Raw genomic sequence first — 121,896 nt, 5'->3', positions numbered from 1 at the left:
GATAGAGGAATGGCAATCTTCGGGTTTGTGCATCACAATGGGGCTTAGACATCTGGATGCCTAGATGGGAGCAGCAGTGCACATGCACAGAAGCAAAAACTTAGGCCTCAAGGGAGGTTAAGTAGCTAGAGCTTTTGGAGGCAGCTTAGTGGGGTTTTTGTGAATCCCAGTGGGACCTGCTTCTGGGATTTAGGCACCTGAAGTGGCAGGTAGGCATAAGTTATTTTGTGAATCATGCCCACTATGCCTGTGATATTGAGTGAAAGGCATAACAGCATCAATGTGCACTTCCTGATCTCCATGTGGAAAAAGCTTGATAGCACCTGCTCAAAACAAAACAAAAAAATTCCTGGACACTTTATTTCACAATCTCACTCTACACCCATAATCGACATGTTATTACCCATTTGACCCAGCAGGTGGTGCTTAAGTCATAATTTGTTTCAGTGTCCCAGGACTCTTGCATTTGTAGTTTGCATTTCCTTTTCAAGACTGAAGTTAATGTAAACGATGCAGTTTTTTCCCTCTCCCTTTAGAATGTGCTGGAGTAACAAAGAGTAATTGTTATGCAGTGTGAGGGACTTGATTTCCAACAGGGAGTGGTCTGAAGAGGAGCAGACTGACCAGAATAAACTATAAAAGCATTGATTGCTGGAATTCTGAAGGCTGGAGACGGAGCAGAGAACACGCAGCTCTCATCATGAACTTCCAGGGCATATTTTGTCATCTCTGTTTCTTTCACACTGGTAAGTGCCTGGTAATCTCGAGGGAAGAGTTCACTGGGCCACTTGGTACGTCTGGGGTTGACTAGTCTGTGAGATGATACAGCACAAAGAGAATTAAAATAATTTCAGAATCACTTTATTTCTGAAGGAAGGAGGGATATGGTGGGAAAACAGGCAGCTGAGTTATGTGCCTTGGATTCCCTCTGTACTTCTCATTGCTACTCAGTGAGTTCAGAAGCGTTAAAAAGCTGCTCGTGAGGAAGAGCAGGAAACATGAGGTGTTGTGTTATGTAAGTGTGTAGAGTGGAATGAATGGATTGTTAAAAAACTGGCTAAAATAGACCCATATTGGTGGAGGGACCGCAAAGACAATGGGAAACCCAACGAGTGAACAACTGATACGTACCCACGGAAATCTCTGCCAGGTGGAATATGTGAATTCAGCATGGTTCTGCAGGTGTTGGACAATGGACTGAAATGTGTCAGGTGGCTGGGATTAGAGTTGGCTTTTGGAAAGAGACAGCAGTTCTCAGGTGGGACTGACAAAGATGGAAAGGGCCAAAAATGGATTCCATGGTAGCTTGGCCAGGTGGAATACTGGCTTGGTCAGAATGGACTATGTCTTAACCTTTATTGCGCTATGCTAATAAATGCCAGTTGACTAATAAATTCTACTCTGTTTTAAAAAGGCTACCTGGTGTCTGCCAATACTTGCTGAGATGTATTGTTCCCTGAAGAGTGAAAAGAGTCTTGGTCAGAGACTATCTCAGTTGGACTTGCTGGGCAGAGCTCATGGGTGTGAAACAGGAGTGCTAGCACCAAGAGGCTCAGTTGCAGAAGTGTTGCAAACCCCTTGACCTACACTTAAGAACAAGTGGGACCCCCTTGGGGATCTGGCACACTTTTCCTCCAAAGGTCTGTTTAAAAGCTGGGGCATAGCATAGATTCTGTGGATCCATGATACCCTAATATCCCCAACCTTTTCTGTTATGTACCATGCTTTGTGTTGCCTTTCCTTCACCCCTGAGGTGATTGCATTTTTTATTATTATTTTTGTCATTGTAGTACCTAGGAGCCCCAGTTGTGGACCAGGGCCACGTTGTGCTAGGTGCTGTACAAACACAGGAAAAAAAATACAGTCCCTGCTCCAGAGAGCTTACAATCTAAGTATAAAACAAGAAACAGCAACAGATGGCTACAAACAGGAGGTAGAGTACAAAGAGACAATATTGTCTAAATAGACAGGACAGATACAGGGTGCAGGAAGGGGTAGAACACACAAACAGAGTGAACATGAGGTAGTGGCAAATGCCATGTTACATCCACAAATTTGTTTTCTTTTTTGAAGGAGTGTGTGGGTTTACTTAGGAGGGAATCAGCTGAAGGGGAGGGTGATGGGAGGGGGAAAATGTGGAGTGAATTTGTGGTAAAGAGATTGGAGGGGAGGGGAGGGGAGAGGGAGAGGTAGGGTTGGAGCAAACAGCCAATGAGCACAGGGCAGAAAAACAGTTTTGCTTGGAATGTTCAGGGGCTCAAAGGTGCATTGACTGTTCTTATGCCTACTGGATGGCTATTTCTCAAGCACTTTGAAATCTTTCAGAAAGAAAGATGCTCCGTTTATGTGTAAAATAATCTTGTTTTAGTCCTCTTTGAGATGGCTCTTGTTGAAAGTCCCACAGAATATCAATGGCCCCAGACATTCCCCTGACACGTGTAAGTTGCAGTATCTTACACCACTACTGCACAAACCTAGTATTGTTTTGTTGCTAAAGGAGTTAATCGGCTGTTTACCTGTCTGTCTAACATAGGGCCCAGGAATGTATTTCAAATAGAAGTTACTAGCCCCCACCACCTCATAGTTAGTGTACTTCTGTGGAAGACCAGAAAACTGAGTAAACTTGGGTTCAGAGACTAGCTTGCTGTTTTAATGCATGCTTGGCCAGCTGTAGCAGAGGACTCAAACCACAAGTCATCTCTATGTTTCTAGCCCCACCTCAAATAGGTTAACTCCCACTGGCAGACTAAAAGGCATCCTCTGTTACAAGTAGGCACCTGGCCAGATGCTGGGAGAAAAGCTGCAGTTTGGCAAGAGAGAAACTTCAGTTAAGCCCCTGTAAACAGAGTGAGGAAGAAAGAGGTGGATTCATGCTATTTCATTATTTCACTAGGAGCGTGGTGAAGCACTGGAATGCGTTACCTAGGGAGGTGGTGGAATCTCCTTCCTTAGAGGTTTTTAAGGCCTGGCTTGACAAAGCCCTGGCTGGCATGATTTAGTGGGTGCTGGTCCTCCTTTGAGCAGGGGGTTGGACTAGATGACCTCCTGAGGTCTCTTCCAACCCTGATATTTGATGATTCTATGATTACACATGCTAGAAGAATGTGGAGCTAGGCAGGAGCCTTTTATCTTTCATAGAATCATAGAATCATAGAATATCAGGGTTGGAAGGGACCCCAGAAGGTCATCTAGTCCAACCCCCTGCTCAAAGCAGGACCAATTCCCAGTTAAATAATCCCAGCCAGGGCTTTGTCAAGCCTGACCTTAAAAACCTCTAAGGAAGGAGATTCTACCACCTCCCTAGGTAACGCATTCCAGTGTTTCACCACCCTCTTAGTGAAAAAGTTTTTCCTAATATCCAATCTAAACCTCCCCCACTGCAACTTGAGACCATTACTCCTCGTTCTGTCATCTGCTACCATTGAGAACAGTCTAGAGCCATCCTCTTTGGAACCCCCTTTCAGGTAGTTGAAAGCAGCTATCAAATCCCCCCTCATTCTTCTCTTCTGCAGGCTAAACAATCCCAGCTCCCTCAGCCTCTCCTCATAACTCATGTGTTCCAGTCCCCTAATCATTTTTGTTGCCCTTCGCTGGACTCTCTCCAATTTATCCACATCCTTCTTGAAGTGTGGGGCCCAAAACTGGACACAGTACTCCAGATGAGGCCTCACCAATGTCGAATAGAGGGGAACGATCACGTCCCTCGATCTGCTCGCTATGCCCCTACTTATACATCCCAAAATGCCATTGGCCTTCTTGGCAACAAGGGCACACTGCTGACAGTGGACGAGAAGCTGGATATGAGTCAGCAGTGTGCCCTTGTTGCCAAGAAGGCCAATGGCATTTTGGGATGTATAAGTAGGGGCACTGCCAGCAGATTGAGGGACGTGATCGTTCCCCTCTATTCGACATTGGTGAGGCCTCATCTGGAGTACTGTGTCCAGTTTTGAGCCCCACACTACAAGAAGGAAAATTATTATTGTGAACTTGTAAATGGAATAATAAAGAAGACAATATGTATCCCTGAGCATCCATGAACTGCCTGATCACCTAACACAAACCAAACTGTCCCACTACAGGACGCCTTATCTTTTCTACTAAGTCTTCTGTTCATTTCCTCTGAAGCACCTGGCATTGGCCACGGTCAGAAAACAGGCTACTGGTCTAGATGGACCGTTGGTCTGACCCAGTATGGCCATTCTTATGTTCTTAGGGTCTCAGACCTCCTATAGCTTAGTGGCCTAGTGAGAAGCTTGCTTCTCTCTTCAGTAATGCATGTTGGTCTGAAAATTGGTTGAGAAATGTCAAGTTTCTGGGTCTTTTTTTCTAGTGACTTAGAAAAATCACTGGTTTCAGAGTAACAGCCGTTTTAGTCTCTAGTCGCAAAAAGAAAAGGAGTACTTGTGGCACCTTAGAGACTAACCAATTTATTTGAGCATAAGCTTTCGTGAGCTACAGCTCACTTCATCGGATGCATAAACTGGAAAATACAGTGAGGACATTTTTATACACACAGACCATGAGGAAAAAAAAAAGTGAGGATGTTATTATACACACAGACCATGAAAAAATGGGTGTTTATCACTACAAAAGGTTTTCTCTCCCCCCACCCCACTCTCCTGCTGGTACTAGCTTATCTAAAGTGATCACTCTCCTTACCATGTGTATGATAATCAAGGTGGGCCATTTCCAGCACAAATCCAGGGTTTAACAAGAACGTCTGAGGAACGGGGGGGAAGGAATAAAAAAGGGGAAACAGGTTACTTTTTATAATAATTCAACCACTCCCAATCTCTATACAAGCCTAAGTTAATTGTATCCAATTTGCAAATTAATTCCAATTCAGCAGTCTCTCGTTGGAGTCCGTTTCTGAAGTTTTTCTGTTGTAATATCGCAACTTCATGTCTGTAATCGCGTGACCCCCACGAACATGACACAGTTCTGTGGTGACCTAGAATCCTATTTTCGACGTCTCCGACTCAAGGAATATTTCCAACACACCTCTGAACAACATACTAATCCACAGAGACCTCCCTACCAACACTACAAAAAGCAGGATTCTAGGTGGACTCTTCCTGAAGGTCGAGACAGCAGACTGGACTTCTACATAGAGTGCTTCCGCCGACGTGCACGGGCTGAAATTGTGGAAAAGCAGCATCACTTGCCCCACAACCTCAGCCGTGCAGAACACAATGCCATCCACAGCCTCAGAAACAACTCTGACATCATAATCAAAAAGGCTGACAAAGAAGGTGCTGTTGTCATCATGAATAGGTCGGAATATGAACAAGAGGCTGCTCGGCAGCTCTCCAACACCACTTTCTACAAACCATTACCCTCTGATCCCACTGAGGGTTACCAAAAGAAACTACAGCATTTCAAGCTCAAGAAACTCCTAGAAAAATCACAAGATCAAATCCGCACAGACACACCCCTAGAACTCCGACCTGGGATATTCTGTCTACTACCCAAGATCGATAAACCTGGAAATCCTGGGCGCCCCATCATCTCAGGCATTGGCACCCTGACAGCAGGATTGTCTGGCTATGTAGACTCCCTCCTCAGGCCCTACGCTACCAGCACTCCCAGCTACCTTCGAGACATCACTGACTTCCTGAGGAAACTACAATCCATCAGTGATCTTCCTGAAAACACGATCCTGGCCACTATGGATGTAGAAGCCCTCTACAGCAACATTCCACACAAAGATGGACTACAAGCCATCAGGAACACTATCCCCGATAATGTCACGGCAAACCTGGAGGCTGAACTTTATGACTTTGTCCTCACCCATAACTATTTAACATTTGGAGACAATGTATACCTTCAAATCAGCGGCACTGCTATGGGTACCCGCATGGCCCCGCAGTACGCCAACATTTTTATGGCTGACTTAGAACAACGCTTCCTCAGCTCTCGTCCCCTAACGCCCCTACTCTACTTGCGCTATATTGATGACATCGTCATCATCTGGACCCATGGAAAAGAAGCCCTTGAGGAATTCCACCATGATTTCAAAAATTTCCATCCACCATCAACCTCAGCCTGGACTAGTCCACACAAGAGATCCGCTTCCTGGACACTACAGTGCTAATAAGCGATGGTCACATAAACACCACCCTATACCGGAAACCTACTGACTGCTATTCCTACCTACATGCCTCCAGCTTTCACCCTGACCACACCACACGATCCATTATCTACAGTCAAGCTCTACGATACAACCGCATTTGCTCCAACCCCTCAGACAGAGACAAATACCTACAAGAACTCTATCAAGCATTCTTACAACTACAATACTTACCTGTGGAAGTGAAGAAACAGATTGATAGAGCCAGAAGAGTTCCCAGAAATCATCTACTGCAGGACAGGCCTAACAAAGAAAATAACAGAACACCACTAGCCGTCACCTTCAGCCCCCAACTAAAATCCCTCCAACGCATTATCAAGGATCTACAACCTATCCTGAAGGATGACCCATCACTCTCACAAATCTTGGGAGACAGGCCAGTCCTTGCCTACAGAGAGCCCCCCTCAACCTGAAGTGAATACTCACCAGCAACCACATACCACACAACAGAACCACTAACCCAGGAACCTATCCTTGCAACAAAGCCCGTTGCTAACTGTGCCCACATATTTATTCAGGGGACACCATCACAGGGCCTAATAACATCAGTCACACTATCAGAGGCTCGTTCACCTGCACATCTACCAATGTGATATATGCCATCATGTGCCAGCAATGCCCTTTTGCCATGTACATTGGTCGAACTGGACAGTCTGTACGTAAAAGAATAAATGGACACAAATCAGATGTGAAGAATTATAACATTCATAAACCAGTCGGAGAACACTTCAATCTCTCTGGTCACGTGATTACAGACATGAAAGTTGCGATATTACAACAGAAAAACTTCAGAAACAGACTCCAACGAGAGACTGCTGAATTGGAATTAATTTGCAAATTGGATACAATTAACTTAGGCTTGAATAGAGACTGGGACTGGTTGAGTCATAAAAAGTAACCTATTTCCCCTTGTTTATTCCTCCCTCCCCCCGTTCCTCAAATGTTCTTGTTAAACCCTGGATTTGTGCTGGAAATGGCCCACCTTGATTATCATACACATTGTAAGGAGAGTGATCACTTTAGATAAGCTAGTACCAGCAGGAAAGTGGGTTGGGGGGAGAGAAAACCTTTTGTAGTGATAAACACCCATTTTTTCATGGTCTGTGTATATAATAACATCCTCACTTTTTTTTTTCCTCATGGTCTGTGTGTATAAAAACGTCCTCATTGTATTTTCCAGTTTATGCATCCGATGAAGTGAGCTGTAGCTCACGAAAGCTTATGCTCAAATAAATTGGTTAGTCTCTAAGGTGCCACAAGTACTCCTTTTCTTTTTAGTAAAATCACTGTCATCACTGGTTTTAGACTACTGACATCACTAGAGTTATTCCTGAGTTACAGTGATGTAAGTAACATCAGGCTCTCTGTCTTAGTAACTGGTGCAGTGCAAAGCAAAGTTTATAGGATTAGTGAGGTTGTTAGATTTGCAGCACCCAGAGTTTTTCAAACTGGAAAATTTGTCATAGCCCTGGCCTGTTGAGTGCTGGTGGAATAGTCTCAACAAAGGCAGCAAAGTCTGATACAGACTATAAACCGTACAGCCACTGTGGATGAGTACAAGCTATATTAGGTTTGGAGAGAGGCTAAAAGGGAGGAAGCCTCAAGTAGCAAGCGAATAAGAGCAAATCCTGACCCGGGTCCATAAAAAGTCAAAATTGTAAAAGTGTGTATTGAATTTTCATTTGTGAATAAGGCACATAGGCCAGCTACATGTACAAAACCTGGTTGTAGCTACTGATTAGTTGATATGCTCGTTTGTATGTACAGTTACCCAAGTTACATATGCAAATATCTGTTTACCCAAACAAGTGTTACAGTTTAGCTAGCAGGTACAGTTTAGATAGCCAGATCAGTTTCCTTCGTTGGTAACTGAAATCTACCATGTCTGACCTGTTCCCATGTATTTATTTGTATATCTCATTGAGTGACTGGGGAGAGGACCTCTTTCGGTCCAGTATCATGTCGGCAACTTTTCTCTTCTACTCTCTTCCAATTCTTATGCCATGGTCTCTGAGCATCAGGGATTGTTTGTTTGTTTGTTTGCTTGTTTAAGCTGCTAAAGGAACTGGGCTTGACCCAAGCCAGTACATAGTGCTATGCTAGATTGGGACTTCTCTATAGGAGCCATTTGCTGCACAGTGTAATTTTAAACAATTATTCCAGCTCTTAAGGTTGCGGATAAAACCTTCTGAGTGTGCCCCAGATTCATAGTGATTCTACAGACAGATGAATTCAACAGCTCTCAGGTCAAATGCTTCACTCTAAATATTACTACTCTTGCTATGTATGTAGTTTAAATAGATATTTCTTTTCTTCATGATAATAAAAAGTTAGATAAACCCAAGACACCATGTCTTAAGTGACTGGATTTTACTGCTGATAATTTACAATATCTCTAGCAATTTCAGGTTAACAAATCCTAGAAGGTACTCAGAGTAGGACAGTGCTAGCTACATCAAAGCTCAACTTTTTGCCACACAACTAAGGGAACTGTGGAGATTGAATAAATAAAATACAGAGGAATCAAGGTTGTATCATTTTCATAGGTGGTGTGGGTTCTTTGTATGCACTTATTTGCTTTGTCGTGCATGCAGCGCCTATATCAGCATGTGACAATATGAGAGATGGACCCAATCCTGCTCCCATTTACGTCAATGGCAAAACTCTCATTGATTTGAATGAAAACAGGAGTGGGCCCTAAGGCCATAGCTTTGAACAGGCCATGAATTTCTGTGGTCTGGCTCTTCTGTAATCAGTATGCAGGGAGCGCAGTTATAAAGGCATTGTTTGTTAACAGAGTTTTCCCTTGGTGCTTTGTTTCAGCTCTGAGCCTGCAGCATATGAGGTGGTGCACTGTCTCTGAACAAGAACAGGCCAAGTGTAATGACATGAGTGCAGCCTTCACTGATGCCAACATCTTTCCCAACGTATTGTGTGTTAATGGCGGCTCAGCCATTAACTGCATCCATATGATCAAGGTGAGTTTGAAGTCATTACATTAGTGTCGATATAGCTTCTTGCTATGCCTTATAAGGCCACTTCACCTTGCGTGGTCACTTAGAATATGTACTAAGTACTTATGCTACATGATCTGTTCGACCTTGTGTCACGGAGTCTCTGGGCGATGCTCTGGAACTACTCCATACAAAGCCAGTCAGGACTCTGGGGGAGCCTCCTCTCTGTCTCCAGGGCAAGAAGCTTACACAGCTTTGAACTTCCTGGGTTTGACCTTGGAGTATTCAGCATCCCCTTTTCACACTGTGTGCTTCCCACAGTGAGTCCGCACAGGCGGGGTTCCTGGGGAAGCCAGAGGGCCCTGCGCCCCAATTCCGCAGTCAGACGTGACTCTCAGCCAGCCAGTAAAACAGAAGGTTTATTAGATGACAGGAACACGGTCTAAAACAGAGCTTGTAGGTACAGAGAACAGGACCACTCAGTCAGGTCGGTCTTGTGGGGGCAGGGAGGCCAGAGCCCCATCTGGGCCTCCCTCCATTTCCCCAGCCAGCTCCAAACTGAAACTCCCCCACCCCTCCTCTGGCCTTTGTCTCTTTCCCAGGCCAGGAGGTCACCTGATCTCTTTGTTCTCTAACACCTTCAGTTGGCACCTTTGCAGAGGAGGGGCCCAGGCCACCAGTTGCCAGGAGACCAGGTGTCGACCATTCTCTGTGCGGACAGCATCACACTGGCCCTCTAGGGCTCTACAACAATCACACAGCTTATCCCACCACCTGAGGCACCCACACAGTATTCAGAGAAAACATTAAGAACATTCCTACTTTGTCACATCTTGCATTTAGCTGTGACACTTAGGGTACCTTTCCCAGACCTAAAGAAGAGCTCTGTGTAGCTTGAAAGCTTGTCTCTTTCATCAACAGAAGTTGGTCCACTAAAAGCTATTACCTCACCCACCTGGTCTTTCTTTACTGGAAGATAAGCAACAGAGCGAAAACAGTTGTTCCAGTCACTTAAGTTGACTGTTCTACATCGAGTTTCTGATAAAATCAGGCAGAAGAGTATTCTTGTACAGGTGTTTATACTTTTAAAGATCCCCTGCCTTGGGAGTTTGTTTGTTTGTTTGTTTGTTTGTTTGTTTATTTTTGCATTCAGTAGATAAGACTGAGGTTTAAAACAAAAGATGGTCCTGTCTTTTCTGTTCAGACAGAAATTTTGTAACCCAGTCACTGGGGATATGAACAAGAACCTTAAATCTTCCCTTTAAAAGAAAGATCCTCTAATTCAGGCAATTGTATAACACCCTCCTTGGAAGGTAGTTGTGGAGGGGTAGTGAAGGGGCAAGAGCTTAGAACCACAGTATTGGAAATTAGGAAATCTTTAATTCTGGCATAGACTGCCTCTGTGGCTACAGACATGTCACTTAACCTCTCTGCCTCAGCATCCTTATCTGTAAAACAGGGATAATTCTAACTACTTACCACATAAGCTTGCTGTGAAATTTAACTAGAGGGTTGTAATCTTTGTTGCTTCTGTCAGCAGAGCTCATTGTGCACAACATGAGCTTCTTGCATCCCTCCATTCTCCCCCCAAAGCTCTGTGTGTGCCACCTTCCCACCCCGCTCCATTTCAGGGACTTCCTGCAACCTCTCCCGTCTCATTCAGGTCCCTGCTTCCCTTTCCTTTTGGGCCCTTGCTTTCCTCTCCATACTGTACGCCCACCCCTGTTTGGGTCCCTGGTTCCACCCATCCCCAACTGAAAGCATTAGAGGGAGGATTTGGGGAGGAAAGTGGGGGTAGGGACAGCAGAGTAGGGAAGAGAAATCAGAGACCCGGAAAGTGAGGCGGGGAAGGGTTGGGGTGGGGTGACTGATTTGGGAAGCAGGGATCTGGAAAGTGGGGGAATGGAAGTGGAGAAGAAGAAGGGACCCAGAGGGAAGGGAAGTTGTGTGGAGTGGGGAAGCAGGGACCTGGAATGGAATGGGGGTCAGGGAGGGAGAAGCAGAAACCGGGAGCCATGGGTGTGTGTAAAGATGAAGCAGAGATCTACAGCTCAGCTTACATAAGCAATGAAAAGGAGTACTTGTGGCACCTTAGAGACTAACCAATTTATTTGAGCATAAGCTTTCATGAGCTACAGCTCACTTCATCAGATGCATACTACATGCCTCCAGCTTTCACCCCGACCACACAACACAATCCTGTGGTATGAAAGCTGGAGGCATGTAGTATGCATCTGATGAAGTGAGCTGTAGCTCATGAAAGCTTATGCTCAAATAAATTGGTTAGTCTCTAAGGTGCCACAAGTACTCCTTTTCTTTTTGCGAATACAGACTAACACGGCTGTTACTCTGAAACCTGTCATAAGCAATGAAGTATATTTCTCCACAGGGTTGGCCTGATTCCTTCCTGCGCAGAGGTGGAAGTGTCCAGGGTGCCATGTAGTACCCTGAGTGAGGAGCTGCTGTTGCTGTGTGGGGAGCTGAGCTTGTCTCTGTCTATCTTTGAGTTTTCAGATTTTCAACAAAAATCAATAGATGTCTGCCTTTTGATGCCTAGAACATTCCATGAAATTTTGGCATTGATTAGCTTTGGTGTTCAGAAGTTATCAGACAGAGAAATGCCATCAAGTTGAGTGTCGTGTCTTGCTTCTCTCGGTCAATTAATAAATATGCGTAAAGCACTAGGAACAGAGAAAGTGCCAGAGTAGAGCTAAGTGTTATTAATACCCTACAGTACATGTATATGCACAAACAGCAAAAAGGCTTGGTAGGCAGCACTAATGGGGGTTAGTCCAGAGGGCTTGGTCATATTGCTCAGCCTCAGTGGAACAGATAATACTTCATTCACATACATTATTTGTGACCTTGGGAGGGAGCAGGTCATTTCTGTGCCCCATCTGCAGAAGAGGGATAATTATACTTCCTTACCACATAGTGAGGCTTAATTAATACATGCTTATAATTTTTTTTGATATCCTGATATGCAAGCTGCTAAATAAATGCAAAATATTAATCCTGAGCTAAATCTTGAAGCCTACTCAAATTTTACTAAAGCCATACTCAAATTCCTGGGGCTGACTAAAATTGAAAGAAGAACCTTGGGATTTGATCTTATAAAAATAGAAGACACTTTACCCAGCAATAAAATGCAGCTGCTTCTGTGATGCAAGGGGAAAAGAATGCAAGATCTAACTCATGTGCTGAATGTAATAACCCAAGTGGATCCCGATCAGCACATGCCCAGGGAAAAATTCTGTCATGCAATTTCTAAGAGATTTTGTTGCAGACGGATAAACACAAACTGCAGTGGTCTAGCAATTCCTTTGCACTTCCAACACAAAGGCTACAACAACCGAGCTGAGAAGGATCATGATATGAGATTGAGAGTATCAGGTTCTGGGTTGGTATGTAGATACCCTCTTCATGACATTCGTTATTTCCACTTATCTGGAGCAACAATAAACCAGAGTAATCGCAGAGCTGTGACATTGTGGTATCTGATAGAGAAAAGATTTAGGAAGCAGACTACCCCAGGTTCATACACTGAGATGTGAAGTTTCCACAAATTAAGCTCAGCAGATCTAATTCTCTTGGGGTGGTATTCACAAGGGAGATTTAGGCATCTAACTGCCATGTGACAGGGTCAGCCATCTCCCAAGCACCCCTTTGGGGCCAGAGATGGCTCTGCAGCACCGTGCCTCAACTTCTCTGGACTCCTTAATAAACTCCACAAGTATGGGCCAGTGCTGGAGATGGGGGTTGGCCCTCCAGCCACGTCACAAACCAACTAAAAAAGTCTCAACAAACAAAAAGATCTTCCACGTTTCATGGGCTTTTCTTCAGTCTGCCTTCTGGGCCCTGTTCTCATCATCTGTCTGGGCTGCCTTTAAGTCTTTCCCCCTCTCCAGTATAGAGCACTCAGCCCCCATGCTGGTTCCCCTCGAGTACCATTCTCCTGCAGACCCTGGAGGTGACTAAATTAGCTAGTTACCTAAAGTTTGGAAGCTGAGCTGCCTAAATCCTGCATTGCCAGGCAGTTTAGCACCTAATCCATGCCTAAACCCTGGCATGATTCACAATCTGGTAAACATGCTCAGAGCACAACTAAACCTCCTGTTTACTGGATCAACTCAGAAGTTTCCCTCCTGCTTACTGGATCAACTCAGAATCCTGCAGAGAGTTGACACAAATAGATAGCTTTTTGATACAAGGAAACTTAGCACAGTTATGCCTCAGGCGCAGCTCTGTCCTTGAGGCTGGTTTTTTTTTTTTCTTTTTTTTCCTTGTGCTAATGATCTACTAAACATTTGCTCATTGCTGTGCTACATATAGGACTGCATGTGATCTCTGAGCCTGCAGATATACTGAACTCTGCTCTCTGAGGAGGGGAGGGAAGGGCTAGTGTTGTAGGTAAGGGTTGTGGATAGAGGTCTGCTGTTTTATAGTGCCACGTTACCTGGACTTAGTTCCACCAACATGCTTCATACTAAGGGTAAAGTACAACATAATTTCCATCAATAGCCTAAGCTATTTCAAAAGCATTTGCTAAATGCTCCATTCTTTTGTTCCTAACTAATATCCAACTAAAATAGAATCAGCATTGAGAGTGGGCAGATAGATACTGTGATGGGAACTTTACAAATACCGTGGGACAGACAGACAGGGTTTCTCTGAAAACAGTAAACATGATAAAGTAGTGCCCTGCTAATATATTTATCAAAACTCCGATGTGAAATACTTCCATGGATGTTTTTCCCTAGATGTCTCCCACAAAAGTATCACTGACATCAACAATACATAAGGCAGTACTGCAACCAGCATTTATTATGTGGATATAATCTGGGTCAGAAAAGAAATTAGGGCTGATAAAAAGTTTCAGAATACAGCAAATAAAAATATCCTTGGATGAGCTTCCTGGGGGTACAGCATATACATAAACATCTCAGCTGATAATGGCCAAACTGTAGAGTGAATAAAAATGTAGCAACAAGTGCAAGTTGTGGGTTGAGCCCCAGAAATCAGGGCTCTTGAAACGACTGCATATAGGGCACTGATAAAATTTAAGGTGTCTCTGCTCCACCATCAGGCCAAACACAATCTGCCATAACAGAACCTCTTGCTCCTCCTACTTCCTCTTTTACTTCATCTTAGGTCACAAGTACTATAGGCATTAACCAAACTTGCTTGAGATATAAAATAGACTAATCACTGAGGACATTGGCCCTATAACTGTTATCAGACAGAGAATGTATATTCTTAGCTGATTGGTAACATAATTTCCTTGACGTACACAGTGATTAGTCTATCCATTGGTGCTTAGCCCCAGACTAGGGTTTCCAGGTGTCCAATTTTCAACCGAACACCCAGTCAAAAAGGGACCCTCTCCAGCCCGGTGAAAATGTGTGAGTGAGTGAGGGTGGGAGACAGCGAGGGAGGGAGCGGGATGGGGCAAGGGTGTTCGGTTTTGTTCGGTCATTAAGTTGGCAACCCTACCCCAAACCCATAGCAGAAAACCTCCCTCTCTAAAGGAAACATATGTCCTGGTATTTTTCTAGGCAGTGCCGGTTTTTCATATGAAGTCCTAATGGTCCAAGATCATCTTTAGGGCAGATACAACGTCTCAGTTTTTTATTTCATTAGTCAAACTCCAAAGTATTTGTTCAAGAGTATTTCTATACTAAGTAAAATTTGTTGTTTATTAGGAACAAACAGTCTAATGGAACGAATGTTCAGTATGATAAACAGTGTTTGGAGTGAAGAGAAAAATTAAATGAGTGCAGACACTCTGAGCTGTTGTTTTCTTTGAAGTGAATATGAATGGCACTTGTTCCAAGTTTCACGATGAACTCATTCAGATACAAAGTTATGAGGGGAAAAACCCTCCTCGCCAAGAACTATACCCAGGTCTCTGCTGACGTTTTTTTTTGTTTTTTTTTTACATTTTATACCAGCATACTTTTTTTTTTTTTTAAATAAAGCACAGTTGTCTTTGGTATCAGTATTTTTGATCCCTACAAAATGTTGCCACAAAAGTGCTCAGCTCGTTAACTTAAAAATATGGTCCCTTATCCTTATCCCTACCTTCCAGTTTGAGAGGATTACCTAGAGGTGAATGGAAAGCTAAAAGTGGGCCCAACTGATCAAAAATGGTGGGGCCACAAACTCACTCACAAATACTTAGGGGTGGGAGGCACACCGGCAAAATGCAGGGACCTTTCTGAAAATGAGGAGTACACAAACCACGGGGGTCACCACAGTCCTGTGCTATTCAGCAGCAGTAGGAACTGCCTCACCACTGTTTTTAAATTAAAGACCCAAATCTGACTATACAAATTTTTGGTGACACATATTCTCTGTCAGTATATTAATAATCTGATTGCCATAGAAGACTATGAGAGAGAACCCTGGCAGCTAGAGATTAATATCTAGTATGTACATAAAGGGTTTATTGAATTTATGAAGGCTCTGCCCTCAGCTGGTGAAGGGATGTTAATAACTGTGATGAAATATAAATTCTGACTTTGTTTTTACACAGAACAATTTGGCAGATGCAGTGACATTGGATGGTGGCACCATTTATCAAGCTGGAAAGGAACATAATCTGAAACCTGTGGTTGGAGAAGTATATGATCAAGGTACATATACACAAAAGAATTAATAAGGTGTACTGTGTAATCTCTGGGGTGAGGACTGTGTCTTCCTACCTGTTTATGCAGTGCCCAGAATATTTTGGGTGCTACAGCAATGTAATTAATGATAATAAATTAAGGAAGATCACAATATGATGATATCTAAGGGAAAGGAAACCTTGTCCTTTCATCAAAGGAGAAACTGTATTTTTTCCTAAAACAACCCATCACCTCATTTCCTCAAGCCAGAGAGGAACGGAAAATGCCCAGATATAGGATCCAGAGATTCCTGAGAATTGGGTGAAATGTGTGGGGAGGGGGGGCTAGGGTTTTTTTAAGTCATTTTACTTAATACGTTCATCTGCTGGGATCACTTGAGTATATCTCACCTAATCAATTTCCTGCCATTGCAGGGGTCTTGTACATTGGTGACACTTTGGTCTGTCCCATTCTATCCATGTGGCACACAGTTTACCTTTCCTGAGGACTGAAATACTTTAGTTTAACTAATGTTTCTGTTCTTAATATAGGGATAGCTGGTTGAAAAATTATGACCTTTGATATACATGAGGTCAGAATAGATTATCTAATTGTCCTTTCTGGACTTAAACACTATGAAATTATAAGAGGCTGAAAAAGAGTCCAACACTTGTTCATTCTGGGAAGCAGTGACTCTGAAAAAGACTTGGGGGTCACACTGAATAATAAGCTGAACCTGAACTCCCAGTGTGATGCTGGGGCCAAAAGGTCTATGTGATGTCTGAACAAGGCAATATAGAGGAGGGGTAGGGAAGTTATATTACTTCTCTATTTGGCACTGATGCCCCCAACTACTAAAAAACTGTGTCCAGGTCTGGTGTAAACTCTTGAAAAAGGATATTGAAAAATTGGAGTGATTCAGAGAAGAGCCATTAGAATGATTATTAGATCGGAACATACCTTGTAATTAGAAACTCCAGGAGCTTAATCTATTTATCTTATCAAAGGGAAAGTTGAGGGGTGATTTGATCACAGTCTACAAGAACCTAAGTGCAAACAGAAATTTATCAATCTAGCGGACAAAGTTATAACAAGTTTCAATGTCTAGAAATTGAAGATAGACAAATTCAGACAAGAAATAAAATGCACATTTTTAACAGGCAGGGCAATTAACCATCTGAACAATACATTAAGGGTTGTACTGGATTGTCCATCACTGGCAATTTTAAAATCAAGATTGGATGCTTTTCTAAAAGACATGCTGTAATTCAACCACAGCTATTGGACATGAAGCAGGAATTAATTCAGGGAAGTCCTATGGCCTACATTATCCAGGCGGTTATAGGAAATGATCACAAGGGACCCTTCTGGTCTTAAAATCTATTAATTTATTTGCCCCCTATTCTCCACACTCCTCCCAGGTACCTGGACGTTGTCAAAGGGCTTTTTACAAATTCCATTAAAAATGTGTCTTTCCTCAAGTCTAGTCTCTCCTATGTCTGGCTCCCCATCCCTACAACATGATTTGTTATATGCGGAGGTGGATTAAGATGTTTTCGGGCCCTGGGCACAAAGAAAATTTGAGCTCCACACAATCAGGGGCACTAGAACTGGAGGGGGAAGAGGGACCATGCCCCCCACTTTTTAACGTGGATGAAGGTGTGGAGTGATGGTAGGAGGGGCTGCACTTTGTGGTGAGGTGATCAGCTCTCCTGCAGTGAAGTGAAGCCCCTGCTAGTGGCGCCAGTCTCTTCCCAGTGGTGGTGAAAGGCTGAGGTGGGTCACAGCCCCGCCCCCTGCCAGGGGTGGCCCTAGACTAGCTGCCAGCAACTGGCGCCCTAGGTGAACCATGCTATCGCACTCCCCCACCTCCAAACTCCAAGGGCAGATCTAGGCTGAGTTTTTCGATAAATTGGGAAACCTTTTTTCCTTTTATTGTTTTTAAGTGTTTTTTGTTTTTTTTTAAACAGAGGCTTAGTTATTTGGTTTGTCCATCCATCCAACCAATGTTTCTGAGATCAGATAAAATAGAGACATGAAATTTTCAAATCAGATTTGTACATAACAGCTAGATGATATTTCAGTCCGATTTCAAATAAAAATGCATTTAAAATGTTAATTATAATTTTTATTATTACAAATCCAAAATCATCCATTACACTATCCTGCTTTAACTGCCATTACCACCACATCCAATACAGAAAGAAATAAGAAAACTCTTCAATGAATTTTAACCTGTATTTACAAAACACTCCAAATAAAAAACACTCTGTGCTCTTAAAACATCACTTTTCTTGCTTTAAGCTTTGAAAATTCATTCACTAGCTGGTTCTTTAAGATCCAGTGTTCCAGCTATTTCATGCTCTATTGACATTTTGGCAAGTCCAACAAGTCTCTCCTGCATTGTTGAACGCAGATATGTTTTTATCAATTTTAACTTTGAGAAGCTACGTTCCCCACTAGGTTTCAGAGTAACAGCCGTGTTAGTCTGTATTCGCAAAAAGCAGTACTTGTGGCTCCTTAGAGACTAACCAATTTATTTGAGCATAAGCTTTCGTGAGCTACAGCTCACTTCATCGGATGCATACTGTGGAAAATACAGAAGATGTTTGTTTTTATACACACAAATCATGAAAAAATGGTGTTTATCACTACAAAAGGTTTTCTCTCCCCCCACCCCACTCTCCTGCTGGTAATAGCTTAAGTAAAGTGATAACTCTCCTTACATTGTGTATGATAATCAAGGTGGGCCATTTCCAGGACAAATCCAGGTTTTCTCCCCCCCGCCATACCCTCCCCAAAAACACCCACTCTCCTGTTGATAATAGCTTATCTAAAGTGATCACTCTCCTTACAATGTGTATGATAATTAAGGTGGGCCATTTCCAGCACAAATCCAGGGTTTAACAAGAACATCTGAGGGGGAGAGGGGATAAGGAAAACAAGGGGAAATAGAAAAGGAGTACTTGTGGCACCTTAGAGACTAACCAATTTATTTGAGCATGAGCTTTCGTGAGCTACAGCTCACTTCATCGGATGCATACCGTGGAAACTGCAGCAGACTTTATATACACACAGAGAATATGAAACAATACCTCCTCCCACCCCACTGTCCTGCTGGTAATAGCTTATCTAAAGTGATCATCAAGTTGGGCCATTTCCTGCACAAATCCAGGTTCTCTCACCCCCCTCCCAAAAACCACACACACAAACTCACTATCCCGCTGGCAATAGCTCATCCAAAGTGACCACTCTCCCCACAATGTGCATGATAATCAAGGTGGGCCACCCCCAGCACAAATCCAGGCCTTCTCACCCCCCCCCCCACCTCCATACACACACAAACTTACTTTCCTGCTGGCAATAGCTCATCCAAACTGACCACTCTCAAAGTTTAAATCCAAGTTAAACCAGAACATCCGGGGGGGGGGGGGGGGGTAGGAAAAAACAAGGGGAAATAGGCTACCTTGCATAATGACTTAGCCACTCCCAGTCTCTATTTAAGCCTAAATTAATAGTATCCAATTTGCAAATGAATTCCAATTCAGCAGTTTCTCGCTGGAGTCTGGATTTGAAGTTTTTTTGTTTTAAGATAGCGACCTTCATGTCTGTGATTGCGTGACCAGAGAGATTGAAGTGTTCTCCGACTGGTTTATGAATGTTATAATTCTTCACATCTGATTTGTGTCCATTTATTCTTTTACGTAAAGACTGTCCAGTTTGACCAATGTACATGGCAGAGGGGCATTGCTGGCACATGATGGCATATATCACATTGGTGGATGTGCAGGTGAACGAGCCTCTGATAGTGTGGCTGATGTTATTAGGTTCTGTGATGGTGTCCCGTGAATAGATATGTGGGCACAGTTGGCAACGGGCTTTGTTGCAAGGATAAGTTCCTGGGTTAGTGGTTCTGTTGTGTGGTATGTGGTTGTTGGTGAGTATTTGCTTCAGGTTGCGGGGCTGTCTGTAGGCAAGGACTGGCCTGTCTCCCAAGATTTGTGAGAGTGTTGGGTCATCCTTCAGGATAGGTTGTAGATCCTTGATAATGCGTTGGAGGGATTTTAGTTGGGGGCTGAAGGTGACGGCTAGTGGCGTTCTGTTATTTTCTTTGTTAGGCCTGTCCTGTAGTAGGTGACTTCTGGGAACTCTTCTGGCTCTATCAATCTGTTTCTTCACTTCCGCAGGTGGGTATTGTAGTTGTAAGAATGCTTGATAGAGATCTTGTAGGTGTTTGTCTCTGTCTGAGGGGTTGGAGCAAATGCGGTTGTATCGTATAGCTTGGCTGTAAACAATGGATCGTGTGGTGTGGTCAGGGTGAAAGCTGGAGGCATGTAGATAGGAATAGCGGTCAGTAGGTTTCCGGTATAGGGTGGTGTTTATGTGACCATCGCTTATTAGCACTGTAGTGTCCAGGAAGCAGATCTCTTGTGTGGACTGGTCCAGGCTGAGGTTGATGGTGGGTTGGAAATTGTTGAAATCATGGTGGAATTCCTCAAGGGCTTCTTTTCCATGGGTCCAGACGATGAAGATGTCATCAATATAGCGCAAGTAGAGTAGGGGCGTTAGGGGACGAGAGCTGAGGAAGCGTTGTTCTAAGTCAGCCATAAAAATGTTGGCATACTGTGGGGCCATGCGGGTACCCATAGCAGTGCCGCTGATTTGAAGGTATACATTGTCCCCAAATGTGAGACAGTTATGGGTGAGGACAAAGTCACAAAGTTCAGCCACCAGGTTTGCCGTGACATTATTGGGGATAGTGTTCTTGACGGCTTGTAGTCCATCTTTGTGTGGAATGTTGCTGTAGAGGGCTTCTACATCCATAGTGGCCAGGATGGTGTTATCAGGAAGATCACCAATGGATTGTAGTTTCCTCAAGAAGTCAGTGGTGTCTCGAAAGTAGCTGGGAATGCTGGTAGTGTAGGGCCTGAGGAGGGAGTCCACATAGCCAGACAATCCTGCTGTCAGGGTGCCAATGCCTGAGATGATGGGGCGCCCAGGATTTCCAGGTTTATGGATCTTGGGTAGTAGATAGCATATACCAGGTTGGGGTTCCAGGGGTGTGTCTGTGCGGATTTGATCTTGTGCTTTTTCAGGGAGTTTCTTGAGCAAATGCTGTAGTTTCTTTTGGTAACTCTCAGTGGGATCAGAGAGTAATGGCTTGTAGAAAGTAGTGTTGGAGAGCTGCCGAGCAGCCTCTTGTTCATATTCCGACCTATTCATGATGACAACAGCACCTCCTTTGTCAGCCTTTTTGATTATGATGTCAGAGTTGTTTCTGAGGCTGTGGATGGCATTGTGTTCTGCATGGCTGAGGTTGTGGGGCAAGTGATGCTGCTTTTCCACAATTTCAGCCCGTGCACGTTGGCGGAAGCACTCTATGTAGAAGTCCAGTCTGCTGTCTCCACCTTCAGGAGGAGTCCACCTAGTTCCCCACTAGCTACGGAAACTGGCAAAGTTAAAGGAATGCGTAGAGCTATAAAAATGTTTGGAAAACTGTGCATTTATTTTCACAAACAAACCTCAGTACTTCTTCAGGAGTGTAATGTTTCTTAAGTCGTCCTGAAAAAGCCTGAAGCTCACTACACAAATCTGTAGCATCAATGTCTTTTGAATTTTCATGAGTCAGTGCTGACTCCAGTTTTATACAAAGTTCTCGTATCTGTTTTGCTGTTTTCTTTTGCAAGCTGTGGATAGAAAAGCCAAATACTGACTCTAGCTGCTGCATCTGTTGAAATATTTCGTTAACCGAGTGAATAGCAGTATCAAGGACTGCAAAGTAGAAATTCACTTTGAACCTGTTTTGGGTTCTGAATGAGTGTGTCTCAGCCTTCATACAAAAACTGCTGTTTCTTTTGCTGCATGCGAACTGGCTCTGGTTCAAATTCTGTCAGAAGGTCTATTTCTTCAGCAAGCTCGAGAGAATCTGCCAGTGTTCTTTCGAACCCTTCATCACTTCTGAATTCCTCCAGAATATTTTTAATTTGTTGCAGTTTTTGAACTGCAGAATGTATGTTCAGGTTCTGGTTCTTTTCCTGAACATACATTTCCTGAACATACATTTCCTAGTGAGGTTAATCACAAAAAGGATATTATACCACAAAATGAGTGAAGTCACAAATTTGAACTTGGAAAGGCCATTTGCAAGAGCTTCTGCATCTGGATGTGCCGTATTGCCAGATCATAGAATCATAGAATCATAGAATATCAGGGTTGGAAGGGACCCCAGAAGGTCATCTAGTCCAACCCCCTGCTCGAAGCAGGACCAATTCCCAGTTAAATCATCCCAGCCAGGGCTTTGTCAAGCCTGACCTTAAAAACCTCTAAGGAAGAAGATTCTACCACCTCCCTAGGTAACGCATTCCAGTGTTTCACCACCCTCTTAGTGAAAAAGTTTTTCCTAATATCCAATCTAAACCTCCCCCACTGCAACTTGAGACCATTACTCCTCGTTCTGTCATCTGCTACCATTGAGAACAGTCTAGATCCATCCTCTTTGGAACCCCCTTTCAGGTAGTTGAAAGCAGCTATCAAATCCCCCCTCATTCTTCTCTTCTGCAACCTAAACAATCCCAGCTCCCTCAGCCTCTCCTCATAACTCATGTGTTCCAGTCCCCTAATCATTTTTGTTGCCCTTCGCTGGACTCTCTCCAATTTATCCACATCCTTCTTGAAGTGTGGGGCTCAAAACTGGACACAGTACTCCAGATGAGGCCTCACCAATGTCAAATAGAGGGGAACGATCACGTCCCTCGATCTGCTCGCTATGCCCCTACTTATACATCCCAAAATGCCATTGGCCTTCTTGGCAACAAGGGCACACTGCTGACTCATATCCAGCTTCTCGTCCACTGTCACCCCTAGGTCCTTTTCCGCAGAACTGCTGCCTAGCCATTCGGTCCCTAGTCTGTAGCTGTGCATTGGGTTCTTCCGTCCTAAGTGCAGGACCCTGCACTTATCCTTGTTGAACCTCAGCAGATTTCTTTTGGCCCAATCCTCCAATTTATCTAGGTCCTTGTCTAGGTCCTATCCCTCCCCTCCAGCGTATCTACCACTCTTCCCAGTTTAGTATCATCCGCAAATTTGCTGAGAGTGCAATCCACACCATCCTCCAGATCATTTATGAAGATATTGAACAAAACCGGCCCCAGGACCAACCCTTGGGGTACTCCACTTGATACCGGCTGCCAACTAGACATGGAGCCATTGATCACTACCCGTTGAGCCCGACAATCTAGCCAGCTTTCTACCCACCTTATAGTGCATTCATCCAGCCCATACTTCCTTAACTTGCTGACAAGAATACTGTGGGAGACTGTGTCAAAAGCTTTGCTAAAGTCAAGAAACAATACATCCACTGCTTTCCCTTCATCCACAGAACCAGTAATCTCATCATAAAAGGCGATTAGATTAGTCAGGCATGACCTTCCCTTGGTGAATCCATGCTGGCTGTTCCTGATCACTTTCCTCTCATGCAAGTGCTTCAGGATTGATTCTTTGAGGACCTGCTCCATGATTTTTTCCAGGGACTGAGGTGAGTAAAGTGGATGATCCAGTAAAGGTAGTATCATCAGAAATTTCAATTAGGGCATCATAAATGTTTCCGAATTCATAGCAAAGAGGCTTCAAAGCATTAATGTGACTCTCCCATCTTGTCTGACTAAGTGGTTTCACAGAGAATTCACATGGTGAGTCAGGTGTCAGAGTAACAGCCGTGTTAGTCTGTATTCGCAAAAAGAAAAGGAGTACTTGTGGCACCTTAGAGACTAACCAATTTATTTGAGCATAAGCTTTTGTGAGCTACAGCTCACTTCATCGGATGCATACTGTGGAAAGTGTAGAAGATCTTTTTATATACACACAAAGCATGAAAAAATACCTCCTCCCACCCCACTCTCCTGCTGGTAATAGCTTATCTAAAGTGATCACTCTCCTTACAATGTGTATGATAATCAAGGTAGGCTATTTCCAGCACAAATCCAGGGTTTAACAAGAACGTCTGAGGAGGGGGAGGGGAGGGAATCTCCCAACGGCATGTTGAGCCTGAGAAAAACACACAAACATGTTTCACCAGGTCAGAGAAACTGCTTGCCTCCAAACAGCATCTAGCAGCATCATTGACAACCAAATTCAGAGAATGTGCACTGCAAGGAACAAAAAAGGCCCTAGGATTGATTTCCATCATTCTCCTTTGCACACCATTGTCTTTACCCTTCATATTACTCCTATTATCATAGCGTTGGCCATGTAAGTTTTCAACAGATAATGACATTGTTTCAAGCGCTTGTAGAATAGTTTCAGTCATAAATGCACCAGTCGTCTCCTTCAGTGGTACGAAACCCCAAAAGTGTTTCTTTATGAGCACTTCAACATTATCTTCAGACTTTTCCATATCCACAAAACGAATGATCATTGTCACTTCTTCAACATGACTCACATCTGGTGTACAGCCCAGTATTATTGAAAAGTATTTTGCAGAATGGGCAGCTTTTACAATTTTCTTTTTAATGGCATTTGCTAGGATTTGAATCAGTTCATTCTGCTTATTTTTTCCTAAGTAATGAACCTGTGTTTCATGATCAGTTATTTTACGTAGCTGCTCCTTCATGACTGGATCAAACAAAGCTAGGTATTCAACAAATTTTAAAAAGTTTCCATTACCTGGAGCATATAATTTTTCATTTCTACCGTGGCTGCGAAATGCTAAATTTTGCCCACCGAGAACTCTCACTAAAGTAATCAGTCGCTCTAATATTTGTTGCCAATATTCTTCTTTTTCCTTGATCACACCTAAATTTTCTTCATCAATAGTTTTTCCTTTTTTCAATCGTAATTCAAGTTCTTTCCAATTTTGAAAACATTCCAAATGTTCTGTACTTCTTTCATGTGAAGAGAGAATTGAAGATATGTTTTCCCAGTCCTTCAAACCATTTTCAGTAAGTGATGTACCAGTTGCTTGATTTCTAAACAACTTGCAGCAAAAGCAAAACACAGAGTCCTTCAGCACTGAATATTGTAACCAGTTTTGATTAATTTCTTTCCCATTAATGAGTTTCGTCTTGTAATACTGAGCAGAGAATTTTCTTTTATTTCCATCCTTAGGAAAGGGAAATTCATGAACTTGTTCAGGTTCATGTTCCATGAGAATTTGCCGCACACTGTCATTACATCTGGGCCATGAACCTGGGTCCCCATACTGTAATTTGTTCGTAACTTCCTCATCCTTTGTTCCTTCTACTTCATTTACTTCAATTTCTGCATGTCTCTCTGAAGGTGAATAAATTTTCTCCACTTCCATATCAGCCTGATGCTGTGAGCTGGCTTCGTCTAGAAGTAAGTTTCCATGATTTTGTTCAATATCTTCATTAATGATCTGCAAAAAGAAAAGGAGTACTTGTGGCACCTTAGAGACTAACCAATTTATTTGAGCATGAGCTTTCGTGAGCTACAGCTCACTTCATCGGATGCATAGCTCACGAAATCTCATGCTCAAATAAATTGGTTAGTCTCTAAGGTGCCACGAGTACTCCTTTTCTTTTTGCGAATACAGACTAACATGGCTGTTACTCTGAAACCTGTCATTAATGATCTGGAGGATGGTGTGGATTGCACCCTCAGCACGTTTGCAGATGACACTAACTGGGAGGAGAGGTAGATACGCTGGATGGTAGGGATAGGATACAGAGGGACCTAAACAAATTAGAGGATAGGGCCAAAAGAAATCTGATGAGGTTCAACAAGGACAAGTGCACAGTCCTGCACTTAGGACAGAAGAATCCCATACACCGCTACAGACTAGGGACCGAATGGCTCGGCAGCAGTTCTGCGGAAAAGGACCTAGGGGTGACAGTGGACGAGAAGCTGGATATGAGTCAGCAGTGTGCCCTTGTTGCCAAGAAGGCCAATGGCATTTTGGGATGTATAAGTAGGGGCATAGCGAGCAGATCGAGGGACGTGATCATTCCCCTCTATTCGACATTGGTGAGGCCTCATCTGGAGTACTGTGTCCAGTTTTGGGCCCCACACTTCAAGAAGGATGTGGATAAATTGGAGAGAGTCCAGCGAAGGGCAACAAAAATGATTAGGGGACTGGAACACATGAGTTATGAGGAGAGGCTGAGGGAACTGGGATTGTTTAGCCTGCAGAAGAGAAGAATGAGGGGGGATTTGATAGCTGCTTTCAACTACCTGAAAGGGGGTTCCAAAGAGGATGGCTCTAGACTGTTCTCAATGGTAGCAGATGACTGAACGAGGAGTAATGGTCTCAAGTTGCAGGGGGGGAGGTTTAGATTGGATATTAGGAAAACCTTTTTCACTAGGAGGGTGGTGAAACACCTCCACACCTCCTGATCAGCTGTTTCATGGCATGCAGGAGACTCTGCGGGGAGGGGGAGGAGTGAGGACATGGGAGGCTCAGGAAGGAGGCGGGAAGGGGTGGAGTGGGGGCAGGGCCTGTGGCAGAGCCAGGGGTTGAACAATGGGCACCGCTCCCCCTCCCCCCCAGCACATTGGAAAGTTGGCACCTGTCGCTCCAGTCCCGGTGTCGGTGCCTAGACCAGGAGCTGCAGATTAACTTCTGAAGAGCCGCACGTGGCTCCGGAGCCGCCGGTTGGCCACCCCTGTTATAACCCAACACCGGTTGTTTGGAAAGTAATCCGCTTCCTCACGGTTACTCGCTTGGAGTGTGACGTCATCACTTTCGTAGTCTGTTAAGCGTTAATGCTGTTACTTTTCTGTTATGGACCTTATTTATTACATGTGAACCAGTTATAACAAAGAAAAGTTCATAATTATAGAGCCCAATAAAAACGCTAAGGTTTAATAATGCTTAAAGATACTCACATTTTGGATTTATAATGCTGAAAGATGTTATTCTTTATTCTTTGGCACCAAGAAACACAATTTTCCACAGTATTTGCTTGATTCTTAACCATCTACCTGCGACGTGTGTTCAAATGACCGTTTGACATGTACCAACTCGCAATATCTCTGCTATACATGAATTTCCGGCTATGCAGCCTTGATGTATATTCGAGTTAGGTGTCACTAGCATTGCAGCTTTTGCCGCTGGCGAATGTGTTTCTTTGTGGCTGAGTTATTGCTTATCAGAATTGTGGAGTGGGTAATCTTGACCCTAAATTAAAAAAAAATTGCTAAAATATTATTTATTTTGCAGTAAATAAAAGATTTGACATATTAAAAAATTCTCAGAATTATAATTCATATTCCCACCATACGCGCACAGGAATTGAAATAATGACATCTTTGTTGTTTTATTTTATTTTCATCTTTTTCTTTTTTTTTAAATTTGATTTTTTTCCTCGAATTTGGTGCCCCATTTAACTTGGCACCCTAGACGACCGCCTAGTTTGCCTATATGGATGGGCTGCCCCTGCCCCCTGCTCTTCCTTTCCCCCCTGAGGCCCTGGCTGGGTCAGAAGCTGGAGCCAGGCCATGGTAAGAGCCACCCAGGGAGCCCGGGCCACTGTGGGGAGCCCCAGACTCTCCACCTGCCCTGGGTGGAATGGCCCGAGGGGCAGAGACATGAGCCAGGGGCTGCTCTTGGGCACTCTTCCCCTGCCCACCCAGGGCAGGTGGAGGGTCTGGAGCTCCCCATACCGGCACAGGCTCCCTGGGTGGCTATTACCATGGCCTGCTTCTGGCCTGGCCAGAGGGTGGGGCCTCAGGGGAAAAAGGAGGAGCAGGGGGCAGAGCCACAGTTCTGGCGCCGGAGAGCCCTCCCCCAACACTTCTACACAGGTTCTGGTGTTCCTATAGGGGCGCCCAAATTGGCCAGAGCCCCTGGGCACGGGTCCAGTATTAATCCAAAGCTGGTTATATTAATTATACTTAGCCATTAGTGCTTTCTATATTCCAAACACTACGCAAAAATGAACAAATAAGTTAATATATGTTAATGAAAGAATGCTTGGGCCCAGTCTTAGATGTGTCATTCACGTGAACAGTCCCACAGGGCCTGATCCTGCTCCCATTAAAGTCAACATGAGGTTTGCCATTTATTTCAATGGAAACAGGATCATTCTCCTGGCATTTAGCGGGACTAACATAAGTACAGCCTGTAAAATCTGACCTTCTGACCCTATTTCACTAAGAGGGAACTCAGACATTAGCATTTTCCTTCAATTTTCCCATCGTCACGGATGCAGCCATCCAAGTGATAACATGATGGAAGTACTAGTGTAGGTAGTCCACCAGCATTTTAACCTCCATTTCCTCTGACCCAGCTAAAAGCAGCTCTTTAATGATGCTGGTTAAACGGTAGCTAGTTGGTCTACACTAGTGCTCCCCGCATTGCCATCAATACCACTGATGGAACTGCTAGTGCAGCTGGGTGTTGGGAGAGAAACGTGAAGAGAACTGTGAGTGTAGACAAGCCATAGGTGACATCCTGAAGTCCTCAGAGAGTAAGTTAATGGGACTTGTGCAGTTAGCATTCAGGAGTTTTCCAGATTAAGATTCACAAAAAGGTACATTTCAGATTAGAAATTAGGCACAAAGTTTTAACAGTGTGCATGATTAACCAAACTACAAAGGGAAGTGGTAGATTCTCCTTGATGTCTTCAGATCAAGACTGGATGCTTTTCTGGAAGGTATGCTTCAGTCAAATGCAAGTTATCTTTAGTCAAACACAAATTATTTGGCTCAATATAAAAGTAACTGGATGAAATGTAATGGCCAGTGATACACAGGAGTCGAATTAGATGATCTTATGGTCCATTGTGGCATTAAGCTTTATGAATTTGTGAATCACATCAGCCATAAACTGGTGAAAATAATGTTTGCCCCTTCATACTCTTGGTGCTAATGGGCTCTGATGCTATAAAATAAAAATTATTAAATTAGAAGGTAATTATGGGGCATTTCTTTTACAAATTAAAGTCTAAATATGGCTTTATTTACAAAAACATTTACACAAGGAAGAAACAACAGGCAGAATTTATTACTGAGGTCAGTGGCGTCATACCAGGGGTGTGAGCTTTGTGCCCTTTGAATATGGATGTGGAAGATTATGAAAAGGTGTCAGGTCAATGTCTCTTATCGTAATACTGCTTCTACATTAGTTTAATTTTGATCCCTTTTTGTTCCTATGCAGAAATTGGCACTTCATACTATGCAGTGGCTGTTGTCAGAAAAAAATCCTTCATTAGCATCAACAGTTTGAAGGGCGTAAGGTCATGCCACACAGGCATCAACAGAACAGTTGGCTGGAATGTTCCTGTTGGCTACCTCATTGATAGTGGTCGCATGTCAGTGATGGGATGCAATGTTCCAAAAGGTAAGGGCTGCTGGGATGTAACCTGCTTTCCAGAGAGTCCCTGTCACTGACCACTGGCATGAATATGGGCTTCCTGGATAGCGGAAGCACTCACAGGGACAAGAACCTTGGCTTCTAGCTGATTTTTTCTCCCTTCTTTTGTTGCTCATTCTAACTGAGAATTGACCTGAAGCAGCTCAGATCAGAATTTAGCCTACTGTATTTGCTGGCTTTTAAAAACAGTTTATACATAGAAGCTATTATCACTTTTTTAATGTATAGAAATGTATAATTAAGGTTTGTTAAAATGTGTTTTTGCCATTTTTGGTTTTGGTTTTAGTTGCTAAAATATTGTTACCTTAATTTTACTTATAGCTGTTAGTGAATATTTCAGTGCAAGCTGTGTTCCTGGAGCCAATAATGTAAATTACCCAAAATCCCTCTGTCAGCTCTGTAAAGGGGATGCATCTGGGCAGAACAAATGTGAAAGAAATTCAAAAGAGCAATATTATGACTACAGCGGGGCTTTCAGGTAAAGTCTTGGTGTTTAATTTTTAACATTTGTCTGTATATGCTGTGCCAATTGGCAAGATATCTGACCCCCAATTGACTTTCAGCAGAATTCCAGAGAGCCAATGAATAATGCTAGTAGAAAATCTGTTAAAACATAAAACTAAGTGAATTTATAATTTGAGGTAATCTTAAAATAATTTCACTAGATACTAAGGCCAAAGGCATATCTGTTCTTCTATACAAACTCTAGCTCACATAACTTGTTTTGTGCATGGAAATCCCATTGATGTTACTTTTGTCTTCATCAATATTCACCTCATGGGAAAATAAATCTTGATATTCACCTGAGCACAGATCCGTAAGTGCTTAACATGCTTGGATTTGATGCCATTTTAGCAAGAACTGATGGACCCTGACAGTTTTCACACCTGAACATTGGGCTTAGCCAGCTATTTGGTAAATCTGAAGCTTCCCATTTCAAGTGCAATTAGTTCTCTTATCTCTTATTGTGCTCCCCTCCTCCTCCACTTTGCCAATGCCAACTTCAATACCTCCTTCCTCAATTTTTCTCACTCCTCTGTGCATGCCTTATTCTCTTCTGTGTGTGCGTGTGTGTGTGGGTGTCCAATCTTCCCAATCCCCGTGGCCTGGACTAGGCCCCCACAGATGTCACAAATTTAAAAATCTGTATAATTTTATTTTAAACAGTGACACCTCATTCCAGATTTTCCAATGCGCCTTGTGTCTGTCCGAGACTGTAGACTTTTCAGGAAATCATTTGATATGTATCTCTTGTATAGCACCAAGCATTGTCATCACCTGCCCTACTAGCCATTAGCCCAGGGTGGGCAAACATTTTGGCCCGAGGGCCACATCTGGGTGGAAAAATTGCACGCAGCGCCATGAATGTAGGGCTGGGGCAGGAGGTTGGGGTGCAGGAGGGGGTGCAGAGTGTGGGAGGGGGCTCAGGGCAGGGGGTTGGGATGCAGGAGGGGGTGCAGAGTGCAGGAGGAGGCTCAGGGTAGGGGGTTGGGGTGCAGGCTCCGGCCTGGCACTGCTTACCTTGAGTGGCTCCAGGATGGCAGTGGTGCGCAGCGGGGCTAAGGCTTCCGGAAGTGGCCGGCACCAAGTCCCTGGGAGAGGTGAGGGGCAGAGGGCTCTGTGCGCTGCCCTCGCCTGTGGGTACCTCCCCCGAAGTTCCCACTGGCCGCGGTTCCCTGTTCCCAGCCAATGGGAGCTGCGGGGGTGGGGGGTGCCTGCAGGCGAGACAGCGCACAGAGCCCTCTGTCCCCGCCCTCCTTCAGGGGCCACAGGGACATGGTGCCAGCCACTTCCGGGAGCAGCATGGAGCTGGCAGTCCCGCAGGCCGGATCCAAAGCCCTGACAGGCCGGATCTGGCCCGTGGGCCCTAGTTTGCCCACCCTTGCATTAGCCTCTGCCTTGATCCTTACACACAGCATAAAAATAGCATAGTTCAGCATCTTCCTACTGGTGGTCTTTGGGTACATTGCACTGCACAGCCCTACTGTTGTCACCAAGCAGTATTCCATACTTACGATTAATAGTGTATAAATATAGTCTGATTTATGGTAGGTGTTTGGCTGAAGGAGCTGGAGATGTCGCCTTTGTGAAGCACAGCACAGTGTCTGAAAACACAGATGGTGAGTAATGTAAGGGTTCATCTCTCAACTGAAAGTCCAGCTGTAGTCTCTAAAGCATTGCAAATCTGGTGACCCCAACAATCAGAGTGATGTCATATGTTCAGAATTTATTCTGATGCAAGGAATAAAGCAATAAAGCCAGAACACTGTGTGAACACAAGGGAAAGAAAAATGCCCCCAAGTCAGACATTTTCAAATCAACTGGCGATTTCAGCAAAAAGTAAAGTGGGATCTTTAATTGCAGTCTAGAAGCAGAGATTGACCTGAACCAAAATCCTGGATCCAAACAGTCTTGGTCTTTGGTATATTTTAAAAGTTGAATACAAATAATTGTGGCTTAGGCTCCTCTCTACGCAGGAATCTCTGCAGAAACAGGCAGAAGGGAACTTAGTTTGTAGTACCACTAATCAATGCAACCTCCCTTATACCCATGGCACTTATTGAGTATACCTGTGAGTATATACCACTTAGATATCAAGGTCCTGATTTTTAAGTCCAGTGGAGCTCCATTTAGTGCAGGACACCAGGGTGGGTGGGTGTAAAAGTTTGTTCTGGGCCACCCTTGTGGCCCCTGGATTTTAGGACCATCTCAGCACTGCTGTGGTCCCCAGCATAATTCAGAGCTGCCTGAACGCTGTTCTAATTTATGTTTAACTGCCTACAGTCTCATAGGGTTATATCTGAAGCCAAAGGAATAGCTTCAACCATAATATATTTCCCCCCAACCATACATTGGGGAATACGAGGTGATAGGGTGGTCTACAGCCACTCTGGTGGTTTTTCACCTCTTAGAGAGCACCCTTAGACAGGGGGAATTCTCAGGTAGCCAGTTAAGCCAGCTTTCCTCCTGCTTTATGCAGCTGTTGGGAAAATCAGGCAGAATGTAGTGGAGAATTGCTGCTCATATGATTAGGTACCTTAGAAATAGTGTGGCTGGATGTGTAGAGCAGGGTCAGAGGGAGACAGATGCATCAGCAGCTCTTTGTCCATCAGTGTGATTCTGAAAGCTGTATCATAACTGTGTTCTATTTGATTTCAGGCCAGACTCCTTCCTCATGGGCCCAAGAGCTTCACTCCAGGGACTTCCAACTTCTCTGCCGCGATGGCAGCACAGCTGAGGTTACAGACTGGAGGAAATGCCACCTGGCCCGAGTCCCAGCTCATGCTGTTGTTGTCAGACCTGACACCGATGGGTCACTCATCTTCCAGATGCTTAAGCAGGGGCAGGTGGATTATGTTTTTTGGTATCTGTTGTACTGTTTTTTTAGTTGCCCTTCCACCCACCGGGCTTGATCCTGTGGGATGCTGACCACCTTCAGCTCAGTGAGAATTAAATGGGAGTGGAGGGCACTCAGCAGCTGGGAAGATCAGGCCTAAAGATGGATTTCAGCCACAAAATGTGGCTGGTGGTCTCACACCACTATCTTTGCCCCCAGATATGAAGAGACTGAAAAAGGCTTGAACTTCTTGAGGGGCAACTGTTTATGGCTTGGGAAGGTACAAGTGAGATAGTGCCCTTAATGCCAAGATTTCCAACTACGTGGATCTTTTCACCCCAGACTTAAACATTACTTAGGCTATGGCCTGGTGTACACCTACAACTTAGTTTGACTTAGCAACTCGTTCAGGGCTGTGAAAAATTTTGCACCCTAAACCCCATAGTTAGTTTGACCTAACCCCTGGTGTAGATGCAGCTAGATTGACGGAAAGATTCTTCCATCAACTGGGCTACTGCTTCTCAGAGAGATGGATTACCTACATCAGTGGAAAAACCTCTTCCATTGATGTAGGAACTATCTACTCTGTGGCACTACAGTAATATAGTAGCAGCCTGGTAGCTGTGCTGCAGTTGTGTAGACAGGACCTATGTCTATAATACAAAGATTATATCAGTATAGCCATGTTGGCGTACCTATGCAGGTATAACCCCATAGTGTAGATGCAGCCTATGCCAACAGAAGAAGTTTTACCATCAGTGTAAAGATGCCACCTCCCCGAACAGCAGTAGCTGTATCAATGGAAGCATTGCCAATCAACATAGCTGCATCTCCACTGGGGTTTCAGTCAGTAGAGCTATGTCAGTCAGAGGTATGTTTTTTTAAACACACCTCACTAAGGGAGCCATGTCAATCTAACTTTTTAAGTATAGACCAAGCATTAGATAAAGGTGTGTTTGCCTTATAGACACTTTCTCTTTCCTTAATGTTACAGCAAAGATTTCAGATGTTTGATTCTGCTGCTTACAATGCAAAGAATCTTCTCTTCAAAGACACCACCACAGAATTGGTTCAAATCACAAATCAGAACTACCAGGCTTGGCTGGGTGACGAATATATGCATGCCATGCAAGGCTTGAGCTGCGATCTCAGCAGTAAGTTGGGCCTTTGGATTTGCCTCTGTAATCACAAGTAGAGGTGCTCTTACAAGAGAGACCACCTTTATTTTGTTTGAATTCATGTTTGCATCCTGACCTTTTGGAGAACCCTTGGAGCATGAAGACCCAAACATCACACTGCAGTGGGAGAGGAGACCACTCTGAATTTGGGACCATGAAACACTGCTTCAAGGATCCACCTACCATGGTATAGGAGCTCGCTGTGCTGAGCGAACTGATCAGGACGTGGCTCCTCTTCCACAGGGTGGGCATAGAAAGCAGAATGCTGATCACTGAGCTCAGTACAAAGACCAGAGGGAGACCAAAGAGACAGGACCCTTGAATATTAGACTGATGCTCCGTTTAATTGTAATCTATCCCTGGCCCTGAGACAGAATGCACAGGGCCGGTGCAACCACTAGGTGAACTAGGCGGTTGCCTGGGGTGCCAAGTGGTTGGGGGCAGAGATGAGCTGGGGCAGGAGGGAGCGGGGAGGGCCTCCTGCAGCAAGTAACGGGGGGGGGGGGGGCACCACTCCGCTCTGCTTCTCTCCCTCCCAGGCTTGCGCGCCAAATAGCTGATTGGTGCTGCAAGCCTGGGAGGAGGGAAAAGTGGCGGCGTGCTCGGGGAGGAGGCAGAGCGGAGGTGAGCTGGGGTGGGGAGCTGCCGCAGGGGGGGCTCCCCAGGCAGAGGGAGGGGGCGGTGGGGAGCTGCCGCAGGAGGGGCTCCCCGGGCCGAGGGAGAGGGCGGCGGGGAGGGCACCTCAGGGTAGGGGTGGGGCAGGGAGCTGCTGCGGGGGGGGGCAGCGCAAGGTAGAAGTTTCGCCTAGGGCATGAAACCTCCTTGCACTGCCCTGAGAATGCACAATACTTGCAAGTGGGACAGCACAAATGTGCCGATTTGTGTTGTGTTAACTACATCAGTAGTTCCCAAGTCCTGAAATGTACACTGACTGGTGATGAGATCTCATGGTTTCTTTCCTATTCTATCTTGATTCTTGCAGCATGCCCCTCTCAGTGGTACCTGAGCACCTGTCACGACAGTCTTCCTTCTCCACATTAATGATTGTAGCCTCTGTGTTGAACCACAAACTCATATTAAAAATCCCCAAACTGCAATTTGGACCAGCAGAGTTTCATTGCAAACTGCATGAAAAGTAGACTCATCTTGCCCATATGAGTGGGAGGGGTTTTAGTCTGGTAAATTGGTATTGTTGCCTGAAAAGACTCCCTCATTTACAGCTTCTCCTCCTTTTCTTTTTCCTGGACCACTTAGGGTTTGTTTTGTATAATTTTGATATGCTGAGTGCCCACATTTCAGTCAGTTAAGTATCATACTGTAGCCAGAAACATGTGAAACATACAGCTCCAAATTCTGCTGTCCTTTAGGCAAACTAATGGGATGGGTTCTCATTGTTTTGGTGGGCCTTTTGCTTGAATAAAGATTAAGTAAGAATGGCAGGATTTGTCCTACTGTTTGGTTCCACTACATTATGTTCTGTTAGCAGGTTTATTCCTTCAGTGCTTGAAAATTTATTCTAGGGCTGTTGATTAATCGCAATTAACTCACGCGATTAACTCAAAAAATTAATCACAATTAAAAGAAATTATCTCAATTAATCGGAGTTTTAATCACACTGTTAAACAATAGAATACCAATTGAGATTTATTAAATATTTTGGATGTTTTTCTACATTTTCATATATATTGTATTCTGTGTTGTAATTGAAATCAAAGTGTATATTATTTTTATTACAAATATTTGCACTGTAAAAAGGATAAACAAAAGAAATAGTATTTTTCAATTCACCTCATTCAAGTACTGTAGTGCAATCTCTTTGTTGTGAAAGTGCAACTTACAAATGTTTGGTTTTTATTGTGTGTTACATAACTGCATTCAAAAATAAAACAATGTAAAATTTTAGAGCCTGCAAGTCCACTCAGTCCTACTTCTTGTTCAGCCAATCGCTAAGACAAACAAGTTTGTTTACATTTACAGGAGATAATGCTCTTCTTAGTCACAGTGTCACCAGAAAGTGAGAACAGGCATTCGCATGGGAATTTTGTAGCCAGCATTGCAAGGTATTTACGTGCAAACATTCGTATGCCCCTTCATGCTTCGGCCACCATTCTAGAGGACATGCTTCCATGCTGATGATGCTCATTAAAAATAATGAGTTAATTAAATTTGTGACTGAACTCCTTGGGGGAGAATTGTATGTCTCCTGGCTCTGTTTTACCCGCATTCTGCCACATATTTCATGTTATAGCAGTCTCAGATGATGACCCAGCACATGTTGTTCTTTTTAAGAACACTTTCACTGCAGATTTGACAAAACACAAAGAAGGTACCAATGTGAAATTTCTAAAAATAGCTACAGCACTCAACCGAAGGTTTAAGAATCTGAAGTACCTTCCAAAATCTGAGAGGGACAAGGTGTGGAGCATGCTTTCCGAAGTCTTAAAAGAACAACCCTCCGATGCAGAAACTACAGAACCCAAACCACCAAAAAAGAAAATCAACCTTCCTCTGGTGGCATCTGACTCAGATAATGAAAATGAACATGTGTCCATACTGCTTTGAATTGTTATTGAGCAGAACCGTCATCAGCATGGATGCATGTCTGCTGGAATGGTGGTTGAAGCATGAAGGGACATATGAATCTTTAGCGCATCTGGCACGAAAATATCCTGTGATGCCGGCTACCACAGTGCCATAAGAACACCTGTTGTCACTTTCAGGTGACATTGTAAACAAGAAGAGGGTAGCATTAGTTCCTGCAAATGTAAACAAACTTGTTTGTCTGAGGGATTGGCTGAACAAGAAGTACGACTGGGTGGACTAGACGGCTCTAAAATTTTACATTGTTTTATTTTTGAATGCAGGTTTTTTGTAGATAATTCTACATTTGTAAGTTGAACTTTCATGATGAAGAGATTGCATTATAGTACTTGTATTAGGTGAACTGAAAAATACTATTTATTTTTGTTTTTTTACAGTGCAAAAACTTGTAATCAAAAATAAAGGGAGCACTGTACACTTTGTATTCTGTGTTGTAATTGAAATCAATATATTTGCAAATGTAGAAAACATCCAAAAATATTTACATAAATAGTATTTTATTATTGTTTAACAGTGTGATTAATCATGATTAATTTTTTAAATTGCACAATTAATCATGGTTCATTTTTTTAATTGGTTGACAGAAACTAATTTCTTTCTTTCTAGAAGACTTCCCCCCAGCTGCAGAAACAAAGAAGCTCCTTTTCCAAATGCATGAGATGTTTTAATGCATTTTCAGGACTCAGGTGTTTTGTAGCAGTGCTCTTTGCCCTTTGTGTGTGTGTCTCACATTTCCATTCTTTCCCTTCTCTTCAGTGGCTGGCCAGGAAAGTGGTTCAGCTCCTAGGCTAATTTGGAACAGCCAGGGCCAAATTAAGGCAATTTGGAGCCCTGGGCACACTTAGCATGGGCTCACTAGGGCCCTGACCCAACACCTTGGCTCAGTCACTCTTGGAGTGGCAGCAGGTTCCAGAGTAAGAGGAATGAGGCAGCTCACACCTGTTGAAGCCATTGTTCTAGCACACTTTGGTAGGCATTAGTTACCTTCAGATTTGTCAAGCTTTTCTTTGCATCCATGCATCCTAAAATTTTTTCTAATGAGAGCTGAGATTCTGATCCCAGAATCTGACTTTATGAACTAGGGCCCTAGGCATAAGCCTAGAATGCTGAAACCTTAATCCAGACTGAATGAGCAGCCTCAGGACTGTTCTAAATTGTGCTGGTTTGTAACAACCACACACAGCCCTTAAATCAACCAGGGATCTCCAGACTGAAGTGTACTTTGACCATGCGCTGTCCCATCCACAGTTTATTGCCTACAACAAAGAAGCAGAGAATGGGTGGTATAGAGCTGGCTTATATATAAAGAGAGGATGGAGGTGGTTACAACACCAGCATAGGGCTTGGCTTCATGTCCTACACTAAGTCCACCATTGAACTCCTGTGCGACCTTGAGCAAGAGACTTAGCCACTCTGTGCTTCTGTTCCCCATCTGTTAAATGGGTATTTCATAGCACTTTCCTACCAGTGTTGTGAGGAAAATACATTAACAATAGTGGGACCAAGGCTCTGGGCCTCAGACCAGGAGCTCTGGAATAGGGGTGGCCAGCGGGCCATGGCCCCATCATTTTTTGTCGGCCATAAGGGTGAGCGAGGAGGGGCAGGAGGGGTGGAAAGGAGTGAGCAGGGGGTGGGGTCTTCGGGGAAGGAGCAAGGTGGGGACGGGGCCTCGGGGAAAGGGACAGCACGAGAGTAGGGCCTCAGGGGAAGGGGTGGGTGTGGGGGCCATGTTTCCGATGCTGGTGGCCCTCTCACTTTTTAGGAGCCTTCTGCCACTCCCGTCTCAGACTATAGATTATAATTAAGGCTACATTTTAGTCACTGGTATTTTTAGTAAAAGTCATAAACAGGTCACGACCAGTAAACAAAAATTCACGGCCTGTTACCTGTCCATGACTTTACTACATACTCCTACCTAAAACTTGGGTGGGAGACCGCAGGTGCTGTAGCGGGAGGGGGAGGGTGGTCTGGGGGCACTGCAGGTGCTGGGGGAGGTGGCCCGGCACCCCCACTGGTGCTGGGGGGGTGGGCATCAGTGTGCGGCCCAGGACCCCTGCTGGTGCTGTGGGGGCCGGTTGGTGGGGCTGGCAGGGGCTGCCTACCAGGCTCCACATGTCCCTGAAGCTCCAAGGTGGCAGAGGAGCCAGGGGGCTACTCCAGCCACAAGCGCTAGCTGCGCAACTCCCATTGGCCGGTTACCGCAGCCAATGGGAGCTGCGTGAGGGCGCATGGAGCCCCCTGGCACCTCCGCCTAGGAGCTGCAGAGCCATGCCAGTGGGAGCTGGAGAGCCCCCCACCCCAAACTCCCTGCACCCCCCTTCCTCTACCCCCTCCCATGCACCCAAACTGCTGCTGCTGGCCCAGAGGCTACCCAGTCCTTGGAAAAATCATGGAGCAGGTCCTCAAGGAATCAATTCTGAAGCACTTAGAGGAAAGGAAAGTGATCAGTAACAGTCAGCATGGATTCACCAAGGGCAAGTCATGCCTGACTAACCTAATTGCCTTCCATGAGGAGATAACTGGCTCTGTGGATGAGGGGAAACCAGTGGATATGTTATTCCTTGACTTTAACAAAGCTTTTGATATGGTCTCCCACTGTATTCCAGCCAGCAAGTTAAAGAAGTATGGGCTGGATGAATGGACTATAAGGTGGATAGAAAGCTAGATTGTCAGGCTCAACGGGTAGTGATCAATGGCTCCATGTCTAGTTGGCAGCCGGTATCAACTGGAGTGCCCAAAGGGTTGGGCCTGTGTCCGGTTTTGTTCAATATCTTCATTAATGATCTGGAGGATGGTGTGGATTACACCCTCAGCACGTTTGCAGATGACACTAAACTGGGAGGAGAGGTGGATACGCTGGGTAGGGATAGGATACAGAGGGTCCTAGACAAATTAGAGGATTGTGCCAAAAGAAATCTGATGAGGTTCAACAAGGACAAGTGCACAGTCCTGCACTTAGGACGGAAGAATCCCATGCACCGCTACAGACTAGGGACCGAATGGCTAGGCAGCAGTTCTGCAGAAAAGGACCTTGGGGTTACAGTGGACGAGAAGCTGGATATGAGTCAACAGTGTGTTGTTGTTGCCAAGAAGGCCAATTGCATTTTGGGCTGTATAAGTAGGGGCATTGCCAGCAGATCGAGGGACGTGATCGTTCCCCTCTATTCAACATTGGTGAGGCCTCTTCTGGAGTACTGTGTCCAGTTTTGAGCCCCACACTGCAAGAAGGATGTGGATAAATTGGAGAGAGTCCAGCAGAGGGCAACAAAAATGATTAGGGGACTGGAACACATGACTTACAAGGAGAGGCTGAGGGAACTGGGATTGTTTAGTCTGTGGAAGAGAAGAATGAGGGGGGATTTGATAGCTGCTTTCAAGTACCTGAAAGGGGGTTCCAAAGAGGATTGATCGAGACTGTTCTCAGTGGTAGCAGATCACAGAACAAGGAGTAATGGTCTCAAGTTGCAGCGCGGGAGGTTTAGTTTGGATGTTAGGAAAAACTTTTTCACTAGGAGGGTGGTGAAACACTGGAATGGGTTACCTAGGGAGGTGGTAGAATCTCCTTCCTTAGATATTTTTAAGGTCAGGCTTGACAAAGCCCTGGCTGGGATGATTTAGTTGGGGACTGGTCCTGCTTTGAGCAGGGGGTTGGACTAGATGACCTCCTGAGGTCCCTTCCAACCCTGATATTCTATGACCTCCATGACAGAGTCGCAGCCTTAATTATAATACAGAACACAGGAACTGACTTTCCAATGTGCTGGTGGCTGCTTGACCCCTAGCTCTGCCCCTGGCTCCGCCGCACCTTCCCCCAAGGGCTTGCCCCCCCGTCCCTGTCCTGTCCCCACTCCACCTCTTCCTGCCCCAGTCCGCCTCCTCCCCAGAGCGCGCCACATCCTCACTCCTCCTTCCTCCCCGCACAGCCTCCTGAACACTGCGAAACAGCTGATTGCAGCGGGCAGGAGGCACTGGGAGGGAGGGGAGGTGCTGATCGGCAGGGCCAGCTGACGGGCTGGAGGCCCTCAGGGGAGGTGGAGGTTCTGATGGGGGGCTGCTGGTGGGTGATCAGCACCCACCATTTTTTCTCTATGGGTGCTCCAGCCAGAGTCAGCGCCTATGATACAGAATATTCTTTAAATCCCTATACTAGAAAATGAACTTTCCTGGCAGCTTGGACCACCTGATACCATGTTTGCTTTCACTTCTCAGAACCCAGAACATCTTCAGTAAGGGAGCCTTTGCCTACAGAACTTGTCTGCTTTGCTGGTTTTCCAGAATTAGTTGGCCTTGAGAACACACCAGATGCATCTGTTCAGGTTGGCCTATGGTTTACCTTTTGAGATAGTGTAATCCATACACCTCCTGGGTGCAGTGTTCTGTCCCGTCTAGTGGTACCAAGACCACTTAGAGAGAGAGATAAAATAAGTCTGCTCTACAGCCTTAGCTACCAGCCAGCTGGCTTTTAGCTCATGCAGTAGAGGCCCATGCACTAAGCTTCAGAGGTCCCAGTTCGATCCCACCCACTGACGACCGGGGTCTGTCGGCATCACAGTAGCACACTGGGTAGGGCGACAGTAGCAGGAGTCATTTATCCACCCTCTGCGAGTGGACTTGTAGTGTAGTCAGCAGTTCCTTCCGTGGCTGCTAAGTCTAGCCCAGTGGTTAGGGAGACCCTGTGTGGAACCATTAAGCAGCACGGGCAGGACTTTCTCAGTGTAGGAGCTAGAGAGAACCATGCGGTCTGTCTGTGCCATAAGTATCAGTAAAGAATCGTCTTCATGTTCATTACACCCCAGCCCTCTTTATTGTGTACTGTGAGGTTTACTACCATTGTGTTCATTTCTAAGTGTGCATTTTTAATAAGGTGAGGGGCCCAGGTGTATGGTAATGAGCAGAATATATACATGTTTACATCTATTACATTTAATCCTTATTATTTTCTTTCAAATTTAATGCAGGGTTACCAGAAAGCCTGCGATGGTGCGTTGTGCTCACTGAGGAGATCTGGAAATGTAGTGAAATGGCTGTTGCCTTTAAAGAAAAGAACTTGAAACCAGAGATCCAGTGTGTTTCAGCCAAGACAACAGAACAGTGTATGGAAATGATCCAGGTGAGTTTATTAGCATGATTTGTATGAACCATACTGATTCTTGACTATGAAATATATTGTAATGCATTAGTTAATGAGTACATTGACAACTGTCCTCTGCTGGATAGAATCAGAACTACTCAATTGTGTGACATTGGTTCTGTATGTAAGCAGCAGGCACTGGCTGGTAAATCCAGGAGATTATACAGGATTCTCTGGAGGTCTTGTGGTAGAGGCCTGAGATTTTGGGTGAGTATCTCATGCTACTGTGTCCAGAGAGATATCTGTTTCCTATTTCTTAACCTCTGATATCTGTTGCACTTCTATTTTCTCAAAGTATTTTAAAGATAAATACACAAACACTGAGGCTGGCAAACAATTGCCTTTCCACCCTCCAACAGGTGGTCTGACACTGACAGAAAGAAAGTCCTTTAACAGTGATTAATAGCTGCCTTTCAAATGCTTACCTGCTGACAACAGGTACAGCAGTTCATGGATAATTTTGTCTGGCTTTATCCAACTCATCCAGACTCCTTTTTTTTTTTTTTTAAATTTGTTCACAATTTTTCTTTGCCATGGGATGTAGATTACTGGCAGACTTCAGACTTTCTGTCACACTACATAGATTAATGTTATCATTTACCAGTCAATACATTTCTTGTTAAAAAATGGCCCAGTAACACATTGTAAAATCCCCAGTCTGTTGTAAGTGGCCCCAATGGCATGATCCCATGTGCTTCAAACCAAGTGGATCTGGGGAGAGTCAAGTAACTATTTCTAGCTCTGGCAGTCTAGCGCATACTCCTGGGCTCAGACCTCTTGTCTGATGCCTTTCTTTTAACATGGGTACTGCTGCCCAGCTGCCCTATAATCCAGAATCAGATTCTGAGACCTCCTGAGCGCACCAGTTGCTTATATGTGCCTCCTCACCCCCCAGTTCTACTTAGGCTATGGGCATACTTGTTTAACCCTTTTGGGATCAACATGGCAGGACAGCAAAGAACAGAGGCTTAGAAAAAGAATTTCCTAACAACTGTGCAGGAGTGCTGGAACAATTTTTGTAGTGCGGGTGTTGAGAGCCATTGAACTAAACTGTAAACCCTGTCTATAATGGAAACCATTTCCAGCCAGGGCGTGGCTGCACCCCTGGTTCCAATACCTATGCCACAGTGACTTTACTCTTAAAGCACTTGAAAGTTACAGGTTTTTTTAAATAACAAAAGTCCCAAGGCACACCCTCTCTAGTCTGGGCTTACCTTGTCTGTACAGTCCATGGTTTGTCAGTATTTCAGGCTGTGCAGAGCCCTCCTGCGCTCCTCTCCTGCAGTCCTGCTTACATGTGGCAATGTTTGGCCCCCCTATACAGAGCAGAACCCTGCTCTTAACTAGATCCTCTGTTTTTGTGCCAGCTGAAGTTCCAAGTACACCAGTGTGCTTGCCTGTCCCGCTTTCACTCTGTAGGCCTCTGTGTAGAAATTCCGTTGCTCCATGCGAGTAGCTGAGAGTCAAAGTCAATAGATTTTTAACCTTGATGGCTCTGTGGTGGTCCTTCAGCAAGGTGTCAAATGCCTTTTGTGGGCAAGGTGGCTGTCTGGAATATTACATAACAGGCTGCTCCATGGTAGATCCAAACTAACATAGCCACAATGCCAGTATTTTAAATACAGGTACAAAATAGTCTTCACAATTTGATAGTCATATCCCAGTCTATCATGCTGGTAAGCATCAAATGCAGTTGTGACTTGTATAATATATGCTATTAGTCTAAGATCATGCAATCTTACATGAGGATTACACAATTTGTTTTACAAGAAAAAATTTAGAAATTTATTTAGCTTAAGAGCTATGGGAAAGACTTGAATATCTGAGTTTTATCCCTATTACCACTGTAAAGTTCTGAATAATTCTGAGGTGCAGAATTGTGATAGCTGTGAAGCCCTAGGTGGCTATAGATTTGTTACAATATTATGTATCCACAGATCCTTTATCAGCTGAAATCCATCGGTGCCACTTACAAACAAGATTAGTTATGTACTCACTTTATTTAAAAAGATGCATCTCCCTCTATCATCCAATATTAAATTGCAGCTACCATGACTATGGCCACTGTGCTGCTTTGAAGGGAGAAGAATGCCACTAGATTACACACAGAAATTCAATGAAACTATCCATGGGGCAGAATTTATTTTACAATTAAATAAGTAATAATGGCCTCTGTATAAATTCTTCAGCAATCTGAAGTTGAATTTGAGTTCAGTCTTATTGTATTTGTCCATTTTAGAGGAAACTTGCTAAAACATCAATAATAAAACTGAGGTCCACCGTGTCCTGTTCCTGTTGAGGCTGAGACATGTCCCATGACCCAATAAGACATCTAAGGATGTATCTTTATAGCACAGTTACCATGAGTTGTAACTCAAGTGTTACCCCTAACTCGACTCCTATCCACATGCAAAAATCCCAAGCTCAAGTTAAATGGTGCTCTAAACGTGAACTAGTTGGCCCATGTGGCAAGGGTGGAGGGGTTGAAGCTCTCAGGCAGTGCTGATGCTGGAGCTAGTAATGCAGAAAGGATGCAACAGCTTGAGTTACAACAACTCAGAAGCAGCTAATCCAATCACTATGTGTAACTCCAGTGCTGTTTTGAAGTGTGGTCATTCTCACTTGAGCGAGGCTAGCTCAAGTACAGTGACTCGAGTGTGCTAACTGAAGCTAACTGTTGCAGTGAAAACAAGCTCTATGTCTTCCCAGTTAATTCTCACCTCCATGTCAGAACACAGGGCTGCTTTGGGCTCCCTGTGATCCACCATCCAAGGGCTGGATCCTAGCATGAGAATGTGGCCAGGACTAGTGGTGGGAAAATGGAAGAGGAATGCCATGGAGGAGAGGAGTTTCTGTCAAAAGGATATGGGACTTGTTGAAACTCACTTTAGCAAAAATCATAATCTGACTGGGCCTTCCAAGGTATGTCTACGTGACCAAAAAACTCTGCGGCAGTGAGTCTCAGAACCCAGGTCTACAGGATAGCACTGCAGTGCTAAAAATCATAGAATGTCAGGGTTGGAAGGGACCTCAGGAGGTCTAGTCCAACCCCCTGCTCAGAGCAGGACCAATCCCCAACTAAATCAACTAAACAGTCTTGTAGATGTTCAAGCTTGAGCACTGAAGTACGGATAGGGGCATGAGATTCAGAACCCAAGCTTCAGGTCCAGCCCAAACATCTACACAGCTATTTTTCGTGCCATGGTGTGAGTCCCACAAGCCTAAATCTATAGACCTGGGCTCTGAGGCCTGACTACCACAGGGGATTTTTGCCGTGTAAACATACCTTCAGTGGCCAAAAGCCTTCCCACCACAGCATCACCAATGACTCTAGTTATCTAACCTTCTTAACTCCTTAACACTGGCCAGTGTGTCCTAAGGGTTAAATCTGTTGCTGCTGAGATTGCATGTCTGCATTTTTGCATCTGTTTGGTTATTATGTTTTATTCTGAAATTTATGGGTATGATTTGACAGAAAAATCACTTCAGCTTATCCACAACCAGCTGAAGAATCTGATTAAAGTTGATTGGACTGTGGAGTAAAACCTGGGAGTATTATTTTTACTGGGCCAGGACTCATTTTTAGGGTGATAGAGGATGAGGCAGCTGATATTGTGCCTCCTGGATCCTTGCTCTGAGAGATGCTTCAACTAGATGTGTGTCATCACTGTGTCTAGGAAAGATTTCTTTTCACACAACTCATTAATTTCATTGCCTTTCAGAAAAAAGAAAGTGATGCTGTAAGTGTGGATGGAGTTGATATTTACATAGCTGGAAAGATGTATGGCCTAGTGCCAGCTGCTGGGGAAAGTTACTCTGGTAAGAAGAGCAGAGAACATAGGGTTTCTATTTCCAGGCTGTTTGAAAACACTCTAGAAACGTAGTTTGAGGTCAGTGGACCTGTCTGGAAAATCATTTTTCAGACAGAAGCTAAACCACACCTTGAACTTACATGACTCTGTGTTGATAGAACTGGGTTGCCCTGGTAGTCTGTTAACTGAGATAATCAGGTGGGAATGAGGTTTACATCATGTACTGAGCATGAACGTCAATAATATCCATCTCCTTTCTGACCAGTTAGGACATCTTACAATATACTGTCAAAGTAAAACATGCAGTCTTGCACAACTAGGTGCATTATAGAAAGTTTATGTCTCTCTCTCTCTCTCTGACCCTCTGGCATTAGTCATTGGTGGAGGAAGGGTACAGGACTGTGTAGAGAACTAATCTGCACTATGTGCACCTTCCCCTATGTAACATGTTTATTTGTTATATTTATTGAAATTATGATAAATTATAATAGAGTTTTAGCATTTTATAATACAATATGAACTCTTTCTTAATTAGGCTATAACTTGGGAGCATGGGTGGCGGGTATCATAGGTTGGGGGAGGCTGTGCCTCCCCAAACAGCTAGGCATGGCCCTGCCAAAGTTCTGACCCCAGGCCTGCCTCTGTGGCTCCCCCAGTGCGGCGGTCCCAGCCAGGTGCTCCAGGGCTGGGGCTGCATGGGCTAACCTGGGGTGGGGGGGATTCTGGAAGGGGTAAGGGGCAAGACCTCAGGTGGAAGGGGCGGGGCTGGAGCTGGCCTCCCCAGCCAGCAGTTCACATGCTGCCCATGCTTGGGAGCCTCACAATTCAGCTGTAACCTTACTTCACCATGAAAGAGCCTGTGCTATTAAAGAGTGATCTTGTTAAAGTCACAGGGTCATAGGCACTGCCATACTGAGTCAGACCAAGTGATCTATCTAGTCCAGTATCATGTCCAGTGTCTAGTCCAGTATCATCTCTCTAGTCCAGTATCATCCCAGCGCTGGTGCACTATCTACACTGGAGCTTTACAGCGCTGAAACTTGCTGCGCTCGGGGGTGTTTTCTCACCCCCCTGAGCAAGCAAGTTGCAGCGCTGTAAATTGCCAGTGTAGACAGGCCCTTAGATGCTTCTCACCACAGGCTGGCTGGTTGCTCTTCAGCCAGGCTCTCCCCTTTGATCAGTGCTTCAGTCGCTTGGTGGTGATGTCTGTAGATGTTAGTGGAAGAGAGAGAGAGACAGAGCATGGCATATTTCTCTCCCTTTTATAGTGTCCTTTCTTCCCTCTTGGCTTTGCCCTCCCCCCTTCAGAGTCAGGTGAGCATTACCTCATCACAATTCCAAACTGACCAAAGGAAGGGGGTGACTCCCTGGAGAGTCTAACAGATTCTTTTGTTGCTGCCTAAGCCAGTGTCTTTTGTTCCTGTGAAGCTGAGCTTGGCTTGTCCCATACCTGCCCTGATGAGGTGTGAACTGCCTCTCTGCTCTTGGAGAGTTTTTGTCTGGGCTTGCTTTAAGCCATGAGGCTACATTTTCAGCCTCATAACTATATACATGAAATTATAACTCATAACATAACTATAACAACAATGCTCAGTGCATCATGAGCCTTCCGAAGACACCCGACATGACAAACTTTGCATTGGATACCACACAATCATTTTACAAGAATGAACATGGGGGTACTGGGTGTTCCCCGGAGGTACAGAGCATCACAGTCGCACAACAATGTATTCTTGGCCCAATGCTATTCAATATCTTATCAATGATCTGGAAAAAATATTAGATCATTGTGAGTAAGATTTGCAGATGACAAAAAAATTTCGTAGAGTGGTAACTAACGGTGGAGGCAGGTCAGTTATACAGAGCAATATGGATTGCTTGATAAGGCAGACTTATTTTAGCCACATTCATTCTAATACTGTCAGATGCAACATTTAGTAACAAAGGGCTAAAAGCACAAAGGTATCAACATTTAGGCACCACTGACCTTCACAAAACCATCACTCAGCTGCCACATCACCCTACAACATGTGCAAAGTTGCCTAAGTCCTGAGGGCACCAAGTTGCTTGGCACCCTAGCTCACACCTAAAACCCAGCAGGATTCTCAAACTAGGCAATCCCCAGCCTATTTCAGCTGCCTGGCTCAATCCAGTATGCATGCTGTCAGGCCTAAACTGCACAGAAGACAACCAGGAGAAGCAGGTCAGGATTTTGGGCTGCTAACTGTACATGTGTGTGTCCCAGTCTACCCAGTGTTAGGGCACTCACCTGGGATGTGGGAGACTCAGGTTTAATCTCTGATTAGGAGCAGGGATTGAACTGAGTGCCCTAACCACTAGGCTATAGAATCAATCATAGAATATCAGGGTTGGAAGGGACCTCAGGAGGTCATCTAGTCCAACCTCTGCTCAGAGCAGGACCAATATCCAACTAAATCATCCCAGCCAGGGCTTTGTCAAGCCTGACCTTAAAAATATCTAAGGAAGGAGATTCCACCACCTCCCTAGGTAACGCATTCCAGTGTTTCACCACCCTCCTAGTGGAAAAGTTTTTCCTAATATCCAACCTAAACCTCCCAGACTACAACTTGAGACCATTACTCCTTGTTCTGTCGTCAGCTACCATTGAGAACAGTCTAGATCCATCCTCTTTGGAACCCCCTTTCAGGTAGTTGAAAGCAGCTATCAAATCCCCCATCATTCTTCTCTTCCGCAGACTAAACAATCCCAGTTCCCTCAGTCTCTCCTCATAAGTCATGTGTTTCAGGCCCCTAATCATTTTTGTTGCCCTCCGCTGGACGTTTTCCAATTTTTCCACATCCTTCTTGTAGTGTGGGGCCCAAAACTAGACGCAGTACTCCAGATGAGGCCTCACCAATGTCGACTAGAGGGGAACGATCACGTCCCTCGATCTGCTGGCAATGCCCCTACTTATACAGCCCAAAATGCAATTGGCCTTCTTGGCAACAACAGCACACTGTTGACTCATATCCAGCTTCTCGTCCACTGTAACCCCTACGTCCTTTTCTGCAGAACTACTGCCGAGCCATTCGGTCCCTAGCCTGTAGCCATTTATGGGATTCTTCCGTCCTAAGTGCAAGACTGTGCACTTGTCCTTGTTGAACCTCATCAGATTTCTTTTGGCCCAATCCTCTAATTTGTCTATGTCCCTCTGTATCCTAGCCCTACCCAGAATATCTACCTCTCCTCCCAGTTTAGTATCATCTGCAAACTTTCTGAGGGTGCAATCCACACCATCCTCCAGATTATTTATGAAGATATTGAACAAAACTGGCCCGAGGACCGACCCTTTGGGCACTCCAGTTGATACCGGCTGCCAACTAGACATGGAGCCACTGATCACTACCTGTTGAGCCCGACAATCTAGCCAGCTTTCTATCCACCTTATAGTCCATTCATCCAGCCCATACTTCTTTAACTTGCTGACAAGAATACTGTGGGAGACCGTATCAAAAGCTTTGCTAAAGTCAAGGAACAACACATCCACCGCTTTCCTCTCATCCATAGAACCTGTTATCTCGTCAAAGAAGGCAATTAGATTAGTCAGGCATGATTTGCCCTTGGTGAATCCATGCTGACTGTTCCTGATCACTTTCCTCTCCTCTAAGTGCTTCAGAATTGATTTCTTGAGGACCTGCTCCATGATTTTTCCAGGGACTGAGGTGAGGCTGACTGGACTGTAGTTCCCAGGATCCTCCTCCTTCCCTTTTTTAAAGATGAGCACTACATTAGCCTTTTTCCAGTCTTCTGGGACTTCCCCAGATCGCCATGAGTTTTCAAAGATAATGGCCAATGGCTCTGCAATCACATCCGCCAACTCCTTTAGCACTCTCGGATGCAACGCATCCGGCCCCATGGACTTGTGCTCGTCCAGCTTTTCTAAATAGTCCTGAACCACTTCTTTCTCCACAGAGCGCTGGTCACCTCCTCCCCATGCTGTGCTGCCCAGTGCAGTAGTCTGGGAGCTGACCTTGTTCATGAAGACAGAGGCAAAAAAAGCATTGAGTACATTAGCTTTTTCCACATCCTCTGTCACTAGGTTGCCTCCCTCATTCATTAAGGGGCCCACACTTTCCTTGGCTTTCTTCTTGTTGCTAACATACCTGAAGAAACCCTTCTTGTTACTCTTAACATCTCTTGCTAGCTGTAACTCCAGGTGTGATTTGGCCATCCTGATTTCACTCCTGCATCCCCGAGCAATATTTTTATACTCTTCCCTGGTCATTTGTCCAATCTTCCACTTCTTGCAAGCTTCTTTTTTGTGTTTAAGATCAGCAAGGATTTCACTGTGAAGCCAAGCTGGTCGCCTGCCATATTTACTGTTCTTTCTACACATCGGGATGGTTTATCCCTGTAACCTCAATAAGGATTCTTTAAAATACAGCCAGCTCTCCTGGACTCCTTTCCCCCTCATGTTATTCTCCTAGGGGGTCTTGCCCATCAGTTCCCTGCGGGAGTGAAAGTCTGCTTTTCTGAAGTCCAGGGTCCGTATTCTGCTGCTCTTCTTTCTTCCCTGTGTCAGGATCCTGAACTCGACCATCTCATGGTCACTGCCTCCCAGGTTCCCATCCACTTTTGCTTCCCCTGCTAATTCTTCCCAGTTTGTGAGCAGCAGGTCAAGAAGAGCTCTGCCCCTAGTTGGTTCCTCCAGCACTTGCACCAGGAAATTGTCCCCTACCCTTTCCAAAAACTTCCTGGATTGTTTGTGCACTGCTGTATTGCTCTCCCAGCAGATATCAGGGTGATTGAAGTCTCCCATGAGAACCAGGGCCTGCGATCTAGTAACTTCCATGAGTTGCCGGAAAAAAGCCTCGTCCACCTCATCCCCCTGGTCCGGTGGTCTATAGCAGACTCCCACCACGACATCACCCTTGTTGCTCACACTTCTAAACTTAATCCAGAGACACTCAGGTTTTTCTGCAGTTTCATACCAGAGCTCTGAGCAGTCATACTGCTCCCTTACATACAATGCAACTTCCCCACCTTTTCTGCCCTGCCTGTCCTTCCTGAACAGCTTATATCCATCCATGACATGTGAGTTATCCCACCAAGTCTATGTCATTCCAATCACATCATAATTCCTTGACTGTGCCAGGACTTCCAGTTCTCCTGCTTGTTTCCCAAGCTTCTTGCATTTGTGTATAGGTACTTGAGAAAACTCGCTGATCGTCCCTCTTTCTCAGTATGAGGCAGGACCCCTGCCCTCTCGCGCGCTCCTGCTCGTGCTTCCTCCCGGTATCCCAATTCCCGACTTACCTCAGGGCTTTGGTCTCCTTCCGCTGGTGAACCTAGTTTAAAGCACTCCTCACTAGGTTAGCCAGCCTGCTTGCGAAGATGCTCTTCCCTCTCTTCGTTAGGTGGAGCCCGTCTCTGCCTAGCACTCCTCCTTCTTGGAACACCATCCCATGGTCAAAGAATCCAAAGCCTTCTCTCCGACACTACCTGCGTAGCCATTCATTGACTTCTACGATTCGACAGTCTCTACCTAGGCCTTTTCCTTCCATGGGGAGGATGGACGAGAAGACCACTTGTGCCTCAAACTCCAATCAATCTCTCATGTCTTCCTCTGTCTCTCTTTCTGGCCCAATGAATACTTAATTATACAAAGTGGTGCATGTCCATTTGCTCCCCCATTAGCCTTCGCATCACCTCTTGCCTCCGCTCTTCGCACTCGTGTCCCTGCTCTTCACACTCAATGCTTTCCTAGCCTCTAACACTGAATGCCTCCATGCATAAAGCTGTGCCCTATCAGTGCAGGAGGACTGCATGAGCTCGGAAAACATGTCATCGCAAGTGCGTTTTTTTTTGCTTTCTAATCTGTGATAACCTCAGGGACGGAGATGATATGGGGGGAGATAAAAAGGGAAAGTAAAATTTAAGATGTTACACTTCTGAGAACAAAAGGGAGACTCTTTCACAGTGAATCAAGCAATTCACAGCAGACAGCACATGTGCTTTAGGTACAAGGTCGCATTTTGCCTTTTATATTGAGCGCCTGCTGGTATGGTGACACATCACACACGTCTGGGCAACAGAATTCAGTTTCCATGCAGCCATGGTAAGGCAAAGGGTATGTGGGGTTGGCTTCTTACGCATAATATGTGGGAATGGTTTCACACTGCAGCACCATCCTTTCCCATAGCAAGCAATGGGTTGGGTTTCACATTTAAAAGGAGGGGCTGCTGTTTTCAGGTGGATGTGCAGCACACACCTCCCCCCACCCTACCGAGTGGCTATTCTCCAGGATCCAGAGTAACAGTCATGTTAGTTTGTATTCGCAAAAAGAAAAGGAGTACTTGTGGCACCTTAGAGACTAACCAATTTATTTGAGCAAAAGCTTTCGTGAGCTACAGTTCACTTCATTGGATGCATTCTCTAGGATGATCCCTTTTAGCCAAGCGCAAACAGCCCAGCATGAACGGGGTCCTTTTACTGTTCCCTTACAAAAATTCCCCTATTTCAACCAGGTGACCATGAATGATATCACTCTTCTGAGGCTAACACAGAAAGATTTAGACCAAATGTTGCTTGAATACGACCAAAACCCAGGACCATTCATTGCCATGCTTTGTGCTGAAATGATTCCGGAATACTTTCAGAGTACCTCCAGGAGAGCTTCATGGAGATGTCCCTGGAGGATTCCCACTCCATCCCCAGACATGGGAACAGACTTTTCCAGTAGCTGTATTGGCCGCAAATGCATCCCAATTCTTCAGGGCAAATCAAACATTAAACACTATTGCTTTTAAACCCTGTACTGTACTTACAGATGTGCACTCATCAGAGGTGCCTTCTCTGCCTTCAGGGTCGGTGATCCTGCCTTCGGAGGGTATTGGCTCTAGGGTGATGAAAAGGTACTGGCTGCCAGGGAGAACAGATTCACCGCTTGCCTGCTGTGTATTCTCCTCCTCCTCTTCCTCATCCACAAAATCCTCCTCCCTGTTGCGTGAGACTCCCCCCTTGCAGGTGTCCACGGACAGTGGTGGAGTAGTGGTAGGGTCCCCTCCTAGCATGGCATGCAGCTGATCATAGAAGCAGCATGTATGGGTCTCTGACCTGGAGTGACTGTTTGCCTCCTTTGTCTTTTGGTAGGCTTGCCTCAGCTCCTTAACTTTCACGCGGCACTGCTGTGTGTCCCTGTTGTAGCCTCTCTCCAACATGCCCTGGGAGATTTTGGCAAATATATTTGCATTTCTTCTTTTTGATCAGAGTTCAGCCTGCACAGATGCTTCTCCCCATACAGCGATCAGATCCAGTGTCTCCCTTTCTGTCCATGCTGGAGTTCGTTTGCGATTCTGCGGAGACTGCATGGTCACCTGTGCTGCTGAGTTCGCCACGCTGACCAAACAGGAAATGAAATTCAAAAGTTCCCTGGGCTTTTCCTGTGTACCTGGCTAGTGCATCGGAGTTCAAAGTGCTGTTCAGAGCGGTCACAATGGAGCACTCTGGGATAGCTCCTGGAGACCAATACCATTGATTTGCATCCACACTACCCCAAATTTGACCCAACAAGGTCGATTTTAGTGCTACTCCCCTTGCCGGGGAAGAGTACAGAAGTTGATTTTAAGAGCCCTTTAGGTCGACAGAGTGGGGTTGGTTGTGTGGACGCATTCATTTTAAAATCGACCTAGTACGGCTAAATTCGACCTAACCCCATAGTGTAGACCAGGCCTAAAATAGGGAAAGAACAAATAAAAAACTACTTAGATGTCTTCAAGTCACCAGGGCCTGATGAAATACATCCTAGAATACTCAAGAGCTGCCTGAGGAGATATCTGAGTCATTAGTGATTATCTTCGAAAAGTCATGGAAGACAGGAGAGATTCCAGAGGACTGGAAAAAAGCAAATATAGTGCCAATATATAAAAAGGGGATAAGGACAGTCTGGCGAATTAGACCGGTCAGCTTAATTTCAATACCTGGAAAGAAAATGGAGCACATTATTAAGCAATCAGTTTGCAAACAGGTAGAAGAAAATAAGGTGATAAGTAACAGTCAGCATGGATCTGTCAAGAACAAATCATGTAAAAGCAACCTGATAACTTTTGTTGACAGGATAACAAGTCTGACAAATAGGGGGAAAGCGATAGGTGGGGTATATCTTGACTTTAGTAAGGCTTTTGATGCTGTCTTGCATGACCTTCTCATAAACAAACTAGGGAAATACAACCTAGATGGAACTACTAGATGATGGGTGCACAACTGGTTGGAAAACCATTCCCAGAGAGTAGTTATGAGCGGTTCACAGTCAATCTGGAAAGGCATAACAAGTGGGGCCTTGCAGGGATCAGTTCTGGCTCCAGTTCTGTTCAATATCTTAATCAATTATTTAGATAATGGCATAGAGAGTACACTTATAAAGTTTGCAGATGATACCAAGTTGGGAGGGATTGCAAGTGCTTTGGGGGATAGGATTAAAATTCAGAATGATCTGGACAAACTGGAGAAATGGTCTGAAGCAAATAGGATGAAATTCAATAAAGAAAAATGCAAAGTATTCCATTTAGGAAGGAACAATCAGTTGCACATGTACAAAATGGAAAATTATTGCCTAGCAAGGATCATAGCGGATCACAAGCTAAATATGAGTCAACAGTGTAACACTTGCACACAAAAAAACCAAACGTAATTCTGGATGTATTAGCAGGAGTAAAAAGAAAAGGAGTACTTGTGGCACCTTAGAGACTAACAAATTTATTAGAGCATAAGCTTTCGTGAGCTACAGCTCACTTTGTCGGATGCAGGAGTGTTATTCTTCTGCTCTACTCCAGAATGATTAGGCCTCAACTGGAGTATTTTGTCCAGTTCTGGGTGCCACATTTCAGGAAAGATGTGGACAAATTGGAGAAAGTCCAGAATAGAGTAATAAAAATTATTGAAAACATGAGCGATGAGGGAAGATTGAAAAAATTGGGTTTGTTTAGTCTGAAGAAGAGAAGATTGAGAGGGGCCATGATAACAATTTTCAAGTACATAAAAGGTTGTTACAAGGAGTAGGGAGAAAAAAATTACTCCTAACTTCTGAGGATAGAACAAGAAGCAATGGTCTTAAATTGCAGCAAGGGTGGTTTATGTTGGACATTAGGAAAAACTTCCTAACTGTCAGCGTAGTTAACCACTGGAATAAATTGCTTAGGCAGGCTGGGGAAACTCCATCACTGGAGCTTTTTAAGAGCAGGTTAGACAAACACCTGTCAGGGATGGGCTAGATAATACTTAATCCTGCCATGACAGGGGACTGAACTAGATGAGCTCTACAGGTCCCTTCTAGACCTATGATTCTGTGACTCTCAGGTAGACGTAAGGAGATTACATAGGCACCAGCTCCATGAAGGCTTTGGGGCTGGAGTACCCACGGGGAAAAAATGGTGGGTGCTCAAACCCCACTAGCAGCCCTGCTATCAAGGCCTCTCCCTCCCTCCAGTGCCTCCTGCCACCGGCAGGCCCTACTGATCAGCGCCTCTCCCTCCCTCCCAGTGCCTACTGCCTGCCATGGATCAGCTGTTTCGCGGTGTCAGGAGGTGTGAGGATGCAGGGGGAGGGACTAAGGTGACTAGATGTCCTGATTTTATAGGGACAGTCCTGATATATTACCCCTCCACCCCCTGTCCTGATTTTTCACACTTGCTATCTGGTCACCCTAGGGAGGGACTGGGCAGGGAAGAGGTGGGGTGGGGGCGGGAAGAGGCAGGGCAGGGGTGGAGTAGGGTGGGAAGATTCAGGGTGGGGGGGACACTGGGGGAAGGGGTGGAGTGGGGAAGGGGCCTGGGTGGAGCTGGTGGGAGCACCCCCCAGCAGATTAGAAATTTGGTGCCTATATGAGGTTATATTACTTCTGCATTTGGCATTCATGTGATTGCTGCTGGTGTGTCCACTTCTGGTGTTCATAATTCAAGAAAAATTTTGATAAATTGGAGGGGGTTCAAAGAAGAGCCACAAGAATGATTAAAGCCTTGGAAAACATGCTTATAGTGAAAGGCTCAAGGAACCCAATCTATTTAGCTTACCAAAATAAAGAAGGTTACGAGGTGACTTGATCACAGTGTACAAGTACCTACATGAGGACCAGAAAGTTAATAATAGAGGGCTTTTCAGTCTAGCAGACAAAGGTATAGCAACATACAATGACTGGAAGATGAAGCTAGACAAATTCAGACTGGAAATAAGTTACAAATTTTTAACAGAAAGGGTAATTAACAATTTGAACAATTTACCAAGGGTCGTTGTGGAGTCTTCATCACTAGCAATTTTTAAATCAAGATTGGATGTTTTTTCTAAGTGATCTGCTCTAGTTCAACCAGGAATTAATTCAGGAAATCTTATTCAGCCTGTGATATACAGGAGGTCAGACTACATGATCACAATGGTCCTTTTCTGGCCTTATAATCTATTAAGCAGTTCCTGCCTTTTCAGTCTCTTTTCATATGAAAGTCTCTCCAGGCCCCAAACATTCTTGTAACCCATTTTTGACACACCCATATATTTCTGCAATAGCCATTTTGAGCTGGGGTGGCCATTACTGCACACAGTATTCTAGTGGAGGCAGTCCATTGATTTATATAATGGCATTATAATATTTTCTGTATTATTCTCTATTCCATTGCTAATTTTTGTTAGTTTTTTAACCGCAGATATATATTGACCAGAGGTCTTCAGTGAGCTGCCTACAATGATTCCCACATTCTTTTCCTTAGCTGACACCCCCAGTATGGTGTATGAATAGTTCCAATTAGTCTCTCCCACATTTAGAACTTCGCATTTGTCAATGGCATATTTTACATAGCCATATTCACCACTGCTTAAGTGTGTGCACATCTCCTTAGAAGTCAATGGACTTTGCCTGCTTACTACTTGGGCTGCACAATAATCATACTTAGTATTTGTCATAAATATAAAGGGAAGGGTAAACACCTTTAAAATCCTTCCTGGCCAGAGGAAAAACCCTTTCATCTATAAAGGGTTAAGAAGCTAGGATAACATCGCTGGCACCTGACCACAATGACCAATGAGAAGACAAGATACTTTCAAAGCTGGAGGGGGGAGAAACAAAGGGTCTGGGTCTGTCTGTGTGATGCTTTTGCCGGGGACAGAACAGGAATGGAGTTTTAGAACTTAGTAAGTAATCTAGCTTGGTATGCGTTAGATTCTGATTTCTTTAAATGGCTGAGAAAATAAGCTGTGCTGAATAGAATGAATATTCCTGTTTTTGTGTCTTTTTGTAACTTAAGGTTTTGCCTAGAGGGATTCTCTACTTTTTGAATCTAATTACCCTGTAAAGTATTTACCATCCTGTTTTTACGGAGGTGATTCTTTTTTATTTTTTCTTCTATTAAAATTCTTCTTTTAAGAAACTGAATGTTTTTTTCATTGTTCTTAAGATCCAAGGGTTTGGGTCTGTGGTCACCTATGCAAATTGGTGAGGATTTTTATCAAACCTTCCCCAGAAAAAAGAGGGTAAGATTTGGGAGGATTTTGGGGGGAAAGACATTTCCAAACGAACTCTTTCCTAATAATAATAATACCGGTGTTAGACATTTGGTGGTGGCAGCGAAAGTCCAAGGGCAAAGGGTAAAATAGTTTGTACCTTGGAGAAGTTTTAACCTAAGCTGGTAAAAGTAAGCTTAGGAGGTTTTCATGCAGGTCCCCACATCTGTACCCTAGCGTTCAGAGTGGGGAAGGAACATTGACAGTATTTATGTAGCATTTTTCATCAATACATGTCAGAGCACTTTAAAAAGGAGGGTAAATATCGTTATCCTCATTTTACAAATAGGGAAAGTGAGGCACAGAGGGGGGAGGCCTCACAACAAGTCAGTGGCAGACCCTGGCTGCTCTATGTGCTTATTCTTTGATGGTCTGACCTCATGCATGTCTTACTGCCCTTTCTGTGCACCCACCCACAACAAATATTTTGTGCTTTAGCAATGAGGTGCAAATAAAGGGCTGAGTAACATTGTTTATCCAAAATGTTACTGGTGACTTTTTGTCTTTTCACCAGTTCTGCAAAGATGTGAAGGTTTCTGGAATTTTGTGGTGTTAGTTCATAGCTTTTGTTGTCTATGTCAAACATCATTTTTCACCCAGGGGATGAATGAAAGAACTTTCACAGAAGAAAATAATACAGTAATTTACATTTTAAGTTCTAGCTGAGATCAAATTCTTCCCCTTACTGATACTTTTCAAAAGTAGAGTGATAAAAGGCTGACTAGTGGTGGTGTTTGTCATCAAGGTGAGCCTATAGAAATCTGCAAAATGTTTAGAGCTTTTCCTCCAAATCTGTAAAAGTTACATATGAGCAATGTGCTTTTTAAAGCAGCTTAGTCATGTAGCTTAGGACCCAAATGGAGGATTTTGCAAAATGAAAAGGGGAAAAAAGATGGGGGGTAATTCCTAAAAACTAAAACTTATAGAAATATTTTCATGGCATTTGAAAAAGCAATTCAGACCCATCTCTATATTAAGACAGCAGTAAAGGCATCTATATAAATGAAAGGCTCCACATGAATGTCAGATTGTTAGTGTAAAACAGCTAATTAAGAATTATGTATTTATAATGAAAGGAGGAAAAATGACGTTCCATAACCTGGAATTGTTGGTGCAATCTCTTTCATGTAGGATGAGTTAGGAATTTAGCAGCAAATGAGATATAATTGATCTGCCATATCAATCAGGTTTTCATGAAACAATAAGGCCACTCAGGAAAAGGCATAATTATTTTTTTTCTTCCCAACAAGCTGATGACAACAGCAACATGTACTATGCTGTGGCATTAGTGAAACGGAAAACCTCCAATGCTTTCACCATCAATGATCTGAAAGGGAAAAAGTCCTGCCACACAGGATATGGGAGAATGGCTGGATGGAACATCCCTATTGGTGTTCTAATTAAAAGGGGCTTTATTAGGCTCACAGACTGCAATATTCCTCAAGGTAAGGGTTCTACACATCAGAAGATGGAATGACAGGTTGGTTGTGCCTTTTTTATTCAGGGAAGAAAAGTCCCAAGAGAAGTTTCCTAGCTCAGTGTGTGTTTCATATTGGTATTAAATGCTTATCTTGATGCCTGAGGATTACGTCTGTTACACCTGGGAAGTCTCCTGGGAGTAATGCATGAGAAATTCCTCTTGTAGAGTAGAAAAACCTTTTTTTCCATTTCATCTTATGGTTAACTCACTGCAAAACAATATGGGCCCAGTCCTTCAGCCCTTCCTCTCCTGCAAGCAGTCCTTACAGAAGCAGTTGTAATGCTGACAGACCTCGGTCATTGGTGGGCGGCATTGAATCTGGGGCCTCTGGAGCTTAGTGCATGAGCCTCTACTGCATGAGACAAAAGCCATATAGCTGTTAGCTAAGGTGCAGAACAGACTCATTAATCTCCCTCTCTACTTGGTACCACTAAATGGGACAGAACACCACACCCAAGAGGTGTGTGGGTTACACAGTGTCATGAACTCGCTATACCTCAGTGTGAATCTCTGGAGATAATTGCTGTCAATGGGGCTGCTTGTGTAAGTAAGGCTTGCAGGATTAGGCTTTTTGTGATACTTTGTATGGAAGTCCCAAATGAAGAAGAAACACAGAGCCAAATTCTGTGTAACCCCAATGAAGACAATATGATCAGACAGGATTTACTAGAAGTCAGTGGAGAATTTGGCCCACAGTTCTGGTGTATTTTCCAACCTATGTTTACTGAGCAAGAACAGACTTCTGGGCTAAATATTTGAAAAGTTGTGGCTTAATTGGGTGTACAGATTGTGCATGGGCCAAATCCTGAAAACTTTCTATTTCATCAAGACCTTATTGGAGTAAAGATTAAACAAGGTCTGCAGGCTTCTGGCCCAGAATGAGTAGTTCTCGAAGTAGAGTTTTACCCCTGCAATTGCATTTTTAATCAATAATGTGTGTGCAAATTAATGAACAAAGAAGTGGGCAGGCCCAGTATTATACGTAGCCTTCTTTAAATGTGCAAGTGTATTTTCTACATAGGGGGCACATTTTTGCACTGAATTAATTGATTTGCTTGTTTTAACAAAATGGACATGCAAAATCTTACACCAACTTTCAGAAATGCAGCTGAAGTGTCTATTGTAATCAAAGCAGTTTGTACCCTCTGTTAACCAACTATAAACTTAGCATGTGCTCTTGGAGAATCTGATCCAATCTATCCTTCAGCCTATCTCACCAGCTAACAATCTAGACTGAATTTTGAAGATGTTTTGAAAGATATAATTAGTCAGTCCCAGTAAGCCTAATATAATATGCATGTTGCTGGCTTTTCAGTGAAACCTGCATTGCCATATAATTAAATGATATTGTAATCTAGGTGTTTTGTGAATGGCTGACACTCACCTATCCATGCTTTTTGTTGGCACATCTTTCTTTTTTCAGCTGTGAGTGACTTTTTCTCCGCTAGCTGTGTGCCTGCAGCCAAGATGGACAATTACCCATCAAAACTCTGTGAGCTTTGCATCGGAGATAACAGTGGAAACAATAAATGTGATGCAAGTACCCAGGAACGTTATTATAGCTACAGTGGAGCCTTCAGGTAATGAACAAACATAATTATTGTGCAATGTGGATGCTTATTTTGCAAAAGATGATGAGGCATTATTGTATTCAATGTAATTGTAGCCATGTTGGTCCCAGGATATTAGAGACAAGGTGGGTGAGGGCCAGTAAAAGATATTACCTCACCCACCTTGTCTAATAAGTTTAAGATGGCACTTGTCCCACAAATCTCTCTCAGAAGTCCAGCAATAAAAATATATCAAAAAGCTGCCACTTTATGTCATCCACATCTCTGTTGACACACCTCCTCTTTGGTACAGTAAGCATCTCTCTTTGTGTGCACCCATCATAACCTTGGGCAGCACATCTTGCTGAAAGAAGTTGCTTCTGTCCATGCCTTTCTGATTGAGATGGTGGGGGTTGGACTCCAGGCTATCTGTTAGATCCTAGACCATGAGTCTGGGAATACTATCTCCCCTTGTTCCTATCCAAACCCCTGCACGCACGCACACACACACACCCTTGGAGAAGCAGGAGTTAATCCCAGGACCAACACTTCTCTCAATAATAAAACAACTCGTATCTAAGCAGGGCAAATCTCACTCAGTATCAAGGCAAATTCCAGGAGTATAGCCCTCTCTACATATACACATTTCCTAGCAATAGTACAGTATGCACAGCCTCCAGTGCTTAATGCTCTCTAACCCAATTAAAAGCCCAAGAAGACTGACCCAGAGTGCTTTGTCCCATCCCGGGTACCAACTGGCGCTTTGCTGAAGTCACAGATGCTGGGCTGCATTGGGAGCTTGGGGTGCTGAATGCTGCTGCCCCTTGCCTGACTCTCCACAGTTGCTCTCAGCTGTCCCCTCCTTTGATGTCTTTCTCCCACCACAAAATGAAACAGCCTGCCACTGCAGCAGCACTTTCCCAGTCCTGTCCCTATGCCAGCTTGATTGACCTAGAGCAACCAGGTGACCTACAGCTAATTCCCTCTCTCTGTTCTGCAGTGACATTCCTCCCCTTCAATGGGGGATCGCTGATCAGGTGGTCAGTAGCCAATCTCCAGCTACTATACCACCCCCACAGTGGGAGGCAGGCCAACGGCAAAAAGCCAGGGTGTGGTATGTGCCCCACCCCTAACCTATCAGGACTTTTTTAGGGCAGGAAGGCTGTACACAGCTTACAATGCCTTTCTTCATGCTGTTCCTCTTCAAAGAGGTTTGACGACTTGGCTCTCATTTAAGGCAGACTATGTGGACAAATGGATGTAAACTGGCTATCAACAAGTCTGATTTGATCTGAGTTACTACAGAGAATTCTTTCCTGGGTATCTGGCTGGTGAATCTTGCCCATATACTCAGGGTTCAGCTGATCGCCATATTTGGGGTTGGGAAGGAATTTTCCTCCAGGGCAGATTGGAAGAGGCCCCAGAGGTTTTTCGCCTTCCTCTGTAGCATGGGGCATGGGTCACTTGCTGGAGGATTCTCTGCTCCCTGAAGTCTTTAAACCACGATTTGAGGACTTCAATAGCTCAGACATAGGTGAGAGGTTTATCGCAGGAGTGGGTGGATGAGATTCTGTGGCCTGCATTGTGCAGGAGGTCAGACTAGATGATCATAATGGTCCCTTCTGACCTTAATATCTATGAATCTAAGTTTGAAATTAGGTTTTTTGCCCCCACTGCTCCCTTTGGAAGGCTGTTCCAGAATTTCACTCCTTGGATGGTTAGAAACCTTCACCTAACTGGCTTCAAGATAGAGCCTGATAAGTGTTTGGAGGGGATAGTATGATGAGACTGGATACAACGGTATATAGCCGATCTGGGACTGCTAGTAGCAAATATCCCCAGTAGCCAGTGATGGGATACTAGATAGAAAGGGCTCTGAGTTACTACAGAGAATTCTTTCCTGGAGTGTGGCTTTTGGGTGTTGCTCAAATGCTCAGGGTCCAGCTGAGCACCATATTTGGGGTTGGGAAGGAATTCTCTCCTGGGTCAGATTGACAGAGACACTGAGGTTTTTCGCCTTACTCTGAAGCATGGAGAGAGGTCACTTGCAGGTTTAAACTAATGTAAATGGTGTATTCTCTGTAACTTGAAGTCTTTAATTCATGATGAGAGCACTTCAGTAACTCAGCCAGATGTTATTGGTCTATTACAGGAGTGGGTGGGTGAGGTTCTGTAGCCTTTGTTGTGCAGGTCAGACTAGATGATCATGATAGTCCCTTCTGGACTTAAAGTCTGAGTCTATGAGTAGCTGCCTTAAAACAGGATTTATTACAAATTAAGAGAATTAAAATAAATGGTTTGCATAACATACCTCATTTGGATACTCAATCTGAGCCCAGAGAGGTTTTTTCCCTTAGCTTAGCTAGAGAAGAAAGAATGCTCTTACATGTCTAAAGGGCAACTCCCTTCTCTGACCTCTGCTGTTCAATGTATCAGTCTCATGCTCCTGTGTCCAAAGAGAGAGCTGTTTCCCATTTCTTCACCCTAGATCCCTTATAAACCTCTCCCATCCCACTCCTGCTCTAGCCCTATTTTCCCAAAACACTTTTCTGAAGATAAATACACATACAGAAGGGTTGGCAAGCACTTGCTTTTCCACCTTCCAGGAGATGATAGCTGTCTTTCCAGTGCCTAACTATTGAACTCAAGCACAGCCTTTTACAAATAATTTTCTCTGGCTGCATCCAGCTCATCCAGACTTCTTGTTTTTTAACCACCTAAGCAATTTTCCCTTGCCATGGAATGTAGATTAGTGGCGGACTCCAGACCTTCTGTCACACTTCATAGCTTCAGATAATAATTTAGCAGTCAACAAACTGATAAGCAACAAATGTCATTGTGGCTGAGTTGTGCCATTTGTTCTAAGATAATGTACCACTGTGAAGGTTTCTCAAGTCTAGAGATGGATTAAGGTCTACTACTGGGACCCTGGGGCAGAGCAAGTGGGGGTGGGGGGTCCTGGCCTTAGAATTGTGGCCCTAGCCCACCCTTTCCACCTATGGCCCTACCCATGGCCTCAGCCTATTCCTCCCCTTCTGCTGTGACCCCGCCCCCATTCCACCCACAGCCCTGCTCTATCTGCTTGTGGCCCCACCCCATTCTGCCCCCTCTGCCTGAGGCGCCCATGACCCCAACCCAATGTGCCCTTGCCCTGCCGCTCTCTCCTTTCCAGTGCACACCACCCCCTGCTGTGGCCCCAAGACCTGGGAAGCTCTGTCCCCCCGAGAGCTCCTCCAGCCCCGGGGCTGAGATGAAGGGAGATTTTTCCGGGGGCCCCAAATTGGCACTGGTACACACACTGCTGTAATGCTATGTCCAGTTGTGGTGTCCACAGTTCAAGAAGGTTGTTGATAAATTGGTTTCACAGTACATGGGTTTACCAAAGATACATCATGCCAGACTAACCTGATTTTCTTTACTGAGAAAATAACTCATGTTCTAGATAAGGGGAATACAGTAGATCTAATATACTTGGACTTCAGTGAAGTATTAGAGACTGTACTGCATGGAAAATTATTAGTTAAATTAAAGAAGCTGGGGATTAGTAGAAGAATTGTAAGGTGGATAAAGAACTGGCTAAAGGGAAGAAGGGGAGACATGGAAAAATTCATATCCCAAGAGATGATGCATATCGAGCTAAAGGCTCCAGGTGTAATAAATTCACAGCATATGGACATTTTGTGGCTCTTTGTCTCACCAAAGCAGTTAGGGAGTTGACTCATATTACAGACAATCAAGAGTCACTGTTTCTGGGATCTATCATGTGTGATGACACGGAACCTGCTTGGAGAGTGAAACTTGCCTATTCATGGAAAGACTATTGACTTTAAAAGTGATTCAGGAGCAGACCTCACAGTCAACTCAGACAGGACTTATAATAACCTTCAGCCCCTTTCAGAGCTGAAGTCACCTGACACAGCTCTGAGTAGCCCTGAAGGTATTCTGAACTGCATGGGCCAGTTCACTATGGAAATAACTTACAAAGACAAAAGCTATGCGTTCACAGCACATATGATCAAAGACCAAAAACTTTCTTAGACGCAGCATGGCAGTCTTGATGGGCCTAGTGAGAAATGTGGAAGAATTCGATGGAGTATTTGAGGATATTGGACTTTGGAAAGGAGATCCAGTACAAATAAACTTGAGAAAATACTGAACGATACAATGTACAAACACCTCTAACAAACAGACCTTGGAAGATAGTAGCTGAAGATTTATGTAAATTCAAAAGATATCATTACCTCATCTTTGTGGACTATTTTTCCAAATATATAGAAATAATGTACTTGAAAGACATAATATGACAGTGTTATAGAGAAACTGAAGTGCATTTTTGTTCACTGAGGTATTCCATAATAACTAGTGACAGACCACAGACCACAATTCACTGCAATGGAATTTAAATCTTTCTGAACCAAATATGATTTTGATCATATTACTAGCAGCCTACATTACCTACAAGTATGTGGAGAGGCTGAGAGAGCTGTACAGACAGCCAAGAAAATCCTACAGCAGGAAGATCCATTCCTTGCTCTTGTGAGTTACAGATCAATACCAATAGCAGCTACTGGATATAGTTATTGATAAAATGTATAGTCAGTTGCTTGACCGCACTTTGTTTCATCATGAAATAGTCTCAGGAGATCAAATGTCAGTCAAATGTATTGGTATGAGCTTATAATAACATAGTACAGGAAAAAGGCTCTATACAATACCAGTCTCCAGGAAACCATCTCATGTAGAGTTGTTACATTCACCTTATGCAAAAGGTGTGTTCCCAAAGTTACATATTTCAGCTGATTGTATTTGTAGGATAATTTTATAAATTATTATTTATTTACATGTCACTAAAATTCAACTAATCAATTTGTTCTAGTTCCTTAACATGTCCTGTTCCATTCCTTATCTTTGTTTTGGCTACTAGCACTCCAGGTACCGGTCCATGAAGGTATCTTCTAGGTTTGTACCAGGGTAGAACAACCATTATGTCTTGTCCTCTTCCTTTGGGATATTCCAGTACTGGCCTGAGAAACTAACTCCCTACCTTTTGCTATAGTAAAATACCTCATATGTCCTGATCCTGACAGCTTTCCTATCTGCTTATGCCAAAGCTTATTTCAGCTAATGCAAGGTGTTATGGGCTATTTAGCATGAGTGAACAGGGTTATAGTAAAGTTATAGGCCAATTTAGGATATAAAACTGCTATAATATTTGTGCTTAAAGCTGTTTGTGCTTAACACATACATGGTCTGGATAATACGTATTAATATGAGATAGATCAGGGGTTGGCAACCTATGGCTGTTATACCAATAAAATAAAAACCAGCAGGATCTTATTAAAGGGGAAAAGGCAAAATACCACATTTATTGTGAATACAGAAAGAATCATAGTAAGCAGTTAGTTATAGCTATAACATTCCATTCAATCTCATATTTATTTACACATTCATTCATACACACACCCATAGGTTCTGCAAGGTTGTTATCATAGTTACCAGCCTTAGAGTTGCTCATGCCAAGCCACTGGCCAGGTGGCCTGGACATGAGGAGGGAGCAGGGCCTTGTCAGATGCTCATCTGATGCTCCTGGAAGTTGCAAAAAGAAAAGGAGTACTTATGGCACCTTAGAGACTAACCAATTTATTTGGTTAGTCTCTAAGGTGCCACAAGTACTCCTTTTCTTTTTGCGAATTCAGACTAACACCGCTGTTACTCTGAATCCTGGAAGTTGGTTTGCAGAATCAGACCCCAAAGTTCTCACTTTCTAGAGTCCATTTTTATAGAAATTTCTTCCTAGGCCAGTCTATGGGAATTGCTTCATCATGCTGTTGCTGAATCAATCAGCAGATGTCACATTCCTGATGGCTCCATGCTGCTAGATGTTATCTTGTTCTTTGGTTCTCCCATTCTTGAGGCTGTTGGGTGGATTCCAGTCTGCCCTCTGGGGGTTGTCTGGTTATTTCCACTTGACGCCTTCTTCAGCCAATGGACACTGGATTCTTAGGCTGGCACCTCCCTGATCATTCAGTTATTATCCACTCCAAGCATCCATCCACATACATCCTCTAGCTCTATTTTAATCACAATTGTTAATACAACAGAAGGGCAGGGAGTCTCTGGGTGCTGTTTCTGTTGTTGCAGAGTATTGCTTTGAGACTCTCTCTGTGTGAATTGTTTTGAGAACAGACTCTGTCTTAGAATGTACTAACGCAATTAGCAGCTTGCAGGTTTCACACATAGAGGGAGAGAAACAGTACTAAAAACCAAGAGACCTGTTAATGAGTAATACTCTGGAATTTAAACTATGGGGAATCAAACTCATCTGTGATTTTAATACAGAACTTCTTTAATATGATCCAACATGGCACGTGTGCCAAACACGGCATGTGAGCCAATTTTTAATGGCATGCTGCTGCCTGCCGAGTCCCAGCCACCGGCCCCACTCAGCCCGCTGCCGAACCCAGGCCGGGACCCCAGCAGGCAGCAGCATGCCATGAAAAATCCTGCCTGCCCCGGCCCACTCTTCTCTACCGCCCCACCCCCCACGGGGGCAGGGTGAAGAAGCTTGGTTCTGCTGGCTACTGCTGCAGGGCAGGCAAGCTCCCCCCTCCCCTGCCTCTTCCCCCAGCATGCTGGGTTCTTGCCCTCCTCCTCTCCCTCCCTGCCGCCCATCAGCTGATGGCCCTTGAGAGGGAGGGGGGGAAGCCGAGCTGCATTGCACTCACTGCTTCGGGGAGGAGGCGGAGAAGAGGTGGGGACAGGGCCTTGCGGAAGGGGGGTGGAATCAGGGCATATCCCCTCCAGCCCCCTGCCATGAGCCACTCTAGGCAGGGGGCTGGGAGCACCCCCATGACCTTAGCCCACACCCACAGCCCTCTGCCCTGACCCCTGCACCCCCCTCACACACTCCCAGCCCTCTGCCCTGACCTCTGCACTCCCCACAACCCCAGCCCTGACTCCAGCCCCCCCCACACATACCCAGCCCCCCCACACCCCATGCCCTGACTCTTGCACCCCACATTCCCACCCCCACCCCTTGCACCAAATGGGAGCTGCCCAGGTAAGCGCTCCACACCCAAACCTGCTGCCCCAACCCTGAGCCCCCTCCCTCACTCTAGCTCTTGGCCAGGCCCTACACCTCAAGCCCCAGCCTCCTCCTTCACCCCCAGCTCTGTTCTCAGTGCACTCCCACCCTCAGCTCAATGGAGAGAGAGAGAGGAAGAGAATGGGCTAGAACCAGAGAGAAGGTAGGTACCCACTGTATGTGGGCAGGGCTAGGATCCCAGACTGGCAGCAGGCCACTCAGCCCACTGCCGGTCTGGGGTCCCGGCCGCTGGCCCCGCTCAGCCCGCTGCTGGTCTGGGATTCTGGCTGCCAGCCCCTTGCCAGCCGGGGTCCCGGCCACAGGCCCCGCTCAGCCTGCTGACAGCCTAGGTGAATGGAACCGCGGGCTGGCGGCCTAAGATCATCATTTTAATTTAATTTTAAATGAAGCTTCTTAAACATTTTGAAAACCTTGTTTACTTTACATATGACAACAGTTTAGTTATATAATATAGAGACTTACAGAGACCTTCTAAAAAATGTCAAAATGTATTACTGGCATGTGAAACCTTAAATTAAAGTGAATAAATGAAGACTTGGCACACCACTTCTGAAAGGTTGCCGACCCCTGAGATAGACAGATATAAATATTGATTGTTTTATATAGATATAGATATGCTAACTAGCATATATTGGTCAATGTAGACCAGCACAGCTCCTGAGGGTAAAACAGCTCAGAAGTACAGTTCCACATTTGCAAAAGAATCTATCTCCAAGTGGACAGATATGAAGAAAGTAGCCATACTGGATGAAAGGCAAAAAGAGCTTACGAATGCTTTTACAAGAGATGACACTCAGTTAGAAAATTGCAGTGTTTAGAACCTGGTGTCTCCATTTGTATCAAATTGGATGAAGAAGAAGTTTGGACAATTCCAGCTGCATGGGCGGCACATATAAGAGGCTGGGAGGTTTAGCCTCCCCCAAAAAAGGCTGGCCGTGCAGGGGGGCAAGAAATGCCAGCTGTAGCACAGGTCACCTCCCTTTGGAGGCGTGCTGGCCCATTGCCTTTGGAGCACTGCCACCAGAAGAGCCGTAGAAGTAGGCGGGGCACCAGTGCCTGGACCGTGTCCCTGCCTGTGCTCCACCCCGGTCCTCCCCGAGACCCTGCTGCTGCTCAGCCTCTTCCCCCCGAAGCCCCACCCCCACCCTGCCTCTTCTCCCTGAAAGCCTCTCTTTTGCTCTGCCTCTTCCTTCCACCACTCTGCCTCTTCCCCCAAGATTCCCCCACCTGCCACTTGCTCCTCTCCACCCCTTCCCCCCATTGCTCATTGTTAAGGCAGGAAAAAGGTGGGAGCGCTTAGTCGTCCCGCGTTTAAAAGTGATGGGCTATGCCCTCCCACTTTTTTCCTGCCTTAAGGGTGAGTGATGGGGGGAGAGGGGATGCAGAGGATCGAGTGGTGGGTGCGGGGGCCTTGGGGGAAGAGGTGGAGTGGGGGGCGGGAAGAGGTGGAGCGAGGACAGGGCCTCGGGGGAAGAGGCAGGTTGGAAAGAGGTGGCTTGGGGGCAGGCCTTGGGGGAACAGGCCACGCAGGGGCAGGGCCTCAGGGCAGAGGGAGCTGCTGTCGCTCACATAAGCCTCCCCAAATGAAAGAGTCACACACCACCTATGTCCAGCTGTCATAAAGGAAAAGAATTCAGCACCTAGGCCATATGTGATCGAGATCAACATGGGAAAATTTAATAGAAACTATCAACATCTACAGTTTGTTCTTCAGAAAATACAGTCAACAGAGCAAACTCTAAAGATGGGGGATGCAGAGTAAGAAGACGATGACTCAAGACTTACAAACCACCGACAACTAGATGACCAAGTTGTTATGTGTTTGAGTTGTGTAGTTAGAAAACCAGTATGATTTACAGACATGTTACAGACTAAACTTCAAAGACAATATGATAGTGTAAATTTTATATATGGTAAGAACATAGAAGTTAAAGGAGATAGAATCATAGAATATCAGGGTTGGAAGGGACCTCAGGGGGTCATCTAGTCCAACCCCCTGCTCAAAGCAGGACCAATCCCCAATTAAATACATAATGACAACTCAATTGAAAACTTTACCCCCAAAGAGCTTCTTAAGTACCCCTGCTAGAATCAGTTGCTCACTGTAATTTATTCTTAACCCTCATAAATTTGTATTTTACATTACTTATATTTCTAAGATATGCAAGGTGCATGTGCACCATCAGTGGGATCCACATGGTCAAAGACTCAAAAAAGAACACACACAGCCCAGAAACCTCAAATGAGCTGCCTACAATTGCTGTATTCGGATAGCTTGCTCATACCTAGAAAAAACCTCCTCTTGTGGCTTCTCCACCTTTGGACAGGGAGGCTCTGGTTCCCCTTGTACCACGTTGATCACCTGTTCTTCTGTATTCAGTTTTTGCTTTTTGGGCTGGTCCATCAGCTGCCTGTTTGTCAGTGAATACCTAGAAACTGCTGAACCTTGCCGTTCAACCAGTAGGTGGTGCTATGTGTAACATTTTATTTAAGTGACTCTCAGTCATACTTGGCAGAACATTAACGGATCTTACAGTGAACACATCTGGTGTGTATCCCTCTGAGGAAGAAGGGCTTGTCTCAGTGCATAACTTATACAGCAGCCTGACCTGCTAATAGCAGCCCTGCAACCTACCATGTACAAGAAGAACATAAGTAGTGAAGTCAGTAAGGTTTCAGATGGGTAGCCGTGTTAATGTGTCTCAGCAAAAACAATGAGGAGTTCTTGTGGCACCTGAGAGACTAACAAATGTATTTGGGCATAAGCTTTCATGGGCTAAAACCCACTTCATCAGGTGCATGGAGTAGAAAATACAGTAGCAGGTATCAGAGTGGCAGCCGTGTTAGTCTGTATTCGCAAAAAGAAAAGGAGTACTTGTGGCACCTTAGAGACTAACAAATTTATTTGAGCATAAGCTTTCGTGAGCTACAGCTCACTTCATTGGATGCATTCAGTGGAAAATACAGTGTGGAGATTTATATACGTAGAGAACATGAAACAATGGGTGTTACCATACACACTGTAAGGAGAGTGATCACTTAAGGTGAGCTATTACCAGCAGGAGAGCGGTGGGGGGAAGAGGGGGGAACCTTTTGTAGTGATAATCAAGGTGGGCCATTTCCAGCAGTTGACAAGAACGTCTGAGGAACAGTGGGGGGTGAAGGGGGAGAATAGACATGGGGAAATAGTTTTACTTTGTGTAATGACCCATCCACTCCCAGTCTCTTTTCAAGCCTAAGTTAATTGTATCCAGTTTGAAAATTAATTCCAATTCAGCAGTCTCTCGCTGAAGTCTGTTTTTGAAGTTTTTTTGTTGAAGAATTGCAACTTTTAGGTCTGTAATCAAGTGAACAGAGAGATTGAAGTGTTCTCCTACTGGTTTCTGAATGTTGTAATTCCTGATGTCAGATTTGTGTCCATTTATTCTTTCGCGTAGAGACTCTCCCATTTGGCCAATGTACATGTCAGAGAGGCATTGCTGGCACATGATGGCATATCAGATCCTAATCTTATGAAGTATTTTGGTAGACAGTTTTTATGAAAGATACTATACAAACTAAAGATGCATTCATGACATTGCACTGTATTGAGTTTGTATGTCATTGCATTGTATTGCATTGAATTTTATCTGTCTTATTTATTTTAAGGTGTCTGGTGGAGGATTCTGGTGATGTGGCCTTTGTCAAGCACTCAACAGTTTTTGAGAACACTGATGGTATTTAGTTTTATATAACTTTTTATTACAACTCATTATTTTTGTTGTCGTCTTTATTCTAAAGCATTCAGTGAGTCATAATGGCAAGTTTCCTTTTTCAGGTAACAATGCTGATTCCTGGGCTCTTCACTTGCAGTCCAGTGATTTCCAGTTACTGTGTCCAAATGGAGCCCGTGCTGAAATCACTCAGTTTGCTCAGTGTCACTTGGCTCAGGTGCCTGCTCAGGTTGTCATGGTCCACCCAGACACCAACATTTTTGCTGTATATGGACTACTGGACAAAGCTCAGGTATAATTTACAATTAGTTCACCTGATGAGGTAGTTAGGCACTATATAAGAAGTCAACGCAGGCCGTTCTCAGATCATCATGAGCAGGGGTATCCAAACTTGGCCCAATCACAGGCTGCAACGGCAAATTTCCAAAAGCCTAAGGAATGCTCCTAATTTCATAATTTAAAAATATAAAAGAAAATGTGCACAACCAGAATACTTGTTTATCCTGAAATCTTCCTAAACTCATGAATAGAAATGCAACAGTTACATGAGAAAAGAGCATGTATGATAAATTATTGTAATTACATAGAAGACTTTTGAAAGCATAATGCCTCCAGGGCTTAGTAGCAGACTTTCCAAAACAACAACCACCCCTCAAACTATTCAGTTTATTATAGGTGGTGCAGGTACTGACACCTAAACTTAAGGCTGCCCAACACTGTCCATTATAAGACTCTATTTTCAGTTGCTTATAACTTTACTAAACTTAAACAAGTGGGACTAAAATTTTCCATGCTGGGTGTCTGCTTCAAGATGAATGTTTTGAGAAAGTTTCAACTAAATGGTTCAACTCTCTCTGAGCACAAGATTAGAGGAAAATACATTGTTTTGCTCATGTTAATAGAACACCATTTTGTTGACCACTAATGACTTCATGCTTTGGAGCAGGGACTTGAAATTTGGAAGGGATGTGTCTATAGTCAGGGATGTGCCTTTTGCCAGCCTCCTGGAAATCTGTCCAACTATGGCTGAGTTACAAGCTTATGAAAATCTGAGTGTGCACGTACTCTGTAGTGGTATGTTAGTTTGGCAGCTAAATTCTCTGACGATTCTGTCTCCACTGAACATGTGCCATAGCAGGGATGCAGTAGCTGAGCAGGGCTTTCCCTGATACCGGCTATCGAGGGCGGCTGAGATGCCCCACGCAGGAACTAAGAATATGGAGACTGTCTCTCCTGGACTCTCCATGCTCCCCCTGTTAGCACCCTGGAAGCACAGAGGAGGAAGAGAAGGAGGAAGCAGTTGATTTGAATTCATCATTTTTAACAATTGTGCCTTATCTAATACTAAGATACTAGTAATGGTCCTATAACATTGTTGGGATTTCTTTTGTTCCTAATATTCTTTAAAAATTCCTTGTTTTTGTTGTCACTGCTGGCCATGGGTTTTTTCTGATGTTTTTAACTTTCTTTAGCAAATTTCTACACTTCATAACTTCCAATTTATAGTGATTGCTATCTATATTCCTTTTTCCCCATTTGTTTTATTTTATTTTATTTTTAACTGCTGCCTTCACTTTGACAAAGAACCAGGGAGCAGAATTTGGCCCTTATGTATTACATTTTAAATAGATGGATGGATGTGAAAGCCAACTATGGTGGGAGTTCCAGATAGAAAAAAGGTTCAAGTTATGCCATAACGATCACAGAAAATACCTTGCTAATTGGCTCCAATACTGGGAGTCTCAGCAGACTGGCCCTGAACTGAATGGGATTGACACTGAAGAAGCTTTTCACCCTTAATTGGAATATTCTATTGCGCTCCTTTAACTAACACAAAATGTTACTCCAAATTGATTTTAAAAACTTATGACAATATAAAGGGCAAATAATTTGAAGTTAGAATTGTTTGTCTGTGAGCTTCTGAGAAATGGAGAGGGTGAGTTTCCACTGTGTTATGTATGTTGCTAAAGGTGAATATAGCACTGGCTATATAATACAAACTCTGGTACTAATGGAAACTGCATTGCTTTCAGGATTTCTTTGGAAATGACAGCAATGGAAATGGATTCAAAATGTTTGATTCCTCAGATTTCCTAGGAACAGATTTGATCTTTAAAGATTCCACCGTTAAGATTGTACCAGTAGGAGAGAAAACAACCTATGCAGAATGGCTGGGGAGTGAATACGTAGATTCTCTTGAAGGGATGCTATCACCCCAGTGCTCTGGGGCAGGTGAGCCAGCATTTTTTGGTGTATGTGAGATTATGATTTTCTCTATCTCTTCCTCTTTCGTATTAATTGTAAGGTGCTGTCTGATCCTTATGGACTGGACAATTCCCAGGTTCCATGACATGGACACTGGGTTTCTGTGCTGTGCAGGAGGGACAGTTTTTGGACCTTGGGAGACAGAGCAGTGTTGGGACTCCTGGCTAGTGAATCCAGTCTGGCCATCTTGATGGGAATGGTCCTACTCTCACTGGCTCTGTTCTGGCTTATCCCCTTCCTCCCCTTGTGTGGTTGCTGACTTCAGGCAGAAGTTGGGAATCAGCAGGGGATGAGTGTATGCTGGGAGGGCAGGCTGTGGACAGAGGATAAAGTGTGGAATCCAGAGTAGCTTCTTGCATCATGCAGATGCTGGTGGCTGGGAAGAGGTATTCAGCGAGGCTCTTCACCCACTGGAAGGAAGCAAGGGATCATAGAATCATAGAATATCAGGGTTGGAAGGGACCTCAGGAGGTCATCTTGTCCAACCCCCTGCTCAAAGCAGGACCAATCCCCAACTAAATCCCAGCATTTACTGGGGGCTGAGGAAAACTAGGGAGATTGCAGGGGTTATGTTTTGCAGCTGGGAAGGAGAGCTCAGGAGCAGATGAGTCAAGTACATGTGTTCACTGAATTTGTTTATATTTGAATAATCAGCATATATTTGCACCTCAGTGTCACTGTTCCCTGCTTAGCGAAAGATGTCATTTTGCTCTGTGATATTTAAATTGGCGCAGCCTTCACCAGGAGTGATTTGGGTGATCATTTGGGTGTGATCTGGCTCTAGAACCTTTCTGCATGGTGTGGTCAATGCCTCTGAGGAGCTAAAAACTGTATTTGGAGCCGATTAAATGGATTAGCCTGCTCCTGTATAACTATTTCACAATCAGCTAGCAGTCAAATCAACTTCTAACTCTCAGTGTTCAATTTGTATTTTTATTCGTAGCTGCAATATCCATGAACATCGTTGTGCTGCCAGCAGCTAGTGTCCTTCTGATTAGATTCTACTCGTGATCATTAGGCCATTCCTTGGATTAACAGATATTCAGCATAATAAACTGAAATACTGGTAAATAATAATATAAATAAGATGAAATAAAACAGGTAAAATGAATGAGATGCGCATGTGAAGAGCAGGAGAATTATCCAGACCATTCCCTGATGCTCTATATATCCATAAAGGTAATGGGAGATCTGGGAGGGTGGGAGAAGGATGCAGTTTGCAGCCTAATCCTGGCTTCCTTCCCTTTGCTTCCCTGCCTCTCTTACCCTTTCCATTTGTTTTACGGATGCTGTTCCCAGCCATGGCACTTTGATACCAAAGGAAATAGGCTCCAAATACAATCCTGCTGTTGCATGTCCTGAAAATAGACTCAGGTTTCTGATACCCACAACTACGGATAATTTTTGGTCATGTTTTTTTTTAAAAGGTGCCCTCAGAATTTAATCCAAACTTTTTCAAGTTGTACATTTAACATTTCCTGATGGAAGAGATTAAAGGCCTCTGGTAGCACTCTCCCATTTGTCATTCTCATTGTCACAGAGGAGTACCTGAAGTGGGCATAATTTCTGTATATGGCCTTGAATCACACACACCATTTTTGTATTGTTCTCTGAAGAACTAAATATCAGTTGAAATACTTACGAATAGGAGCTTCATGGATAAGCATCTTCCTTTGTAAGGTTTCCTCTTCTCTTCTCACCATCCCATTACTTACTCTCTTCTTGTAGTGTAGTTCAGGATAAATTCAGCTTACCCACTTCTCATTTGGGGAATGTGAAGTTTTGATTAGGTTAGTATATCTACTTCTTTTTTTTAAACCATTCTACCACTTGCTTTCCTCCCACTTTCAAATGACCTGAGTTATAATTTCTGTTCCTTAAGCCATGAAGAGTTCCTTGCCACTCTTCCATCGCCAAAGTGTCCCCCCAGGCCACAAAGTGCTGAGTTGCCACCCTTTAGTGCTCCCAAGTCCTGATTGAAGAGATTAGGAGTCAGACTCTGAGTCCCAGCATAGCACTGTCACTCACGCTGGGCTCACTCAAGACTAAAACTTTTGAGTGTTTTTTTTAAACACACTTTTTTCTCAATACAACTTTTTTCACTTTTTTAGTGACACGGAGCTTGACACACAAACAACTATATAAAGTCCCTATAAAAGAGTATATCAGGAACATTAATGGCCTGCTTCAGTGTCAAGCTGAGTCACAATGGGACACATACAGCTGCTAAGATTACAATAAGAATGACCTTACTGGGTCAGACCAATGGTCCATCTAGCCAAGTATCCTGTCCTCTAACAGTGACCAATGCCAGATGCGTCAGAGGGAATGAACAGAACAGGGCAAGTATCAAGTGATCCACCCCCTGTTGTCCACTCCCAGCATCTGTAAGTCAGAGGTGTAGGAACACAAGGTTGCATCCCTGACAATCATGGCATATAGCCATTGATGGACCTATCCTCCATAAACTTATCTAATTCTTTTTTGAAGCCTGTTGTAGTATTGGCCTTCACAACATCCCCGGCAACAAGTTCCACAGATTGACTGTGTGTTGTGTGAAGAAGTGCTTCCTTTTGTTTGTTTTAAACCTGTTGCCTATTAATTTCATTGGGAGATCCCCTGCTTCTTGTGGTCTGCATGTCTTTCTGTACAAGAAATCAGACAACTGCAATATGTATATGCATTTGTGTAACTAATATTTAGTTGCCAGGTCAGTGTGCCTGCTTCTTAAGGGATCCCCTATTTCAGCAATAATAAAGAATAATAATAAAGAATGTTTTTAAACACACATCAGAGAGGAGAATTCTCTATCTATGTCTCCATCATTCCGCATTGACGGTGTTTGTAAGGGACATGAATATTGGCTTTAAATGTTTTGCTGTTTCCCCTTTGCTTGTGGATAATCCTTTTAAGATCTCAGGGTACTTTTGCAGGTTCTCACTCCCTTTTCTAAGGCTGTTCTCTCCCTGGCTTCCCCAAGTCACACCTAATACTATTGGCTTTGCTGCCTATATCCTTCCAGGTGTAAGCCTCATGTCTGAAGCCCTAGAGAGTGGGGACTTTACTACTGACACCAATTGGTGAATAAGGAGAAGAGTGCCCCAGAGATTCTTTAGAACACCAAATGAATAGGCCAGCCTCATTCACATTTTGGTTATGTGACAATTTGGGGCATTTTAGTTAAAATAGAGGTAAGTTTTGCGTTTGGGGAAATAAAATACTATTATTCTTGGTGGAAAATGGAAGAACTGCATGAAATATGCCTGGGGCAAGGGGTCACCCTGACTAGACCATAGTCAGGCACCCGTAGGGAAGGGAGCCTGGACAGACCTGACAGAAAAGATAGATTTCTGTCTTCCATGGGGAGTGTCTCTCTGATGATGAGGACTCTGTTAAGGGTTCTATATACTACTGATCCTTTTCTGAAGGCTCAGCACAGAGTTAGTCTCAAGAGAGCTTCAAGGCAACAACCAGAGCTGAAGCAGATGATGGTGCTGAGGTACCTTGGACTGAAGCTGTAATGAGCAGAGACTCTGGTGCAGGTCTCCATACCCAGCAATCAAAGCTGAAATAACTTCAGCTGGGCTGGGTGGTAGAGACCCCTGAAGAACACTAGCCAGCTCTTCTCTCTGCGTCTAGAGAATGACCTCCCAGAATTCTTGGACTCCACCAATCTTGGCCAACAAACTGTGAGTTGGGAAATTGGGGATGAGGGAAGTGACTAAAATGCATTAGCCACTCACAACTGCAAGAGATGGACTGAGGTTGGGACTATTATTAAAAAACACAAAAGGGAGGGGAATCTTACTTAATAGATATGGTTAATTTATTAATTCCTAGCTTTCCGAAATTCATTCTGTTGTCTCCCCTACCCCTAATAAAGTTCTCATTGTTTTAAATCTTTAGACTCAGTGCTTGTTAGTGGGAAATATTGACCATCAAGGTCATCCAGGGTTAAATATAGTTTACGATGTTTTTTGGGTGGTGGAGGCTTAAGCAGGTGTAAGCATTCAGAAAGAACTCCTAGAAAATTGAACCCGGTCCTTCTTGCTGCAGACAACATGTGGGCAGAAAGGTTACCTTTTTTTACTGTATGAAGGAACAGCACTATTAATAATTTCATGTTAATACTTTCTTTCAAAAGTAAATTGTCTTTGTAAATTTAGTGCTCCAGACACACAGGCCAAGTCAGTGAAGTCATCCTTATACTCACAGACCAGGTACAATACAGGAAGAGGCAATGAAAGCTACCCCACAATATGCCTCGCCCATGTTTTCATGGGATCACCTCTAAGTGTGGGATATTAGTTTGGTATCCACAACCAACTTAATCGTTGGCCTCTCTGTGGTAACTTTATATTATTATTTCTTTTCTTTTCTTTCTTTTCGCTTTGAGAGGCACTCAGATACTATGGGTATGGAGGCCAAATAATCAGGTAGGTGACTAGAACTGCTATATACCAATTCTGTGGGGGTTGGGGGATGAAGACGTTAGGCCACTAAAAACTGGGACTCTTCATATAGGCCACCAAATAGCTATCCACTTGTAACACCCTTTAGTTACCACTGACCCCGGGCTTGATTTGAATTATCTAATGGTGAAATGTCATCACCAATCCCTTGAGCCTCAGTTCATTATATCAGCTTTGCATTGAACACTCAAACAGGTAGGAGTTGAAGATAATGTATGTGTAACTGGAAATGTAACTTCCCCTACACTTTCCATAAAGTCTCTCTTTGATCTATGGCCTTAGAGTTATATAGTATTAATGATCTCCAAATAGGTATTATATAGGCAGATGTTATTTGGTGGTGTTAGACTTGTATTAATTAACTAGAATAAACTCAAATTAATAAAATTAATTCATTTTAAACTGTAACCTACTCACAATTAACACACTACATTCTTGCATGAGTAGCCACTTCAATACAAGGAATGAATGTATTGCATTTGGTTATCAGCATAAATTACAGTCCAGGGGAATTCTCACCCTCAGGAACAAAAAAAGTCAAATTTTTATCAGTTCATGTTCGTTTGCCTTGAATTTTTCATGAAAACAAGATGCAGTTTTTGCAAGCAAGAACCTTACATTTTGCTGAGGAAAACTGAGGACATTTTGGGTTGTTTTTAATTTTGTCAGAATTTTGTGTGATAGTGATAAAATTCTACCAGACACACCGTTGTTATGCCCTTGCCCTTCTATCACACCTACTAACCCAGGATCTCAAAGGATTTATAATCATGGAGCCAGATTCTGGCCTCCACACCTGTCCCCATATGCCAATCTGGCACCTTATAGAGTATGTAAAGGGGTTGCAATGGGTAGGGGGAGAAGTTCCTCAGTGTAGGATCAGCATAGAGTCTATGAGACTGACCTTGTATCTTCCCCTCCCTCCCCCGCTACACCTGAGACCCTAGCATAGGTGCTGTTCTGAGGTGAAGGCAGCAGTTAAAAATAAAATAATATAAAATAAAGTAAAACAAATTGGGTGTGTGATGGCATGCTCTCAGCACTCGGCCTCTATCCTATGCTGGAAGTAATTTCATTCTCCATAGCAGCCCAGGATCTGGATGGCAGAAAGGTGACAAAAAGTCTTAGGAGATGCAGCACAGAATCTGGTCCTGATTTTTACAGGTGCTTAATCTGAAATGCACAAGGGTATTTGACCCATCTCAAGGGCATTCTTTCAGACTCTCTGCAGACTTTAGGCAGCCATCACCACATTGGTTATTGATGTGTATCATATTTTTAAAGTTATCTTCATAACCATAAGGACTAGAAATGTTTGTAAAATGAAAATGTAGATTCTGGAGCACAAAAGGGCAGTTTAGAAGAGTTGTAGTTATACTGAACCCTGCACCAACAATTCAAGCCCTGCTCCCCGTACTTGTGAATTTTATATCATGCTAAATTGCAGATGAAGAGTAATCACTTATCTAAGCAGAGCCTTTATTTCGAAAAGCTAATTGGTTAAACATAAAAGCACATGATTTGGGAGGGACTGGCTAGAACAGTGGTCCTCAACCTGTGGTCCACGGACCCCCATGACTTAGCCTATGTCTAAGGGGTCTGCAAAAGACTTAGACTGAAAACTGACTGAACAGAAGTCTACTATATATACAGACAATAGATTTCCAAAAAGATCAGCACATCCATTCAAAATTTCCAAAGGAGTCCACACCTCCATTTGAGTTTTTGTAGGGGTCCACAAATGAAAGAAGGTTGAGAACCACTGGTCTAGAACAGTGGCTCTCCACCTTTCCAGACTACTGTACCCCCTTTCAGGAGTCTGATTTGTTTTGCGTACCACCAAGTGTCACCTCACTTAAAAACTACTTGCTTACAAATTCAGACATAAAAATACAAAAGTATCACAGCCACTCTATTACTGAAAAAAATGCTTACTTTCCTCATTTTTACCATATAATTATAAAATAAATAAATTTGGAATAGCAGTATAAACAAGTCATTGTCTGTATGAAATTTTAGTTTGTACTGACTTCATTAGTGCTTTTTATGTAGCCCAGAATAAAACTAGGCAACTATCTAGATGCGTCGATGTACCACCGTGTACCTCCAGAGGTATGCGTACCCCTGGTTGAGAACCGCTGGTCTAGAATGTGCATTGCACTCTTGCAGCATGTGTGTGTCCTTGTCAGAAATGATGAACAGTCATTTCAAAGCTTAATTCACAGGATTTTCTTTACCACTAATGTACAAATCCAGAACTGCTTATGTCTCAGGTGCTATAAATAGTAGGACATACATACTCAGTTCTCCAAAGACACAAGGTGACATATGAGATCTCATGAAGGGTCAAGCAGTCTTTTCACAGATCGTCTGTAAATGGATAACATCCTGTATCAAGACTGCATATGAGATAGCTTTGGCTACACCCCCTCCATGGGTGTGAGCTCATTCAACAAGAGCACAAGCAACGTCAATAGCATTCCTCAGTGGCATTTCCATATTGGACATTTGCAGGGCTACTACATGGTCATCCATCTATACATTTATGAAGCATTATGCCATTACTACATTTACTAGAGCAGATGCAAGCCTTGAAAGGGCAGTCCTGCAATCCTTATTTAGGTAGACTCTGAGCCCTGCCTCCTAAGAAAGGTACTGCTTATAAGTCACCTAAGTAGAATACACAAGTATATCTACTTGGGAAAGAAATGGTTATTTACTGGATCGGTGGTTGTTCGAGATGTGATGCAGACATATATTTCATGACCCACCCTCTGCATCAGAGTCTGATCTCAAGGGCATTAGGTGTGCAGGAATTGAGGGGGGGTCAGGGTGATGCCACCTCATGTGGCCAGGGGAGGGGCTATGGCCACGAGGTTCAAGCGCTGCCCCTCTACAGGTACTACTAAATTTGAAATGACCTAAATTTACTTTATTAAAATAATCTCAATTAAATGAAAAAAAAATTAAGCAGTATGTTTTCTGCTGAAGTTTTAAAGAAAGTCAAACCACTGACCTGGTGGAAGTCACTGGTTAAACACCTGGAACCAGAATTTGTTGAAATGCTAGACAAGCTTTTCACAGCAATAGCTTCTTCTGCAGGGGCAGAGAGAATATTTTCTTCATTTCGATTTATTCAACTGGTTCAGTTCAATGACTAGTTAATTTAAAATTAATAAACTGATTGGGAGTTGAAAATGAGAGAGAGCTTGTTTTCCTCTTCCAAACAATGTTCCCTGCATTGAGCTGTTCCAACCTTATTTAAGATTCCTTATGTTCCTTCACCTCATATTAGCACATTAGTTTCAGAATTCTCCTGTCTTGCACTAGAGAGTATAAATGGGGGTCTGATCATAACTGTTGCCAGTGGCTTAGAATCACTAGCATGTCTGCCATTTTAGGTGTACTTTTCTCCACAAGTAGAGCTTATCCCACAAAGATTCTGCCTTCTGTTTGCTTCATTGTGTCAGAGAGATTGAGACACACCTGCTTAAGTTTGTACAGAAAGTCAGCTTTCAGGACAGAAGCTCGGATACATGATTTTGTGATCTATTGCATCACTCTGTGGCCACAATAAGACATGGCAGAGCAGATGATGATAAACCTTAGCAAACTTCCCCACATGTGTGATGAGAAACAGAGAGCGGAATCATTTATTCAACCACAGGTGCTAACTCTTAGTTTTTGTAATGTAAATAAATGTCCACTAGGCACTAGTTTCAGACTAATTTCACATCCATGGACAAGTATCAGATGGTAAAATAGAGAGGCCCTCGCTTTGAGAGGTTGCTGTTGGGAAGATTTAGATGTGACAAAACTCACTAGGAAATGGAAGTAGTAATAATTTAGAGAGGCTTTTGAATTATTTGATTTACTTGTGAGTTATGAGCATTGTAGAAGAAATGAGTCCTTAGGACTGGAATGAGGAAAGGGTTGTAACTAGGAAAAATAGGGATGGGGAGGGCATTCCATGCGTAGAAAAAAAAAAGATGTAAGTGAACAGTAGACTTGTAGGATGTGGAGACTGACATTGTTGGTGCAGTACTGATCTAAGACAGAGGGTTTGAGATGTGAGCCAGGGTTGAGTGTTGCAGGGCCTTGAAGGTGAAAATAATTTTAAACTTGATGCAGTGGGCAAGAGGAAACCAGTAGATAGATGCAAAGAGGTGAGTAACTTGTTAGATTGAAGGACAAGGAATTATCAGGCATATTTTGGATCAATTTGAGAGAGGTGAAGCAGATATTGGTGATGCTGAAGAAGAGAGTGCCGCAGTAATCAGCTCTACACACGTTCAGAAAGATACAGGAACGCATGCTTCGTTTTGGTACCCTCATATGTATATGTAGATATGTAGTGACCTTCTGATCATGGGGCAGGAGTTCAGCACTACTGAATGGAAGCTGCTTCCTTGTACGCCAAAATCTCAGCTACCCCTGTAAAAGAAATGGTCTCCCGCGCTTCAGGTTGCAAGAAACCCACAACCGCCATCAAACGTGAGCTGAGGATACGTGATGCAGCGATTTGCGGTCCCGTTCCTCGCCCTAGGGCTGTTGGCTCTGCAACCGCACAGCAACGTAAACGCCAGCGCTGCTCGCCACCCTCTACGGCTGCAGGCCGGGCGGCGCGGCCAGGTCCGCTTCGCGGCAGCACGTCGCAAGCGCCTGCACAGGACGCAGCCGGGGCGGCGAACGCTCCGCGCGCCCGAGCCGCGGAAAGCCCGGCCCAGCGGGTTGGCGGAGCGCTGGCGGCTGGGCGGAGGCTCCAGCCGAGGCAGCAGAGGGCGCTCAAGGGCAGGGGAGCCGAAGGCGGCGCGGGGTGGAAAGGGGGGGTTCGGGGATGGGGAAAGACCCAACCGCCCGCTCTCGGCTCATCTCCCTGATGGCGGAGGCCCCGCGCTCTATGGCTGCTCCCAATGGCTTGTCTGGCCTGCGGTTCCGGCTGCCTCGCTGGCCTGGGAGGACCAGATACTCGCGCCGGCTCTGTGGCGGGAGGGGGAGCGAGCCTATCTCCTCGGAGTCAAGAGGCGGCGACCGCACACGTGGGCACAGCCCTGCCCGGAGCAGCCTGAGCTCCCATGCCACCGGCGGCGTCCAACCACCCCGCAGCTCATTGACATGGGCACAGGCCGAGTGCCCTCAGCGCCTGACTGGCTCCCAGGTGTGTGGCACGACGCCTCCCTGAGGTAGCCCCGCCCCGTGGACACGCCCCACCGGTGAGCCGCATCTCTCAGAGCCGCAGCCGCGCGCCTGCCTTAGGGCAGCCAGTTGCTGATAGGCACGGGGAGCCGCTGAGCCTCCGGAAGGCACCTGCCCTGGCTGCAGGGGCTGGCATGGCGGGTGCATCGCCCCGTGTGCAGGCTGGGCCCCTGAGCTGGGCGTTTGGGTGCAGTGGCATCATAGATTGCTGTTGCTCAAGTCCGCCTTCCATTAGCAATTGCCTCCTCTCTCCGCCACCTGGTGACTTTGAGCAGTGAAAACCGGTTTGTGTATGGTGCTTCAGATGGGCTAACTGCCCAACGCTGAGGAAAATTATGAGTGAAATTGGTAAAAAAAAATCATATAGCAAATTTGATGAAAATTGGGAGTAGGTTAAGTAGGGGTCCTTGGGGTGCTGGCACAGTTTTTATGGGGGGGGGGATGCTGATGGAAACAATGTATTTGGTGTTTGTTATGACTACTTCAAGCCAGGGGGTGCGGTAGCACCCTTAGTTCCAGCACCACTGAGATGGTCAAAAAGCCACAATTCCAAATCAGGCCAACTTTGGTTAAAAGCCCATAGTGGTTAAAAAGCAATGTGAGGGTGTAATCCCCACACCTCCTGGGTGTGTGTTCTGTCCCATCTAGTGGCACTGAGACCACTTAGAGAGAGAGAGATGCTCCAGAGACCCCGGGTTTGATCCTGCCCGCCCCCAACAACTGGGGTCTGTCAGCGCTACAAGTGGGGGTGTGGTTAGGCGGTGTGGTGCCCCACCACCCTGCAGAGGGAAGAACCTCCCCAGACATCAAAGTGGGCGGAGCCAGTGGATCCTGCGCCCGCCCCCCGGCGGTCAAGGCGCAGGACAGGAAGTAGAAAAGCCCAACCCTGGAGCTCAGTTGGGCGACAGCAGGAGAGGCCAGACGCCTGTGGCCTGGCTCCGGCTTGGGAGACCCCAGCAAGCCGCGGCCAACCCGGACCGGCCAATGCCTGATGCTGACCGACACCCAGAGGAGCTACCGAGCCTACCCCTTGCCAGCTACCCAGAGGAGCCCATGGTGCTGGAACCCTCCGAGGATGCCACCCTGACCCAGGTACCCTACGAGGGGGAGTCTAGAAGCAGCCTGGGGGCAGCCGACCCCAGTCTGGCTGCAGCACTGCCAGAGCCAATGTCAATGTATTGTGGCCAGGATCCCCACTGACACAGCAGCGGGTCTTTGGCCGCTGCTAGGGCCCCGGGCTGGGACGCAGTGGAGTGGGTGGGCCTGCGTCCCCCCTGCCACCCACCTCGCGGGTGGCAGTCTCCCCCCTCCCCCTGGTTGCTAAAGCTAGGAGCCTTGGCTTCTACTGAACTATTTGGCTCAGTCCCTGCCTGAGCCCCTGACTGTTTGTTTGCTGCCCAACCCTGACCCAGAGCCTGGGCTTATATTGAACTGCTTGCGGGACCCAGCCTGAAGGACTGGGCCATGGACTGGGTATTCCCCAACCCAGTAAAGAGTGTAGTGAGGCGGTGTGGTGCCCCACCACGCCGCCAAGGGATGAGCCCTGGCTGAGTTCCCTTACAGAGGGCTTGTCCGGGATTTCAACTGGGAAGGCTCTGAAGTTCGGGGTGGGCTTTCTCAGCTAACGGAAGTATGAAACCCACACACTTCCTGGGTGTGGTGGCGTTCTGTCCCATCTAGTGGCACGAAGGCCACTTAAAGAGAGAGATTAATGAGTCTGCTCTACAACCTTAGCTAACAGCCATATGGCTTTTAGCTAATGCATTTAGTTCCAGAGGTCCCAGGTTTGATCCCGCCCACTGACAACTGGGGTCTGTCAGTGTTACAAAGGCAGCAGTTAGAAAGGAGAAACATTCTATAAAGTATGGAAAAAGGGGAAGTAGCTCGCAATCAGTATAAACTAGAAACTATGGCGGGTAGAATATTGATTATGAAAGCTAAAGGTATCGGAAAAATGCATGGCTGGCAGGGCTAAGGATAATAACTAGATGTTTCTAACCACACCAGGAACAGAAGAAATCCAAATAAGGCAGGGGTTTGTGGCTTGTTCAGGGTAAGCCCCTGGCAGGCCATGAGACGCTTTGTTTACCTGAACGTCCACAGGTACGGCCGCTTGCAGCTCCCAGTGGCCGCGGTTCGCCGTTCCCAGCCAATGGGAGCTGTGGGAAGCAGTGGCCTGGCCCGTGCCACTTCCCACAGCTCCCATTGTCCAGGAATGGCAAACCGCAGACACTGTGAGCGGCTGTACCTGCGGACGCTCAGGTAAACAAAGCGTTTTGTTTGAACAAGCCATGAACCAAGTTTGGGAACCCCTGTAATAAGGTGTAGACCCACTGATAAATTAAGATAGTAAAATTCAATAAATATTTCTCTATATAGAAAGAAGCAGGATATTTTACTCACATCACTTGGGCACGAGGAAGTACTTCTCAGTCCATTAGTAACTATGGAAGATGTTAAACAATATCTTCTAGGGCTTAACATTTTTTTAAATTAGCAGGTTTGAATAACATGCACACATGAGTCCTAAAAGAGCTTTCTGAGGTGATTGTTGCCCTGTTGAAGTTAATTTTTACTCAATCTTGGAATACTGGGGAAATTCTATAAGACTGGAAGAATGCTAATGCTATGTCAATATTCCAAAAAGACAATCAGCATGATCTGGGTAATTTAGTCAACTACTCTGATTAAAATCCCAGCCCAAATAATGGAAAAGATGGTATGGGATTCAATCAATAAAGAATTAAAGGATGAGAATATAATTAGTCCCAGTTAACATGGTAATTGTTAACAATGGCAACAGTGTGAGATAAAGATATAACAGGCACCACAGAAACTTGATGGACTGATGATAATCAATGGGACATGGTAATACCAGAATACAAAATACATAGGAATGACAGAGTAGGTTGCCCTGGTGGGGAAGTTGTGCTATATGTGAAAGAAAGCATGTAGACAAATATAGTAAAAAATCTTAAATGAAGCAAACTTTACCACAGAATCTCTGTGGATAGAAATGGCATGCTTGTAGCAGTAAGAATATGCTACTGATCAGGATAGTGATGATGCTAGTGAAATGCTCAGGAGATTAGAGAGGCTACAAAAACAGAGAACCCAATAATAATGGGGGCTTTAAACTATCCCCATATTGACTGGGTACATGTCATCTCAAGATGGGATGCATGCAGAGATAAAATTTCTGGACACCATTAATTACTTCTTCTTGGATCATGTATTGCTGGAACCCACACTGGGTGAGGCAATTCTGAATTTAGTCCTAAATGGAACACAGGGTCTCGTCCAAGAGGTGGCAATAGCTGCACCACGCGATAATAGTGACCATAGTGTAATTAAATTTACCATCTTTGCAGCGGGGGGAGGGAAATATCAAAGAAACCCCACCAAAGAAGAGTTAAACTCAAAAAGGGGAATAGCACAAAAACAAGAGAGCTAGTTAAATGAAAATTAAAAGGAACAGTCACAGGAGTGAAATGCCTGCAAGCTGCATGAAAACTCGTTAAAAATCATAACAGAGGCTCAAAATAAATATAATACCCCAAATAATAATGATAATACTATTAATAATAATAAAAAAATAGTTAAAGGACAAAAAACTCAGAGTGAACAGCAGAGTGAAAGAGGTGATTGGAGACAAAAAGGCATCCTTTAAAAAATGGAAGTCAAATAGTACTGAAGAAAATAGAAATGACCATAAACTCTGGCAAGTCAAACGTAAAAATATGATTAGGTAGCCCAATATAAAATTTGAAGAGCAACTAGCAAAAAACACAAACAATTTTTTAAGTACATCAGAAAGGAGGAAACCTGCTATTCAGTCAGTCGGTCCACTGGACAATGAAAGTGCTAACGGAGCACTCAGAGAAGACTAGACCGTTGCAGAGAAGCTAAATTAATTCTTTGCATCAGTCTCTCCACTTCAGAACTCTTGGGTGAATACCATCTGGTCCTGGTGGCTTATTACTGTTTAGTTTATCAATTTGTTCCAAAACCTCCTCTAATGACACCTCAATCTGGGACAGTTCCTCAGATTTGTCACCTAAAAAGAATGGCTCAGGTTTGGGAATCTCCCTCACATCCTCAACTGTGAAGACCATTACAAAGAATTCATTTAGTTTCTCCACAATGGCCTTATCGTCCGTGAATGCTCCTTTAGCATCTCGATCATCCAGTGGCCCCACTGATTCTTTAGCAGGCTTCCTGCTTCTGATGTATTTTAAAAAAATTTTGCTATTACTTTTTGAGTCTTTGGCTAGCTGTTCAAATTCTTTTTTGGCCTTCCTAATTATATTTTTACTCTTCATTTGCCAGCATTTATGCTCCTTTCTATTTTCCTCACAAGGATTTAACTTCCATTTTTAAAGGATGCCTTTTTGCCTCTCACTGCTCTTTTTACTTTGTTTAGCCACTGTCATAAATATAAAGGGAAGGGTAACCACCTTTCTGTATACAGTGCTATAAAATCCCTCCTGGCCAGAGGCAACATCCTGTTACCTGTAAAGGGTTAAGAAGCTCAGCTAACCTGGCTGGCACCTGACCCAAAGGACCAATAAGGGGACAAGATACTTTCAAATCTTGGGGGAAGGAAGGCTTTTGTTTTGTGTTCTTTGTTTACGTGGTTGTTCTCTCTTGGGAGTGAGAGAGGCCAGACAGAAATCCATCTTCTTCAACCCATCCTAATCCAAGTCTCCAATATTGCAACCAGTATAGGTAAGCCAGGCAAGGCGGATAAGTTTATCTTTTGTTTTATGTGAATTTTCCCTGTGTTAAGAGAGAGGTTTATTCCTGTTTTTTGTAACTTTAAGGTTTTGCCCAGAGGGGGATCCTCTGTGTTTTGAATCTGAATACCCTGTAAAGTATTTTCCATCCTGATTTTACAGGGATGATTTTTACCTTTCTTTTTTTAATAAAATCCGTCCTCCTTTTAAGAACTAGACTGGTTTTTCCATTGTTCCAAGATCCAGGGGTTTGGGTCTTTGATGATTTTGTAACCAATTGGTTAGGATATTATTCTCAAGCCTCCCTAGGAAAGGGGGTATGTAGGGCTTGGGGGGGATATTTTGGGGGAAGATGTCTCCAAGTGGTCTCTTTCCCTATTCTTTGTTTAAAACGCTTGGTGGTGGCAGCATACTGTTCAAGGACAAGGCAAAGTTTGTACTGTTAGGGGGCTTATTCCTTCACTCTCCCACTTCCCTGGTCCTTCTCGCATGAACAGAGAGCAACAATACCCGAAGTCCAAAGGTGCAAACAATTCGATGTTTATTGGGGTGAACTTCCAGCAAGCATGGTTCCAGTTTCCTTCCTTAGTATCCCCCTTCCCAGCTCTGACACCACAGAGCCTTACACCTGTGTCCCTGTTCCCATTCCTGCCCTTAGGCAAACATGATTCCAATTTCCCTACCCCCATTCCCTGTTTCCATCCCCCACCCACTCCCTGATTGACTGCAGATTATATAGTAAAACTTGAGTTCTGCTTAGCTATACCTTAACCAATCATTTTCCTGAAATTTAGCAAACCAATCCTAACATATTGTAACATGATTATGTAACCAATTCTAGCCCACCACCTTAATTAGTTTACACCCAGCAAAATTAATTATGCAGCAGACAGGAACAATCACAGAACCAGACAGAGATTATACAGACAATAGCAAAGTGGGAACTATAATGACAAAACAATACAGAAGTGAGGATTTCACATCCCAGCTATTGATAAGTGAGTTCTTGCCAGACAGGATGCTATCAAACTAATTAGTTTCCTTTTACATCTTCTAGGCACTTCCCTTTCTCTGGAGGTGACAGGCATTATCAGGACAGGATTGTATTCCTAACAGCCCAATAGCACCTTATTTCAATGTGACTAGTTTGGAATGTGAGGAGGTGACTGGTCACTTCCCAGCTTATGGCTGCCTCTGTTGCTTAGCCAAAGGCCTTAGCCTAAGAACAGGGCCTCAGACTGTCACAGTAAGAGAAGGACCTTACATTGGCAGACAGTGATTTTTATTCTTTCTTTTATACCTCTAACTAGCCAAGTGATAAAGAATACAGCTAAAAATATAGGCCTTTACAGACAGGCCTGAATATCTATATCCTAACATGTACCTTGGAAGTTTTTAACCTAAGCTGGTAAGAATAAGCTTAGGGGGTCTTTCATGTGGGTCCCCACATCTGTACCCTAGAGTTCAGAGTGGGGAAGGAACCCTGGCAGCCACTGTGGCTCTTTTTTGGTTTTCTTACTATGCTTTTTAATTTGGGGTATACATTTAAGTTGAGCCTCTATTATAGTGTCTTTAAAAAGTTTTTATGCAGCTTGCAGGGATTTAACTTTTGGTGCTGTACCTTTTAATTTCTGTTTAACTAACCTCCTCATTCTTGTGTAGTTCCCCTTTTTGAAATTAAATGCTACAGTGTTGGGCCATTGTGATTTTTTTTCCCCGCCACAGGGGTGTTAACTTTAATTATATTATGGTCACTATTACCAAGCAGTCCAGCTATATTCACCTCTTTGACCTGATCCTCTGCTCCACTCAGGACTAAATCAAGAATTGCCTTTCCTCTTGTGGGTTCCAGGACTAGCTACTCCAAGAAGCAGTAACTTAAGGTATCAAGAAACTTTATCTCTGCATCCAGGGCTGGCCTTACCATGAGGTAAACTGAAGCGGTTGCCTCAGGTGCCAGACTGTGGAGGGGCATCACTAGGACCCAGAGTTTAGAAAATTGTGTCTGCTGCTGGTGCATATGTATTCTCTCTGCTCTAGATGCACAGAGAGGGTGGAGTGCTGTGCTGGAGGAAGGAGGGCACAAGAGACATAGGCAGGCAGGAGAAAAGGTGAGAGGGAATAACAGAAAGCAACAGGAGCTGCCGGGGGAGAGTGGAGGAGGAGCCTATTATGTAACTTTCTAGCACCCACAGGAGCCTGGACTGATTAACACCAGCTTCTCAGGGAGCTTCCTGTTTCCTGCTGCTTCCCTGAACCCACTTGAGGAGAACAGGCAGTCAACTGAAGTAGTAGGAACGAGTTAGGCCCTTAAGACGCTGATATCTTCCCTCACTCAGGCCCTGCTACCAGCCTGCTTATTTGTCTCCTTCAATTGAATGTTGAGAGCCACTATAGCTGGCACAGAACAGCAGTCATGAATGAAAGAAGAAAACGTCCCTCTGGGGCAGCATTTAGAAAAAGAAAGAAAGCAAAGGAAGCTTTTCTATCTAAGCGGGAAGGAGCTCTTCTGAGATACATAGACACAAATGTTCACAGTGAGGCTTCTGGCCCCAGTTAAGATGTGAGTAGAGAGGAGATGCCTGATCTTCCAGGTAGTCAGAGTGCAGGTGACCTGGCAGCCACTGCAGCATCCATATCTCCATCTCAAATGGATGTAACCATGCACATTCCTGAAGAAAAGTGTAGATCAGAGAAGAGTGTGGTGAAGAAACTGCTGCTGTTGAGTTTAGTTCCTTAAGTCTAGATGATCCAGGATGGTGGACGCACTTGAGCAGTAGCCTGACGGGCTTCCTTGTACTGCATGGGCCACAGCAAGTGAAAAACTTCATGTTCCCCAAAGACAATGAAAATAGAAGTTTCCATCCAACACATTACTGGCATGAAATCCCCAGTGGTGACAAAGTGGAGAGGCCATGGCTTATGTACTCAATCAAAAACCCAGAATGCTGCATACTGTTTTTGTTGCAAACTCTGCCAGTCTAATGTTGCAGCCACATTGGGTTCTACAGGAACAAAGGACTGGAAAAATCTGGCTAGAAATTTGGCATGCCATGAGAAGGCAGCAAATCACCGGAGAGCATTCCATAGAAAGAGCTTGAGATGGGACTAAGATTAAAGGCCACCATGAATGATCAGCATCAAGAGAAGATTGCATCAGAGTCCCTTTACTGGCAAAATTTTCTGAAAAGGCTCATTGCCATTGTGAGAATGCTTGCTATCCAAAACCTAGCACTGCGTGGCACTTAAGATCAGCTGTATGTGCCAAACAATGGAAACTTCCTTAAAATTGTGGAGTTGATGGCTGTTTGCTGCTGTACTCCAGGAGCATCTAAGAAGAGTCGCCACCCAAGAAATGTACACACACCACTACCTTGGGAAAACAATTCAAAATGAAATCATACAGGTACGGGCAACAAAAGTCAAACAGAGGATTGTGACAGATCTGAAGTCAGCAAGATATTACTCTGTTGTTCTGGACTGCACACCGGACATCAGCCATACGGAACAAATGGCTTTAATGGTGCATTTTGTAATAACAGCAGAACCTAGTGAAAATGTCCCAGCAATGGTGACTGTCAGAGCATTTTCTAGAATTTATTGACATTGACAGGAGCTGGTATGACAAATGTGCTGCTTAAAAAGCTGAAAGATACGGGAATTGCTATAGCTGACATGAGACGTCAGGGCTATGATGATGATGCCAACATGAGAGGAAAGAACAGAGGTGTGCAGACACGGATCAGAGAGTTAAACCCTCAAGCTTTTTTTTTGTCCCATGTAGTTCTCATTCATTGAACTTGGTGGTCAGTGATGCAGCATCAGCTTCTAGTGAGACTGCTGAATCTTTTTAATAAAAAGAAAAGGAGTACTTGTGGCACCTTAGAGACTAACCAATTTATTTGAGCATGAGCTTTCGTGAGCTACAGCTCACTTCATCGGATGCATACCGTGGAAACTGCAGCAGACTTTATATACACACAGAGAATATGAAACAATACCTCCTCCCACCCCACTGTCCTGCTGGTAATAGCTTATCTAAAGTGATCATCAGGTTGGGCCATTTCCAGCACAAATCCAGGTTTTCTCACCCTCCACCTCCCCCACACAAATTCACTCTCCTGCTGGTGATAGCCCATCCAAAGTGACAACTCTGGGTTGGACGGTGAGAAAACCTGGATTTGTGCTGGAAATGGCCCAACCTGATGATCACTTTAGATAAGTTATTACCAGCAGGACAGTGGGGTGGGAGGAGGTATTGTTTCATATTCTCTGTGTGTATATAAAGTCTGCTGCAGTTTCCACGGTATGCATCCGATGAAGTGAGCTGTAGCTCACGAAAGCTCATGCTCAAATAAATTGGTTAGTCTCTAAGGTGCCACAAGTACTCCTTTTCTTTTTGCGAATACAGACTAACACGGCTGTTACTCTGAAACCAATCTTTTTAATGTAATTCAAAGCATCTATGTATTTTTCTCTGCATCAACTCATCGATGGCAAATTTTAAAGCAACATCTGGGAACATCCTCTCTGACACTGAAACCCCTGAGTGCCACACAATGGAAAAGTCAAGTGGAGGCGATAAAGCCTATCAAACACCAAATTGGGAAGATAGATGATGCCATAGTTGCCATTATGGAGGATAATGCTATGACAGGAACTGTTCTTAGGAGAACAGTAGCAGAGGGAAATGAAATCACCAGAAACATACATAACTTCAAATTTCTGTGTGGCTTAGTGTTGTGGCATGACATGCTGTTTGAAATAAATGTTGTAAGCAAGAGATTCCAAGGTGTTCGATCTTGATATATCTGGAGCAGTGGAACAATTGGACAAAGCAAAGTCATACCTACAGTCTTACCGGTCAGATGAGGGATTTCAAAACATTCTGAAGCATGCACAGAAGTTGGCAGAGGAACTTCTGTGCATGCTATTTTGTGCAAGCTATTTTGCCACCCATTCAAGAATACAAGAGTGACCGAAGAAGATGACATTTTGATTACGAGGCACGGGATAATCCCATAAGAGACCCCAAACAACAATTCAAAGTTGAATTCTTTACCCAGGTGCTAGATTGTGCAATACAGTCAGTTGAAGAATGTTTCATGCAGCCCAAGGAACACAGCAGTATATTTGGGATGTTATATGATATTCCAAAACTCCTCACTATACCTGAAAAAGACCTACACCAGCAATGCAGGGCACTAGAGACAGTGTTGACACATGGTGACATGCGAGTGATTTAGGTGATGAACTGAAAGCCCTTTCAAGGTACAGTTCAGCAGGATCAACTCCAGAGGCTGTTCTGGAATATATGTGCACAGATAAGATGACCACCCTGTTTCCAAATGCTTTTGTTGCTCTGCGCATACTTCTAACACTTCCTGTAACAGTTGCCAGTGGAGAATGCAGCTTCTCCAAGCTGAAGTTAATAAAACACATCTACGCTCCACAATGCCACAGGAGAGGCTGGTCGGCCTTGCAGCCATCTCAATAGAGCATGAGCTGGCCCAGACTTCGGACCTTCAGGAAGCAGTTCAAATCTTTGCAACCAAGAAGGCACGGGAAGTACCACTTTGATTAATTCAAACAGATAAAAATGCCAGAGTTTACTATGCAGACAAGAAAAGTTACATTTGCTGTTCAGGCATTTGAAAGTTAAGTGTTTTAAAATTTTTGAACAAGGCATTTTAAGTTGTTAGTTCCCCTTTATTGGGGTAGGTAGCAGAGCAATACCATGAGAGGAGTAGAACAGGAAGAAGGCAGAATTGAGACCTTTCAAAGTTTTTTGTCCCAAGCGAGGGGACATGGGCTGTCATTTGAGCTTCCCGTCTCAGGTGCCAAAAATGTTGTGGGCCGTCCCTGTCTGCATCCTGTCCTGAGGTGATATGTACCCAGTCAATATGGGGATAGTTGAAATCCCCCATTATTATTTTTTATTTTTATTGTAAGAGCCTCTCTAATCTCCCTGAGCATTTCACAGTCACTATCACCATTCCGGTCAGGTGGTCAGTAATATATCCCTACTGCTATATTCTTATTATTAGAGCATGGAATTAGTATCCATAGAGATGCTATGGTACAGTTTTTGGTTCATGTAAGATTTTTACTTCATTTGAGTCTACACTTTCTTTCACACATAGTGCCACTCCCCCACCAGCACGACGTGTTCTGACCTTCCAGCATATTTTGTACCCTAGTGTGACGTTTCCCTCTGGTGTTATCTGGACCAGTGATCTGCTAGGTCACTCCAATGCTTGACTCTGGGACCCAGCCTTACCATGCACTGCTGTGAGAACCCCCTACTGCTGGGCTGCTCACGCACAGCTTCTGGCATGTAAGCTGCTCCTAGCTATTTGCAACCGAATCTCCGGTCCCAGACATGGCCCTAAGAACCTCCATCTTGTCGTGTCCAATTATACCTGCTGGACGCTGCAAGCTTATATAAGTTCATCAATTTAACAAAGAAATTGATATGTACCTGGCTTGTTATCTCAAGGGGAGTCTCTGACACACTTCAAACCAAACGCACTGCTTCAGGTAGAATAAACAAACAGATTTATTAACTATAAAGATAGATTTTAGTGATTATAAGTCAAAACAGAACAAGTCAGATTTGGTCAAATGAAAATAAAAGCAAAACGCATTCTAAACTGATCTTAACACTTTCAATGTCCTTAGAAACTTAGATGCTTCTCACCACAGGTTGGCTGCTCTTCAGCCAGGCTCTCCCCTTTGAACAGTGCTTTAGTCACTTGGTGGTGGTGGTGAAAACAAAGAGGAGTACTTGTGGCACCTTAGAGACTAACAAATTTATTTGGGCATAAGCTTTCGTGGGCTAAAACGCACTTCATCAGATGCATGGAGTGGAAAATACAGTAGGAAGATATATATACACAGAGTACATGAAAAGATTCATAGATATCAAGGTCAGAAGGGACCATTATGATCATCTAGTCTGACCTGCACAGCGCAGGCCACAGAATCTCACCCACCTACTCCTGCAAAAAACCTCTCACCTATGTCTGAGCTATTGAAGTCCTCAAATCATGATTTAAAGACTTCAAGGAGCAGGGAATCCTGCAGCAAGTGACCCATGCCCCATGCTACAGAGGAAGGTGAAAAACCTCCAGGGCCTCTTCCAATATGCCCTGGAGGAAAATTCCTTCCTAATCCCAAATATGGCGATCAGCTAAACCCTGAGCATATGGACAAGATTCACCAGCCAGATACCCAGGAAAGAATTCTCTGTAGTAACTCAGATCCCACCCCATCTAACATCCCATCACAGGCCATTGGGCCTATTTACCATGAATATTTAAAGATCAATTAATTGCCAAAATCATGTTATCCCATCATACCATCTCCTCCATAAACTTATCGAGTTTAATCTTAAAGCCAGATAGGTCTTTTGCCCCCACTGCTTCCCTTGGAAGGCTATTCCAAAACTTCACTCCTTTGATGGTTAGAAATCTTCATCTAATTTCAAGTTTAAACTTCCCAATGACCAGTTTATATCCATTTGTTCTTGTGTCCACATTGGTACTGAACTTAAATAATTCCTATCCCTCTGATATATTTATAGAGAGCAATCCTATCTCCCCTCAACCTTCTTTTAGTTAGGCTAAACAAGGCAAGCTCCTTAAGTCTCCTTTCATAAGACAGGTTTTCCATTCCTCAGATAATCCTAGTAGCCCTTACCAGCCCCCATCTTTTCATGTACTCTGTGTGTGTATATATAATTCTCTTCCTACTGTATTTTCCACTCTATGCATCTGATGAAGTGGGTTTTAGCCCACAAAAGCTTATGCCCTGTCATAAATATAAAGGGAAGGGTAAACCCCTTTAAAATCCCTCCTGGCCAGAGGAAAACTCCTCTCACCTGTAAAGGGTTAAGAAGCTAAAGGTAACCTCGCTGGCACCTGACCAAACTGACCAATGAGGAGACAAGATACTCTCAAAAGCTGGGAGGAGGGAGAGAAACAAAGGGTCTGTGTCTGTCTGTATGCTGGTTTCTGCCAGGGACAGAACAGAAATGGAGTCTTAGAACTTTTAGTAAGTAATCTAGCTAGGTATGTGTTAGATTATGATTTCTTTAAATGGCTGAGAAAAGAACTGTGCTGAATAGAATGACTATCTCTGTCTGTGTGTCTTTGTTGTAACTTAAGGTTTTGCCTAGAGGGATTCTCTATGTTTTTAATCTAATTACCCTGTAAGGTATCTACCATCCTGATCTTACAGAGGTGATTCCTTTACTTCTATTAAAAGTCTTCTTGTAAGAAAACTGAATGCTTTTTCATTGTTCTAAGATCCAAAGACTTGGTCTGTGGTCACATATGCAAATTGGTGAGGATTTTTACCAAACCTTCCCCAGGAAGTGGGGTGCAAGGGTTGGGAGGATTTTGGGGGGAAAGACGTGTCCAAACTACGTTTCCCAGTAAACCCAGTTAAAGTTTGGTGGTGGCAGTGGAAATTCCAAGGGCAAAGGGTAGAATTATCTTTGAAACTATTTGAAATTATCTTTATCTTTGAAAACTCGTGGCGAACCAGGGAAGTCCCGGATGACTGGAAAAAGGCTAATGTAGTGCCAATCTTTAAAAAAGGGAAGAAGGAGGATCCTGGGAACTACAGGCCAGTCAGCCTCACCTCAGTCCCTGGAAAAATCATGGAGCAGGTCCTCAAAGAATCAATCCTGAAGCACTTGCATGAGAGGAAAGTGATCAGGAACAGCCAGCATGGATTCACCAAGGGAAGGTCATGCCTGACTAATCTAATAGCCTTTTATGATGAGATTACTGGTTCTGTGGATGAAGGGAAAGCAGTGGATGTATTGTTTCTTGACTTTAGCAAAGCTTTTGACACGGTCTCCCACAGTATTCTTGTCAGCAAGTTAAGGAAGTATGGGCTGGATGAATGCACTATAAGGTGGGTAGAAAGCTGGCTAGATTGTCGGGCTCAACGGGTAGTGATCAATGGCTCCATGTCTAGTTGGCAGCCGGTATCAAGTGGAGTGCCCCAAGGGTCGGTCCTGGGGCCGGTTTTGTTCAATATCTTCATAAATGATCTGGAGGATGGTGTGGATTGCACTCTCAGCAAATTTGCGGATGATGCTAAACTGGGAGGAGTGGTAGATACGCTGGAGGGGAGGGATGGATACAGAAGGACCTAGACAAATTGGAGGATTGGGCCAAAAGAAATCTGATGAGGTTCAATAAGGATAAGTGCAGGGTCCTGCACTTAGGACGGAAGAACCCAATGCACAGCTACAGACTAGGGACCGAATGGCTAGGCAGCAGTTCTGCGGAAAAGGACCTAGGGGTGACAGTGGACGAGAAGCTGGATATGAGTCAGCAGTGTGCCCTTGTTGCCAAGAAGGCCAATGGCATTTTGGGATGTATAAGTAGGGGCATAGCGAGCAGATCGAGGGACGTGATCGTTCCCCTCTATTCGACATTGGTGAGGCCTCATCTGGAGTACTGTGTCCAGTTTTGGGCCCCACACTTCAAGAAGGATGTGGATAAATTGGAGAGAGTCCAGCGAAGGGCAACAAAAATGATTAGGGGACTGGAACACATGAGTTATGAGGAGAGGCTGAGGGAGCTGGGATTGTTTAGCCTGCAGAAGAGAAGAATGAGGGGGGATTTGATAGATGCTTTCAACTACCTGAAAGGGGGTTCCAAAGAGGATGGCTCTAGACTGTTCTCAATGGTAGCAGATGACAGAACGAGGAGTAATGGTCTCAAGTTGCAGTGGGGGAGGTTTAGATTGGATATTAGGAAAAACTTTTTCACTAAGAGGGTGGTGAAACACTGGAATGCGTTACCTAGGGAGGTGGTAGAATCTCCTTCCTTAGAGGTTTTTAAGGTCAGGCTTGACAAAGCCCTGGCTGGGATGATTTAACTGGGAATTGGTCCTGCTTCGAGCAGGGGGTTGGACTAGATGACCTTCTGGGGTCCCTTCCAACCCTGATATTCTATGATTCTATGAATTAATTTGTACCTTGGGGAAGTTTTAACCTAAGCTGGTAAAAGTAAGCTTAGGAAGTTTTCATGCAGGTCCCCACATCTGTACCCTAGAGTTCAGAGTGGGGGAGGAACCTTGACATGCCCAAATAAATGAGTTAATCTCTAAAGTGCCACAAGTACTCCTTGTTGTTTTTGCTGTTACAGACTAACACAGCTACCACCCTGAAACCTGTCACCGTGCTTGGTGGTGTCTGTAGATGTAGGTGAAGAGAGAGAGCCAGCATGGCAAATGTCTCTCCTGTCCTTTCTTCCATCTTGGCTTTGCTTACCCCCCTTCAGAGTCAGGTGAGCATGACTGAGTCTCTCCAAACAAGGTTGAGCAATTCCCCTGGTGTGGCCACATGCGGGTGAGTCATCGCATTGTAGCTCCCTTGCTGGACAATGGCTGTTGATGGGTTGATTGACACCCTGCCTGGGTGTTGGTTACTTTCCTTGCTGTTGCCTCTGGGGAGCTAATATCTGGCTGATTCCCCAACTTACAGCATGTTTTAGTGACAACCATACTACACAATTCTCATAACTTCATATGCATTAATGATATACATATATGGACAGATAAATTACTTTCAGCAGATCGTAACCTTTCTCCTGATACCTTACAAGACATGCTTTATACGTAAGATCACAATTATATGAAAATGAGGAATACAGGGGTTACAGCATGCTCCCCCAAGGTATAGAATGTTACACCTGGTATTACTGTATCCCATTCATTATCCTCATTCCACCAATGACTATTATATCAATATCCTCATTTAATATGAGGCACTCTAGTTCACCCATCTTATTATTTAGACTTCTAGCATTGGTATATGAGCACTTTAAAAACTTGTCACTTTTTAGCTGTCTCCCATTAGATGATGTAATTGAATGAGACTTTTTTCATTTGACTTTTTCTCATCAGATCCTACCTGTATTTTATTATCTTCCATACTCTCCTTCTTACCAGGACACAGAGAATGTCCATTAGTAGATCCTCCCCAAAGGGATGTCTCTGTCCGACCCATGTGCTCCTCTGCACTGTTGGCTTTCCCCTAGCCCTTAGTTTAAAAAATGCTCTATGACCTTTTTACTTTAAGTGCCAGCAGTCTGGTTCCATTTTGGTTTGGGTGGAGCCCATTCTTCCTGTATAGGCTCCCCCTTTCCCAAAAGCTTCCCCAGTTCCTAATAAATCTAAACCCCTCCTCCCTACACCATCATCTCATCCATGCATTGAGACCCTGCTGTTCTGCCTGTCTAACTGGCCCTGCGCTTGGAACTGGAAGCATTTCAGAGAATGCTACCGTGGAGGTCCTGGACTTCAAGCTCTTACCTAAAAAGAAAAGGAGGACTTGTGGCATCTTAGAGACTAACAGATTTATTTGAGCATAAGCTTTTGTGAGCTACAGCTCACTTCATCGGATGCAAAAGTCCTCCTTTTCTTTTTGAGGATACAAACTAACACGGCTGCTACTCTGAAGCTCTTACCTAGCAGCCTAAATTTGGCCTCTAGGACTTAGAAGAAGCTAGAGCTAAAAGCTACAGAAATACTATAAAAGCTAACATAGAATTTACTTAAAACTAACTGTCAAGGCTGAATCCCCACTCTGTCACTCCGAGTGCAGAAGTGGGGGCCCATAAGGATTTTAAAAATTAATACTTGCCACTCCAGGCTTGTATTACACTCCCAAGGTTACAGCTTTTCTCTGACCTTGGCTTGGTAAACGCTGCCACCACCCAAATGCAAAAAACCCAACCTTTGAACGCAGGAAGGCGCTCTTGGGAATTCTTCCCTGTGGGGTACCCTCAAGCCCTTTCCGGGCGCGCGCGCACCCCCCAGGGAAGAGCTGAGAAAGAAAACAAAGGAAATTAGCTGTAGCTACCAGCTAATCAAACAACATGCACAAACCTCTTAGGACACCAAAAATCCAATCCTGTTCTTAAAGGTAAATTTTATTAAAAACAAAAAGGAAAAAAAATTACATTTGGAACTTAGGCTTTTGCTAGATTTTTAAAAGAGCAATTCCAAAATCAAGCACCCAAAATAGCTTCTTGGGTGCTCAGCTTAAAGGTTACAAGCAAACAAAAGCATCTAGGGTTAGCACAGAGGAGATCCGCAAGCCAAAATAAACCTGATTGTGTCTGTCTAAACATTCCCTATCCAAATAATTTCTTCTAGGTATGGACGATGAATTTTCATACCTGGTTGAAGCCTTACACAGCATCGCTGCTCCATCCTTGCAGCCCAGAGAACAACAACAGACAAAGGAAAAGTTTCTCTCCCCATTTTAAAAAGTTCTACCTTCCCATTGGCTCTTTTGGTCAGGTGCCAACTCCTTTTCTTTTACCTGTGTTCACACTTTACAGGTAAAGCAAGCAGAGAACGGACCAAGAGGGATTTTACAGCTAACTGGCTGGCTGGGTGTCCATCAAAGGGAGCTACTCCCCTGTCCCTTCATGTATCACACTAACAATGATGAACTAACAATGCACAATCATTGTCCCCCCTTAATCTACTCAATTTTCACCAGCATTATTTTCGCATGTAATGTAGATGAAACATTAGACTTTAACTCAGTCAGAGTAAAGTCTTTGCATTCTAAAATCTCAATGTGGGGTGGGGTGTCACTTTTTATATAAGGGCCTTTCTGCTATTAGGGTAATGACTTCTGTCAGGGTTCCCTCCTCACTGTGAACTCTAGGGTACAGACGTGGGGACCCGCATGAAAGACCCCCTACGCTTATTTCTACCAGCTTAGGTTTAAAAACTCCCCAGGCGCACATTCTCCCTTGTACCTTGGGTTTAAGTAACGCTGCCACCACCAAGTGATTTAGCAAAGAACCAGGGAAAAGGACCACTTGGAGTTCCTCTTCCCTCAGCAATCCCCCCAAGCCCTTACACACCTTTTCCTGGGGAGGCTTGAGAATAATATCCTAACCAACTGGTTAAAAAAATCATCAAAGACCCAAACCCCTGGCTCTTGGAACAATGGAAAAACCAGTCAGGTTCTTAAAAGAAAGATTTTATTTAAAAAAGAAAAAGAAAAGTAAAAATCATCCCTGTAAAATCAGGATGGAAAATACTTTACAAGGTATTCAGATTCAAAACACAGAGGATCCCCCTCTGGGCAAAACCTTAAAGTTACAGAAAACAGGAATAAACCTCCTTAACACAGGGAAAATTCACATAAAACAAAAGATAGACTAATCCGCCCTGCCTGGCTTACCTATACTGGTTGCAATATTGGAAACTTGGATTGGGATGGGTTGGAGAAGATGGATTTCAGTCTTGCCCCTCTCAGTCCCAAGAGAGAACCCCCACACGAAACAAAGAGCACAAACAAAACCTTCCCCCCTTGCCCCCAAGATCTGAAAGTATCTTCTTTCCCCATTGGTCCTGTTAGTCTGGTTGGCACCTGGCCATTTGAGTTTCTTAACCCCTTACGGGTAAGGAGGAATTCTAGGCTATCCTTAGCTCTGTGTTTATGACAACTTCCGATCACACCATCACTAAAATGTTGCAGGCTGAGATGTCTTTAATTTGTGGCTTATCCACATGTATGTGTACTGTTCGAGTACTTTTGTCTGTGGACTCAAGGTATTTTACATGTATACTAGGAGGCCCAAATGGGTCTTAGAGCTGTACTTCGCTCTTATATAGGCAAGGTGTAAGAGTATTAAAGTGTCACTGTACCTTAAGAAATATAAACTGTATTTGGAAACATACAAGATGTAAGTCATTTACCTTTTTGTACTTTTCATTGTCTGTTTCTTTATGAGAAAAGAACAGGAGTACTTGTGGCACCTTAGAGACTCAGCCCTGGTCTACACTAGGACTTTAGGTCGAATTTAGCAGCGTTAAATCAATGTAAACCTGCACCCGTCCACACAGTGAAGGCCTTTATTTCGACTTAAAGGGCTCTTAAAATCGATTTCTTTACTCCACCCCTGACAAGTGGATTAGCGCTTAAATCGGCCTTGCCGGGTCGAATTTGGGGTACTGTGGACACAATTTGACGGTATTGGCCTCCGGGAGCTATCCCAGAGTGCTCCAATGTGACCGCTCTGGACAGCACTCTCAACTCAGATGCACTGGCCAGGTAGACAGGAAAAGAACTGTGAACTTTTGAATCTCATTTCCTGTTTGGCAAGCTGCAGGTGACCATGCAGAGCTCATCAGCAGAGGTGACCATGATGGAGTCCCAGAATCACAAAAGAGCTCCAGCATGAACCGAACGGGAGGTACTGGATCTGATCGCTGTAGGGGGAGAGGAATCCGTGCTATCAGAACTCCGTTCCAGTTTTCGAAATGCCAAAACCTTTGTCAAAATCTCCCTGGGCATAAAGGACAGAGGCCATAACAGGGACCCGAAGCAGTGCCGTGTGAAACTTAAGGAGCTGAGGCAAGCCTACCAGAAAACCAGAGAGGCGAACGGCCACTCCGGGTCAGAGCCCCAAACATGCCGCTTCTATGATGAGCTGCATGCCATTTTAGGGGGTTCAGCCACCGCTACCCCAGCCGTGTAGTTTGACTCCTTCAATGGAGATGGAGGCAACACGGAAGCAGGTTTTGGGGACGAAGAAGATAGCTCACAGCAAGCAAGCGGAGAAACCGGTTTTCCCGACAGCCAGGAACTGTTTCTCACCCTGGACCTGGAGCCAGTAACCCCCGAACCCACCCCAGGCTGCCTCCTGGACCCGGCAGGCGGAGAAGGGACCTCCGGTGAGTGTACCTTTTAAAATACTATACATTGTTTAAAAGCAAGCATGTGAAAGGATTAATTTGCTCTGGCATTCGCGGCTCTCCTGGATGTACTCCCAAAGCCTTTGCAAAAGGTTTCTGGGGAGGGCAGCCTTTTTGCGTCCTTCATGGTAGGACACTTTACCACTCCAGGCCAGTAACACGTACTCGGGAATCATTGTACAACAATGCATTGCAGTGTATGTTTGCTGGCTTTCAAACAACATCCGTTCTTTATCTCTCTGTGTTATCCTCAGGAGAGTGAGATATCATTCATGGTCACCTGGTTGAAATAGGGTGCTTTTCTTCAGGGGACACTCAGAGGAGCCCGTTCCTGCTGGGCTGTTTGCCTGTGGCTGAACAGAAATGTTCCGCGCTGTTAGCCACGGGGAGAGGGGATGGTTGAGGGGGTAGCCACACGATGGGGGGGAGGCAAAATGCGACCTTGTAACGAAAGCACATGTGCTATGTATGTAATGTTAACAGCAAGGTTTACCCTGAAAGAGTGTAGCAACTGTTTTATAAAATGTCTTTTTAAATACCGCTGTCCCTTTTTTTTCTCCACCAGCTGCATGTGTTTCAATGATCACAGGATATTCTCCTTCCCAGAGGCTAGTGAAGATTAGAAAGAAAAAAAAAAAACACACTCCTGATGAAATGTTCTCTGAGCTCATGCTGTCCTCTCACACTGACAGAGCACAGACAAATGCATGGAGGCAAATAATGTCAGAGTGCAGGAAAGCACAAAATGACCGGGAGGAGAGGTGACGGGCTGAAGAGAGGGCTGAAGCTCAAATGTGGCGGCAGCATGATGAGAGGAGGCAGGATTCAATGCTGAGGCTGCTGGGGGATCAAACCAGTATGCTCCAGTGTATGGCTGTGCTGCAGCAAAGGCAGCTGGAGCACAGACTGCCACTACAGCCCCTGTGTAACCAACCGCCCTCCTCCCCAAGTTCCATAGCCTCCACACCCAGACGCCCAAGAACGCGGTGGGGGGGCCACTGGCCAACCAGCCACTCCACCACAGAGGATTGCCCCAGAAAAAGAAGGCTGGCATTCAATAAATTTTAAAGTTGTAAACTTTTAAAGTGCTGTGCTTAAAGTGCTGTGTGGCATTTTCCTTCCCTCCTCCTCCACCCCTACTGGGCTACCTTGGTAGTCATCCCCCTATTTATGTGACGAATGAATAAAGAATGCATGAATGTGAAGCAACAATGACTTTATTGCCTCTGCAAGCGGTGATCGAAGGGAGGAGGGGAGGGTGGTTAGGTTACAGGGAAGTAGAGTGAACCAAGGGGCGGGGGGTTTCATCAAGGAGAAACAAAGAGAACTTTCACACCGTAGCCTGGCCAGTCATGAAACTGGTTTTCAAAGCTTTTCTGATGCGTACCATGCCCTCCTGTGCTTTTCTAACCGCCCTGGTGTCTGGCTGCGCGTAACCAGCAGCCAGGCGATTTGCCTCAACCTCCCACTCCGCCATAAACGTCTCCCCCTTACTCTCACAGATATTGTGGAGCACACAGCAAGCAGTAATAACAGTGGGAATATTGGTTTCGCTGAGGTCTAAGCGAGTCAGTAAACTGTGCCAGCGCGCCTTTAAACGTCCAAATCCACATTCTACCACCATTCTGCACTTGCTCAGCCTGTAGTTGAACAGCTCCTGACTACTGTCCAGGCTGCCTGTGTACGGCTTCATGAGCCATGGCATTAAGGGGTAGGCTGGGTCCCCAAGGATAACTATAGGCATTTCAACATCCCCAACAATTATTTTCTGGTCTGGGAATAAAGTCCCTTCCTGCAGCTTTTGAAACAGACCAGAGTTCCTGAAGATGTGAGTGTCCTGTACCTTTCCCGGCCATCCCACGTTGATGTTGGTGAAACATCCCTTGTGATCCACCAGAGCTTGCGGCACTATTGAAAAATACCCCTTGCGGTTTATGTACTCGCAGGCTTGGTGCTCCGGTGCCAAGATAGGGATATGGGTTCCGTCTATGGCCCCACCACAGTTAGGGAATCCCATTGCAGTAAAGCCATCCACTATGACCTGCACATTTCCCAGGGTCACTACCCTTGATATCAGCAGATCTTTGATTGCGTGGGCTACTTGCATCACAGCAGCCCCACAGTAGATTTGCCCACTCCAAATTTCAGGTTTCAGAGTAACAGCCATGTTAGTCTGTATTCGCAAAAAGAAAAGGAGTACTTGTGGCACCTTAGAGACTAACCAATTTATTTGAGCATAAGCTTTCGTGAGCTACAGCTCACTTCATCGGATGCATACTGTGGAAACTCCAAATTGATTCCCAACTGACCGGTAGCTGTCTGGCGTTGCAAGCTTCCACAGGGCTATCGCCACTCACTTCTCAACTGTGAGGGCTGCTCTCATCTTGGTATTCATGCACTTCAGGGCAGGGGAAAGGAAGTCACAAAGTTCCATGAAAGTGCCCTTACGCATGCGAAAGTTTCGCAGCCACTGGGAATCGTCCCAGACGTGCAACACTATGCGGTCCCACCAGTCTGTGCTTGTTTCCCAAGCCCAGAATTGGCATTCCACAGCATGAACCTGCCCCATTAGCACCATGATGCATGCATTGCCAGGGCCCATGCTTTCAGAGAAATCTGTGTCCATGTCCTGATCACTCACGCGACCGCGCTGACGTCACCTACTCGCCCGGTATCACTCTGCCAGGTTCTGGTGCTGCTGGATAATGTGTGTGGTGTTCAATGTGCTCCTAATTGCCAAAGTGAGCTGAGCGTCCTCCATGCTTGCCTTGGTATGGCGTCCGCACAGAAAAAAGGTGCGGAACGATTGTCTGCCATTGCTCTGACGGAGGGAGGGGCGACTGATGACATGGCTCACAGGGTTGGCTTGCAGGGAATTAAAATCAACAAAGGGGGTGGCTTTACATCAATGAGTATTTCAGGCAGGACTTCACGGAGGGTTCCAATAAGAAATGGTGCACCTAAGTAATTGTTCTTATTGGAACAAGCAGGTTGGTCTGGCCTCTGATTGATACATGGCTAGATTTACCTCGCTGCACCTTCTCTGTGAGTGACTGCAGTGTGACCTAGAGGAATGAGTCCCCTAGACGGGGGGAGGGGGGAAGCAAATGAGTACAAAACAAATCTGGTCTATTTCTTGTTTTGACCCACTCCATCTATCTTTTACATCTTTGGCTGGCAGCAGACGGTGCAGAAGGACTGCAAGCCATCCACATCTCATGGCTGCTCGGCAGAGGACGGTGCAGTAGGACTGCTAGCCATCCTCATCTCTTGTCTGCCTGGCAGAAGATGGTACGGTAGGACTGCTAGCAATCCGTATCGCCTGTCTGCTCACCATAAGATGGTTCAATAGGACTGACTTCAGGACTAAAGAGCATGACCTGATCAAGTCTCTCCAACTTTAGTCCCTGCGCCCGTCTGCTCAGGCGCTCCTGGCTCATGTGGCCGGGAGCACCTCGGACATGATGATGACGGCTACCAGTCGTACTGTACTGTCTGCTGCCACAAGGCAATGGGTTGATGCTGCTGTGTAGCAATGCAGTACCACGTCTGCCAGCACCCAGGAGACATACGGTGACAGTGAGCTGAGTGGGCTCCATGCTTGCCGTGGTATGGCGTCTGCACAGGTAACTCAGGAAAAAAGGCGCGAAACGATTGTCTGCCCTTACTTTCACGGAGGGAGGGAGGGAACGGGGGCCTGATGATATGTACCCAGAACCACCCGTGACAATGTTTTAGCCCCATCAGGCATTGGGATCTCAACCCAGAATTCCAGTGGGCAGCAGAGACTGCGGGAACTGTAGGATAGCTACCCACAGTGCAACACTCCGGAAGTCGACTCTAGCCTCGGTACTGTGGAAGCACTCCGCCGAGTTAATGCACTTAATGCACTTAGAGCATTTTCTGTGGGGACACACACACACTCGAATATATAAAACCGATTTCTAAAAAAACCGAATTCTATAAATTCGACCTAATTTCGTAGTGTAGACATACCCTAACAAATTTATTAGAGCATAAGCTTTCGTGGGCTACAGCCCACTTCATCGGCTGTATAGAATGGAACATCTAGTAAGAAGATTTTATATATATATATATATATAAAATGTGACCCATATTGAATTTATTTCCCTAAGTTAAGTATCGTCACACCTTCTTGTCAACTGTCTAAATGGGCCATCTTGATTAGCACTACAGAGTTTTTTGTTTTTGTTTGGTTTTTTTTCTCCTGCTGATAATAGCTCATCTTAACTAATTAGCCTCTTACAGTTGTATGGAAACTTCCAATTTTTCTGTCTGTATCTATAGCTCTTCTTACTATATGTTCCATTCTATGCATCCGATGAAGTGAGCTGTAGCCCACAAAAGCTTATGCTCTAATAAATTTGTTCGTCTCTAAGGTGCCACAAGTACTCCTGTTCTTTTTGCGGATACAGCCTATCACGACTGTTACTCTGAAACCTGTTTCTTAATGAACATCAATAAACATTTAATCTAATCTAGCTATTCTGAAAGAAATAAATGCTGTCCATTCGTTCCTGTTGGGCTGTACTGATACTGTACATGCTATACTCATACTGTACATGCTCTCATAGTTTTAAGTGGGTTGTGTTAATTTTATTAGGAAGTAATCTATTTTCCCAGCTGAGTGTAGTAGGTAAGTCTGTAAAAATGCAGATACATTCTCTGAGCATGAAAATTGAGTAAAATGAGCTTGCAAATGGATACTGGGGCCTACAGTTACTTCATGTTTTTAAGGGAAAAGCTGTGATAGGGTGTATTCATCCTGTGGGCCCAGCTGTGAGAATGTGTCCGTAAAGGCTGTGCAAGGCCTTCACCCATTCAAGGCCAATATTAGCCATAAACCTGTACATCAGAGGGGAGACTTTATCCCTAATTAGTTTTCATTCATACTTCCATGTACCTTTGCTTTATAGTTTTTAGGAATGATTGACAATGTTTTTCTCTCTTCGATGGGCAAGATTTGTTCCTGTAATAAACTTTTTGTCCATTTCAGGGTCAAAGTTAATGATCCCATGGCAACTGATGTTTCTAATAGTCCAAGTCTGTGACTTCGCCCAGACATCATTCAGTTCTGGCAAGCGGAGTGAACTTAGGATGTCAGCCAAGACTTTCTGGGGGATTCTTGCTCTGCTCCGAATTTTCTGGTGCCTTCTTCCTCAGACAGGTTACCTTCATCCTGATGAATTCTTCCAATCACCTGAGGTCATGGCAGGTAAATTTTCCTGCATTTGTGCACGGTTATTTTTAGAAACCCACATTTAGAACTCTGCATTCTAGTGGTTTAAGCAGGAAACATTACATTATTCACATTATCAGACGTAAAAAGGCAGCATTGTTGAGCAGTTGCCTGTCCCTTTGACAGGCAGTGTGACTCTGAGCAGGTAACTGAACCTCTCTGCTTCAGTTTTTCCATCTGTAACATTAGAATAATATAGTACTTGCTACCTCAATAGGTCAATATACTCTGAGGCTAAAATCATCAATGTTTGTAAAGTATGTAATTGTACAGCTGGATTCTGATTGGATTATTGTGCTATTCTGATTATGTGAGAATGGTTACAAACACAACAGTCCACAGATGGCCCCCTGTACTGGTCTTCAATCTATAAACAGCAAATCTGCCTGTTGCTCCTAAAACACAGGATCTGGTCCAAGAGGTAAATACAGCTGAACTGCTTGATAATAGTGACCATAATGTAATTTAATTTAACATCCTTGTGGGGGGCAAAATACTAAAGAAGCCCACCACTGTATCATTTAACTTCAAAAAGGGGAACTGCATAAAAAAGAGGAAGCTAGTTAAACAGAAGTCAAAAGGAATAGTCACAAGAATGAAATTCCAGCAAGCTGCATGGAAACTCTTTAAAAACACCATAAGAGGGGCTCAAATTAAATGTATACTCCAAATTAAAAAAAAAAAGAGGTCCAGAAAAAAATGCTAGCATGGCCAAACAACAGAATAAAAGGGGCAGTTAAAGTCAAAAAGGCATCCCTTAAAAATTGAAAGTAAAATCCTACTGAGGAAAATAGAAAGGAGCACAAACTCTGGCAAGTCAAGTGTAAAAGTGTAATTACACAGGCCAAAAAAGAATTTGAAGGGCAATTAGCAAAAGACATAAACTAACAGCCAAAAAAAAAAAACCTAAATACATCACAAGCAGGAAGCCTGCCAAACAATCAGTGGGGCCACTGGATAATCCAGGTGCTAAAGGAGCACTTAAGGAAGATATGGCCATTGCAAAGATTTGCAAAATTTAGCTTCTCTGCATCAGTCTCTCAACTGCAGAGGGTGTGGGAGAGATTCCCACACCTGAGCCATTCTTTTTAGGTGAAAGATCTGAGGAACTCTCCCAGATTGAGGTGTTGATAGAGGAGGTTTTGGAACAAATGGATAAATTAAACATTAATAAGTAACCAGGACCAGATGGTATTCATTCAAGAGTTCTGAACGATCTCATATATGTAATTGCGGAATTACTAACTGTGGTATGTAAACCAACTGCTTAAATCAGCTTCTGTATCAGGTGACTGGAGGATAGCCAATGTGATGCCAATTTTTAAAAAAGGCCCCAAAGGCGATCCTGACCATTACAGACTGGTTAACCTAACTTCAGTATCAGGCAAATTGGTTGAAACTATAGTGAAGAACAGAATTATCAGATGCATAGAGGAACACAGTTTATTGGGAATGGGTCAATATGGCTTATGTAAGGGAAATCGTGCCTCACCAATCTATTAGAATTCTTTGAGGGGTTCAACAAACATATGGAAAAGGGTGATGCAATAGATATAGTGTATTTGGACGTTCAGAAAGCCTTTGAGAAGATCCTTCACCAAACACTGTTAAGCAAAGTAAGCAGTCATGGGGAAAAGAGGGAAAGTCATCTCATGGATCAGTAACTGATTAAAAGACAGGAAACAAAGCATAGGAATAAATGGTCAGTTTTCAGAATGGAGAGCGGTAAATAGCAGTGTCCTCCAGGGATCTGTACTGGGACTAGTGCTGTTCAACATATTCATAAATTATCTGGAAAAAGGAGTAAACAGTGAGGTGGCAAAGATTGCAGACGATACAGTATAGTTAAGTCTAAAGCAAACTGCAAAGAGTAACAATGGGGATCTCACAAAACTGGGTGTATGGGTAACAAAATGGCAGATGAAATTCAAGTTTGATAAATGCAGAGTAATGCACATTGGAAAGTATAATCCCAACTGTAAATACAAAATGATGTGGTCTAAATTAGCAGTTACCACTCAAGAAAGAGATCTTGGAGTCATTGTGGATAGTTCTCTGAAAACATCCGCTTAATGTGCCATGGAAGTCTAAAAAGCTAACAGAATGTTAGGATCCATTAGGAAAGGGATGGATAATAAGATAGAAAATATCATAATGCCACTATATAAATACATTTATGCCCACACCTTAAATACAGTGTGCTGTTCTGGTTCCTCCCACATCTCAAAAAAGATATCTTAGAAATGGATAAGGGGCAGAGAAGAGCAACAAAAATGATTAGGCGTATGGAAAAGCTTGCCAGAGAGATTAAAAAGATTGCGACTATTCAGCTGGGAAAAGAGAAGATTTGGGGGGGGGGGGGGTTGGTAGAGGTTCACAGAATTGTGAATGGTCTAGAGAAAGTGAATAAGGAAGTGTTATTTACCTCTTCACATAACACAATAACCTAATAAAATTAATAGGCAGGAGGTATAAAACAAACAAAAGGAAGTAATGCTTCACACAATGCACAGCTATTGGGCTTGATGCAGCAAATATTGACTGAAATTCTATATGCTTTGTTAAGCAAGTGGTCAGGTTAGGTGATCACAGTGGACCCTTCTGGCCTTAAAGTCTCTGAATTCTTCAGGCTCTCTGTATGCAAAACACCTATTGAAGATAATGGATATTCTGCATGCTGGGTGGCTGTAGCATTGGACCCTAATTCTATTATCTAGGAATTATAATTGATTAATAACAAACCTATGTCTAGTATATTTATATAAAATGGGCAGGTTGTTTGAAAATATTTTGAGAGCTGAACTTTCCATTTGAACATTTTTAGATTAATAATACTTAGCCTTCATAATATTTTTCATCTACAAAAAGCACTATACAAGTACTAACGAATCCTCACAACCCCCATGTAAGGTGGGTTCTGTATGTATTATAATTAAGGATATGATTTTTTCATGGAGGTCATGGATTCTGTGACTTTAACAGACCCCTGTGAGTTCTTGAGCTTCTTCCCTGGCTGCAGGAACAGCAGCCAGGGCTGGAACAGTGGCAGTCCTTACAGCTGGAGCAGCGGCAGGGGGCTGGAGCACTCTCCAGGGCCAGAGCAGTAGCCAGGATTGGAGCACCCCGGGCGCTCAGGGCTGAGTCAGTCCCCAGGGCTGGAGCAGCAGCTGGGGCTGGAGCATCTCCCATGGCCGGAGCAGGCCCTCGCCTGAAGCAGCCCCCATAACCGGAGCAGCTGCCAGGGCTGGAGCAGCTCAGATGGTAGAAGTTTTTATTTTGGGAACAGGAAGATCTGATTTCTCTTTCTGTTCTCACTGTGAAGTTCTAAATAGCCATGATGGACAACATAATAACTACTCTGAAGTCCTAGATGGTTATAGTTTTGTTACAGTATTATTGTCCGCTAAACCATGCTGCTTCTCACACTAAACTGTATTTTTAATACACATATACTGGTCAATTTACCAAAATGTGTCATCTGCTTTTCTTCTCCCTCCACAGGAGATATTTTAGACCTACAAGTCTATTATCCCTGGGAATTCCTTTCCAGTTCTCCTTGTAGAACCGTTGTGTTCCCATTAATTACATCTGGCTTTACCTACTGGATGATCAAGTCTTTGCAACAGCTGGGCATGTGGCCAAATGGCATCAACAGCTACACCCTTCTTGTGTCACCTCGTCTTCTCCTCACCACCTTTTCTTTCATACTAGACTATAGCGTGTATCGGCTAGCTCCTTTCTGGGGTGCAGATCAGTGGAATGCCCTGGTTCTGCTTGCTGGGTCCTATGTCACACTAGTATTTTACACAAGAACATTTACCAACACACTTGAAGGACTTCTGTTTGCCCTGCTGATGGTACTAGTATCTCCAAAAGCAGTTGGTTATGGAACAGCACCTAAGTCAGACATCAGCCAGGTGAAACCTACCAGTAGCAGTCTCATAGGGATTATAACAGTTGCTGGGTTTTTCAACAGGCCAACTTTTCTGGCATTTGCTTTAATGCCACTGCTTTACTGGGCAGTTTTAAATGCCACTTCTCAGCACAGCATTAAAACTATTGCAAACCACCTCTTGAAGCTTGTTTCAAGCACAGCTTTCACTGCCACCATCTTCACAGCAGCTGACACGTTATATTTTACCTCCATTGGATCAGAGATTAGCCTATACAGCATTAAAAAGAATGGCCTGTTAAGCACCATAGCTCAAATAAATCAGAAAGTAATAGTGACCCCTTTTAATTTTCTCCGCTATAACCTTAATCCCCATAATCTTGCACAGCATGGGATTCATCCACGATTTACTCATTTTGTAGTCAATGGGATAATGCTCTTTGGGATCCTACACATTCTGGCCATCAGTGTTGGTTTAGAAATGCTGAAAATAAACATCCGTCAATTATCATGGATCAGACTACATAATCATAGGCCACCTACAATGTTGGTGCTTGCCAAGGGCAATCCAACATTATTATCATTCTATTTTGTTCCTTTGGCATTCCTTTCCCTGTTCAGCCACCAAGAACCTCGATTCCTCATTCCTCTTATTTTACCACTAGTTCTATTGATCACACAGCAGAATAGAACCCTGAAGTGGAAACCCATCATTATTATTTTCAATGTTCTTGGTGCCCTTTTATTTGGGTGCTTACACCAGGGAGGGCTGATCCCATGCCTGTCTCATTTAGAACAGCTCATACATTCTCCAGAATCCCTGAACCATCCAACACACTATACTCTACTCTTTGCTCATACCTATATGCCTCCCAGGTTTCTGCTCAGTATCAATAAGAGAGACCCACTAGTAGAAATAATTGATATGGCTGGAACTGAAGAAAACACCCTCTGCCAAACGCTGGGACAATTAGCAAACAACATTGCTTGTGGGACTAGAGAGACTGATAAAGAAAGAACTTGTAATTTTTTTGTTATAACCCCCGGTACAGTCAGAACAACAATACAAAAATGTGGGGTTTTGTTCAAGAATGAGACATTAATATTTCCACACTTGACAATGGAAGATCCACCACAAATATCCTTTCTATTCAGTGAAAAATGGAGAAGTCAGTTAGGACTATACATCCTTCAGATAGACAGAAATGATCAGAGCTTTTAGTTATTTTAGTTATTAGTTTTAGTTATGTTTCACTTTTTAATTTTATTTAGTTCTGGTGAAAGTTGCTGGATCAACAGTTCTGGAGATTGACACTCTCTCACTTTATTCACAGACACAAGTACAGCACAAACAGTGGGAGTGCAAACTTCCCCATATTGTCCCCCCACTATTACCTTCACCGGTGTTCCTCAGCCCTGTTCTGGATGGATGCTATCTAAGTGTGAGCTCGTTCGATCTCCAGCATCGTTTTAACATTGTTTGCTACTGAGAGAGGAGAAAATCAGAGAAAAAAGGCTGAAGTTCTCTCCACAAAACTTTCCAGATAGTTTTGGATCAGTTCTTCTCATGTCAGGTGTATTGTTTTGTTTTTTTTTATTTTTTTTATTGTGTCTCTTTTGGATTATACTTTATTTATATGTATTAATGCTGCAGCTAAGCATTCAGGGTCTCCTCCTAGTAGTTACAGCAGGCTCCAGTCATGATATACAATTCATCTTTACAAGCACCTCAGTTACAGGATGGTGCATGATCAGATATATCCTCTCAAAGGATTGTATTGTGTCCTTGAAAAGGGAGTGGGATTAGTTTCATTGTCTAGTAATGTCCAATGTTTTATCACTAGCAAGTCAGATCCTAGGAATGGAAGACCCAGGTTCAATCCCAAAACTAGCCACTGCTTAGTCTTAATGTTCATTTAGCTTTTCCTGCTACAAGGCTATTTATTTGTGGAAACAGTATATTTTAAATTGCCTTTCTATTTGGAGTGGATCTGAACCTGGATTCACAGATCCCTGAACTACAGTGGGGAATTGCAGAAGTTGAACCAAGATCTGGATAGAAATTTCACTGGTGACCCCTTTGGATATAGGAGTTTGGTTCTGGCCATTATGGACAAACACTTCCAGACTTTGGGGAAATATTAATCCTGATCCAAACCTTATATGTCAAGCCTGTCTCTTTCAGATGAACCTGCCAATGATAAATGGGACCTGTTCAAATGCCGGTCATACTACACGATGGGCATGGTACATAAAGTTGCAAGTCTTAAATGCCAATTTTACAAGCAGACCAAATAATAGACTATGAAGTTAGTTTATGGGGCCAAGTTATAAAGGGAAATCAAGACCAAGTCCCAGTATGAAGAATTTATCGTTTGCCAAATTTCACAGAAATTTCACAGAAGACTATGTCCAGACTTGGCATTCTGATCAATGTAAATAGTTTTTGTTCTCGGCAAAGCACTTTATGCTAGGGGGAAAAGTTGTTTTTCCTAATTGTGGAAATGCATGTAGGTTATGTGTGTTTATTTTCTAGTGTTTGCTTTGCTGTTTTATGTAACATTAGAAGAAGTTATGAAAACACCTTGATCCTGTACCAAATGTATTTTTCAGGTTAATTATCTTGTTTTCTATGCTGCTACATATTTCTGGAAAGAATCTTGTTCCATACATTTTGTATCATGGAGCGGGGAGTGTTGTACTGACTTTTCAGAACCATGTTTAATATTTCAGACCTTCCTTGGTGTTCATAGCAGAATTTAGTGAAGTCTCTTCATAAAGAATTGTACTTCTTTTCTATATCTTGGAGTGTATATAACCTCCATCACTGTAATAACTGAAAGCCTTATAACTCTCACTGATGTAGTGAACTGTTATTCTCTATGGTACACTGAGATCATTTGGCTTTTCTATGGTCACAGAGGCAGTCTGTGGCAGATCCAAGAACAGAACCTGGCTCTCCTGAGTGCTAGTCCATCTCCTTAATTTCAAACCCATCTTTCCTCCAATTCTCCATTCTTTGCATACCTAAAATGCCTACTGACATCAAGTGGAGTTTTTAGATGTGCAAAGGATGCACTACGAGCCTCTATGTGTGTCAGATTTAATCTTATAATTTCAATAGCATTCTTCATCTCAAGCATACAAAATGATACACAAATTATGTGTATACACAGGAAATTCAGCTGCTACTGTAATGGACCATGATTACTCTTCAGCACACAGCAACATTACACAAATTAAAAACAGGCAGTGAGAAATACCATATCCAACTGAAACTGCCTGGGGGGAAATGAGGTTAATATACCTCTGTATTATGATGTATTGCCCATTAAGATAGTAACCATTTTATATAATTCTTTCAAATAGCACATTCTGAGAGCTATTTTAATACTGAAGTTTCTTTCTGCCCCCACCACAGCCACCACACCAATTGTAAAGTTCTTTGAGATCTTCAGATGAAAGGGGCACTATAAATGCAAAGTATTACTATTGTACATAAGATGCCTGCTGTGACAGGTATTGCAATTTACTACAATATCTTTGAGAGATCTTGCTGTTTTAAGTATATTGTGACGGGGCAAGGCCAGATGACTATAGTAAAGTAGTGAGGAACAGGTATGTTGGCCCCAGGCTAAACAAATCCCTGGTACCATGGGACACCTGAAGCCAATCAAGGGCTAGCTGGAACTAGTTAAAAGCCTCCCAGTTAGTCAGTGAAGCGTGTGTGACAGAAGCTGTAGGAGGGAAGCTGTGCTGTTGGAGGAACTAAGCAGTACAAATCCATATCAGGCGCAGGGAAGGAAGCCCTGAGGTAACGGTGAAGGAGATATTGAGTGGGGGCTGCTGTGGGGAAGTGGCCTAGGGAATTTTACACATCCTATTTCCAAAAAGTCAGTTACCATAGCTTCTACTATTAGGGTCCCTGAGCTGGAGCCCAGAGTAGAGGGCTCCCCCTCCCTTCCTTGATTAATCACTGAGACTGGGAGACAACAGAGACTGTGCGAGGGGGGGTTGCTTCTCCTCACCGCCCTTGCTGGCTTATGATGAAAATGGCTTAGTAAGCTGTGACCCTTGCCTCTAGAGAGAGAGAAGGGCTTCCTGGAGGGTCACAGTGAGCCCCTGAGGCTAGCCAAATCTGCCAGGAAATGTGGGACCCACGGAGACAAGGACAGCGCTTTGTCACAATATGTAACATTGTGGGCAAGGCACTGTATGTAATTCCATGGGGGTGGGCGAACACAGCTTCTCCAGGAACTAAGAACAGTGGGGGTGATTTGGAAAATTTACTCAGGTTGTAACCTCTCCAGAGTTACCACCACTAGGAGAGGCTCCTACATACTGTTTCAAGCTGGATTCTCTAGAGACCAACAGACAAAGAGTGGACTTTTAGATAAATAGCCTGAATTTAAACTGACTCAGGGCCTTCTTTCTGATTCAACAAACTGACAGGACCCTCTGTCCCAGAGGATCCCGAATCCTTCCTGGGAGGGTTGGAAGATCTTTGGTATACTTAGGTTCTATAAGACTGATGGAGGACATTTGCTAAGCTTTTAGCATGCATATAGGACCTTTTATTGTTTTTAATATGTTTTCTCTGTAGTGCTTTCAACTTATGAATAAATGTGCTTGCTTGTAAAGGGCTGCATGGTAATGCATAACTACTGGCAATTACAGCTGTTCATAGCTTTCAAAGAGAAAGCAAAGCGCAGACACTGGCCTGTTTAGGCAGTCTGGCTTGCTGAGAATATCACAGTGTATGCAGGGGAACTGTGCAACCTGGAAAAAACCCTGGTCAGGAGGGAGAAAAATACAGCTCTCTGCCCAAGAGAGGTGATAGCTCAGGAGTCACAAGCTTAGATTGGGTGCCACAGAAGGGAGGTACAGGTACAGTTGCCCTGAATGGTGACACATGCTTCTTCAGAAAATAAAGCAGGAACTGCTCAATTAAGTTCAATGTAGGATAACTGAGAGGAAAATTCTGCCCTATTTATGTTCTTATACTGTGAACTGGATATGGCACAGCATAACCTGCTCAGTCTTGTGCCTGAAGGTTATGATTGTGGGGAAAGTACATTGCATTCTGCCAATAAATTGCATATCTTATTTTACGCTTTCCTGCATATTGTGGGGATAATTATGAAAATAAAAGAATTAAAGTTAGCTTAAGTCTGGTTAAGAAAATAGTATATTTGCTTTATGTTTGTGGCTAGTAAGGAAAAGGCCCCAGTCAGCAAGTAAAAGAAGGCCATGAGAATAATAAGTAGTATTACTTATTGCCTGTAGTGTGGGAAGGATGTTTGGTTCAAAAAATAACCAATAAAATAAAGAGCTACAGTAACAAACAAACAAAAACGGTCTTAAAAGAAACAAGCATGAACCTTCCCACCGTTCTGCTGATAAGCAAGGAATGGGGAGGAGATAAGAAGGGAAGCCCTTGGAGGAAGGAAAATAGCAAGGATATACTGCTTCAAATGGGATTTTTGCTCAAGATAGAAAATTAGCTGAAGGATATAAAGAGAGCCATGAATCTGAAGGTTGTGAGACACTGTCTGATCATGCTGGAGCACACTAGGATTAGAGGGTTTTTACTTAGGTCTGGTCTGTCTGTAAGTAAGTATACTGATCAGATGCTTACAACTACTTTGTTACTGTACTGGGATGTAGTGACTGCTTATTTTTAGGTTGTTAGGCATGTTTAGAGCAATTGTATAAAATACCATTTGGCCTTTGGACTTAATAAAGGAATTATGGTTAAATTAATGTCTGATGGTCTCCCATATTATTAATAATTTCAGATATTATTGATAATTCCAACACATATTCTGGAAGACTGTGCAATGGGCACATTTTACAACTTTCAAAATACACTGTTATTTATGTTATTGGGGCAGGACTGTCTTTTACTAGATGTCTATCTAGAATCTAGCACAATGTTACCCCAAGCGTGTTTTGCATATTTGAGAGGAAGGAAAAAAGGTATTGTACAGGTTCGGTCACAGAGACCCCCTTGGGACTGTCACCTGATGTGCTGAAACTACCTCTAAGCCGCCCTGCCAGCTTGGAACTCCAGAACCGTGCCTTGTTAAGCCAGGCATGTTAGCAGGCTGCAACACAGACCCAGGTCTGGTCCATGCCCACAAAGCTGCAGACTTTAACCAGAAACTACTCAGGAGGTCACCTCTCTTCAACACCCAGACACCCAGCTCCCAATGGGATCCAACCCCCAAATAAATCCATTTTACTCTGTAGAAAGCTTATACATGGTAAACTCATGAATTGTCCGCCCTCTATAACACTGATAGAGAGATATGCACAGCTGTTTGCTCCCGCAGGTATTAATCACTTACTCTGGGTTTGTTAATAAACAAAAGTGCTTTTATTAAGTATGAAAAAGTAGGATTTAAGTGGTTTCAAGTAATAACAGACAGAACAAAGTAAGTTACCAAGCAAAATAAAACACGCAAGTCTAAGCCTATACATTAAGAAACTGAATACAGGTAAATCTTACCCTCAGAGATGTTCCAATAAGCTTCTTTCACAGACTAGACTCCTTCCTAGTCTAGGCCCAATCCTTTCCCCTGGTACAGTCCTTGTTCCAGCTCAGGTGGTAACTAGGGGATTTCTCATGACTGGCCACCTTTGTTCTGTTCCACCTCCTTTAATATCTTTGGCATAAGGCAGGAATCTTTTGTCTCTCAGGGTTCCCACCCCTCCTTCAAGATGGATTCCAGTTCCAGGTGACATGATCACAAGCACTGTAATACCTCATTCTTCATTACCCACAGGCTGACCCCCATGTCCACAAGAAGGCTTGCAGGTAAATAAACCATCTACAGCCAATTGTCCTAGTCAATGGGTGCCATCAAGATTCTAAACCACCATTAATGGCCCACACTTTACATAATTACAATAGGATCTCAGAGTTAACTTCATATTTCTAGTTTTAGATACAGGAATGATACATACATACAAATAGGATGAACGCACTCAGTAGATTATAGTCTTTGTAACGATACCTTACAAGAGACCTTTTGCAGAAAGCATATTCCAGTTACATTATATTTACACTCATAAGCATATTTCCATAAACATATGGAGTGCAAAGTCACAGGTATATTCACCAGTAAACTTTTTCACTTGTATTTCTCTGTGTTACTAAAAACCCATTCACATCTAAGAATGTGTCAAAATGAATCTCTTTGTCTAAGGAACAAATTCAGACATAGCTACTCAGAACTCAACAGGACTTAACTGGAAGCTTGGACTTGGTTAAGCCTGCAGGATTTGGTTTTAAATGGACATTAGTATGAAATAGGTAATTATTCTGCTACTAAAATTAAACTGGACTTGAACAGCAGCCCAAGGTGCTCCGAGACTATGGTGATGAGGGTAATAGGAAAACTAGAAAAAAATAGAATTAATCTTCTTGAGATGGAAGCTTAAAAAATCTCTTAAAAGACAAGAAATGTGCAGTGAGTGAAAATAATAACCAAATTATATAAACTGACACAATTCAAAGAGTAAACTAATGCCTACTATTCACTGTGTTTTAAAGCTATGGGGCTGCATGTTGCTTGAGTCTGACATTTACAGGCCCTTCCCAGGCTAGGATGAATACTATGAAAGCTATTACCATGTTTAAACACATTTATTACTAGCAGATTTCTAGTGCAGTTTTCCTTGTGGACAGTTTTTTTATTTTCATTTTTCTAGGGAATCACTTTATAAAGCAGTCCTCTAACACTCTACTGGGGTGTCAATAAGCAATATGACCAGACTGCATTAAACCAGAGATGTGTCACAATTTTTCCAGCACAAGGCAGGTGACGTCAAGTGACTGTAGTCATCCTGAAGTCTAGATGAAAGGTGTGACTTTTCTGCTTCAATAAAAATGAATGTTATAGTGATTTCTGTGTGCATATCAAGATCTTTGAGTTATTATTTATTTAATGCCTTAGAACACCAAAGAGGAATCAGGTCTCCATTTTGCTAGACAGCATATAGAAAGATGACAAACAATATAGGTCCTACCCTAGAAAGCTTGTAGTTTAGGTGTCAAACAGAATGTGACATATGGACAAACAGGGTGTGGGTAGTTGGGAAGATGTCATTTGCCTAACTAATACTAGATGGGAATGATTTGTAAGTAAAGTTAGGTTTTAAGGAGGGATTTAAAGGATAAGGTGACAGCTTTGTCAATTTTTACAGATTTTTTTCCCCCATGCATTGACGGTGGTGTAATAATTGGGGCCGAGCCCTAGCTGGCCTACTTTAATTGTTAGCCTAACTGGCAAAAAGTGGGTAAAGGTTCATGAATTGTCATAATGAGCTGTTATATAAAATTGTTTAAGGAAAGATGTAAAAAGGTGACAGAAAGGCTGAATTAATTTAAACATAAAGGGTTTACTGATACCACTCAAGGACTATGTTAGGATTATGACTAGTAAACAAGAAGAGGTAAGAACCAGACATTAGGCCTAGTTGGCTGGCAATGTAAGTGGATGGACCATTCTGCACATTGCCTTTTTGCAGCCTTTAAAAAGAGACTTTGGGAGAGAAAAAGGGAACTTTTTTTTTTAACCATGGCTGTCCTATATCTCTCTCTCTTGGCTTTTCACCTGAGCCTGAAAACTACACGGCACCAGCCTGGCAAGATGAGACAGCCTATCCAGCTCTGCTCAGTTGAGAAGGACCAGTGAAGAAGAACCTAACCAGACCAACCAGATGATGTCTCTGGAGAGGTGAGTCAGGATCCAAATCAACAGATGTTGTGGCCAACCTGTCAGCCCAAAGCAGGATAGGTCCATCAATGGCTATTAGCCAGGATGGGCAGGGATGGTGTCCCTAGTCTCTGTTTGCCAAAAGCTGGGAATGGGCAACAGCAGATGGATCACTTCATGATTACCTGTTCTGTTCATTCCCTCTGGGGCACTTAGCATTGGCCACTGTTGGAAGACAGGCTACTGGGCTAGATGGAACTTTGGTCTGACCCAGTATAGCCGTTCTTATGTTCTTATCTGTCCATGACTAACTAGCTGCCCTTTATCCTGAGAACATCAATAAAAGTAGTCTTTTTCCATCTTTACTATCCTATCACTTCTCTCCCTTCTGTTTTGTCTACAGCAGCTCCTCAGAACTGAACAACAGACGGAGAGGTTACTTACCTGTACTTACCTGTAACTTGAGTTCCTTGGGATGTTTTGCTCCTATGTGCCTCCACCATAGGATCTGTGTGCGACAATGCACTCTTGACTGGATATTGCAATTAGCAGGGTCCACAGGTCTGTGCTTGTGTAGAGCAGCACCTGGTGCTTTCACGCAATGGCATATAATGAGGCGTGGACCTGCCGCCATTCCAGTTCCTTCTTAACCATAAAGCCTGAAGACGTCTCAGCACAGGGTAAGGAGAGCGGCAGGTGGAGCACCCATAGGGACAGAACATCTTGAAATCAAGTGGTGGAACTTGATTAACTTCTTCGAGTATATGTCCCTATGAGTGTTCCACCACAGGAGACTCCCAAGCACTATCTCAACATGGAGGTGGGTGCTGAGGCAGGAAATCCAAGAGAGTCTGGAGGACTGCATCACCAAAGGTACTATCAACTCTGGATGCAGGTATGATGGTACAATGTTTGGCAAACGTGAACTGAGGTTCAAGCTGCAGTCCTGCAGATTTCCACTAAGGGGATGTCCTGGAGGAGAGCTATGGAAGTGGACTGAGACCTTGTACAGTGAGCTGTCACTCTACCAGGGGGATGTATCTCAGCCACTTTGTAGCATGTAAAGATACAACCTAAAACCCACATTGAAAGTCTTTTGAGTGGAAAATGTCATCCTTTCAGCAAAGGATACAAAGAGTCTGAGAGAAGCGCTAAAAGTCTTAGTCCTGTCAAGGTAGAAGGCAAAGCCTCCTTTAGTATGTCGAGACTAGCTTCCTCTCTTGAGGTATTAGGCTTCAGATGAAATACTGGTAAACAAATCTCTTGGTTGATATGAAATGCTGACAAGACTTTAGAGAGGAAGCAAAGATGTGGGCATAGTGTGATACTATCATGGTAGAAAGTAGGGTATGGTGAGTCTTCCATGAGCACCCCGAGTTCTCCCATTCTTCTGGATGAGATGATGGCTATTAGAAATGGTCATAAGGGAGAGGTGGGAGAAAGAATAGGTAGCATTGGTTCAAATGGGGTTTTCTTAAGGCTGGAGAACCAGATTCAGATTCCATGGTGGAGCATAGTTCCAGACTGGGGGAAATATATTGTACAAGGAGTTTTATCATATTTGGGTGGGCCAAACATTAAACCCCTTCTTCAGGTGAATGGAAGACCATGATAGTACTAAGTGTACTCTGACTGAGATCATTGACAGACCTTGTGTCTTTAAATCCAAAAGTAATCCAGAATCCTTGAATGTGAAGCTTCTGAAGTTTACAAAGAGTGGTGAGAGCACCAGGTATGGAAATGTTTCCAGTTCTTCAGGTAAATGTTGTGAGTAATAGCCTTTCTACTAGACAAAATATGTGACTTAACATTGGCTAATAAATTTAACTCTGTGCCTGAGAACCACTAACGAGCCAAGCCTTCAGGTTCAGAGATGAAGGGCTGGGATGGGTCGGAGCACCAGAGCTCTGTGACAGGTGATCCTCTCTGAGGGGAAGGCAGAGTGGCATAATCACAGAGAGAGAGATGTAGATCTGAATACCACACTTGTCTCAGCTATGAGGGCACTATCCGGATAGCTCTTGCCCCTTCTTGTCTCAATCTGAGCGAGATTCTGCGAATTAGAGGTACAAGCAGGTAAGCGTAGAGCAGGATGCTGGGCCAACGTATTAGCAGGGCATCTCCCAAGGAGTTACAGCCATATTGTCTCTTGGAGCAGAAAAGGTGACAT

The 121,896-nt window shown here is 44.0% G+C and overlaps 2 protein-coding genes across 5 annotated transcripts; both read left to right on the top strand.

Moving 5' to 3' along the window:
• The first annotated feature begins 484 nt into the window (after positions 1 to 484).
• On the top strand, positions 485 to 75,487 carry MELTF (melanotransferrin). The gene is made up of 16 exons (XM_084638779.1): positions 485 to 746; positions 8,954 to 9,108; positions 15,620 to 15,719; positions 28,807 to 28,989; positions 29,344 to 29,500; positions 31,075 to 31,142; positions 32,182 to 32,369; positions 33,354 to 33,513; positions 41,097 to 41,248; positions 44,992 to 45,088; positions 57,837 to 58,031; positions 59,490 to 59,646; positions 70,370 to 70,437; positions 70,539 to 70,726; positions 72,468 to 72,666; positions 73,643 to 75,487. Exons 1-16 carry the CDS (start codon positions 701 to 703, stop codon positions 73,708 to 73,710), a joined length of 2,181 nt encoding a protein of 726 aa, XP_084494905.1. The 5' UTR covers positions 485 to 700; the 3' UTR covers positions 73,711 to 75,487.
• Positions 75,488 to 82,047: 6,560 nt separating this feature from the next.
• Positions 82,048 to 112,467, top strand: PIGZ (phosphatidylinositol glycan anchor biosynthesis class Z; the record flags this gene model as incomplete). Of its 4 annotated transcripts, none has more annotated exons than XM_084640169.1 (3): positions 82,048 to 82,384; positions 106,869 to 107,087; positions 110,613 to 112,225. In XM_084640169.1, the coding sequence occupies exons 2-3, from the start codon at positions 106,880 to 106,882 to the stop codon at positions 112,223 to 112,225; spliced, it is 1,821 nt and encodes a 606-aa protein (XP_084496295.1). In that variant the 5' UTR covers positions 82,048 to 82,384; positions 106,869 to 106,879. The 4 variants fall into 4 exon arrangements, 3 of the variants coding, with proteins under 3 accessions (XP_084496295.1, XP_084496297.1, XP_084496296.1); XM_084640171.1 differs by lacking the exon at positions 82,048 to 82,384 and adding an exon at positions 82,808 to 83,459; XM_084640170.1 differs by lacking the exon at positions 82,048 to 82,384 and adding an exon at positions 101,567 to 101,830.
• Between the last annotated feature and the right edge of the window lie 9,429 nt (positions 112,468 to 121,896).

Source organism: Lepidochelys olivacea (genome assembly GCF_965140295.1).
Source record: "Lepidochelys olivacea isolate rLepOli2 genome assembly, chromosome: 9".
In the NCBI taxonomy this organism is placed as follows: domain Eukaryota; kingdom Metazoa; phylum Chordata; order Testudines; family Cheloniidae; genus Lepidochelys; species Lepidochelys olivacea.
This window is presented reverse-complemented; position numbering and strand designations above follow the sequence as displayed.

Coding starts and splice junctions, on each gene's coding strand:
- MELTF (XM_084638779.1), top strand. CDS start 701: ATGAACTTCCAGGGCATATTTTGTCATCTCTGTTTCTTTCACACTG. Junction 32,370..33,353: donor AGATGCTTAAGCAGGGGCAG/GTGGATTATGTT, acceptor TTAATGTTACAG/CAAAGATTTCAGATGTTTGA. Junction 58,032..59,489: donor AGACTGCAATATTCCTCAAG/GTAAGGGTTCTA, acceptor TTCTTTTTTCAG/CTGTGAGTGACTTTTTCTCC.